The sequence below is a fragment of the Trachurus trachurus genome (genome assembly GCF_905171665.1).
Source record: "Trachurus trachurus genome assembly, chromosome: 14".
NCBI classification, from domain to species: Eukaryota; Metazoa; Chordata; class Actinopteri; order Carangiformes; family Carangidae; genus Trachurus; species Trachurus trachurus.
In genome coordinates, this window is record NC_139903.1 from 2,178,356 (window position 1) to 2,322,534 (window position 144,179).

A 144,179-nucleotide genomic window follows, 5' to 3' on the forward strand; every position below is an offset into this window, starting at 1 on the left:
CTTCTCTTTCTTCTTTTCTTCTTCCTCTCCTTCTTCCTCCTCCTCCTCCTCTATCTCTGCCCCCACCAATTCTAGTTTCTTCAAAGTAGCCACCCTTTGCTCTGATTACTGCTTTGCACACTCTTGGCATTCTCTTGATGAGCTTCAAGAGGTGAACCTGACCTGAAATGGTTTTCACTTCACTGGTGTGCCTTGTCAGGGTTCATTAGTGGAATTTCAGTGAGAATCTACAATGTAAATAGTCATGAAAATAAAGGAAATGCATTGAGCGTGTCCAAACTTTTGGCCTGTACTGTATATACAGTAGATATATGGATATATAGAGTAACCAGGAAGCTAAAAAAGAGAAAAGACAGTATTGTAATTAAAAGGTGGGATTAAATAAACTCATACTTCTTCTCACTCCTTTCCAATATGAATATATTATGTTGTTTATGGTTAGATGACCACTTTTATTTATTTTTTTGTTTATTATTGGGGGGGGGTTCTTGGTTGTTTTGTTGTCACATATTCAAATAAAGACGAAAGAAAGAAAGAAACTTATACAAATAACTTATTAAAATTAGCTGTAACTAACTAGTGTGGATAAATATTTACTATACTCTACTGTATCATTTATATTTATATATTATTTGCATGTATTTAATCATATTTCAATAGGTCAAAGTCAGAGTTTGTAAAAGCAGCTGTGAAGCAAAGCGCCCCGAGGAATTCCTCCTGGTTTATAAAAACAGTTTGAATAATAAATACGTTCCCTCTAAGTCCTAAACCATGAACCAGTGATTAACAACCATGTTAATGCCGTGTGTTGTTCTTCTTTTCCAAGTGGACACAAATTATTCATGGCCTCATTCATTCACCTTCAGCTTCCCCTTGTTGAAGGCGCACACCGACACCTGGTAACCGGAGTGGCCCACGTCCACGAACACCACCATCCGGGGCTTCTCCTCCGGCGCCGGGAGGTCCTGCTTGTAGATGCCGTAGGCCAGAGTCACTGAGAGGGAAACAGGCAGGGTGTGTGTTAGGGTGTGTTAGTGTTGTGTGGATGCATCAATGCAGCAGGAAACACAACAGTGAATTTCAGGAATAAAAAAAATATACAGCTCTGGAAAAAATGAAGAGACCACTTCAAAATGATGAGTTCCTCTGGTTTTACTATTCATAGCTACGTGTGTTTGAGTAAAATGAACACTTTAGTTTCATTCTATAACCTACTGACAAATTTTTTTCCCAAATTGGAAATAAAAATATTGTCATTTAGAGCATTTATTTATTTGCAGAAAATGGCAACAGGTCAAAATAACAAAAAAAAATTCCGGTGTTTTCAGACCTTACCGTAGAATGCAAAGAAAACAAGTTCATATTCATTTTAAAACAACACAACACTACTTTTTAAACTTAGGAAGAGTTTAGAAATCAAAATTGGTGGAATAATCCCAATTTTTAATCGCAGCAGTGATTATTTATTTATTTATTTATAATCTTTCTTCCTCATTAAATATGATTTGGTTCAGGTGATCAGCTAAGTAGAGTGAGGTGTGTGGAAGAGGCGGAGGGATACCGAGTGGGTTAGTTCCAGATAAACGGCTTGATGGACTGAAAATAAAATGTGTATACAGTATAACGTACGGGTGTTTTATTTAGTGACGGGACTTCTTGAGTCAAGTAACGGAGTATTTTAATGTCAGTAACGGTAACGGTGTCATAATGGAGGAAACAGTTACTTGCATAGTTTCTTTTCTAATTTCCTTCTTTCTTTCTGTGTTTGCTGGTTTATACTGGTCTGTTTATGTTTCATTGTGTTTTTTATTTTATTTCCATGTCTTATATATCTTGAGGTCAGCCCTGGACTTTTGATTTTGCCGCTGTTCATGTTCATATTGATCTTCTTGTTCCAATAAAAACAACGTGACGTACCTGCTGTGGTCTCGTTCATTAGTCGTAGGCAGTTGAGACCTGCGATCTGAGCGGCGTCCATCACAGACCGTCGCTCTGCATCGGTGAAATAACTCGGGACCTGGAGAGAAGGAGGGAAAAGTGAACAAGTGAAGGATTTGAAAAGCAAAAAACGCCAACTTTTTTTTTTTCTTGTCTTGCCTCACTCCCGAGTCCATGACCAGCAGATAGACACCATCCTTTCCACTGTGCGTGCAGTAACAAGGGAGACAGAGCCGTATCGCCCGTAATTAGCTTAGCTCAAACACTGGAAGTGTATAGGTAGTGTTAGCCTGCCTCCACCTAAAGTCGCTAATTAGCTTAGCTCAAACACTGGAAGTGTTTGGGTAGTGTTAGCCTGCCTCCCACCTAAAGTCGCTAATTAGCTTAGCTCAAACACTGGAAGTGTATGGGTAGTGTTAGCCTGCCTCCCACCTAAAGTCGCTAATTAGCTTAGCTCAAACACTGGAAGTGTATGGTAGTGTTAGCCTGCCTCCTACCTAAAGTCGCTAATTAGCTTAGCTCAAACACTGGAAGTGTATAGGTAGTGTTAGCCTGCCTCCCACCTAAAGTCGCTAATTAGCTTAGCTCAAACACTGGAAGTGTATGGTAATGTTAGCCTGCCTCCTACCTAAAGTCGCTAATTAGCTTAGCTCAAACACTGGAAGTGTATAGGTAGTGTTAGCCTGCCTCCACCTAAAGTCGCTAATTAGCTTAGCTCAAACACTGGAAGTGTATGGGTAGTGTTAGCCTGCCTCCCACCTAAAGTCGCTAATTAGCTTAGCTCAAACACTGGAAGTGTATGGGTAGTGTTAGCCTGCTTCCGCCTAAAGTCATCAGAGAAACTCTTCAGCAACTCTAAACGGAAACCGGCGGGCCGATCTTCGTCTCAGAGCTGACAAAACTCTCCCGTAAGGCATCTTGAGCGGTCAAATGCCGCTAACGGGACGAGATCGGTCAAAACGGAGGGTTCAAGCAAAGACGCTTTATTTTGATTCAAGCTAGCTACATCGAGGGTAGGTTAGCTTCCTATTTCAAAGTAAAAGCACAAATTCTATCGTCATGGTTTTCTGTATGTAAAGGGCAGCGGGTACCATTTGTTCTGGGCCTGTCCAAAAATAAATATTTTCTGGCGCAAGGTTTATTCAGAATTAACAACAATATTTGGTACTGTCATCACATTTAACTGGGACGAACTTCTTTTTGGTTTTGTACACTCAGCTAATGTAAGTGAGAAAAATAAATATTTATTTGGAATACTGAGTCTAGCTGCTAGAAAAGCAATTACAAAGAAATGGCTCAAGCCAGACGTCCCATCTATAGATGAATGGTATGATATTATTTACGATGTGTATGTAATGGAAAGAATCACTTTTTCAATGAGGCTCCAGCAATCCAAATTCAATGACATCTGGAAGCAATGGAAAATGTACATTTCTCTGAAACGCCCTTCTTTTGTTTAAGTTTCTTTTCTATATCAAGTTGTACTTGATTGGTTACACTTTGCTGTAATTTTGTGACAGAAAACACCCCATGTTCATGTTGTGTTACTTTATAAAATGCTTTGTAAAAGGAAAAACAATAAATATTAAAAAAAAAAAAAAAAAAAACATCTGAAAAAAAAAAAAAAAAAAAAAAAAAAAAAAAGTAAAGGGCAGCGGGTGTTTTATTTTGTGAAAGTAACCGGAAGTGCGTTGGTCACAACGGCTAGCTTGAGTAGCACCGAATTTGTCCGAATAAAATTGTTAAACAGCTGGTATTTAGACAAATTAACGACACACTGCTGATCTAAACGGCTACTTTCTCACCTAAAAATGTTTGAAATGTGGATAAAGTGATATATTTACAGAGTTTAGAGCTAAAATGAAATCAGCTTCTGACTGCTGGTTTCAGCTCGGGTAGGAGGCAGGCTAACACTACCCATACACTTCCAGTGTTTGAGCTAAGCTAATTAGCGACTTTAGGTGGAGGCAGGCTAACACTACCCATACACTTCCAGTGTTTGAGCTAAGCTAATTAGCGACTTTAGGTGGAGGCAGGCTAACACTACCCATACACTTCCAGTGTTTGAGCTAAGCTAATTAGCGACTTTAGGTGGAGGCAGGCTAACACTACCCATACACTTCCAGTGTTTGAGCTAAGCTAATTACGGCGATACGGCTCTATCTCCCTCGTTACTGCACACACAGTGGAAAGGATGGTGTCTATCTGCTGGTCATGGACTCGGGAGTGAGGCAAGACACACACAAAAAAAAAAGTTGGTGTATCTCTTTAATGTGTTCACTGTGAACACTAACGATCCGTGACTCGTCGCCTGCATCACAAGACGTCTGGGTAATATTACCGTGTTAGTAACTCCGGGCTCCAAAACAAAACATCTCCTTGTGGAAAAAAAAAAAAAAGCTGGAGGACTAAATTTAACTATTGGCTGCAGTAATAATAATATCAACAACACAGATTCAGGCCGCAGCAGTCGAAGTAACCGACTGTGTGAGATGATCTATCTGTGACGTTACATAACAGTTGTTGCTGTTGGTGACTTCATACACACACTTCCCACTCTTCACCGACAACAAGCTGCCAGAGAGGAAATAAAGTTACAAGACAGGACATGTGGTTTGGAGCTCAGAGCTCGACGTGTCACATCAACAGGTGGTCGTACATTTATACAGCGGCTTCTGTTGGCAGCTAAATGAGCCCGTTTCTTTACCCAGGATATTTATAGCAGGACATAGACGCACAAACGCAACGCAGCGTTACTTCGAAGCACAGAACGGCATCAAGTCGTGCATATGTAAAGTGTCCTGAAGTTAGTGTTAGTGTCACGTCTTTGAAGAAACGATGCACAGGGATTCCTACATGTTCATATATTTAGATTAAATAACATAGAAAACTTCCTGTTGGACCTGGAACAGACAGAAAAACCAGTGTGTCTCTGTTTAAAGAGGTCGCTAAAACCAAAATATGATGAACAAAGACAAATGCATTAATTACTAATCAATAATGAATGTATTGACTTGACTTGGATAGTCCAGTCATTATTACATCATTACATCATGGATATCAACACATGTCTATGTATAAAAGGTACATAGACTTGATAAACTGAGATTAATCTTATTTATTGTTTTCAGTTTAGTTATAAATCAGTGTTTAAAACTGAGATCTCGGTCTCTTGTTCTGTTGTGCAACTTTCTCTCTTTTCAGTATTGTAGATAAACTAAGCTGCAGCTTCAGCCTGCACCTTTTCAGCCCCACTTCACATAGTAATCTGTTACACTTTACAATAAGGTACACACTATTAGAGTAGTTACTGAGGAACGAGACATGTTTTTCCTCCAGGATTTTTTGAAAGAGTGGTGCGGGGGGGGGCGGGGAGCGGGGGCATTCCCGGGGCACGTCCAAATCCTCCGCGGCCGGCTCGCAGCCTGCAGCGATCGTTTCGGCGTCTGATCTATTTTGTGCACGAGCCGCGAGCGATCGCGTCAAGCCGGGCACAAAGAAACACGAGAGAATCCGGTCAAATAAAACACCGTGATTGACAAATACATGAGACCAATGTGTGTATGTTTGTAGCCTATTTGTGTTTATTAATCTAAACAGAGCGCGAGAGATGAACACACATACAGAGCTGAGGGGCAGAAGCGCTTCGCTTCTCGACCCCCCCCCCCCAATAGCGCATATGTTTATTACCGTCACAAGGCGACGGCGAGAGAGAATCGCGGCCGCCACAGAGTTGTTAATTAGCTGGATGCGGTGGTTTATAAGTTTCGTTTTTACTGAGGAGGAACTATGAAGAACTCAGCTGTGATTGAAAAGCACCTACACCGAGTCGAGAGTCGTAACTGTGTAGTGGAAAGGGGTGCAAAGTAATGGTAACTGGTAGTGTAAACCCTGCTTTAAAATTTTTAAATCATCATTCTGAAGGTGTGGCAGCTTTTATTTTGCCGTGGCGGTGCGCCACGATCAATTACATGTAGAGGAAACCCTGTAATGAGTAGTTAGTGAGGAACTGAGGTACACAAAGTTATACTAGTAACTGAGGAACTAATGAGGAACTAACTATTACTTAATCATTAGTTACCCTTTTTCTGTACCTTAAAGAAAAGTGAGACATCAAAATGAGTAACTACTCTAATTATGTGTACCTTAGTTCCTCAGTAACTACTCATTTGTCCCTCATTAGTTCCTCATTAGTTCCTCAGTAACTACTCCTATACTTTGTGTACCTTATAGTAAAGTGTTACCCTCCTACCCTCTGAAGGGTTTTTCAGAGTTCCTGTTGACAGTGTGAGATGTTGCAGATGTTGCAGATGTTACAGATGTTGCAGATGTGTTCAGATGTTACAGATGTGTCCAGATGTTAACTTGCAGATGTGTTGCGGTGTGAGTTCTTACAGAGATGACGCAGTCGGCCACCGGTTTCTTCAGCGCTCCTTCGGCCGTCTCCTTGAGCTTGTTGAGCAGCATCCCGGTGACCTGCTCGATACTGAACACCTTCTCCTCCTCCATGTACATCACCTGCAGAGAGACGGTCACACATCTAGATTCATCATTTCATTCACTCATCTAGATTCATCATTTAATTAACTCATCTAGATTCATCATAGATTTATCATTTAATTAACTGACGATTCAATCTCTAACTACTGAGAATAAAAACACATGTTCTTGTAATCTTAGATGAGTGTGACCAGAAGTTTACGTTACGTCTAAAAACACCCGTAAACTAAACTCACATCATTGTCATCTTTTACCTTTTTCACACACATATTTTGTCAGTTGCATTGTATTGTATTGTTGTCGATATGTTTATTGTGTAATGTTCATTTTGCTGAAGCGTCTTGGCCAGGTTTGTAAATGAGACTTTGTTCTCAAACATTTTACCTCTTTTAGTCTGGATTTTATTTTATTATAGGTATTATCTGTTTTAATGTATGTTTAATGTTTTACTATTTTAGGTTTTATATTAATTTTTAAAAATTGTATGTTTTTATGTTGTTTTTTCCCCCCGTTTCCAATTCTTACTGTTACGGTAAATGTTTTGTTTCTACGTTTGTAAAGCACACTGAGTTGCCCCTTGGTATGAAATGCGCTATATAAATTAATTAATATTGCCGTAATCCGTTATTCTATCCAGCAGGCAGAGAGCAAGGTAGCTTTTTTAAGTATTTTTGTATTATGTATTTTACTTTATTTTTTGTGTAATTTATATAACTTATGATATATATATTTATTTAGTACTCGATGTCCTGTTTCTCTTGTATGCTGCTGTTACAAACAAATTTCCCCTCTGGGATAAACAAAGTATAAGTATAAGTGAGTTGCCTTACCTGGTTAAACAAAGGTTAAATAAATAAATTAAGTAGATAATGCAACGCCCATAAGACACAAATACAACAACTTAAAGATGTAGAAGAGTCTGTTGTTAAGAGGAAGAGCTGTGATTCAGAGGACAGAGTTATGTGGAGCAGGTAATAGTGGATAAGGCAATTTGTTCAGGAATGAGCCACTGAGCTTTTTTTGTGCTTTTTCTCTCTCTGTTAAATTTCTCATGACCGTCCCTTTTTTTTGTTGTTGTTGCTGTTTTCAATTGGCCTAGTTCAGCGTAACAACAACAACACCCTGGTTATTAACTGGTCTTACTTTTAACAACATGCTGCAAACGACTGACTGGGTCCTTATATTATATTCTGCTGTATTTATGAATATGAGTCCAGTTCTCAGGGTTCCTACAGCTTAGGCCAAGTTAAATTTAAGACTTTTTAAGACTTTTTTAAAGCCACTTGAAATGAAATTTAAGACCGACTTCATAATAAACACAAATGCAGAAAAAAGAAAAAAAAACACCACATCAATTACATAGGGTTAGGGACAATTTTACCCACTTTCCTATGTGATCCAAGGCAAAGTGACTGCTACATGAACATTGGATTGTGTCTCTTTCCAGCTGTCCTTTCAAAATAAATACATATGAAGTCAGGAAAAAAAAAAAAAAACACTGACTCGGGAGCTGGTGGCGGTGAGAAATTTAGCGTTGACGGCCGCCACTAACTTCTCTATGTCGAAATGTTACCAATTATTTTGAGATTTGAGACTTATTACAACCATAAAATACCACTTACCATGTGTTAACATTTTTAAGACTTTGAAAAATTGATTTAAGACATTTTAATGCCAATTAAGGCCTTGTTTTTAGATTAATGAATTCAATGCCTTTTAAGACTTTTTAAGGATCCGTAAGAACCCTGAGTTCTGTTCGTTATTCTTTCTTCTTTCTTCTCACCTTGATGCCGGTAGATCCAGACGGCATCTGTGCCAGGTCGAACACCAGCTTGGACTTGGTGGACTGGATGTACGGGTCTGAGAAGGACCGGCCATGGAAGCGCTTGAAGCCCTGAACCGTGTTCTTACAGTTGGTCACCACCTGTTCACAAGTTCAAGTTGTTATTGTAATGAGCAGAAACCTTGGTGAAAACTTCTACTGTTTGCATTTAGGCTGCAAAGAAAATAACATTATATAGTATATGTATAGTTGTTTTACCTGGCTCTTTGCAGCAGCTCCTATCGATCGGTTTCGTGGTCCGAATGAAACAAACGACCTGGAAGGACGACGACAGAAAGTGTTAAGACACAAACACACAACCTGACATACAGTGATGTTCTCTTTTTTTTGTTGGTTGGTTTTTCAAGACAGAAACCATCAGTTTTTGTTTTTTTAAATGTGGATTTATAGCGTTCTGAAAAAAATTCAAAATAAACTTGAGTTTTTAATCATCAATATTGTTGTTTGATTTAATAATCATTGTTCAACATGTTCAGACTGAGCCAACAATAGTTTTAACAGGATAAATTGAATATTAACAAAATGGGTGGGTCTAGGTAAAAAATGTCATTTTCTTGAAAACTATTAAAATGGATTTATAGCATTTTGGAAAAGAGCTCTTCATATATTAAAATAACAGTATTTTATTTTATTTTTTTAACTCTTTGACATGCTGTATTGTTAATTTATCAATTTTTCATGTTGAATTTCTTTGTTCAAACTGCACAACTATAATATTATGTTGGATGCTGCAGTGATCATTTAATAGGTTTTGTTTCTTAAATTTGAATCTTCTTGTAAACCCTCTGAGATGTTAACTGATTGTAACAGATGTCATACTGCACAAAAAGTATTATCTACTATGATGTAGGATGTGAAATACAAAATGCAGGTACATGTTGTGCTTTACAGAACTGTATGTTCTTGATACTATGAGAGTTTTTCTAAAAATTAAATAGACATTTGAAAGCAAAACAATATATTTTCCAGCTTACAGTTTCCCAATATCTCACATTAAAACATTAGAAGTTTGTCTGAGTCATGCATGTGTTTGTAATTACACCCCAGACAGATTTTCTTGCTGGTTTTACTTGTTACACGTTGGTGTGGTTCCCGTTCATTCCTACACATGTCGTGACATTTCAGGGCCCAGCCCACATGAACCTGACATTTTCCTGCCTCCTGCCTACAACAGCAACAACTCTGTCTGTTTGGGGTTTGTATAAAGGTAAAATACACCGAGTATCAGGATCTAGAGACTGCAGCAGCCATGTTAATATATCTGTTGTTACATAAACGCAAAATCTTTCACAATGGGCCAAAATGGAGCCAGCGGCTGCACAGGAGGACAGGCCTGGTGAATTTCATGTGTCACGGTTCACTCAGTGCGATATAAAGTATAAACAATGTGAAGTGGTGTGTGGTCAGTCCACTTGTATCCCAGCAGACTGTGGTGTCTAAACACGACGCCTGTTATCCTCCTCAGAGTTTCAACGCTACGAGTGCAGTTGGTGAAAGTCAGCGACGAGTCAGTCCGTCAGTCAGTGCAACGAGGAGCTGGACATCAAGTAGTAAAGTTGTATTATGTCGTGTTTATGGGTCATTTTTAGTGACGTGAGGAGAGAAAACACAAAGTAAAACATCCTGCAGAGCTAGAAAAGAAAAAAGCTAGAAAATGACAACAATACTTTAGGGACGAACATATTTGTGGGCTTGTTTTGCGGGTAAAGCTTCTAAAAAAGGTAGTTTTAATCAATATACTTGTAGTATTAGTAGTAGTATACCATCACAACCACAAGATTTTATATTGTAACTGAAGATAAGCGTCAGATTATGTCACTAAGAGACTGGAAGCAGCAAGGTACACTTTTTATTGCATAATAAAATAGAGTTTGGTACTAATTTCATTTTCATTTTCACTCTCCAAAAATCTCAGATGCTATAAATCACTTATTAATATCCATAAGGTCTAAATATTTATTCATCTGCACAGCCAAGAAACCTAAACGCTCAATTAATTTCCCCTAACTATCTTTTATGTTGTTGTTTTATATAATATATTAACTTATTAACAGTTAGAGTCAATTGTAAAGTTAAAAAAGAAAATGCATAGATGGTGTGTTTTGTTTTCTTCTTAATAGAAGGTTTGAACTGATTTAAAGCAACTTATTCATTTTCTCAATCCTGCAATGAACATAAATAAAATGGGAAAAAATCGCAAGAATATCTCAAGAAACAAAGTAAGCATGGTAGAAATTAATATTTAGTAACACCCCATTACATTTTGTTATTATTTTTAATAGATATGATATGAATACAAGACCTATAACTACTGTAGGTACAAAGTGTTGTGTATCCCCTTGAATAAGAATGAGAAAATAAGAATGATTAGAAGAATATAAAAGACACTATAATAGTGTAATTCTTTAACTATACACATAAAATAAGTTTAATATCATTTAATATAATCTAATTTGATTTAATATGTAGTTAAACAGCTCGTCTGCAGGTGCTAAACTCTTTAAGAAACTAAAATTGCTAGAATGTTCCAACAAGCGATTGGCTGCTGTTGTCATCGACAACGTAAGGAAGAAAAGACGTTCACTTTGCTGTACAGGGACACACCGGGTGGGCGGGGCTCTCTGGAACACAACAGTAGTGGAAGGGAAGCACCGCCCGCCCGCGTCCACCGGGCGTCGTTCTCAAACCGCACACGATCGTTAGTTGGAAACTAAAAGCTTAAGCTAACTCGGTAGCTGCTGGTGGAGGATAAAACGAGTTGTATTTGTTTAATAACCAACTCTACGTGGTTTCTAATTCACTACCGCGATAGAAAACGAACATTTAACTCATTTTACTTCATGTTGAAATTTAAAATCATTAGTCAACACGACAGAATTAGTCGGTAAAACAGCATTCACGTGCACCGGCGGACAGATAGATAACAGTTAACGTTAGATAGAAAGACAGAAAGAAACAAAAAGACCTATTTTTCTGCAGTTTCTCAACCAAATACAACCCCAGCCCATAATAATCTCTCCCATTTCGTGTTCTACTCACGGTGTACATCTGTCACTGTACTCGTTGGCCACTGTCTCGATGCCTCCAGCTCGGGCTACCGCTACATAGCAGCTCTGGAAGCCCAAGTCAAACCCCACCACTGACATCTTCTGCTGCTCCTTCTGCTGCTGCTGCGATGAGGAAAATAAATCAAACTAAATAATAAAATATAAAAACGTATCGTTGCTGCGGCTTTAAGACGGAGGACTCGGTTGTTCTGGTTAAGTAGGGCTACTTCTAGTCATAATCCACCACGCCGCCGCCGCCGCTGACTGACTATTACCGGTGTCTCTGATCTGCAGCAGCCGAGCCAGAGCAGCCAGGCAGCAAGGTGGTCACACGAGATCTCGTCCACTCAGTTATCGCGAGAGTTGGCCGAGTTCTAGATATCTCTGGACCTTTCTATGACCATGTGAGTGAGAGGTTGTTCTGTTCAGTTCTGTTCTCAGAAAACTCCAGATTTCAGTGGAAATGTCTTGAAGTTTCTGAACCCTAACCCATCATAATGATTATTATCACAATTATTTTTTTATTTTTAAGATTTAGAAACGAATCTCAAGGCTGTTTGTTTAATGTGAACTCTCTCTGTGTGTGTCTGCCTGTGGGGATCAATTGTGTACAGTAGGAATACAAAAATAGACTGGGTGTTGGTTGGAGGTATGAAGTCATATGTTAAAAGTTTACCACACACGACACAAAGCCATGCATTCATTTCTGACACAACATATTCATTGCAATATTTATTGGTTAGATACATTTTTGGTATAAAAACACCATACATACATTTGGATTGGCCAGACAGATGAAGTAGTAAGCAGTGATTAGAAAAAATATAAAGACACTATAATGGTGCAATTCTTTAACTATACACATAATAAAATTAGTTTTTGAAGTCTAACTGTGTCTGCATTTGGGACTACTGATGAAAATTAGCATTTGTGCTAAGTCCAGTGCATTTACATTTATGATGAATGCAATTGATTAATGTGTATTGTCCCAATTCAATAAATGAATGAATGAATGAAATGAAGTAGATCTTAAATTGGGTTTGTATGTTTGCCGAGACACTAATTCTTCCTTGGTTGTTGTGTTTTGTCTTTAGTGTATTGTGTTGTTTTGTTTTTACATGCAGATTTTAAATAAAGAATCTAAAAAAAACCCCAAAAAAACAGAAAATGTAAAAACACATATCATACCATCCAGCACATGCAATTACATATATTAAAGTACTATACGTTATATGTTAATTATAAAGAACATATACACAAATACATAGGACTGAAACATTAAAAATGTGTATTTAGCATGCGATTATGCTGTTTTTAAGATAAACCAAAATGTGACAGAAAGTTACTCCCTGTAAACCCCTGTTTACACTTCATTTTTAAGCATTATTATTATTATAAAAAACCTTTTATTGTCTATTTATAAGCATTATACAAACTTTTAGTGTCTATTAATTTAAACTATTTGGCAACAAAGAAGCAACAGCAAAATTGTTCATGTGAAAAATACCAAGCAGCAAATTACATTAATATAAATATCAGTTGTGTGGCACACTTTTATACTCACAATATGAGGTTTAAATTGAGGATTGGTTTATCTTTTCATTGTCAAAAGATGACGTGTTTAAAACGTCCCTGTTTGCCCTACAATGGAAAGTCGTTTTATTCAGTTCAATAAATGTGGGATGGCAAAATTGAATTCAGGCCAGCAGCTTGAAGTGTGAAGTCATGTGCACCACTACAGTCCTACACCTGTATGGACTTGACTCACCATCCATTCAGCATGCTTTTAAAGTGGATTTAACTAATAATTCTAACGTTTTTAGTTGTATAAATCAACATACTATGTAAACCTGTAATAACAAATCTGGATATTTCTTTCTTTCTGCCTGTGTGGACGAAGCTCAAACACAAACACAAAGCCTTGTTCTGATAAAGGAGTGGTGGTGAAACGATGTCTCACTTCACATGACTCACGGGTTTGGACGTCGACAGAAAATCTGTGTCACGTTACGTACTGTAGGCTACACGTGGAGGTTTAGTTTCATTCCTCATGTAGTGAAGAGCAAAACCTGCTGATCCTCCCTGTTTTACATTCATCTCACCATCACAAACTAGTGTATAAGGACTGAACATGTTTTGTTGGTGGCATCAAGAAGAACTGGGAGAGGAGGAAGGATTACATGAACATGAACATGAACATGACCATGCAGCTCTGACAGAAAGTAGCTCCATGGGTGGGTGTGTGATGACAGTTGAATGGTGGGAGGGAGTGTGCGCTGCGTTGGTGACACAGATAAAGACGGACAAACGCTGATCTGCAGCAACTGTTTGCACAGGATTTTTTTAAAATACTTCCAAGAACAAAAAGGTTGTTGAAAGAAAAAATGATACAGTGATTTTGTAAGTGTGTAAGTATGAGTTTCACCAAATAATCCCAGTGGAGGCGTGATTTGTAGTCGAAGGAAACAGAATCTGTGACTCGTCGTGGGGAAGATTCAAGCAGTTGTAAATAATTATCGATTTGTGTTTTAAAGGAACACGTTGAGAAATTATTCTTAAATACAATGAACTTTTTTCTTTTTTTTTTTGCACAAGTTAAAAACAGATTTGCAAAGATTCAAATTTTGTCCACAACTTCCCATTGTTTGATACAGGTGCACAAATATATTTTGCACCAAATCTACTGAAACAATTGGAGAAAACATGCATGCAGGCCTGTTTTTTAATCTGTGAGTTGTAAAATAGTATTTGTGCACCTGTAATTACTAATTTGTAATTACAGGTGTATCCCAGGGTTTAATCTTCTGTGTTTTAAAGACAACTGCACCAAAGCTTTATAGATTTATTACAGTATTCTTCTTACTACTGTTATTCAAACCTTTTTTTTTTTTAAATGGTGCTAAACGTGGATCCCTCTTTAAAGGGATAGTTCAACATTTAGTCAGATCCTCCTCTCACCATACAGTAATCCCTATAGTCATAAGAAGCACATTTCTCTCTGCAACCAAGTGGACGGTGAGCAAAAAGGTTCATATAATAAATAAAATATATTAAGGAGAATAAAACAGAGAAGATATGAGGAGGTTTTTTCTTCTTTCTTCCCTGTGTGTTTATTTTGTATGAAGTGGCCAGATTTAAAACATCATTTCATGCAGTTAGCCTACATATTTAGTTTATTGACTCTCAGTCTTTATAGAGTAGTTATGTAAAACTGAGAGGTTATAGCAATGAGAGGACAAAAATAACCAATAAGTTATGATAATAAAACTTTGTTACACAATATGCTACGATGTTTAGCGCCAGAAAGTCAGTTCAATAAAAACAGATCAATAATAAAAAACACAAACTTTTAAACTTCTAATTCAAAGTGCAGCTCCTGTAGCTAAGCTAACGGTAGCCCGGATATTCTATGATACTTTACATTTACACGTTTATATAATATATAAACTGCATCTTATAAAACACAAAACACGTGTTAAAAGATAAATAAATAAATAAAAACTCTTATTTCTCTTACTCGCAGACATTTCCGGTATGGAGCAGCGAGGAAAACTACTTCCGCTGTGTAGGTGACGTCACTTCCGGTTTGGAGTAGATGATGAATCATGGCGGCGCCCACTGATCTGCAGCGCTGCAGCCAAGTCCCTGCTACTACAACCATCACATGTTTTAATTTAATTAGATAGATAGATAGATAGATAGATAGATAGATAGATAGATAGATAGATAGATAGATAGATAGATAGATAGATAGATAGATAGATAGATAGATAGATAGATAGATAGATAGATAGATAGATAGATAGATAGATAGATAGATAGATAGATAGAATAGTACAGTACTTTATTAATCCTTTTACATTTGCTGTATGTTAGTCACTGTGCAGCAGTTTAGTAAGGCGCCTCTAAATTAAATGTATTATTATTAGTAGTAAACTTTTAAGTTTTGAAAACGTGCTATGTAACTAAGTGAAGTGGATTGGGACTGGAAATGACAGATGATCTGACAGGGTGTTAATAAAGTTATTCTAATGTTTAATAATCCAGTGATGTCAGACTCTGATGATGATAATAAGTGTATAAATCATGTGAAAACATATAAACAGACAGGAAGTGTTTTCTGCACAAATACTTTAGGTAATAAAGTGTATTTTATAGCTGATGTGCTGCAATATTTTGAATGTCAGACATTTATTTATGTTTACCATGTTGTTGCTGTTTCTCTTCCATCCCGTCCTGTCCCAGTTTTAAGACTTGGACTCTTTTAAACTTCAAAAACATTAATAACGTCCTGATGTTTCTAGATATAATAAACCAACAGGAATGAAATGATTGAAACTATGACTTTGTTTTTGTCCACAAGCCGTTTCCTGAGCCATCTGTATTTATTTAGACACGATGATGATGAGGAGGAGGAGTTAAAGTCCCAAAACCAACGATTTGCAGCAGCAGCAGAATAAAAAACCTCCTTAACTACTCAACTTCATAGTTTAGTGAATAATCAGAAACCAAAGACAGTTCAGTCTGTATTTTTTAAATTATGTTCTACTGCTTTTCCCAAACTCACTTGACTCGGTTTTATGAGTTTGTTTTTAATTTGCTTCTAGTGAATTTATCATCCTGGGTAAAAGAAAACATCAGCTTTGCAAATCTTTTACAACGTTGGTTTGGTTGGTAGAAGATTAAAATAAAAACAAAAGCATCTGGTTCCAGCTGAAATAAAACCAGTAGAACTCCTTTAAACATATCCATATATATTTTTATTCTCAATACGGCAAAATACAAAGAATATTCAAGACAGACTCTCATTAGTCACAATTAATACTCACTTCACAAGAATGCTTTTAAATTACATAACCTAAGTTTGAAGATCAAACTCAATGAGTACCTTTAATCATATTGCATCCATTACATATAGTATCTCTATCATCAGTTCTCTTAAAACTAATCCAATTTTAGACTATTGTACATAGTGTATGCTGCAGGTCGCACTTTTAGAAAAAGGTGTGTTATACAACATACTTGTATAAACTGCTACAACCGTTTGATGTGTAGAGAAATACCTCTGTTTCAAAAGACATGTTGGACCAATTGTTCAAAAGGGGACACATAGTAAATACATCTCTCTCTCTCTCTCTGAGGAAGAAACAGACGTGGTTTTACACAACACACTGTACACGTCATCCATCCATCCATCCGTCATCCATCCATCATCCATCCGTCCGTCCGTCCGTCCATCCATCCCGTCAGATCGACAATATACATTTCATGAAAAGTTACACGACGCCTCCATATCAGATACAGAGAAGACAAAATATTCGCACTTGGATCTAGAGACATTAATGATTATGTGGCGACATGTGAAGCAGAAAAAGACACGTATACGAGCACGGTAAGAAACAAAAAGAACAAAAAACATAAAACAAGACTGATAGAAATCGGTCTGATAAACGAGAAGAAGAAGAGTGTTTGGAAGAAGAAAAAAAAGGACAGGAAAAAAAAAGCCCACAGAGAGAAAAAAAAAAAAAATGTGCATAAAGTATCTCACAAATGTATTTACAGGATCTTTAAATTTAATAAAAATGTCAACCTGTAGTAGAAATTCACCCTTAAAGAAATGTTATATTTACAATTTATACATTCTGTATTTAAATAGAAACATGCAAGTGTTAACATCTTCCTACTGAATGTCAAAAAAACTCATCTTACCCTGGATTCTTTAAAGTTAGAATTAATATTAATTACTACTTACAATGAAATCTCATCATGAACAACCCCCCGATACATTTTTACATCTTCCTATTTCATAAAATGGTACTTCCTTTAAAAAAAGGCAAAAATATAGAAAAAACAAAACAAAAAAAAAAGAAATATTAAGGAAAAGGGGCAGAAAAATAAATAAGTGTGAGTAGCAAACAGTTAAAAATTATTCTAATGCTAAATTTTGTACATGTGACTAGAAGAGGCGCGTAGAGGACCTGTACTTACAAAGTGTACCAGTGTATGAAGACGTCGACCGGCTGGAAAAACCCAACAAGAGTTCCTATGAGAAAAGTGGCTCCAGCTTTAAGTACAAAATGGCTCGAGCCATTCGTTTATAAAAAACAGATCTATATACATATATATATTTATATATATACTAAACCAGTACACAAAAAATTAGCAAAAGCTAAAGGCATTGGACACTTGAGTTCAACAGGTTTCTCGCTGAGGCGGAAAAAACACAAAAAAAGAGAGAAAAAAGGGTTAAAAAAAAAAAAAAAAATCCCGAAGCCTAAAAACAGAAACAGATCCTTTATTTGTTTGTTTTTTATTTTGTTTTCGTAAAAATCCTGCATAGATTTAAAATAATACCTCCTCTGACTTTCTCTGTTTCAAGTGCAAGAGGAAATAACAGTGTCTCCTCCTACGGGAAAGGAAGGGAGCCAAGGGAAGGAAACAAGGAAACGAGAATAAAAACAGGTCAAAGGTCAAAAACCTGGAGCACATAGTGATTCTGGTTTTTACTGAGATGAAAAGACGTTTTTCACCAAATTTAAAGGGATAGTTCAACATTTTGGTAAAAAAATGTCCCATTGCCATAATCCCTATAGTCATTATAGCAGTAGGTTTGTTACCTTTAATTGTCGGTGCAAGCTGTTTTTAGAACGGCGGAGCAGAGCCGTGAGCTGCTCAGAGCTACGCTACGGAGGCTCATTATGGGATTTCTTGGTTTCAAACTCGTCAAACTCATCAAATACACAATCCAACAACTCCACAACGCTCTGGTGGACAAGTTGTGAGCTGCACATTCACCACGCTATGAGATAATAACACAACGTTACCACACAGAGTTGTTTTAGAGGGGAATTCATGCAAAACAGCTGATGCACGTTGCCTTCAGGGACAGTTTTTCATCAACAGTCTCTGTATTTCCCTCTAAAACAACTCTGTCTGGTAACGTTGTGTTATTATCTCATAGCGTGGTGAATGTGCAGGTCACAACTTGTCCACCAGAGCGTTGTGGAGTTGTTGGATTGTGTATTTGATGAGTTTGACGAGGTTGAAACCAAGAAATCCCATAATGAGCCTCCGTAGCGTAGCTCTGAGCAACTCACGGCTCTGCTCCGCCGTTCTAAAAATAGCTTGCACCGACAACTAAAGGTAACAAACCTACTGCTATGACTATAGGGATAATTATGGCAATGGGCAAAATTTGCCAAAATGTTTAAATACCCCTTTAACTTAAAAAATCGAGGGGGAAAACAAAGTGCCAGAAAGTTAAAGACGCGTGATGTCGCCTCTTTAACCGACACAACACTACCTGGTCCAGGTTTTTTAATATTTCCAGCATGTTGTCGTAGGAACGTGAGCTGTTAACGAACACACACTCCTTCATTTAACAAACACACACACACAGACACACACAGATGTGAAACTGTGGGAAAACACTGTTGTTCAACATCGTCGTCGGCAACCAGCAGCTTTAACATGGCTACTCATCATCATCATCGACCTCCTGGAGTTCATTAAAGTACGATTTCGGTTTTAAATAGGAACAAGTTACACACACAACAAATACTTTTGCATCTTCTGACCCCTGTTCAACCCTGTGTTTAACTTATGCATCTGAAATGTTTATACTTCTGCTTGGCCCAGAGGAGAAAAAAAGGCAGAAAAAAAAGAAAAGAAAAGGAAAAACTGCTCGGTATATAAATAAAATCTATATCGGCCGCTGCTTATACTTCTTATTTGAAATATATAATGATAGATTTAAAACTCTTTGTTCTATAAATGCAACACTTTGCCTCTCGACGCAACATCTTTTGCTTTCAGATGAATTTGCCAAATCAGTGTTTTTCACAAAACGACTGTTCTTTCTTTCTTTCTTTCAATACTTTTTAGTTTAGACGCTCCCTGCTGTTTCTTATAAGAAAGAAAAAAAAAAGAAAAAAGAAAATGCACTGGGGGATATTTAGAAGATATTAATAAATAAACCAGAGTGTAACACTGAGTGGAAGTGACTGTTCACTGCTCAGTGAACGATGAATGAAGCTACGACTGGAGGGTTAAAAAATAAAATAAAAACACAACATTTCACATGAAGAGACGACGCGCGATGTGGAGCTTCAGAGGAGAAGCAGCAAATCTCTGGTTGAATATAATAAAATTAAATGATTTCATGAAGACTGAGGATCTGAAAGTCGCCGCCGATGCAGGAAGAAAAGAAGAAGTTCATGATTTGGAAAAAAAAAGAATAAAAAAAAAAAGACTGTTGACACCTGATCTGCAATCAATCAATCACTCAATCAGCACAGTTATATGGAGCTACATTTGTGTCTTTATTATTCAATTAAAAGAAAAGTTGATTAAAAAAAAAAAAAAAAATCATTTTCAATCAAAAAAACCTTTTCAATCAAAAAAAAGAAGGATTTTGATGCAAAAACATATTTGAGACCCACAAAATTGCATTTGAACCCTTTGTTCTGTGATTGAAAAGGTTTTTTTTGATTTAAGTGAGTTATTATTTGATTGAAAATAGCTTTTTTGTTTAATCAACTTTTTTTGATTGAATAATAACGACACAATTTAAATATCCTACCCATAATATGACCCAAATACCAAAAAAAATCCCCCCAAATATATTTTCAATCAAATAATAACTCACCTCAATCAAAAAAAAAAAAAAAGGGTTCAAATGCAATTTTTTGGGTCTCAAATCCTTTTTTTCTTTGATTGAAATGTTTTGCTTTTGATTGAAGTTAAGTTTGTTTTTGATTGAAAATAGCTTTTTTGTTTAAATCACCTTTTTTTTTTTGGGGATTGAATAATAAAAGACACAAATGTAGCTCCATAGAGTTAAAACGAGGACTTCACTTAGAAATGTGCAATAAAAACATAATAATTAATCACTACCAGCTTCCGTTCACTGTATAAAAACTAAATGGATAAAATGAAACTGTGGCTTTAGCAAAAAATAATAATAATAATTATAATAATAATTCAGATATGACGAGTGACCGTTTGTTTTCCTGTAGCTCACATACAAGGCACAAAAATGATAAAGAGAAACCTTCATTTTAAAGCACCTTTGGTGTTTTTTATGGGAGGTACTTTGGTGAAACTAAAGTCCAAAAAAAAAAGAAAAAAGAAAAAGAAAAAGTTTAAAAAGCCAAAAAAGTCGCCTAGAAACCAACAAACCCCAGTTTTTTTTTTTTTAGTTTTAGTGTATTCACAATAAATAATGAATTCATCCAGCGTTTCCATGCCAACGAGATAAAAACATGGCCTCCGCAGATTCCTGTTGTAAGAATGAATGCCAATATCATCATCATAATAATAATATAGAGATATAGAAGAGGAAGTGAGTTACTATGGCGATCAGCTCTGTCGCAGCGTCTCCCTGTGTTGCTGTTGGTGCCGTCCAGATGTTGTTGTTGTTGACAGATGTTGTCGTCGTTGTTTCTAAGTTGCTCAGTGTTTTTTTTTTGTGTTTTTTTTTTGGCAAAGCTGGTGTAGAAATGGACACAGTGCTGAGATCAGTCTGAGAAGTCTGTCACCTGTGTGGACGTGGAGGACCAGAGGTGGACTGAGTGTGTGTCTGTCTGTGTGTAGATGTAGGTGTAGATGTGTAGATGTGTAGGTAGGTGTGTGTGTGTGTGTGTGCATACAGTACATAATTATTCATCATCTGTCGTCACAGGCGTCGTCGTCGTCATGCGTGTGTCCTTGAGCACATGTTGCAGAGGCTGAGGTGGTGGCTGTGTGTAAGAGTGTGTAGTAAGTAAGTCATAAGAGTGTGTGTATATGTGTGTGTGTGTGTGTGGAAGCCGTGTGTGCGTGTGCGGAGGTTAACCCCTCGTTAGGGAATCAGTTTAGCGTCCAGGCGCAGCCAGTGGAGACCCTGACGAGTGTAACGCACCAGTTCTGTCATGCTGCTGGTGTTGAAGATCAGAGGAGTCATCGCCTTGTCCAGCTCCAGGAAGAAGTCTGAGGGACACACACACACACACACACAGTCGTCAGCATTTTATAATCATCAGTTAAACTGTTTAACTTTATTGCCTTTAGTGAACATTAACAGACGATAAAACATCGTAAAAGAAAACAAAGAATCATCTTGAGGTTTGTTCTCATCTGTCACACAGAGACAGAACTGTATAAATGTAGAGCACATCGACTTTATCTAGGTCTCTAACTCTGAAAAAAGGATATTTAAAGCAACAAATGAATAAAAATAAACCAAAATGTACATTTTGGGTCCTCCTTCTCATAAAAACAGGTACTTTTAGCTGTAACCGTGCCGTCATATATTCCTAATTCCATAACATTCAACAGTAACTCGTGCTGCTGCTGCACTGCAAAAACTCAAAATCTTTCCAAGAATATGTCTTATTTCTTGTCAAAATGTCTAATTTCTAGGCAAAACTAAACTCTTTCCACTTTAAATAAGACTCAACACCTAAAAATGTACTTGTTTTTAGATCATTTTCACTTGAAATAAGTAGAAAAATCTGCCAGTGAAAGCAAGATTTTTGTGCTCGTTATAAGGAAGAAAAACTTGCTCCACTATCAGATTATTTCAAGTGAAAATCTGCTTGAAAGAAGTAAAAAGTGTCTAAAAACAAGCTGCTTTTTAATGTGATGAGTCTTATTTTACGTATAAAGAGATTTGTTTTGACTAGAAATGACATTTTGACTAGAAATAAGACAAATATTCTTGGTTTTTCCAGTGTGTGTCTGTACCTTTCTGCTCCTTGGACAGCTGCTCCGCCTGGTCCCACACCTCGGTGGCGTACAGGAAGTTGGAGGTGACCTGGACGTAGCTGGCCGCCATCTGGTGGATGCGTTGAGGTATGGTGACGGACGAGCTGGCGCTGCTGCTGCTGCTGACCGTCGAGTAGCCGCTGGCCGAGCCCGGGGACAGTTTGGGGGACACGGGGGACGGCATTCCCACCGCCTTACTGCTCCACACCGAGACAAAGAGACAGAGTTAGTTAGTTAGTTTCATTTATTGCATGGTGTTCAGTGCCCCAGTTGCATTAGGAATAAAGGAATTTTAAAAAATATTACGATTTGCCCTTGGTACTTTGTAACGTCTACCAGAGGGAAGAAGTTCAAACTCTAAAATCACATAAAAAGCAGCTTGTTTTTAGACACTTTTTACTTCTTTCAAGCAGATTTTCACTTGAAATAAGTAGAAAAATCTGATAGTGGAGCAAGTTTTTCTTTCTTATTACAACTTTTATTACAAAGATTAGGATGAAGATTTTATTCTGTGGGTAATGGGGGCGGGACTAGATAAGATTTAGCTTCTCCCGCTTTCCCTTTCGGCCATGTGTATTGTATTATTTAAACTAAGATGAAGTGTGATGATGATGATTTAATTGATTGAGTGGATGAGAGGGATCGTTTGCTATTTTGACAGCTTTTTTCCTATAAGCACTTCCTCGTACATACAACTTAATTGTTTCTGTCTTGTCCCTATGATTTTTTGAGGCAAGGTTTACTATTCTCTGCAGCTTGCTTCTTCCTTTAATGATTAGATTACCATAGCTACCACATTGCCATGTTAAAAGTTAAGATGCCCTCTATCAGGTTCTTATAAACTGTTTCCATAATGTGCTTACTCACTCTGAAGGAGTTGAGCTTGCGCAGTAGATGGAGACGTTGGTTACAGGTTTTAAAAATACAGTCTGTTTTTTCACTGAAATCTAGGTTACAATCAATATATGTACCTAGATATTTGAACTTGTCTACTACCTCTACAACTTGTCCCCTAATTATAAGGGGCTGCACAGACAGTGAGTTTACCGAGCACTGACTTCAGACCAGTTTCTCCTCTGGATCATGATGTTTAAAGCCCCAGTATGTAGGAATCCCCCCCATCTAGTGGTGCGGTTGCATATCTGAACGTATTCTTGATGTTGCATTCAGGTGAAACAAGTGGTCCGTCAGCACGAGGCAAAACAATACAGGCCTGACAATATGTTGTCATGGTGATGTGGTATTGTTTACCTGACCCACGTTTTACAGTCTTTTACCCTATTCGCACGGGATTAGTTTTACCTGGGGACCTCTGGTAATTTGTAATAATTGCGGAGGACGTCTGTGATCTTGATCCCGTGCGAATGCGCCATGTCAGTAATTTGTGAGGTAAAAAAAAAAAGAAAAAAAAGACCGACGTCCCGTGGTAAAACTAGTCCCGTGCCAATCTGCATCTCAGTAACTGAGGGGCATTTTTTGTTCTTCCCTGGTTGAAACCATAGCTACTGTACGGGTTGAAACATGGAGGCTGCGGTGGAAATTATGAGCGGCATTTTCGAAGGCGTTTTAGGTGCAAACACACGGGCTGGTATCGGTGCTGGAGACACATTTGAATAAACAGCTCAGATCCATAAAAAGAGTGAAATTTAGGAGGATATTGAGATGGATGACGGTGGCTTTCAACAGGCTTAATACAGATGCCATGACGGCCCGTTATTGCGACAACAACCAGAGTCCTGCACGGGTCCAATTTTGGAAACCCGCGCCCGCCCGCCCCGTTGGTTTTTAAGCCCGTGTCCCGACCCGTCACCCGTGATTATTTCTGATTACAACCCGGATCCGACCCGCCCGTCAATATTAAGACCCGCTGCCCGTTAGATCGCCGTCTTCACCGGCGATAACGGGGTACAGCTGTACTCTTTAGAAAAAAGAAAAAAGAAAAGAGAGAGGAAGGGGGGGGGGGCCGTACTCTTTCGCGGCTATTTCCGGAACGGAGAATGGTAGCGACATAATTCTTTTTTTAATGAAAGCAGGACACTTCAGCCTTTACATTGATCCCATCGGTGTGTTTGTAGCTTACCCAGAAGCCGAGCAGTCAAGCCATGACGGGCTAAACTCCAGGGAAAGCTGTGAGCGGTCACACGAGCGGCCAAAGATCGTTTATTTACATCAAGATGGCTGCTCTGTTGAGTGATAAAAAAAAAGATTTGCTACGCTGGTTCATGCAGCTGCGCGTGAGTTTTCCTCTGTAGGCCTACACACATACACCCGCGTACCCACCCGCGTTCATTTGAGTTCCGCCCGTGCCCGACCCGTGAATTTTCACAAGACAGTTTATCCACCCGTTGAACACCGTTTTTGCGGGGTACCCGTCGGATACCCGCAGGGATCTGACCCGATGCAGGACTCTGACAACAACTGCACTGTTGTGAAGTCACGTTGCTACTTTGACATTTTATTTACATTTGCTTCGCACATGGATGTGACAGCAGCAGATGTTACGATGTGCAGCTTTGACATCACATCGGAGCCTGAATGCCAGTAAATTCGAGTAAAAATACAGACTTCACTTATCCCGTGTGAATGCACCGCAAGAAACACAGACACGGGGGGGTAATTTACAAATCACCAGACGTCCCCAGGTAAAACTAACCCCGTGCGAACAGGGCTAAAGTGGAGTAAAATGACATCCGGTTGGTTTGCCGACGGCCGTCTGCCTGACTGCACCTGAATGCAACACCAGTGCCTCCGTCCTTCCTCACACTACACAGTGGTGACAGTTTTAACAGGCCGTTTCCGTGGTTACCTACGGTCACGATGCAACATGGCCGCCTCGGTTCGGTGCGTCGCCCACTTATGTATTTGTAACGACTTGTAACAACTCATTCTAAGGAACCAGAAAGCTTTCATTTGTAGCAGCTGTGATTCACCTTCAGTGAAATACGGATTTATGAAAGACATGTTTGATTTTTGGTAATAAAAAGCCAAATAAGTTACATACTGGGGCTTTAAATAATAAAGTTTTAGTGGAAACACAGATTCATCTTCAGTGACTTACTTTCCCATTCCAGGAGAGGGAGCCTGGGTGTTACTCAGTGAGTTCTGTCGACAACAAGAGGAGAGCAGAGGAACATTATGTACACACAGAGGAAGCAGCAATAATCCATTATTAAATCAATCCTAAACTATCTTGATAATCTAATAAACGGTTTGAGTAGTTTTTTTTAAAGAAAAAAGTCCAGATTCTCTGATTCCAGCTTCTTTAATGTGAATATTTCTGGTTTCTTTGTTCCTTTATGACAATAAACTGAGTCTCTCTTTGGTTTGTGGACAAAACAAGACATTTGAGGACGTCGTCTCAATTAAAATGTTTTCCATTCATCAGTATTAAAACAGTAAAGATAAGCAGGTTCTTATTCGCTAATCGAAAATTATCTTCGTTTTTACCTTATGTTTTTTTGTTTTTATGAGTGTACATTCAGTGGTAAATTGCTTTAGCTTTTGCACATGAATCATCGTGTATTGTCTTTCTGTTTTTTTATGTTGGAATAAAAAATTGTTAACAAAAAAGTATAAAAACATCTGGATATGAAACTAATAGAGATGTCCGACTTCATAACTCGTCGTTTTCCACCTTTTTAATGACATGAGTGGAGCCACAAACTGTTTATTTCTAATATTCTGTGTATTTTCTCATCTTTTAAGTTATGTGTAGGGACTACAGATGGAAATTAGCTGTGAGCTAAATCTGGTGCAACCATCTCCTCATTGTTTTCTGCAAATGATTACTGTAATTGCACACTGTCCCTTAATAAACTAAAAAACTAACTAATAAAACTAATATTCGATGAGCATCTATTGACATTATCATCATGGGTTGAGCTGCATGATTATTAAACTCTCTTCTTTAGTCTTATACTATTAACAGTGGCATCAAATGACCAGAAAAAGACAATTAAATAGTTAATTGCAATTATTATTTACTGTATATGGAAGTTAATCAACTAAAACTTCCTGGACGTGACGACGCTCGACCTACGGAACGTACCTTTAAGTGTTCGGTGAGTGTTTTGGAGTATTTTAGTGCGCTGTCTTTCCTCAGCTTGAAGAGCCGCAGGTAGAGGAGGGACTGGCATCGCAGGCTGGAGGGAGAGAGAGAGAGACACACACACACACACACGTCAATATTGACTTAAACACTCAGAGGAGACGATGACGACTCCTGTTCCTCATCAAACAGAGTTAAAGCTGTTTAACATGGTGTGTGTGTGTGTGTGTGTGTGTGTGTGTGTGTGTGTGTGTGTGTGTGTGTGTGTGTGTGTGTGTGTACGTACCAGAGCACAGCGAGCCTCTTGTCTGCTGAAGTAGCATCAGGAGCCATGTAGCTTTTTAACTTCATAGTGTATCTGACAGAAAAACAACAAGAACAACAACAACAGTTTGAGTTTTAGTAAAGGAACATTTCACAGTTTAATAATAAAACTCTCAGATCAAAACTTTCTTCTTCCTCGTTCCGACCAAACAACTCGACCACAGACTCTCCGACTCTGACCGGTGACGTGACTTCTACCACTTTCCACACGATCGGCAGCAGAACTCAACATGTGACAGCGGTGGGTTGCTTATTATGGGATGTGACAAGTTATATAGATCTACATCAATAGATCGATCCAGAATGAAAACTTGGTAACACTTTACTTGAATACGGGTTCATAAAACTGACATAACAGCTGTCGTAAACATCAATGAATGCTTCTGACAGTTGTTGTTAAGTGTCATTCGGTAAGTTATGTCACTTTTGATGCAAAGTTGACATTATTTGAGATGTTCCTTGTTATGAGAACTTGACATCATTTTTAAAGTTTGGTAATTAGGTCTGCTATGACAGGTTAAATTGTCTTTATGTCAAGTTGTCAGAACAAAAACATCTCAAACAATGTCAACTTTGCATCAAAAGTTACATAACTTACCGAATGACACTTAACCCCAGCTGTCATAAGTATTCATTGATGTTTATGACAGCTGTTATGTTATGACAATTTTATGAACCCGTATTTAAGTAAAGTGTTACCAAAAACGTCAATTAAATCCTTTGTAAAAATAAAAAGAAAGTAGAAAAATGAAAAAAAAAAGTGCTTTTATTTTGAAATTCCTCCTGCTACAGCTCTGCTGCACGTTCATATTTCATCTACAGAGACGTGATGTGTGTGAAGCTGATTAATTAAGATCTATAAATATTTAGTCTGAGAAGATTCACACTAAAATCTGCTTTAATGTAAAAACTTATTTTCTGAAAACTGTTTGATAGATCAATAAATCAATAAAAACGCGTTTCTATTTTAAAAACACAGATTGTTTTTAATTTTTAAGTCTGATTGAACTCAGAAATAAAAAAAAAAGTCAAATTATGTTTATTTTAAATGATACTTTAGTGTCTTTTTTTTGTGTTTTTACTCACTTGATGAGCTCCACGGTCTCGGCGTACATGGGGAACGGAGACTTGGCCTCTTGGGCGCTTTTCTCCAGAGCGTTTCCACACTCGATGAACGACACGACGGCGTCCAGGTAGTAGACGGCCTTCTCAAAACGGTCCAACTGGGACGACAACAAACGACAAGAGAGGACAAAGACAGAATCAAACCTCTGCTGGTGTTTTAATCTGATCGATCAGGTATCAATAAACATCTGGATTATTATTATTACATCCTCCTCATCTGGTTCTGCTGTGGAAACGGATGAACTCTAGTTCAGGTCTCGTACGACTCTGTGTCGATTATGTAAAAACCTGTTTGTCTGTGGCGTCTGTTTGTGGAGAATTATTAAAGGGATAGTTCACCCAAAATTGAAATTTCACTCATTATCTCCTCCCCCTCATGTGGACTAAGGGCTGGGAGAAGTTTCAGAGTCCTCCGTGGCTTCTCTGAGTTACAGGGGGTCTCGGCGTAGCAGTGCATGTCCATATAACGGTTGCAAATGGATACCAACTGTCTTCGTAACAAAAAGACACACCAAAAACCTCCATGTCTTGTATTGAAGCTTGTTTTGTAGCGGAAGCTCCTCTTCCCGGTTCGTCCAAATTTGACGAACCGGGAAGAGGAGCTTCAAGAAGCTTCTGCTACAAAACAAGCTTGAAATATAGACTTATTTAATTTTTTTCGGGAAAATTTTGCATGTCGGGGCTTCAATACAAGACGGACATTACATACGAGCAGCATGGAGGTATTTGGATGTTTTTTGGTGTGTATTTTTGTTACCAAGACAGTTGGTATCCATTTGCAACCGTCATATGGACATGCACTGCTACGCCGAGACCCCCTGTAACTCAGAGAAGCCACGGAGGACTCTGAAACTTCTCCCAGCCCTTAGTCCACATGAGGGGGAGGAGATCATGAGATAATGAAATTTCAATTTTGGGTGAACTATCCCTTTAACTTCATAACTACATAAAATAATGTGAAATCCCTTGTATTGTGGGAGTTGCAGGTGAACAGGTAAAAGCAGCATCAGGTGTCTCTTACTCGAGTGCGGGTCATGTAACCGACACCAGAGCTGCAGATAAAAATAACCACAAGCTCAAGTTACAGCGAACACGTAAAAGAAAGAAAAGAGTTCACATTTTCCTTTTCTTTAGCTCAAAAATACACACAGAGAGAAACTGGGTCATGAAGACTCAGGTCAGTTTCTCTCAATCGTTGGAATAAATACTCAACAATAATCAGGGCCGGCCCTAGGATGTTGGTGGCCCCCTAAACAAGGTTTTTGTTTGTGGCCCTGCACTCTAAGCACAAACACCAAATCACTGGTTAAAACTGAATACAGACGTGTTTGAGGCCATTTTCTCGACTTTTACATATTTTCTTAAATGTATCTTTTTAAGATACTTGCAGATGTAACAATACTCAAGTGTTTTATGTCTAAATATTAGAACCTCCGCTGTAAGCACACTGAGGCGAGTTTGTCCTACAACACTGTAGAAAGAAATAATTTAGGCCAAATGCTGGAAATTTGAGGTCTGTTTTTTGAAAAATGTCAAATCCCTTGTGAAAACACTCCTTCAGTCATGAGAATGAACTGTTTTGGTGCTTGAAATAGGATATGAATACAGTAATAGATAAGTGTAGAAAACAAGTCTAAAATGAAACTTTGTAAGATTGCTTTTTGAGCACAAATGTTGTCATTCTGCCGTTCTATTTTCACCAAATGTCTCAAATGTGAGATAAAAGAAGCTGAATATTGACTTCACATTACATATAAAGATCATAGCTGCACATGCAGACCTCAGGATGTTTAAATGACTTGATGAACCCCGGTACCTTTCTGATCATGTGGCCCCCCACCTAACGGCTGTGGCCCTAAACAACCACATAGAGGGTTTATGCCAGCGGCCGGCCCTGCCAATAATAAACGTCTTAATGAAATAAAGTGCATTAATTAATTCTCCATGCAAATGTCCAGACTGTGTTGTTAGTTGTTAGGACGTGCCTCTCTCTGTCTCGTGTCTTTGCGTGAAGACAAACGAGCTGCACGCCGTCGGTCTCTGGTTGCAGATGTAAATGAGCTGCAGGCTGCTGCTCTTACCAGTGCGTCTGCGTTGTGTTTGAGCTTCTTCGCCTCCTGTAAGTAGTGATCGGCTGAATGGACCCTGAAGCAAGAAAAGACAACACAACAACAGGTCAAACACACGGAGACATTTGAGACACCGAGGTGTTTCAGAAACAAACATTTATTACAAAAAACAGGTGTGGTGTCTCCTCCTCCTCTGTGTCTCTAACCCTCCTCTCCTCCATGTGCATTTGTTTCCAACAACAAAGCCGGTGATAAATCAATCCATGGAGCGGTGGATAAGGTTATTTATCATAATTTAGGCTCTGATCTTACAAGGTTGGTTTTCAGCCAAGAGACGCTCCATTCTCCCTGGAACTAGTTACAAGTCATTGGTTTAACCAGAACTAGGACTCTGGAGCTGGTAAATTAAAGGTCCAGTGTGTAAAATGGCAAAAAGTGACATCCAGTGTTCAGATTCTCGGTGACGGTGTCCTCCGAGGACAAAACAACTAGTTCACCATAGGACTGGGAGTATTTCAGAAGCATGGAGCGATGAGGTGAAGATCTAAACCATTTTACCACATGTCTGCTGTTTCCTCCTCCTCCTTCTTCTTATTCGTTGGTCTATTTATGAATGTGAAACTCTTGAAACGTGCTCTCTGACTGGCTGAATGGATACAAACATGGTGGCGCAAGATGGCGACACTCTCTAAAGCAAGACCCTTACTATATGTTAAAGGGACAACGAGGAGTTTCTCCATCGGCAGAACGAAAAATTCCGCGACAAAAAAAAAGTCTCATCTTAATGTGGATGAATCTACGTTACCACTTGTTAATGGTCCATTTTCTATAAATCTATGGTTTTTTCTCTATGGTTATTTTGTTATTATTAGTGGTGGTGGAAATGCTGGGCGAGCCGACCAGCGCTTCCTTACTTTCGGTTTTGCGGCGAGTCATGAGAATAACGCCGCCGAATCTCCGTTTATGGTGGGAACTACGACGGTATGTGATCGTCTTCCAACCTCTGACTTTAATTCTTGATGAATGAAAACATGAGTCTGTCTTGCACCGGTCAAAGAATTTCACGGTGCGGAGGCTCATAAATGTAGTGTGGAAACACTTCGCTTTTCCAAAACTCCTCGTTGTCCCTTTAAGAAGAATTATAAGGCTGCAAAAACCAAACAGGTTTTATTTTATAGCGATTATACACTTTTACTAATATATTCACGGGTCGTAGATTCAGATTTTAACAATAAACCTTGACTATTATTACACACTGGACCTTTAAAATGGAGCAGAGTTTAGTTCCTCTTTTAAAACAAAAGCGACGTTAAAACGAGCAGCCGGACTGAGCTGCTTCCTGACGAGCGTGATGATGCTTTTAAAATGGAAATTTACGTCACCTTTTGCTGCACATCTACCAGCAGCGACCCCCCCCCCCCCGACCCCCTACAGCTTCATGCATCAAAGGCAACTCTCTCTCTGCTGCTCCATATCCCACTGAGGGGTTATCCACAGTGGAAAGAGCTCCTCTTACCTGTCCTCAAACACCAGCTTGGATCTCTGAGACTTGCAGCCGTCCGTGGGGAGCGGCGGCACGGCCAGCTGGTTATCGCAGCCCTTTGAGGATTTCTCCTGCAGAGACGGAAACAGAGAGGGGAATAAAGTTTCGGGAATAAGAGGCTGCGCGGCCGTTTGAAGTTGTGGGATAAAGAAGAAGAAGTGGAGAGAATCAGAAGACGGCTGAAATACAACCTGCTCTCGGGATATATATGATATGTACATTATACAGTATATACATTTACACAGAGAGACCACTTTCACTAATGTTTCTTAAAAAGCTTCTCTACATGCAGCCAGTTGTGTTTTTAAATACCAAACACAACTCCTTCTTCTTAATGAGACTCTGATGAGGTCATCACCTGAACCACATCTGGTTTTATATGAAGATTATAAAATAAAAACCACTGCAGCGATTAAAAATTGACATTATCCAACCAAAATTTGATCTATAAACTCTTCCTAAGTTAAAATATCCGTGTTGTGTGGTTTAGGAATCAATACGAACATGTTTCCTTTGCATTATAAAACAATAATGAACAATAATTTAAACAATAATTTTCCGTATAGATGCCGGTTGGGATCTATACGGAAAATTATTGTCACAACTGTTTTCCTCCCTAAAGAAGATGAAAACCGTTGGTCAGACTCAGACTCAGGGTCCAACACGTACGGACGCATGTTTCTAAGACCGACCGGTTTGTATTTAACATCGAAGGGTAAACAAGAACACGTGGGTCTCCATGGAGACAGCCAATCAGAGGAAAGCAGCCTAAAACAAAGCGTTTCAGGAAGAGGCTGCAGAGCGGTGGAAGAGGGATTTTATTTCTTGACGTCAGTACGAGACAACAAGCTGAAAATCATGCAGGTGTTCAAACCTGACACAACGGTATGAAAAAGCTGCAGAATATGTCCCCTTTTTTATTATTTTAAACCAGTTGTCATTTTCTTCCCATAAATGATCCAGATGACAATATTTTTTATTTCATTTCTGGGGAATGTTGTCAGTGGTTTATAGAATAAAACAAAGATGTTAATTTTACTCAAAGACATAAAACCAGAGAAACTCATCATTTTAAATTGGTCTCTTAATTTTTCTAGTATCTATCTATCTATCTATCTATCTATCTCTTTATATCTATTTCTCTCTGTCATCTATCTATCTATCTATCTATCTATCTATCTATCTATCTATCTATCTATCTATCTATCTATCTATCTATCTATCTATCTATCTATCTATCTCTCTCTTTCTTTATATCTTATCTATCTTTTTATATCTATCTATCTATCCATCTATCTATCTAGATGTAAATAATACTTCTTCTGTCCAGCCACAGTGTAAACATTGTATTAGTGACTTTAATCATATTTAAAAGTCGTTACAGCTTCGTTTTCCCTCCTCCTCCTCCCTCGGGGGAATCACACTGCACAGTCGGCAAAGATGCACAAACGCTGCTCTCACACACACACACACACACCTGGCAGTATCCACACTGTTTGCCAGGTGTACACACACACACACACACACACACACAGCAGTAGATGGTTTGGTTTGGCCACACCCACCTTTCCGTCCCGTGTGCTGCGTCCCTTGTCGTCTCCTTTCCGGTGCTTGGTGGAGTTGCCCTTGGTGCTGTGGCTTCCCTCCTTCCCGCTTCCCGTCCCGCTGGACAGCGACGTGGACGACTGGCTCACCGTCCTCTTCCGGCTCGGATGCTCGGCCTTCGGCGTCCGCTGCAGCCCCGACATGGAGGGGGACGGCACCGGCTCCTCCTTCTTCTCCAGAGACCGCTTGGACCTGACGGGACATCAGTCATCAATATAATATAATATAATATAATATAATATAACACACTCAGGGTTCAATATAATATATATACATTCAGGCTTCCTACACATGTGAAAGTTAAATAAATGATCTAAATGACATTATTTTTATTTCAAATTTGGGAGAAACATCGTCAGTGGTTAACAGAATAAAACGAAAAATTTTCATTTTACTCAAACACATAACTATAAGTAGTAAAACCAGAGAAACTATCTATCTACCTACCTACCTACCTACCTACCTACCTACCTACCTACCTACCTACCTACCTACCTACCTACCTATCTATCTATCTGTCTGTTCTAGTTCAGGGTTCCTACACATTTGAAATTTCAAAATTACAGACTTTTTCCAGATTTCTCCATAAAAAAAATCAAATGATTTGTGACATTTGAGTAATTAGTATGTGAATCATGTAAATAAATAATGCAATTAATCGTTTTATTTGTTGTGTATGCCATTATGTCACAAATTGATTGTAGCGAGGTACAATAGCACATACTAATTAACTAAAAAAATCCATTCTCCATGTTTTTCCAGACCTGGAAATGTATAAAATTGCGTAGGAACTTTGTAAATTAAGTTAACACGTTAATTTTGGCGATTAATTTTAAACATTTAAAGCGCTCAAAATTTTTTTGACGCAATTAACATTGTTTTGTTTACTGTGTGCAGGCAAACCAACCAAACCGATGTAGTAAAGCAGCTAAAAGTTGTTTTAATTCCCTCTGTAGCGCTGTTAATACGTCACTTTATTAGGTTTTAGTATATTTTGATGTAAGAAAGCGACCGTTTACATCCTCAATCTGTGGTCAGTTTATCCAAATGACGCCTGTTTGCTCATTTTGGTCAACCTGCGTCGTCATCCCGGGGGAGAAAACCAGCAGATTAACTTACCCGCAGGTTTAAATCTTGGTCTCATTGATTAGTTGTTGAATGTTTGTTTAGTTGTTGATTACTTAGGTTGTTTGAATGAAAAGTGAAGCTTCTAAAAACTGTGTTCAAAGTTTAAAGAAAGCCATTAAAATAGTCTTTGAATTTAAATATGTTCTTTGTGTGTCTTCTGCATTAATTTGATGAATTTACACAAATAAATATTCCTTAGAAGCTTCATTCTTAAGTAGAAAAATGCAATTAATCCTTAATTGCGATAATTTTTTAATCGATTGACAGCCCTATAATAAATACAGACGATTTTAGCATTATGTAGTTGAACACATAACACGTTGTAGTTACATAATAAATGTAACAGAGCAGCGACGTCATTGGAATAAAGGTTAACGAGTGCAGCTTTGACTTTATGACGCTCGTTATTCTGAGTTTATTGGGTTTATTTAGTAAATCTTAAGAATAAAAGGAGAAAACAACATCTGTGGAAATTAAAGCTCTGCTGTCACGTCCAGTGTTGCAGAGGTTGTTTTTTTTGAGAGTGATGATGATGATGACGATGACGACGATGAACTGCAGGGGGAAAACAAGAGGAGAACTCACTCTTTACTGCTGTTTTTATGAGACAGAGGCTTCTCCTCCAGTTTGCATCTCTTGCTCTCTGGCTTGGCGCCTTCTTCATCGTTCTGCAGAAACAGAGACACAGAAAATTACATTAAAAAGTATTAAAAGACACATTAAAAAAGGAGCAGTGTGTGTGTGTTAAGTGTGTCAATGGACTGGCCCCACAAGCGATGTCACAGATTTTTACTAAATCAGACAACTGTGGGACAACGACAAGGAGCATGAGCAAGCAAAACTGTAAAATTCGAAGATGCAGGACAACGTTCGGTCAATCCTCCCTTTCAGTGCTGCGTAGATACACACCTATGGAATTCTTTACCACCAGAAATCAAATCCCAAACAGAATTAAAGATGTTTAGTGCTATAGAGCTAAACATTGGCTTAAGCAGCAGCAGAAATGTGAACATTAACTTCTCTCAAGTCACTGTCTCAATACAGCACTTTACTAATGTTTAATGTATTTAATCTGTGCAATTTCTTAATCAAAATTTTGTAGCTGTGTTTATTTATTCATGATACTTATTCACTTTATTTGTATTATTGCACTTATTGTAACGGTATTCAGTATGCCTATGCATCGCATTTTTCATTCTTTGTGGCAATGTTGTAGCTATGTATCGTCCCTGTTAAATAAACATTAAAATAAAAAAATAAAAAATAATGTAAACGCCTCAGAGGAAGCTAATCTGACGACGTTTGCACTTTTAACTGTTGTTGCTGTCGTCGTTGTTACAACCTTATGACACCTTCCTGCTCTTTCTCTAGTTTCACAAAGCTGCACAAATCAAAAATGCACAATCATCTAAATGGCACAAAAGAGAAACTTCCAGGTTTTGGATCGTCACCAAAACGTAATCAATTGTTCCTTGGCCTTAAAGCAAAGAAAGAGAGGAGGAAGACGCTACACCGCGGCCGCTGTAACTTCTTTCAACACGGATCAGAATCAATCATTCGGCGTGCAAGGTCACCGCGGAAACATAACTCACAGGAAAACAACACAGGAGGTTTTAGTTTTTTACAAATTAAAACTAAACGGTGAAATGAAACAGAGAGAGTGGAGTGGAGTGAGATCTATCGTACCTTGTGTTTCCTCTTGGCCTTGCTGGAGCTTTTCTCTGAGCTCTGTTTGCTGAAGTCTTTCCCGTCTCTGTCCAGAGAGTCGTCTCGCTCCACTTTTATCTCGGCCGGCTCCTTGTACGGTCGACCGGGGATCCTCGACAGCAGAGTGAGATCTATAGGACGAGGAGGAGGAAGAGGAGGAGGAGGAAGAGGACACGGTTGAACTTGTTTCAAAGGAAAGAGGAGCTCACTGACTTTGAATCGATTCAATATTGATTCATTAAGAGATTGTGCCTGGTTATGTTACGACGGGGATTTTCTCTTTTCTTGAAATCATTTTTCAGGACTTGTCCAGGATGTTTTCAGCTGCTTTGGAGAAGAGTCGTGTCCTTTTCTGCACCTTATTTTGTTCATTTAACCAGTTTGTTCAATGTTTCTATGTTTGTTCCACTCTCAGCCCCAGAACTCTGAGGCTCTTTAACTTATCTATGAAATAATCTCTGACATGCTTTGTGAAAATATGACTAATTTATCATAGAACGACACAAAAACATGTTGTTTTTGTTTTTAAAGAGGCTCCTCTATCCGAAATGCTTAGCGGAGTCTGAAAAAGTCAAATATACAGGTGGAAATTAGCAAATGTTGCTACAACCTCAAGGCTCAAGGCATCTTCTCTTGTCTTACAAGATTAATTTTTTGTGCATTGTCCCCGTTTTAAATAAATAAATTCCTAATTCCTAATATATAGAGCTCTAGTAGCTGATGTCAGCATGAGATAAATAATTTTCCAGGACATTTGACTTTTTTCCACCTCATTTTCCATGACTGGGAAATGATAAATTGGTCAAACATCTTCCAGGTTTTCCAGGACACGTGCTATTGCTGCAAAATGAACAAACATAAAACTCTCTAACCCGATGCAAATGTAATGTTTATGTTAAAAACATTAATGCACATTTATCTACTGAACATGAAGTTAACAGTGCAACTCCTCAGTACAGTCATGGGCGGTGATTTAAGTGCTGCAATCAATCAATCAATCAATCAATCAATCAATCAATCAATCAATCAATCAATCAGCAGCGTGATCACAGACCCTTCTGTGATGTCGTCCGGCTATCATTGACCATTCAAACAGGAAATGGCTACATTAAAGGATCAATCGAAGGATTTTATGAATCGATGTCGGATCTCAGATCGATATGAATCAGAAAATAATAGATTTTTAATAAACCCAGCCCCGTCAGGGAGCGTGGACTCGCTCCGTCTGGACACATGGAAAACTAACTGAGTGAGGATTTGAGTTCACGTCAGATAGAGGACGATGAGTTTGAAAGAATATGGAAACTATTTCTTCATTATATTAATGTAAATATTTCTGCTTGTGTAAAAAAAAAAAAACTCCCATTGTATCACATGTGTCACATTTACCTGGAACTGATTTCTGTGTTTGTGTTTTTGGTTTTTAACTTTTGTTTGCTCGTGTATTGTGTTTAATTATCAGGGTTAGGGTGGTGAGTTGTAAACGGACCTATCTTGACGAGCAGCACCTGCTGCGGCGGCGGCCGGGCCGGGTAGCGCTCCTCGGGGTCGCTGAGCGGCGACAGCAGCTCCTTCTCCTCCATGGGCGAGAACACGCAGACCGGCGTGCGGATGCTCTCCGTGTACTTGGGCGTCTGCGACGACGACGGGATGCTCTCGTTGCCCTCGGAGTCGGACGACGACGAGTCCGTGTCCACGAACTCCCGCGACTTCTGCGAGGTTTTGGTCGGCGCCTTCGCTTTGCGTTTGTCCACGGTGGCGGTGACCGAGGCGGCGGCTGCAGCGGCGGCGGCGGCGGCGGCTGCTGCAGCGGCCGTCGGCCTCGGCGACGACTTGGGCTCCTTCTTGATGCTGGGCTTGCGGGAGCCTTTGGTGGCGGCTTTGGGCCGGTGAGGAGGGATCTCCGGCGGCGGCTCGCTCTCCACCCGCAGCCCGCCCTTCGGCTCCTCCACCACCGGCGGCTTCTCAGACTTCTTCGGCTGCTTCTTCCCGACGCGGATCCTCGGGTTGGCGCCGCCGCCTTCGCTCTGCGCGGGCGACTTCTGCCGGCCGCGGCCGCCCTCGGCGCCCTTCTGCGCCGCCCGCAGGTCGCGGCTCGGCGTGGGCGCCGCCGAGTCCTTGGAGCCGCCGCCGCCCTGGCCGCCGTAGCCCCGGCCCGGCCCGTTCTCTCGGCCTTCCTTCTTGCACTTGGTGGTCGGGACGTTGTTGTTGTCGACCGGAGACGCCGGCGAGAACTGCTTCGCCTTCTTGAACCAGTTGTCCAGCTGCCACTTGTTGGCCATCGGCTGCTCCGGCTGCAGAGAAACACACAGGGAGGTCAGAGGTCGACGTTAAAATAAAGACCGTTTATTGAGTCACTGAAAAGTTAAATAGGTAGCTAACCGTTAGCCCGGCTAATCTCTGATAACCATGACTAATTACAAATGTGCACACATAAATAATAATGTTTGTCCAATCATTGGTTTTATAGACTTTACAAACATCAGATTAGTCTAAACGGTGATATAGTGACATGAAAAATTAGATATAGTGAAACTCTCGTCCGTCACTATTGTTCAAATGCTGGTTTTCTACCAGGAAGTAGTTGTAAACAACAAGGAGATTCGTCCTATTAACCCTCCTGTTGTCCTCCTAGGTCAAGCAAGGAAGGACGAAGGGAAAGAAGGGAGGAAGGAAGGGGAAAAGGAAGGAAAGACAGAAGGAGGGAACAGATTGGGTTAATTGGGTCAAAAAGGAAGGAAGGCAGATTTGTTCAAGGAAGGAAGAAGGGAAAAGGGAAGGAAAGAAAGATGGAGGGAGAGGGAACAGATCAGGTCAATTGGATCAAAAGAGGAAGGAAGAAGAAGTACGGACGAAGGGAGGGAAGGAAAGAAGGAAGGAAAGAAGGAAGGATGGAGGAAGGGAACAGATTGGGTCAATTTGAACCAGAAGGACAACAGGGGGGTTCAAATATTAAAATATAAATGTGAGCATTGTGATTCTTCTGTATTTGCATCTATGTGCCGTATCATTGATGCCAAATAAAAAGAAAATGAAAAATAAGTAAAAACGATGCAGGACGAGGGGTCGGGGGTCGGGGGTCGGGGGTGGTTACCTCGGGGGAGGCGGGCCTCGGCTGCTCGTTGGCTTCGCTGTCCGTCGTGCTGCTCTCGCTCTCGCTGTCGGAGCCCGAGCTGCTCTCTGAGCCGCTGTGGCTGCTGGAGTCGTCCCTCGACTGCTCCGCGCCTTCGCTGTTGTTGCTGCAGGAGAAGAAGAAGCAGAGGAGTCGGATTCACACCAGGGTTCATCATCATCATCATCATCATCATGAAAAAGGTGTTCGGTCACGTTTTGATCCGACTCAATATGAAGTATTAAAGTATTTGTATTTAACGTCAGAGAGATCCAGAAAAACAACGCTTTTACACAGATTAATATGATTATTAATTACAGTAAATGATCCAATAGTAGCCCGAACTGAACCGTCTTCTATCAGGGACAGGAGTCTACATGGGACAGGCTTTTATTTAGTTCAATTTAGAACAAATCTTCTGCTCAGCGAGGATGAAACTCGTCTCCACTGGTTCTGTTGTTACTGTTTAAAAAGAGTCAAACCCGGTCCAGTACAGGAGACCAGAGTCTGTTTGAGACTTTGAGGCTTTTATCAGAGAATTTACGGTTTTACCATGAAGAGAAACCAAATAAACTGTATTTCTGATCAAACAGAAATAATAATGCATGATTTTATAAAGTGTTTGAGGCACCGTTTGACTTTCTTTCCAATTCCAACACCAAAACATAAGCTGATAATAATAAATATGTATGAATATGTTTTAACTTTTGCATCACAGCAGCCTTAAAGGAGAATTCCAGCCATTTTTGACCCCTAAATCGTTGTCCTGATGGTCACCCAGTGTTGGTTGGAGCAAAAAACGCGTCTAAAATTGATGCACGCTAACCTATGGGGGCAATTCTTTCAACCACAACAAACACTCAGAAAACAATCAGATATCTCTGGTACATGACTGGAATCCTTAGAGACACCACTGAACTCATATAGTGTAGAGTAGAAACAGTATAAACAGTGTAAACTTTGTATTTTTGGAGATATTTTGGACATTCCCGCTGCACTGCTCGACCGTTTATTTTAGTAAAGAAATCATCACAACAAGGACAAAGTGTTAGTTTCTGTGGCGGGGTGAGCAGGCGCTCTGTGATGGGATAGTAATGTCTTTCTGGAATGTTTCAGAGTTCGGCTATCTGAGGTGAGTGGCTACATGCAAAAACACAAAGTTTATACTGTTTCTACTCTCCACTATATGAGTTCAGTGGTGTCTCTAAGGATTCCAGTCATGTACCATTAGGGGTCAAAAATGACCGGAATTCTCCTTTAAATGAAGCTTTAACACCTTCCCTGTGACTGTGACTGAACCGTGAGTTTTTACCTCGCTGACGTGTTCCTGGACGGGTTCTTGGACGAGTCCTGTTCCACGTCGCTGTCCTCGCTGCTGCTCAGCTTCAGGTCGTCCTCCAGCCGCCTGAGGCACAGCAACAACAACAATACAGACATTATTACTATTAATAATACTCTTTGCTGTTTATTCCAGCTGCTTGTTGCTGTCTGGAGTTCCTTAATTCATCATAAATATTTGTTTTAGCGTCTCTAAAGTACTTACGTGGGCTGGTCATCGCAGGTTTTGGACTGGTGGCTGCTGGAGCTCTTGGAGGAACCTCGCTCTGACGGAGAAGAGAAGACTCATCAGCAGTTTGTAATCATAAATGAGGTGAGCTTAGATTAAATTATATGTACTTTTGGAGATGTTTAATGTCAAGATTTGAATCCGATATATGTAAAAAGAAAAAGAAAATACTCACTGTGTCCACTTGGAAACTGATGAGAGTCCTGAGAGCATAAAAATGAACAAATAACCCAAATTAGTTCATAGTTACTAACAATAATTATAATTTATGGCCATATACAGGTGTATCTCAATATGTGAGAATACCATGAATGAAATAAATCAAAATGAAATGAAATGAAATATATAATATAAGTCAATTTCCACTAGTTCAAGTCAAATAGTTGTGTTGTATTGAGTATTCAGTGCATATAGATAGTAAAACTTTTCAGAAGGCCAACATTTACATATTAAAAATGCTTTTTTTTTTGTAATATTCAAATGTTTTGAGGTTCTGAGTCATAATCGTTGCAATTAAAAAGGAATTAAACAAATAATAAAGACAGGAAATGTTTCATTCTGTAGGTAATGGATCTATTTAATGTTCTAATTCATTGAGACGCACCTGTAAGTTTACACACACACAAAGAGTTAATGAGATAAACAGGTTGAAAACTATTTGAACTTTTCATCAAATCAAACATTTATCAATAATTAACTCTCTCTTTCTTTCTTTCAGTTCACAGAGTTTCTCTGGTTTGGCCTCGTGTGTTATGTAACGTCTGTGTGTGGATCATCATAAAACAACAAGCAACAACAATTCATCCTAACTCATTGGCCGCCATTGACGTCTATAGACATACAGTATACACTATTCTTATGATAATTCTATATATTTCTATAATTTAGAGGTCGTGCATCGAGCAGAGGTCATGTGACAGCATAAACGTACAAAAAAGTTCATGCATTTTTACTGATATTTGTAAATAAATTATTATTTTGCCATCAAAAGTCTTTTCTCAGTGTTGTTTTTGTTTGTCACTGTTCTGCTTGACATTTTCTTTCCACAAAAAGTTCGTTTTCTCAGTGTTTTGGTCAAAAACTAGTGTTTTTGGTGAAACCAGCCGCTTGTTCTACTGCTGTTTACTAAAGAACGGAAAAAGTTAGAAACAAACTTTTTTTTCCTAATGAAAGAAGAGAGTCTACTCGCTCTCTGGGTAGTTTCAGCGTTTACATAGTCATAGAACACAATATTCTGTGGGTCTTATAAGATCGGTCAAAATGCTCTAAAACGACTGGCAGTATGGGGCTCTCTGAGTTAATTAGTAGTACGGCTGAAAAGTACTGGTCACTTTCAGGTCTTTTTCTAAAATCCTATTGGACACAAGCTGTGTTTGTCAAAGAAGGAAACCCTAACCCCTAAAAGCAGCACATCAGTGCAGCTGCTTTCAAAGAGTTCATTCTCACTAACAAGAGTTAAAAGCTCCTTACATTCATTTACAAACAATTAGAGTCATTCACTGATGTGAAAAATAAGACATTTACTCTGACTTTGACTTAGAGTAAATTTAAAAGCATGTACTCTTGGATACTCTTTTTTACTCTTACTTGACTAACATGTGGACTGAGCTACTTTTACTTGGGGTCGAGTACTCTGTTGTTCATCTCTGTTAATTAATTAATTAACTAACTAACTAACTAATAGTGACATATGATCATGTGAACGTTGTTGTAGCAGTGAATGAAGTGCGGCGGTGCGACGCTGACTGACCTTGGTGGGGAATGGAAACTTGGAGGGCTCTGTTTTGCAGGGGGTGTGGATGGCCGTCAGCGGAGGGGGCCAAGACTGAGTCATTTCCTGAAGGAAGGCAAGAAAAACACACACACACACACACACACACGGAGAGAGAGAGGAGAGAGGGAAAAAATGTGCAAATGAGTTGTAAGGTGTGAGTAACACAAAAAGCTTTCTCAACAACTCCAGGCTTCTCTCTCATCTCTTCTCTCTGTCGGTGATGTTCGATGTTCGTTACCTTGAGGATCTCGTCGACACAGTTGGCGTCACCGGGGCCCTGAAGAAAGAAACATAACAACATCATGATGAGCACATGTGTGTGTGTTTATATATATGTACATGTGTGTGTGTTTATATATATGTACATGTGTGTGTGTGTGTGTGTGTGTGTGTGTGTGTGTGTGTGTGTTCATTAACAACATGATGTCAGAGCAGCAGGTGAGAGGCGGCTTCCATTTTGAGTCCATGAGTCAGTCTATAGGCATTTCACCGAGACCTCGACCATGTGTAACACACGCTGTGAGCCGTAACTTCACCGTTATTACCTCATTATGAATAAATGCACTGTTTAAGAAAATAGAAAAAAAAGAAGAAAAAGAAAAAAAAAAGGAGCGGCCATTTTAAAACCTCCACTGCTACAGATTAGGGATGTCACCATTACTTGTTTTCGCAATTAAACGCCATGTTTGAAAGATTCCTAAAAACGTTTAGTTTATGGTGGAAACGTTCAGGCGGATGAGCTCAACTCGTACGGAACGAAAACAAAGTTACACAACAACCTCGTGCATGACTTTGTTTTCGTTCTGTCTGAGTTGCAGAACAGAGACGTGATCGAGCGGTAAAGATTTAAGTCTGAACTTGAGAAGAGAGAAAAAGAAGAGAATCGGTCGTGTGACGTCACGCAACAATCTGCACTGTGCAGAACCACGTCACTGTCGACGGTAAAATGTCAATTAAAAGCATTCAAAATGCCAAAATACATTAAAACGCTCTCTTTTAAAATTGTTTTTGTGCCTTTTGTAATGTTTTATATGTCTTAGTGAAGCACTTTGAATGTAAAGTTTCTTCTTTGTACGGCAGAGTAAAAGGTAAATGAACTGTGTCATCTGAAATTAATCGTGTTGCGTTCTGACACGGGTTCAGCTTTCAGTGCAACGTGACAAGTTAAACATCGTTCACTTATACATACATATACGGACGAGAAAAAACAAACAAATGTCTCTCAAACTTTTGTTTTTTGTTGCAGTTTGTGATCAAAGATGACTGACACTGCATGAGGTCAATCACTTTTTTTAATCATTAGACAGTTTCAACGGCCTTTTCTCTCTTTTTCTAGACTTTCCTTATTATTTTTTTGTATTAATGTTTTTATCTATGTTTTTTTTTTCCCCGTTTCTAATTCTTACTATTAAAGGATAATTTCCGTTTTTTACAACCTGGACCTCATTTCTAGCATAAAATACAATCATTTTACTCACCCAGAAACTTTGGTGTCATTTGGAGTTGTTTTGACGAAATTAGCCCCAGTGGAGCGGCGCGTATATCCGTATAATGCGAGAGCACGGGGCACCCAATGCAGCCTCTAAATATCACATTATCCGCCGCAAAACTCGTTCATTTGGCCAATATTTTGTTATGATACACTAGTGATATTCCCCTCCGAGCCCGTGGTGGCATGTTATCAACATGCTGCGCCTGTAGGTTGACTACTAACCTCCGACCTGGATGATGTCATCTCTGAGCGCTGCCCGGCTCATTCTGATAATAATCATTCTGCTTCGGCATTCGGGTCCATTTTTAGCTCAACTAGCCGGAGCTTTAGTGAGTCCAGGTTGAGGAGAGGAAGCCTGTGGAAGCTGAACTTCATCCAGCTGCTCATTTTGTTCTGACAAGTCAGAAACACGCAGAAACGAACCATAGCATTAGCCGTAGCAAGTTAGCCGCGCCGGGCAGCGGTCGGAGATGACATCATCCAGGTCGGAGGTTAGTAGTCAACCTACAGGCGCAGCATGTTGATAACATGCCACCACGGGCTCGGAGGGGAATATCACTAGTGTATCATAACAAAATATTGGCGAAATGAACGAGTTTTGCAGCGGATAATGTGATATTTAGAGGCTGCATTGCGTGCCCCGTGTTCTCGCATTATACGGATACACGCGCCGCTCCACTGGGGCTAATTTCGTCAAAACAACTCCAAATGACACCAAAGTTTCTGGGTGAGTAAAATTATCTTATTTTATGCTAGAAATAAGGTCCAGGTTGTAAAAAACGGAAATTATCCTTTAAATGATTTGCTTTTATGTGAAGCACATCCGAGTTGCTCCTCGGTATGAAGTGTGCTATATGAATAAATCTGCCTTCTCTAGTCATGAACTTCTTCTGTCATTTGGTTTAGATGACAATTAATGACTTAAATATTTCAAACATTTCCCCTCGAGGTTTAATAATTGGTCATAGTATATTAATAGACACTTCATATATCGTGTGTCTATAATTAGTCACGTCATTATATTTTGCCTTTATTTGATTTTATGCATTCATAGTGTTGTGAAATGCATAATAACCGTGATAATCCATCCCTACTCCAGATGTATCTATAGTTTATCATCGCTGCTCACCTCCACAGGCTGCGAGGGGATCTTGAGTTTGGAAAGCGAGGCCTTGCCGTTGGACTTCATCTCTCCCATAGTGCTGCTGTGCGACTGTCCGCTGTAGCTTTCCGCCTGCGAGCTCTTCGGTTCCGCCGTTTCCTGGCCGTCCATAGGCCGCACGTAGGCCGTGGGTTTCTGCAGCATGGAGCTGGGCTTGGACATCAGAGACGGGGGGAAGGCCTGACTCGAGTGCTGTGCGCTGGTGAAGGAGGTGTGAACCCGCGACGGCGAGTCCCAGTTGGCCTCTCGGTCCCGCGGCGACTTGGAGCGGTACCTAGAGGCGCCGGAAATAACCGGTTAAAATACATCCAATCTAATCCACTTTATTTATATTATAGCACATTTAAAAAAAAACAAGGTTACCAAAGTGCTGTACAACAGATTCAAAACAGTTAAAGTTAAAATGCAGCAAATTAAAAGCATAAGAAAAACATAAGATCAGATTAAACACTAAGAAATATAAAAACACAATAAAAGACAAACAGAGACCACACAACTCTCATGTTGTATTAAAAGCCAAGGAGTAAAAATGAGTTTTAAAACGAGATTTAAAAGTATCGAGATGCATCGAGACTCTTGATAGGACGATTCTGAATCGACGCAGTTATGTCACATAATCGATTTTTAATTCAAATAATTAATGCAAGTTTGATGATGTTGCTCACACACAGAGTGCACCTTTAAGTGGGCTACAGGCCTTTTCTTTTTCTTTGTGTTCAGACTCCAGGAAGCTGCTGCACTGTGGAAATGCATTTAAATGATATTTTCTTTTTTATTTGTTGGACTATTTATGTTAATTAATGAAAAAGCCATGTGTGGCAACTTAGAACAGTGTTTCCGCAGGTTTCACGGTTTCAAATTTAAGACTTTTTAAGACGATTATGGATGAAATTTAAGGCCTGTATCATGACATACAAAAACGTAGAAAAGAAATGCAGAGTCACAAAACGACTTGCAAAGTAAACTGGCTGCAATAAGCTGCGCGTTGGGTTCATTTGTAGTTGAAAATACATTCAATAAAACACAAAGTGTCACTGGAGCATTTTATTGAGCGTTTGAGGTAAGAAAATTAAGACCCGTTTAAAATTATTTAAGACTTAAACACAACACTTCAAAGAATTTAAGACTTTTAAAGGGATAAGCCAACTTTTTTTTTTGTGTCTTGCCTCACTCCCGAGTCAATGACCAGCAGATAGACACCATCCTTTCGACTGTGCGTAGTCGCTAATTAGCTTAGGTCAAACACTGGAAGTGTATGGGTAGTGTTAGCCTGCCTCCACCTAAAGTCGCTAATTAGCTTAGCTCAAACACTGGAAGTGTATGGGTAGTGTTAGCCTGCCTCCTACCCGAGCTGAAACCAGCAGTCAGAAGCTGATTTCATTTTAGCTCTAAACTCTGTAAATATATCACTTTATCCACATTTCAAACATGTTTAGGTGAGAAAGTAGCCGTTTAGATCAGCAGTGTGTCGTTAATTTGTCTAAATACCAGCTGTTTACAATTTTGTTGGGACGAATTCGGTGCTACTCAAGCTAGCCGTTGTGACCAACGCACTTCCGGTTACTTTCACAAAATAAAACACCCGTTGCCCTTTACATACAGAAAACCATGACGATAGAATTTGTGCTTTTACTTTGAAACAGGAAGCTAACCTACCCTCGATGTAGCTAGCTTGAACCAAAATAAAGCGTCTTTGCTTGAACCCTCCGTTTTGACCGATCTCGTCCCGTTAGCGGCATTTGACCGCTCAAGATGCCTTACCGGAGAGTTTTGTCAGCTCTGAGACGAAGATCGGCCCGCCGGTTTCCCTTTAGAGTTGCTGAAGAGTTTCTCTGATGACTTTAGGTGGAGGCAGGCTAACACTACCCATACACTTCCAGTGTTTGAGCTAAGCTAATTAGCGACTTTAGGTGGAGGCAGGCTAACACTACCCATACACTTCCAGTGTTTGAGCTAAGCTAATTAGCGACTTTAGGTGGAGGCAGGCTAACACTACCCATACACTTCCAGTGTTTGAGCTAAGCTAATTAGCGACTTTAGGAAAAAAATGTTGGCGTATCACTTTAAATGTTGATTTTCAAATTTTAGACTTTTTAGGACTTTTTAAGACCCTGTGGAAACTCTTGAGGATGTGATGCATCAAAATAACTTATTTATCAGACTATTTATGTGTGTGGCAACATCGAGAATTGAGGATGTGATGCATCGTATGATCGAACTGAACCAAATCGTCGACTCTGTGAATCGTAGTCGAACTGAATCGTGAGTTTCTATCGTTACCTCTCCTTGCTGTGGTGCTGCTCGGCGGCGGCGGCCGACAGCGAGCTCCGCGAGTGGCTGTTGCCGCCGGACGAGCTCAGCGAGCCCTTGGCCGGGCTCGACGTGTGTGACGACGACGACTTGGAGTGCTCCGACGCTCCTCCTGTTCCTCCTCCTGCTCCTCCTCCTCCTCCTCCTCCGCTGCTGCTGCTGCTGCTGCTGTGTTTACTGGACTTCTTCTCCCGCGCTTCTCCTCCGTGTCTTTGGCTACCGCCGCTGCCGCTAGAGCCGCCGCCGCCGCTCCGTCCGCCCTGCAGTCCTGAGCGTTTCCCGGATTGGGATGATGAAGATCCGCCTGCTGCCGAACCGACTGGGGTCCACTTGCTGCTCTGGCCGCCGCCGCCGCCGCCGCTACGCTGGTCCCCGCCGCCGCCGCCGCCGCCGCCGAACAGAGCTGGGCCTGATTTCTCCTCGGAGGAAGACGAGCTGTTCGAAGGTTTACCGCCAAGCTTTGGAAGTGTGTCACCGATGGGCTCTTTCATCTCGTCGTAATTGCCCAGCATGCTCTGAATACGGCTGGACAGTTTATCTTCCTTGCTGGACTGAAGAGAGAAGCAGAGGACGGGAGGAGTGACGGAGGAAAGAGGAGAGGAAAGGAAAGTGAAAGAGAGAGGAAATTCATTGAGGGGAAAGTAAATGAGAGAGGCAGAGCAGAGAGAGGATGGATGGATGGATGGAGGGGTGGGGGAGAGAAAACAGTCATTATGGGCACAAGTTCAACACTTGGGTTAATTGCTTTCTATCAAAAACAGACAATGGAAGAAAAAAAGAAAAAGAAAAACACACTTAAAACAAGTCAAATAAGCAAAAAAACCAAACAAAACGAGCATTTCCACAAGAAGAAACTAATTACATCTTAACCTCATGTGTCGCCTCCAGCAGCCTCACTCACATGATTCGAATTGAATAAAATAATTGACTCAACATTAAAAAGGGATAGTTCAACATTTTTAGCGAATTGGCCCATTGCAATAATCCCTATAGTCATAGCAGGAGGTTCGTTACCTTTAATTAATTGTCGGTGCAAGCTGTTTTTAGAACGGCGGAGCAGAGCCGTGAGCTGCTCAGAGCTACGCTATATGGAGGTTAATGGGATTTCTTGGTTTCCCTCATCAAATACACAATCCAACAACTCCACAACGCTCTGGTGGACAAGTTGTGACCTGCACATTCACCACGCTATGAGATAATAACACAACGTTACCAGACAGAGTTGTTTTAGAGGGAAATACATGCAAAACCGCTGATTTTTCATAAAACAATCTCTGCATTTCCCTCTAAAACAACTTTGTGTGGTAACGTTGTGTTATTATCTCATAGTGTGGTGAATGTGCAGCTCACAACTTGTCCACCAGAGCATTGTGGAGTTGTTGGATTGTGTATTTGATGAGTTTGATGTGGGAAACCAAAGAAATCCCATAATGAGCCTCCGTAGCGTAGCTCTGAGCAGCTCACGGCTCTGCTCCGCTGTTCTAAAAAAACAGCTTGCACCGACAATTAATTAAAGGTAACGAACCTACTGCTATGACTATGGGCCAATTTGCCAAAATGTTGAACTATCCCTTTTAAAAAAAGAAAGACACAATCAGCCACAGTTAAAGAGCTTCTTTTTCAAACTGAACCCAGATCAGCCCACGACCGCCTGTGAGCCACAGATAATCAATCAATCAATCACTTCCGACCTGTTTGCAATCAGCCTGCGACCGAAGATCCAGTTACACATGATGCAGCCTGCGTCCGACACACACACACTCTCTCACACACACACACTCAGAAAGACGCTGAGGAAACACAAGCCGTTATCTGTTGGCAGGAAACGCTACGAGCTTGGTCATAATGTGCAACACCAACTCCTCCTCCTCCTCCTCCTCCTCCCTTCTTTCTGGCTACACGTGTGAATCTGCAGCTGCTTCACCTTTAACAACCGCTTTTTCTTTCCCTTTTTAAAAGAAGTCGTTTCCAATTTGTAACTGAGAGCATTAAGTGACACTTTAATTGTGACGGTGCCATCAGAGTTCATTTCCACAGGAAGATATAGGCTAATAATAATAATAATATAATAATAATTTGCTCTTGCTTTTAACTCAGTTTTTAGTGTTCTGTTTGTTTTTATTCTGTCTTATGCTTCTTTCTTAATGTTTTGTCTTTATGTAAAGCACATTGAGTTGCCTTGGTATGAAATGCGCTATATAAATAAAGATGCCTTGCCTTGCCTAATAAAAATAGAAATAATAAAAACAACTTATCATCATCATCATCATCTCGTAGCGGTGCCAGAGCCCGAGGTTTAAAAAAAAAAAGAGAAACAGACGAAACCGTTACACAGTTTGTCCAATAAACTCGGTGTTTACAAAGACACTGATTGCAACACAGAATAAAAACACACAAAGGTTGTGTTGCTGCACAGTAACAACAGGATCACACCTCACACACTCACTAGTAGTGAAACTTTCCTCCTCCTCCTCCTCCTCCTCTTCCTCCTCTAACAACACGATGTTGACCAGAGGAACAAGTTCCAAGTTTAAGTTCCTGTCCCGGTGCCGAGCCGAGTTCCTGCCCGTCAGGAACTACGCTTCACTTCAAACGCTGCCTCACCACAATAGAAACTAAGAAGAACAACTACAAAAAAAAACAACTACTTTTTCATCTTCTGCCAACTTCTCACATGCAAAAAAAAAAAATGAAAAAACTCCACCCTCCATTTTTCTTTTTCTTTAAACCTGTTGACCTGTCTGCTGCGTCAAAACACAACCGTGAATTTACTCAATGGACTTTTTTCATTTCCTGCGTTCAGAGCGACTCAGTTCCTGGAGTGACTCAGTCAGTCAGATCAGCACCCAGTCGTTTAAAAAGTAAAAAAAAAAAAAAAATGCATTAAGCTCCAGAAATCAAATCGAGTGCGTCTCTAATTTTCCCAAACAGATAAAGGTTTTTTTTTCCCTTTTGCTGCAGCTGAGTTACAAGTGCGTGAACTCTGCACCATAAAAACGTAACTGCTGTGCTGGTCTGGTCTACATCTGGGAGGCCGCAGCTGCAGCTGTGTGCACACACACACACACACACACACACAGCCTTTTTAATGCAGAACACAGTAAACTTCCACTTAGTGGAGCATGACAGAGAGAGAGAGGAGGGGAAAAAACCAAAAAAAAAGAAAAAGAAAAAACCTGAGGCTTACATAAGACTCAGACGAGCAGAGCAGGAGGCTGCAGATACAGAGAAGCCACCGACTTCAATTAAAACACTTTGGCTTTTTCCTTTCCGCTTTTTTTTTTGTGCACGGCAGGATTATTCATTTTTCTTTTTCTCCAAATGCCTTTCTTTTTCTTTTCTTTTCTTTTAAAAAAAAACAAAAAGGTCAAGGACTGTGCTGCCTTCAGTGTCACCGTGTGTTTTTTTTTTACCTTTCACTTTGTTGTGGTCCAACACAGCTCATCATTGCTCACCTCTAGGAGCCTTTTTGTCTATTCCCAACCTGTCAGGACACATTCCTCTCTCTGCTGCTGCTGCTTTGATGTGCAGCTCTCTCCCTCTTTCTCTCTCTCTCTGACGGAGAGCAGCCACTTACCTCGGCTCAAATCTGGTTAGTGGCAAAGATTAGACCAGGACAGAGAAGTCAAATCCTCTTTACAATTACTGACTGGGAGCAGCTCGGAGCTCAGAGCAGCTCGGAGCAGCTCGGAGCGGGGAGCTGGCTGGCCTACATCTCATCTCTGACTGCCGAGTGTCTATGAGCTCATGATGAAGACACACGAGGAGGAGGAGGAGGAGGAGGAGGAGGAGGAGGAGGTGTCTTCGTCTTCTTGTGTTTACTTTTCCAGCTGCACTACAACAACACAACGCGGCTCCACGATGAGCAGGTGCTGAGACTCGACCGACTCTCTGAGCTGATGATCCACAGCTCATTATCTCACACACACACTCAAATACACTCACACACTCACTCTTGGACAAACATTGTATACTGTTGTATAGATTAGGGGTCGATTGCCGATATTATGCGGGTTTTTTTTGTGATATCTGATAAGAAATAAATCTATTTCATAGTTTTCTACAAAAAATTTAAGTTCTTTTTATCACAGGTTTTTGACAATGTACAAAACCCCAAACAGTTTTCTGCATTCAGTCTAATTCCAGGTGTTATTCTAGATTTTTACTCAGGGTTTCTGCAGGTTTTTTACCAACTTAAATAAATCTAAGACTTTTTAAAACCACTATGGATGAAATTTAAGACTTATAGCACGACATACAAAATCGTACAAAAGACATGCAGAGTCACAGAATGTAAAAAAAGTAAACTGGCATGTCGGGTTTGTTAATACATTCAATAAAGCACAATGAATATTGGTTCTAAATATCGGTTTTCTGTTTCCTTGATTACTAATAATAATTAGGGGACGTGTCAAGATCAAAACGTGACGATATTTCTCGTATAAGTTAAAAGCTGTCTCGCAGGCACAGGGCAGGTGATCCGCGCATAAATAAAAAAAAAAAAAAAACTCATATCGGCAGCTCTACGTTTGTTAAAAAAAAAAGGTTAGTCTCTGTTTGCACTTTCTTGCGCTCTGTATCGACAAAGTACTTTGATTACAGTTTTGCACGTATTGTTTGCACTGCATCGTTTTGTGACTCCGTTAAATAAATCTGGATTCAGTCATTTTCTTTTAAAGTAACGTTCAGAAAAAGCAAAAATCTTCGCACATCTATTTCCTTGGCAGGTGTGTCCGAGGATGACAATTAAGTCCAAATTAAACAAAGAAGAGTTCGTGCACACACATGGCCAACTTGCAGAATTTATTGCGACGTTTTGGTACTAGACCTTTTTCAAGCACTAGACCTTTGAAAAAGGTCCAGTACCGAAACGTTGCAATAAATTCTGCAAGTTGGCTATGTGTGCACGAACTCTTCTTTGTTTAAAGTAATGTTAAAATATCGTCTCGAGTGCATCGTCACATCCCTAATAATAATTGGTATCGGCCGTGAAAAAAACAGTCGATATCAGTCGATGCCTAATATATACAGTATATGTATCCATCTATCTATCAACACGACCTTTTGCTCGGCTGTGACCGTAAGAATGAAGTCAAACAACTATCACTCACACACACACACACACACACACACACCTGTAGGAGAAGTTTTTCCTCCTCTACCTCCGTCGGCCTGAAGCCAAACATTCCTCTTAGGTCGACTTAATAAAACTTAAAACAAAACTTCAACACTAAGAGCTCTGTGGGCGGTGACGGTGACGGTGATGATGATGCTGATGATGACAGTGCAGTTCCTCCTCCTCCTCCTGCTCCTCCTGGTCGTATACGTGCAGCTCTAACTTCCTGTCCGAGTCGCCGCCGCTCTGTTGCAAAAAGTTCCTCGGGAAACTGACTAATCAACTTTGGGTGTCAGAAAGTGAACGTGAGGTAAGTAAACTCACCACTTTGTAAGGTTCAGGGAAGAGAGGGGAATTTGCTGGAAAGGCCTCTCCTCCTCCTCCCTGCTGGATTTCTTGATTTCTCCTTTCTCTTTCTTTCATTCGGAGCACATTCCGGTCCTCACGGTTCATGTTGCTAATAACACAAACACAACAACAACAACAAAAAAAGTCAACAACAAAACTAAAAAAAAAAACTAAAGAAGCTAAAAAAAAAAATATATATATATATATATATTAAAAAAAAGCAACACGCTGAGGAGAAGAGACAATAAAACAGACTTATCTCAGAGCTTTTACAAGGATGCCTATTAAAAAAAAAGTATAAAAGCGGTGATGTGAAAGTGAGACGTTTAATAAAAAGGAAACACCTGATGCATTTAAAGGCTCAGTCCAAAGTAAAGAAACACAAACCCCTGCAGCTTTTCTTTTCTCTTTCTGTGCCAGTTCAGTTTAGTTTTTTTGCAAAGTAAAGTTAAAGTTAAATAAAAAACACTTTTTCCAGTCATGTTGTCATTAATCACCTGCTCTCTGCTCTGAGTCACAGACTTTTTATTTTTTTTTTGGTTTCACCACAAATTGGACCCATCATTAGTTGAACTTGAAATCCCCCAAAACATCACCACAAACATGGAGGTGGAGGGAGTTGGGGGGGGGAGTTGGGGGGGATCACAGAGATCTGACGTGTGGAGAAAGTCGTCTCTAATAAGCTTAGACCGGACTAGACGCAGCACGGTGCTGTCGCCTGCTGCTGCTGCTGCTGCTGCTGCTGCTGCTGCTGCTGCTGCTGCTACTACAGGTGGAGCGACCGAACGCTGATCATCAAACGTCGACGAGTTCATTTACAACGAGGTTGTAGGAGTAGGAACAGAAGCGTCAGTGTTTTTTTAACAGGTTTCTGTTCAAATCCCAGTTTATTAATCATCGTATTTAAAGGATAATTTCTTTAGTTTTTACAACCTGGACCTTATTTCTAGCATAAAATACGATCATTTTACTCACCCAGATAACTTTGGTGTCATTTGGAGTTGTTTTGACGAAATTAGCCCCAGTGGAGAGCCGCGTATATCCGTACAATGGAGTCTACAGGGCAGCAGAATGCAGCCTCTAAATAACACATTATCTGCAGAGAAACTCCTTCATTTCACCAATATTTAGTTCTGATAGGCTAGTGCTATTCCCCTCTGAGTCCGAGGTTAGCTGTTATCAACATCCGGGGTCTGTAGGTTGACCTACTGACCTCTGACCTGGATGATGTCATCTCTGAGCGCCTTGTTGCTACCGCTAATGCTACGGTTCGTTTGTGTGTTTCCGACTTGTCAGAACAAAATGAGCAGCTGGATGAAGTTCAGCTTCCACAGGCTTCCTCTCCTCAACCTGGACTCACTAAAGCTCCGGCTAGTTGAGATAAAAATGGACCCGAATGCCGAAGCTGAATGATTATTATCAGAATGAGCCGCGCGGCGCTCAGAGATGACATCATCCAGGTCAGAGGTCAGTAGGTCAACCTACAGACCCCGGATGTTGATAACAGCTAACCCCGGACTCAGAGGGGAATAGCACTAGCCTATCAGAACTAAATATTGGTGAAATGAAGGAATTTCTCTGCAGATAATGTGTTATTTAGAGGCTGCATTCTGCTGCCCTGTAGACTCCGTTATACGGATATACGCGCCTCTCGGCTGGAGCTCATTTCATCACAACCACTTGTAATTACACCAAAGTTATCTGGGGGAGGAAATGATCGTATTTTATGCTTTTAATTGTCGGTGCAAGCTGTTTTTAGAACGGCGGCGCAGAGCCGTGAGCTGCTCAGAGCTACGCTACGGAGGCTCATGGGATTTCTTGGTTTCCCTCATCAAACTCATCAAATACACAATCCAACAACTCCACAACGCTCTGGTGGACAAGTTGTGACCTGCACATTCACCACGCTATGAGATAATAACACAACGTTACCACACAGAGTTGTTTTAGAGGAAAATACAGAGACTGCTTGATGAAAAACTGTCCCTGAAGGCAACGTGCATCAGTGGTTTTGCATGAATTTCCCTCTAAAACAACTCTGTGTGGTAACGTTGTGTTATTATCTCATAGCGTGGTGAATGTGCAGCTCACAACTTGTCCACCAGAGCGTTGTGGAGTTGTTGGATTGTGTATTTGATGAGTTTGAAACCAAGAAATCTTCTGTTAGCCTCCATAGCGTAGCTCTGAGCAGCTCACGGCTCTGCTCCGCCGTTCTAAAAACACCTTACATCAACAAATAAAGGTAACAAACCTACCATACTGCTATGACTATAGGGATTATGGCAATGGGGCCACTTTGCCAAAATGTTGAACTACCCCTTTAAACGTCAACTGCTGCTGCTATAGAACTGAAGCGTTGTGGAGCCTCCGACTCCGTTAAGAGGAAGTGAACGCAGCTCTCTGCCCCTCATTGTCCGTCTGTGTAGTGGAAACATAAACGTGAGGAGGATGTAGAGGATGTACAGACTCACACTACACTACAGCACCGCACACAGACACACAACATGGAATAAAAACACTGTGCAAGAAAGAAAAACTCTCTTCAAAAGGCGAAAAGATTAATAAAAACTTCACATACGCTGTCGGCGAGGAGACTCTGACTGTTGCTGCACCTTGTTCAACAACCCAACTACTTACTACTAATACTATCGAGATTTGAAACCAGAGAGGGAGAGAAGAGGCAAATTATCAGCGAGGCGTGTCGAGTCGACGGCCGCGGGCTCTACACTGCCAGGGACAACAATCATGATTTATTTTAAAAGCTCGTCATCATGACAAAGAGCGATTATAAGAAGAAGAACGCTGCAGACTTTCTCAACTAGACTAAAAACAGAGAATTACTGGTTACTTACTGATCCCCTTGGTTCAGGCTACAAACTTGTTCATTGTTCATATGTTTATTATATTATTTACCCTCCAACAGGAGAAAAGAAAAGGGACGATGTAAGAGAGATGTGATAAGTAATAAGGACAGGGGTGAAAAAGTGTTTCTTTTATTTCTTCAGATTTACTCTAAGGTAACTTTCTTTGAGAATGTATGTTTATATCTGTATCTGCTGCCTGGTCAGGGTTTATACAGGAATCTTGAAGTTCATTTTAATACCTTTTTAAGACTTTTTCAAGACCTTCTCAATATTTTTCAACACCTCACCACCACTTCAAGCTGTAACCATTTACATCACAACAGTGACACTTTTAACGTAACAGTTTTAGTTTGTGATAAAGACTGTATAGACCACTATGATACAACAGAATTCAAAATAGGCTGGGATAAGAAATCAAAGGCAAAGTTTATCAAAAAATAAAAACAACAATCTTCTTTTCTTTTTTTATGTACTGGCTCATCTTTGTTTTTTGATAATATGAATAAATTCACACACTTTCACAATGTTTTTTAGGACTCAAACTCTTGGACAGTTGATTCAGAAAAAAATACCCTCAAAATGTAAGACTTTATAAAGTCGTGAGAAGACTTTTTAATACTTTTTAAGGGTCTTAATTTTCCCAAAATTGATTTATCACCTTTTAATACTTTTCAAGACCCCGCGGATGGATACCCTGCTGGTGGAGAAGTTGTTGTATAGCCTACTGTTTGAAAATCATATATGTGAAATGTTAAATATTGATATGTGGAATCAATAAAAAACGTTAATTTTAAAAAAAGAAGAACGCTGCAAACGGCCGACAGAGCGATCTCCTCCGGGATTATTAACAGAACAAGAGACGACGAGGACAAGGAGGGTGTTTTCTCTTCTACTCTTACTAAAGTATGACTAAAACCATGAGAAGCAGATGGGACATTAAACACACACACACACACACACACACACACACACACACACACACACACAAACTGGGAGGTTAAAATAAACTATGAGCAGCAGAACAGCAGCAGAGTTTTTACTGGTGGACGCTGAATGAAAACAGCTCCAGGTGACTCTCTGGAAGCTTATCAGTGAAGTCTAAACAGTCATTTCCCAACCAACCTCCTCCTGACTGACTCAGGCTTTTGGCCTTTTACCCGTTTTACATCATCAACGCCGCAACAACCACCACCTATAACTACAGCCTGAGTCATCACACGCAGCAGCAGACAACTTGATTTGCACAATGTCAGAGAGTCAGAGAGTCAGAGAGAGAGAGAGAGAGAGAGAGCACAGGACAGGAAGGAGTTTATATCAGCCAGAGGAGGAAGAGGAGGAGGAGGATCTATCAACACCGGGACCGGATCTATACAACCTGAACTACAGCGACCGACTGGGTTAAAGTGGATAATAATAATGAAACTGTGGGGAAGATTTAACTCCGACCACAATCTGGGAGATTTGACTTCACTTTGGGGAATAAAAACTTAGATTAGATGTAGTTTATTAATCCCACAACGGGGCAAATTGAGTAAAAAACAGTAAAGACCGTATAGTGAGAAGAAGAATAGATTATTTTGTTTTTATTTGTAAGGAATTCATTTCAGTGATGTCAAAAAGACACGACGCAGTCAAAGAAAACACAACAACAACAACAGACTGAACTGAACTACGTTGAAAAAAGCAGATAAGTTGTTGATCAGTCGTGTTGTGTTCGAGTGCACGTTGTAAAAATTGTATAAAAGAAAACCTCCAGTTCGATGCTGCAGAGAAACTTTAATGTTGTTTTTCACACAACATTAAATAATCAACTCAAACCACCGGTGCTCTTGCAAAGGGAAACGGATAAGAAAGAAAAAAGTGCAGGCACTCAGGTGGGTTTGAAAAAGTTAAAAACCCTTTGTTTTAGTGGGTACAATTAAAAAAACACCAGATTGTTATATTTTTATCTTGTTAATGGTCAAATAGTCTGTCTATTGGATCTGATTATTTCACAAGTATAATTTTTTCATGAGCCTGATGGTGCTTCTTGACTGCAAAGATCTAAGGATTCACAGCTGAAGTTGATTTTACTGTAATTGCTTGGATGTGTCTTGTCTTCATACACCCTGAGGAGGAAGTTTTTTAAATTGTACCCACTAAAACAAAGGGTTTTTAACTTTTTCAAACCCCATCTGAGTGTCTGCACTTTTTTCTTTCTAATCACTTGAACATGTTGAGTAGCTGCTGTGTGACCAGTTTAATAAAGTGCTGACAGACGGTGGCAACGTGCTCTCTTTCACAACTTTATAAATAAATAAATAAAAAGGTTTAAATGCACAAAGTTTCATAAATGCGACGAACAAACTAAAAACACAGAGTTGCACTTTTATTCTCTATCATATGAAGAGAGCGGCAAATACGAATGATGATCTAAAAACGCAACGAGCGGCGCTACAGACGACCTGCGTACCCATTAACTGTAGGTGTGTCTCCATTGTTAAAGTTTAGTCTTAACGTCACAGTTTCAGTTTTACCATCGGGACTCAAAGTGAATTTATTGCTAGATTTATATCTGTTCTTTTTCACTGTCAAACTAGACAATAAGAGAAAGTTAAATGTCTTTCTTTTGCTGTTTTCATTCATGTTTTACAAAAGGGTTGATACATAAAGCTGTTTTAAATAAACTGGTATCAGTATCAGTCGACACCCAGAGCACGAGTATCAGAACTTCTCTACTTCCAGTTTTTCCCTCTTCCCTGGTTCTTAGTAATAATAATAATACATTTTTTTATTTATAAGTGCTTAAAGATGCTTGAACACAAATGCTCATCAGGACCAATCGTGCTTCTTCCTCCCTGCTCATTACCAGCCAATCATTTCCTCTGTAGTCAATAACAACGACAGAGTGAGAGAAGCCAGTGAGGATGGGTCAGATTTTTTTGTTTCTTTAAGACGAAAACAATATCAGAATCATTGTGCGTTAAATTTTGCAGGAAACCAAAAGCCAGGGTTTTTAAAAAAAAAAGGAACATTTTTTATCATTACATTCTTTTTTAGCAACTCTCTCTGAACCAGTTCATGTAATAAATGAGGCCGGTTCATATTTCTACTGGTGGAACATGACACTAAATGATGATTTTATGCTTTTAGTTTTACAGCTGCTACAAGGACACGAACATGTTTTATGGAAATGAGCCTCTTGATGTTGTAAAAAGCCGCCGGAGCAGCAGAGACATTAATAAACACAGCTCATGTCAGTTCTCTGCCCAACAAACTGACTGATCTATCGGCTCATACAGCTGAACAGGAGGTTACACCATGTCACACTGCGGCGCTGCACTAAACACAAGACAACAGCCTCCTTTGTTTGCACAACACTCCACTCGTGCATAAATGTTGGCATTCAGCAGCCTTTTCTAAAAAAAAAAAGAGAAAAAAATCTAAACATCTTCACTGACGGGTTGCTCCGACTCTTTCCAGTAAAAAAAAAGAGAGAAAACGTCTTGTTTTCATAGAAAGGTCACTCTGGTTCTCTGTGTGAACAGAAAAAACAAAACAACGTGTGCTCCTGGTTTTGAATAAATAAGGAAGTACAGCACGTACCCACATTAAGGAAAGAATGTGAAAATCCTGCACTGATGTGATGTTATGATGTGACTTTGTTTGAATACGGAGAGAAAAAAAAACTCTCAGCTTGTTGCATGATGGGTTTTTTTTTTTTAAACTACACAGCAAACCAGAAGCAAGTTTTAAAGACTTGTTCACTCACTGTAAATATTTCCCCTCGTGTCTAAAAGAAGAAGAAACTTCGTCTGTAAACAGGTCGAAAAACACAAAAATCTGGAAATCCTGTTTCTACCAAACGTAAAAAAGAAGAAATCAAGACTGTGAAGAAGCTTTAAACGTTTCTGACTGTGGTGATAAACACCTCGTTTCGTGTGGTCGAGTTATCAGTGTCTCTATTTCTGGAAGGAAACTAAACTAGTGCTGAATGTGCACAAACGAGGCGTCAGGTTTTTTCAATTCAAACACATTCATCATGATTCCTGAAAAAACTTTGAATCAAACCAAAGTAAATTTTGCATCTACTTGCTCATGTGCAATCAGTTAATTTGCCTTTTCTTTTTAAAAAGGTATAATATGTAGGAATTCCCCCCATCTAGCGGTGCGGTTGCATATCTGAACGTATTCTTGATGTTGCATTCACGCGAAATCGGGCAGACTCGGGCTGTGATTCCACCTCAGTGAAATACGGATTTATGAAAGACAGGTTTGATTTTTGATAATAAAAAGCCAAATAAGTTACACACTGGGGCTTTAAAAACAGGTGAAACATGGAAGCAGCAATTTAGAGTATCTGTAAACTGTCATTACAGGTGTCAGGCTGATGTTTGTGTGGATCATGAATGAAAAGGAAATGTGAATATTTGTTTTGCAAGTTGATTTACAGTGTGTGCCCTTAAATTTTCTGCTTTTTCTGACTTCTTTAGTAAGAAAAAAGTTAGTCTGCAGCCCTGTGCATCACCTGGTTTCTGCAGATCGACAAACAAACTGTGGCCGAGCATCCACAAACACAGTAAATGTTATTTCTGCACGACAATAATAGAAAGAAAGAGAGAGGGAGAGTTTGTCTACAGGAACTTTAACATAATAATAAACCTGTTTAGAAACCGATTGCACAACGACACACACACACACACGAGGAGGAGGAACTACAGATATTCTCTTATCTCTAATCTCAAATGTGCACACCTCACTCTCACACACACAGACACACAGACACACACACCAGGACGTTATTAGGCTCATGATGTCACAGCAGGAGCCAGGGATCAATGCAGCTCCTCACGTGATGTCATGGTGGAAGAGAACGTAAACAAAATGGAGACGCCCGGCCGGCGTGCAGCAGCGGCAGCGGCGGCAGCAGCGGCAGCAGCAACGTGAGTTATTTAGTTTGTAGTAAACTTGGGATTTTACTTCTAAATATAAAAGAATGTTTTGTCGATTGAGCGCCGTTTGGTCAAAAACTTACTTTTTGACATCCATGTTAAAGGGATAGTTCAACATTTAGTCAGATCCTCCTCTCACCATAATCCCTATAGTCATAGCAGTATAGGTTCAATCTTTACCTTTAATTATCGATGCATGTAGTTTTGAGATCGGCGGGGCAGAGACGTGAGCTCTGCACGACGCGTGTTTCCACGTTTCCCTCATCAAACTCATCAAATACACAATCCAACAACTCCACAACGCTCTGGTGGACAAGTTGTGACCTGCACATTCACCACGCTATCAGATAATATGATGCTGCGTTCGAGACGACTCCGAATTTCCCAGTTGAAAAAAAAACAGATTTCCAACTTCAAACTATTCGAGATGCACCACATCACCAAAAACATGGCGGACCAGGACAAACTTTGCATTTAAAGTGCTTTATGTCAAGCAGGTTGTGGAGTTGTTGGATTGTGTAACTCCACAACGCTCTGGTGGACAAGTTGTGACCTGCACATTCACCACGATAGGAAATAATCATGTAACATTACCAGAGAGAGTTGTTTTAGAGGGAAATGCAGCCGGAACTACATTCCAGACACGGCTGCTGCTGGGCGGAGGGATTTCAAAAGCGCAAGTATAGTTCCGAGTATTTGCTTCATGTGTCATTCGAACTAAGTCGGAACTCAGATCTTTCCGACCTCGGAGCTCCAACTTGGCGAAGTCGGAAAAAAAAAAGTCTCCCCCGACTTCGATCAACAACGATCTGCACTGGTACAGAACCACAACATCATAATCAACAGTAAAACATCAATCAAAATGCATTTAAATGCCAAAATACATTAAAATGTTCTGTTTTTGTGTCCTTTGTAATGTTTTTGTGCCTGACGTGACATGAAGCACTTTGAATGCAAAGTTTCCGCCATGTTTTTGGTAATGTGGTGCATCTCGAATAGTTTGAAGTTGGAAATCTGGGTTTTTTTTCAACTGGGAAATTCCGAGGTCCGAGTCGTCTCGAACGCAGCATCATACATGATGATGTCATAGCGTGGTGAATGTGCAGGTCACAACTTGTCCACCAGAGCGTTGTGGAGTTGTTGGATTGTGTATTTGATGAGTTTGATGCTTCACCTCCATCGTGTTCACTGAGCAGCTCACGTCTCTGCCCCGCTGATCTCAAAACAACAGAAAGCGCAAAAGACATTTGACAAATTATTAGAAAGTTAATTTTTATCATGTTGATGGGTCATTTTCTCCTTCTGCTTCTCATTTTTGTGCTAAGGTAACCATGACAGTTTTATCTCCATATTAAATCTGGTTGGGTCGTTGTTGACAAGCTTACAAAAGTTTTACTTCTGCAAGTTTCCAGGTTTTGTTCTGCAACGATTTTGAAAGTCAAAAACATTGCTTAAGTAAAAACTTTGAGGAGATTGTGGGAGATTTGGGGATAATGTTTGAGCAACATCTTTACTTTAAAGGTGATGAACCTACTGCTATGACTATAGGGATTATGGTGAGAGGAGCATCTGACTAAATGTTGGACTGTCCTGTCCCTTTAAGACGTTAAATCTGTTCTGTCTTTATAAATCACAGTTTTGTGGAAAGATGTTTTTTGTTGTGTTGAACGTCTCCAGGTGTTTAACTGTGGGTGACGCCACTGAATCTGTTCTTTTCTGACACTTCATGAGCCTCCAGAGATAAAAAAAACATAAACACAGAAGTCAAAACAAGACGTTTATGGACCTCGCGGCGCTCCGTAGTTATCTCCCCCAGCGCTCCTGCAGTCTGAGCCCAACATAACGTAACATAACATGACAGAGCAGCTACTACGTACGAATACAGCATGTTGTCTGGGATGTACCCAACAGATAAGTCTTTAGTTTCAAATTCACTCTTTGGTTCTTTAAAGTTAAACACCGGGGGGGGTTTCCTCTTCCTCCTCCAGTCCTGACCCAGTTTTAGTGACGACAAAAACGACCGACCAAACTCTGTAGTAACGACAAGACACAACTGAAAAACCACAACTGCCACTGTATACCTGCTGAGGCCTTCAACACCACTAAACTGCACTGTAGCGTAGTGTTTATGTATGTGCTCATCTTCCTTTAATCCTGAAAGCAGGAATGTGTGGGGGGGAAACACCCAGAACAAACATTAATATCTATTATTTTACCCATTAAAAAAGAAAAAAAAACTAAAAGCTTGAGTTTAAATATTTGTCTAAAGCGCCTCCTGCTCCATCCAAGGCCGCAAAAACACAGCAGCGGGCTAATCAGTCTCAGAGAGAGAGATAGATAGATAGATAAAAGGCAAATAAGGCAAATAGAACAAAAAAAAAAAAAACAGGGAAAACAGGCCTGAGTCTCTAAGCAAATGACTTCTCACACGGCGGCGGCGTTTTATTTTTATCATCATCATCATCAAAGTGCAACGTCTCGTCTCTATGGCGGCTGCTGCTGCGTTGTTTTATTGTGATCATTCAACAGTGTGTCAGGTCTGAAAAGGTCAAAGTCTGATGGTTCGCTCCGGCCGGCACCTCAATTAATCAGCTCATCTGCCTGTTTCTCTCTCAGCCACAACACAACACAACATACTGTAACACAACCTAACGTAATGTAACAACAACCAACCAGAGGCCACATCTTCTTCTTCAACACACTTTAACACACACACACACAAAAAAGGGAAGAACTGATGGCTATCTATCTATCTCTTCTGCACCATGACTACAACAACAGGACTACAGGGTTTCAGTGACACAGCCATTATGTACGGTAAAAGCCAACAGAAGAAACACAAGTTAATGAGGACGTTTGTGTGTATAAATGTTCATATTCATGTATATTATTAATGTATATTTGACACTCATACAGAAGAGAAACGAGTGAAGTGAAGCAGCCCACTAAGCTGTGCAGTTCTTACCCTGACTGAGAGGCCATGGCCCCGACCACTGAAACATTGGAAGAAGGAGGAGGAGGAGCTCACAGTCTCTCTCTCTCTCAGGGATTCACAAGTTTTCTCCTCATGACTTGTTGTCAGCCTCCTCAGATTTCTACCAAACAAACCTCAGAGGGTTCGTTTGTTTTTTGGTTTTCTTTTTGTTTCTGTTTCTCTATCTCTTTCTCTGTCTAAAACATTTTCTTTTTAAAAAGAAAACTCAAACCCAACAACCAAGAGTTTCTTTACTCCACTCGATGGAACAGTGCATTTCCTTGGAGTGGAGACAAATCTGACTTAGTGAGGGGAGGTGACTGCTCCTTCATGGGAGAAACCACGTCACCGACCGGCGGGGGGGTGGAGGGGGTCACATGTTAGGTAAAGTTGAGCATTTCTTTCTATAAAATCATTTGTTTCCGTGTTATTGTTCATTATTTGTTACTTTTTATACCATTAAAACTATCCATACACCTTGTTATGCAATATTTATTCTACCTGATGCAATATTATTAAACGTATTTTAATATTTTACCCCCTATTCTTTTTGAAGTTAAGTATCTAATGTGTATATATATATTTTTTGCCTTTACTGAGATCAGCCCCAACTGTAAGCACTTTTATTTGACTTTTTTTATTCTTCTTTGCTCCCGTTTTTAACTATGTTTTTATGCTTTTTAAAAAAAAAAAAGTTTTGTCTTTATGTAAAGCACATTGAGTTGCCTTGGTATGAAATGCGCTATATAAATACAGATGCCTTGCCTTGACATTAAATCTAAGAGGATATACAGTTAGAAAACAGAGGGATAAAGACAGAGTATAAGTTTAAAAAACCTTTAGTTTCAGGTTCAACTCAAAGTTTAGCTGATAAAATAAGATGTGTTTCTCTTTTCTTTGTTTGTTTTGTTTTTTTAAAGGATGTTTAACTCTATATAAAACAGTTTTACACTGTTATTAATTCACTAACTAGTCTTACAGGCCACTCAGACAGAGAGAGAGGATCTTTAGACAGAGAGAAGAGGAAGCAACCACCCTCTCCACCCCCCTCTCTCGCCGACAGAATGGAACAGTCCGCCTCCTCCCATATAAGGACATGTTATTTTACACCACAGGGCCTCTCCTCCTGTGTGATGTCACTGCCCTCGGCGCGGCCAGAGCCAATCAGAGCGCGTGTTTCCGTCAACAACCTCCCTCCCCCCCACTATGCCCCGAGCAGCAGCAGCAGCAGCAGAACTCGCTTCTTAAAGAGACAGCGACGTCGTTGTCGTTTCCGGCTCAGGTTGTAACAAACCGGGAACGTTTTCATCATCAGCTGCACATGATGATGACACATGTTCACAAATGTGTTATTTTTTTTTTAAATCATCTGCTACAGAAAACAGCCTCCGAAAAACATCTGTAACTGAAACTTTCCAACTTACTGAACAATAAATAGGCTATTAGTCGCTTTTTTTTAAACCTACACTGCTCAAAAAAATAAAGGGAACACTTAAACAACACATCTTAGATCTCAATCAATGAAACTTTATCCCTCTGTTTTCTAACTGTATATCCTCTTAGATTTAATGTAAAGGCAAGGCAAGGCATCTTTATTTATATAGCGCATTTCATACTAAAGGCAACTCAATGTGCTTTACATAAAGACAAAACATAAAAAAAAGAAAAGAAAGAAAAACAGCATAAAAACAGAAACAGAGTTAAAAACGGGAGCAAAGAAGAATAAAAAAAGTCAAATAAAAGTGCTTACAGTTGGGGCTGATCTCAGTAAAGGCAAAAAAATATATATACACATTAGATACTTAACCTCAAAAAGAATGGGGGTTAAAATATTAAAATACGTTTAATAATACTGCATCAGGTAGAATAAAAATATTGCAGTTTAAAATCGTTATTCAATATATAGTAGAGTGTGTTGAGAATAAAATAACATAAAAATGATCAATGTAAATCAAAACGATCATCCCAGGTTGATTTCACATGGGTGTGATATACTTGGAGTTACAATGTGTTGTTTAAGTGTTCCCTTTATTTTTTTGAGCAGTGTATAATTAACTATAATTTAACCTATGAAACTTAGCTCACTTTTATCAATAGGACAATTTAAACCAAAACTACATCTTATTTTACCTCTAACTGCTCCTGCTTTGCTTTTAACTACACTTATGTTTCAATTTATCCTTGTCACCTTTAACTTTAACGGTATTCTGTTATGCTTATGTATGTTTCAAATGTCTTGTCTTCTGCCCTTATATGTTTTGTGTTTCATCTCGGCTATATTGTAAATGAGGTTACTCCTCAATATATCTCTGAGAAATGAAATGAAACTGAACTGCATGATTGATTGATAGATATTTGCAGATCCCAGTGCTTCCACTGCAGATAACTCTGTAACATTAGAGTCTATAGGATCGTTTAAAGCAAAAAGCTCTCGTCATTTTTACTCCTCTGTATCTAAAATGTAGAAGAATATCCTTTATTGTCATTGTCATATGTCTTTTAATTTGCATAAACTGTCTAATTGACCTATATAACTGACCTATAATGTCTAATTTGACCTATATAACTGACCTATAATCACGTTTCATGTTTCTACAAACGGTGAAGTAAACTCTCGTCTCCGTATCTGGAGCGTTTACATTTGTTCTGCAACGCTGCACGGAAAGACGGAGTGAAAAACTCTTTTAATATTATGTGAAATCTGAAATAATCTGAGATATTTTCACAATCTCTTTCAAGATAGGAGCTAAAATACTTAAATACTTGCATAAAAAAAGACAGTAGCAGCCTACAACTCCTCTCTCCTCCCCTCACCTACACACACCTGAAGGCAACAGCTTGTACATACATAATTAAATAAAGGGATTAATACTTATTTCAAACAATATACTGATGCTTTTTAATCTTCAAGACTGCTGTGTAATCACGGTGTCATTTACAGGAAGAACGACACGTTAACACGTAAAACCACTCGACTCGTCAGTTTCCAGTCGCCTCATTGTGACATCTTAAGAGTTTCTATGACTCAGACTGATGACGCTGCAACGGCTCCCAGGAATTTTTATTATTTCATATTTAATCTGGTACATTTCTTTTCTAAACTCTCTTTCTGTCTCTGTTTACTTCAGTCGATGACGGGTTATTTTCAGCGCATCCATTGTATAACCCATTTAACTTTTATAAATAGAAGCAGGGAACTACTCACGGTTGATTTAATCAATAACCAGTCTAATAACTTTAGCACATGAAAAGGCTTCGTGTGATACGACTGGATACAACAGCAGAATGTTTCTTTATTTTCTTGTGGTAGATGTTGAATAATATATTTTAATTTACTTCACGTGCGTACCTTTTAGAGGCTGGTTATCCTTCCTATATGCCACTGAGCTTTTGTGTTGTTTAGCGTTTTAACATTTTTGACTGGTACCGTGCTGCTGAATGTATGAAGATGCATTCAGATCACAAACAGGGCTGCAACTAACTATTAATCTGTCAAATATGTAAAACGATTAAGTTGTTTGGTCAATAAAATGTTGAAAAACATCAATCAGTGTTTCCCAAACCACCAGACGAGTCGACGTCCTCAAATGTCTTGTTTTCTCCACAAACCAAAGAGAGACTCCGTTCATTGTCATAAAAGGAACAAAGAAACCAGAAATATTCACATTGAAGAAGCTGGAAACAGAGAATTTGGGGCTTTTTTTTCTTTAAAAAAACGATTTGATTATCAAAATAGTTGACGATTAATTGAATTGTTGCAGCTCTAAACAGCAGCAGGTTTGAGACGCACTGATCAGAGGATTTTCCTTTCCTTTCCTTCCTTTTACTTTAATACATTTACACGACGACGACAAACCTAAAAGTGACTTCCTGGTTTATAAAAAGATAATAATGTATATATATTTTGTTTTTAGTTTTACAACAACACGATCTGAGGCTCAGAGGTAGAGAGATGAGCAGCCGGTGACCACCCCGCTGCTTTTGAAGCAAACCTGCTGACTGCAGGAATTCCAGAGGGAGTGTCCATTCAAATGCTGTAAACCTGCCTAGTGCATGCAGCTGTTTGGTGTGTGTGTGTGTGTGTGTGTGTGGGGAAGGGGGGAGGCAGTGCAACCAGTAGTACAAGGACTTTATCAGAAACTGCCAATAAATCAATGATCTACTGCAAAAAAACATATCAATTACAGCAGGAAGGAAACAGCGTGTGTTTTATTTCTAAACCAGGATTAACCCAGATCTTTCTTTTCTTTTTAAAGTCTCTTTCGGTTTTAAAAAGCCGCCTTTTCATTTAATGTATTTATTTTTTTCCTACACTAGGGTTTCAGATTATCTCCAATTAACATATCAAAACAAGACACCCCGAGTCTTGATTGACACGTTCTCTAAACAACAGCTTCCGTCCTTTTCTTTCCTTTTCTTTTCTTTCCCATTCAGTCGCTCATTGATGCAGGTTTGAAGCATCTGAACTGAGTCACGGTCTGGAATGCCTCCACTCAGCAGGCGGCGGGCATTATCCCAACCACAGGGAGCCGGTGGCGGCGTCGACCAATCACAGCCCGGCTGCCCGGCTGTGGAGGCATTTATAAGCTAATTAATTAATTAATGAATTAATTTATCGTGTTTATTTAGAAGCGTTTCTTGTGTATACGACACCAAACAGGTACAAACAATAAACATATGGTTCAGATATAAAACAGGATAATCCTCTATGACAGCAACAAGATCTTTAAAGGGATAGTTCAACATTTAATCCCTACAGTCATAGCAGTAGGTTCGTTACCTTTAATTGTCGGTGCAAGATGTTTTTAGAACGGCGGAGCAGAGCCGTGAGCTGCTCAGAGCTACGCTACGGAGGCTCATTATGGGATTTCTTAATGGTTTCCCTCATCAAACTCATCAAATACACAATCCAACAACTCCACAACGCTCTGGTGGACAAGTTGTGAGCTGCACATTCACCACGCTATGAGATAATAACACAACGTTACCACACAGAGTTGTTTTAGAGGGAAATTCATGCAAAACCGCTGATGCACGTTGCCTTCAGGGACAGTTTTTCATCAACAGTCTCTGCATTTCCCTCTTAAACAACTCTGTGTGGTAACGTTGTGTTATTATCTCATAGCGTGGTGAATGTGCAGCTCACAACTTGTCCACCAGAGCGTTGTGGAGTTGTTGGATTGTGTATTTGATGAGTTTGATGAGGGAAACCATTAAGAAATCCCATAATGAGCCTCCGTAGCGTAGCTCTGAGCAGCTCACGGCTCTGCTCCGCCGTTCTAAAAATAGCTTGCACCGACAAATAAAGGTAACGAACCTACTGCTATGACTATAGGGATTATGGCAATGGGACAATTTGCCATAATGTTGAACTATCCCTTTAAAAGAAAACTCTCAGTCTCGTCATCACTGACTAATATTGTGCTGTATTTTTATTGCTTATGTTTGAAGAAGTACTCTTTGTGTAGATTGAGTGTTACATGTGTGTGCTACATATTATTTTTTTTACACAGATGCAAATTAGCTCTTGTACGATGCAATAAATGGCAACATTTATGCTCAATATTGCACATTGTTCCTCTATAATAAATAAAATAACCTTCAATTATATGAAACCAGCGTCATTAGAGCCGTTTGAAGTCGTTTCAATCTATACATTACACATGTAATATAATATACAGCACTTAACACGAGCCAACAATAGTACCATTTACGGTCAGAGATTAAATTCTCCGTCAAACGCTTGTGCACCACGTCACGATCCTGCTCCTCTTCAACCGATAAAACTACAACTTTATGATTTTTTTTTTTTTTTTTTAACCATTGGACAGCCCCTCCCTTTGGCCCTGAGTCTATATTGACACAACAACATGACTGTGTATGATGCAACTACAGTGTAAACTTGGGCATGCTCCAGCAAGTTCAGTACACTCAGATAACAACTGGCTTTTTATTATCTAAAAAGGAGGGTTGAACGTTCCCTTCTTCGAATAAAATAGACGTGTTACGATGATTAAACTGTCAGAGTGACCTCAAACAAACGCTACCAGCAGAAATATCAAACTAAATACACTGAAATCTTACTAAAAACAACCTTTCTGATGATTTATAAACTGATATATGTTCTGTTCAGACTGCAGGATTATTGTGCATCACGTATTTCTAGTTCCTGATGGGAGGGAAATTATTTAAAGTTCATGAGTTAAATGTTAAAGGGATAGTTCACCCAAAATTCAAATTTCACTCATTATCTCCTCCCCCTCATGTGGACTAAGGGCTGGGAGAAGTTTCAGAGTCCTCCGTGGCTTCTCTAAGTTACAGGGGGTCTCGGCGTAGCAGTGCATGTCCATATGACGGTTGCAAATGGATACCAACTGTCTTCGTAACAAAAAGACACACCAAAAAACATCCAAATACCTCCATGCTGCTCGTATGTAATGTCCCTCTTGTATTGAAGCCCTGAAATGCGAAACTGTCCCCAAAAAGTTAAATAAGTCTATATTTTAAGCTTGTTTTATAGCGGAAACTCCTCGAAGCTCCTCTTCCCAGTTCGTCCAAATTTGACGAAAACAAGCTTGAAAAATAGACTTATTAAATTCTTTTCAGAACAATTTCGCATTTCGGGGCTTCAATACAAGACGGACATTACATACGAGCAGCATGGAGGTATTTGGGTGTTTTTTGGTGTGTCTTTTTGTTACGAAGACAGTTGGTATCCATTTGCAACCGTCATATGGACATGCACTGCTACGCCGAGACCCCCTGTAACTCAGAGAAGCCACGGAGGACTCTGAAACTTCTCCCAGCCCTTAGTCCACATGAGGGGGAGGAGATAATGAGTGCAATTTGAATTTTGGGTGAACTATCCCTTTAACCGTTCCTGATCATCGTTTCACCTCGTGGAAACGTACGATTACTACCACCGGTAACATGACCTACAACCTACAACACCCGTTAACTCTGCAGCCAGGCATCACGCCAAGTCATCACCACATCATAGCTTCATAATATCATATATAACAACAACCAACAACACCAAACCTCACCCCAACTTTATTTAGGAGTTATTGGGGGGGGGGCTTTCTTTTTTAGCAACGTGACACAGTTTAGTTTTTCTTTTTCATATCGAGCTCATCGCTGTGAGAACAGAGTGGACTAAATCTGACACTGTTAGTATCTCAGTATGTGCCCGGCTGCCTGCAAATAGAAACACACTGAACTATAGCTTACTACGCTGAACCTTAAAATAACCCTCTCTCTCTCTCTCTCTCTGCTGCTGCTGCATCCCCCCCCTCCTCACCCTCACCCCCCCACAGACACTTTGATACACGAATGCAAAGTGAAAAACGCCGGCCGGCTGATTGATGAGAAACTTGATTGATTGAAATGTGCAGATCCCAAAAGCTCTTGTCATTTTTTTTTACTCCTCTACATCTTTACTGTTGTTGCTGATTCATCCGTTACCGTCTATAAAAGCTGCTCCAATGGATTTCATTCACTGCCGTTTTACCAGAAGTACCAGCGATGACTGATACAGTTACAGTTTCCAGACCCAATTATTATAAATATATATAAATATAGCTCTGGAAAAAAATGAAGAGACCACTTCAAAAATGATCAGTTCCTCTGGTTTTACTATTCATAGCTATGTGTTTGAGTAAAATGAACACTTTTGTTTCACTCTATAACAAAATTTCTCCCAAATTGGAAATAAAAATATTGTCATTTAGAGCATTTAATTGCAGAAAATGAAAATTCTGATGTTTTCAGACCTTGTATAATGCAAAGAAAACAAGTTCATATTCATTTTAAAACAACACAACACTACTTTTTAAACTTAGGAAGAGTTTAGAAATCAAAATTGGTGGAATAACCCCAATTTTTAATCACAGCAGTGTTTTTTTTAATTTTATTTATAATCTTTCTTCCTCATTAAATCTGATTTGGTTCAGCTGATTAGCTAAGTAGAGTGGTGTGTGCTTGTGTTTGAGTTCAAGAGAAGCTGGTTTATTAAGAACATTTTGGAGTATTTTTTCCAGAGCTGTATATATTCTATGCCGTATCTGTGAGATGAAACGGCGTTAATGAGCTTCACCTCCACGGGACGACACGGCCACATGAGAGCTTAACTTCACATCCTGGAGAACAAGAAGCTGGAGAACAGATGCATGAGGTCAAGGCGACGCTACGCCAACGTCAACGGCGTGTTTTTCTGCTGCGTGAGCGACGGTACGGAGGGATAAGAAGAAAAAAAAAAGAAAAAAGAAAAGAAAAAGAGCTGCTGATGTCTGATTAGATCCAAGCTAATTAAACTGGCAGAGCCTTCAAACAAGTTTCTCTCAGCGAAGCTTGTCTTTGTGAGAAGGAAATAAGATTTGATTATGAACTCACTCACCACAGGCCTCCGCCGAGGACACAATCAGCTCCTGGCTTATGGTGAGAAAGGTAGAAGCATGTGCAAGATAAACAAAAAACATGATCGAGATGCTTCATGTCTGACTTTCCTTATTGAATTCACTCCAGTTTAACTAAGACAACACTGGAAATGCACAAAACCTAAATATCGCAATAAAAAAAAACAAGTAATGGAAACAAAACCTCTCTAATATCGCAAAAACATTTTTACGCTCATGAGGCGACGTGTCGATATCAAAGTTTATCACAAAAGTATCACATTTACACGTTGCTCAACAAATCAAACAAATCACTAAATGCAAAATGTTTTGAACGTCCATCTTCCTTAAAACAGAGTCTCACGGGTCGTGATGTTATGAGAAGTTTGGGATGTTGCTGTTAAAAGTATTGCTGTCCTAAATGATTATTTATCTCCCGATTAATCTACCGACTTTTTTTTCGATTACTCGATTAGTCAAACTATTAATTTTTCGACTACTCTAGCAATTATTTTTTAGTGGACGATTATTCATTTACAAACACGCTTTGGTACGCCATCTCTGTTTAGCAAAGGCTGCAGATGCACTTAGACGTGTGAGGTTCAGTCTGATAACTGTCTGTCATGTCCAAACCAAACAATAGTTTCTTCTGTTACGGTCGCCAGATCTTTAGTCTTAATGAGAATTACGGCTCATTCACAAAAAAATGGATGGAAAAAACCTGCAAATGCAATTGTGCTATTTTGAAATTTAAGAAATTTCACTTCCGTTTTGTGGAAACCTGTGATGGAAATCCAGCTACTGTTGAGACGAGAGAGGAGCGATGTTACGCCTCCCGTTAACATCGTTTTTCACAGAGCATTTTTATATAAAATGCTCCAATATGTCAAATTACTTGATAAACGGCTATTTTTTTCCAACTAGTTGATGGACTGGAAAAAAAATATATATATAAAACAACATACACTTTAACCGGTGTATTATTATTTTGTGACGGGACTTCTTGAGCTAAGTAACGGCGCATTTTATTGTCAGTAACGGTAACGGGGGCGTTACAACGGGGGAAACAGTAACTTTTTTGATTACTCGTTACTGAAAAAAGTAGCACCGTTATTTTATAAAGCCATTGTTCCCATTACTGAATGACAGATTCCAGATTCTTTGAGTCGCCCCTTCCATGTTTCACCAGTGTTAAAAAAAGGGGGTAAATTTTACTGGTTGCACATGTGCAAACCGATTTAAAATTGACTTGCACTGTGTCAAATTTTAGGGGCAAAACGCCTCAGTTTAGGGGCAAACTGGAGCCCTGAATGCACAATAATGAAATGTGTCAAAGCCAAAGGAAAAAACCAACCAAGCTCGGTCCACACTCCTCAGACCGGACAGGACAAACAACAAGTCTCACCACCACCACCACCTCTGAGGCCGGAGAACGACATGTGCATGATGTCCCTGACTCTGCTGCTGCTGCTGTTGGCTGCAGAGGAAACTGTTACACTAAAAGCCACAGAGAGAAAAAAAAAACCTAAACAGGAAATGAAGAGGATTTCACAGAGAACTGCGTCACATGGGGCAAAGCCAGAGAGTAGAAAAAAAAAACCTTTTATCTGCCATAACAAACTGACCAACATGTGAATTTCACATAAAACAACCTGTTATATCCAGGTGGCTGCAAAGAAACTCTTTCATTACCAACACCCACAACAACAACAAGGATTCCTGCACCCTCACATATAAAAAACATTGTTTTAACAACTGAAATATATAAATGTCAAGTTATTAAATGATAATCTAATTGTAATTTTGATTTTGTTCATCTCATGTTGTTCAGACATTGAGCACAGCACGATTACTAACTGAACTAACCTCATGAACATTAGCTTTTCCTTTCCTAATTCAGCTAATGTAAGTGACATTTCCCCATCATGACACACCCTGTAAACCAGTTTAACTTTTATTCTGCTCGCTCTACTTCTATGCAGTATACTTAAATGTCATCAGCTATCATCAAACACACACTAAAGCTCAGTAAAGCTGATTCAGTGTGCAGGTTTTACAATGAATCATGCACGTTACGTATCAGTAAGTGTCATAAGAAATCGGTAAAGTCCTGAGTTTGATGAAATTATCTCTTTTATAGGCTGTGCACATGTAAATAAGACACTAATGGACGACACACTAGTGGTGGTGGCGATATGACGATATTAAATCATGAAGGATTAGAAAGTGCTGACGATCTATGGAGCATTTTCTTTTCTATCCATTGCTGTTCTACACTCCTGAATGGACACGTCAGCTGTTTTCCCTCTGCCAAATTCACTAGTCCGCTTCATAAGTTAATCAAAACCGTCTGGTACTGTGTGTACTCAAGAGTCTTAAGCATGTCAATGTTCTTTAACGTTCATTGTACCCGGCACAAACTGATTTAAAGCTGAACTCTCCAGGTCTGGTCTCTCTCCTCCTCCTCTGTGTCTCTAACCCTCCTCTCCTCCATGTGCATCATCTGTTTCCAACAACAAAGAAGCCGTATAGAGCGGTGGATAAGGTTATTTATCATCTACCATGTTACCATGTGTATATCTGTGTAGTCTTATCTGGCATCAACAAGAGATTACGGGAAGGCAGAGAGCCTCCATTCTCCCTGGGACTAGTTACAACTCATGTTAAGGGACAAATGGAGCAGAGTTAAGGTGGAAATCCTACATAGTTCCTCTTTAAGCGAAACAGTCTGATACCGAGAGATACTACTTGTCCTAAGTCACGTATTTTCTTTCAGTGAAACAGTCGGGTTGCACCGTCCAGCAACTTGCAAAACAGTCAAAAACACACTAGTTAAAGCCCCAGTATGTAACTTATTTGGCTTTTTATTAGCAAAAATTCAAACCTGTCTTTCATAAATCCGTATTTGACTGAAGGTGAATCACAGCTGCTACAAATGAAAGCTTTCTGGTTCCTTAGAATGAGTTGTTACAAGTCGTTACAAATACATAAGTGGGCGACGCACCGAACCGAGGCGGCCATGTTGCATCGTGACCGTAGGTAACCACGGAAACGGCCTGTTAAAACTGTCACCACTGTGTAGTGTGAGGAAGGACGGAGGCACTGGTGTTGCATTCAGGTGCAGTCAGGCAGACGGCCGTCGACTCGGCAAACCAACCGGATGTCATTTTACTCCACCAGAGAAAGACGGTAAAACAATACCACATCACCATGACAACATGTTGCATATTGACGCTTGTTTATCCTGTTACATGCAGCGTCTGTTGTCTGTCTGACATCTGCCCAATTTCACGTGAATGCAACATCAAGAATACGTTCAGATATGCAACCGCACCGCTAGATGGGGGGAATTACTAACATACTATACCTTTAAAACTCAACATTAAAGCAGAAGTAAGCGATATTTTTGTGTTAATATAAGTCTTATAGTTAGTTAATAGTTGTATCTTCCGACAGCAATCACTTCTATAGAGTGTTTGGTCTGAAACACGGGTCTGTCAGTCACTCTGCTCTGCTCTGAGCCGAGGAGAAAACTTTTCTCGTATCCTACAAGTTTTATCCAATGAGGAGAGAGAACGGCATAAAGGGGCGGTCCTCTCTGTGTGTGCAGCCAAGGGATGCGCCTGAATGTGGTGACGTAGGGACGAGGACCAATAGATCCATGACGAGGGCGGGGGCTGCTAACTCCATCGGCTGACAAGACGTTATGGTGCGTTCAAGGCAACTCGTAACTCGTGTTTTTCCGACCTGTGAAGTGGTACCAGTTCGATCTGGTACGAGTTCACGGGTCAGAAGTTACGAGTGGCCGTTATAGTGACTTTCACAGGTAAAACAGGTCGGAGAAACACGAGTGGGTTGCCTGGAACGCTACAAAGTCGTAAGTCGTGACTTGAAGCTGTAATTTACGGTTTCAAAAGCCTGCCTGGAACGCAGCATTAGCCAAAACGACCGGATCGCTTACTTCTGCTTTAAAAAAAAGTAATAAAATTGTGACTTTACTGTGAAAAGATCGTGATACTACTTTTACTACTACGACTACACACTATCAACAAACTGCACCGTCAACTCAAACACCTCGATCCTCCATCCCAGTTGTGCCAGTTCACAGCTACCTGCCATAAAAGAGTTCACGACCTCGGCCGCCTCCTCCTCCTTTTACCAGGATGTGTCAACCAAGATAAACAAGTTGATTGCCCTGCCCTCCTCCTCCTCCTCCTCTTCTCCATGTGCCAATAAGTGTGCCCTGCTGCTGTTGTGATAACTGTCGAAGAGTTACTCTGGACTTATTATTAAGTATTTTCTGGCCCTTCCCCCAACCGTGGCACGTAAAATGGCTTCCTAGAAAAGCAGCAGCAGCAGCAGCACATCAGCTGTCCTCCTCCTTTTGCAAGACCTAAGCTCTACACACACTCACACACACACACTCACAAACCTATTGTGCACAGGCTTCCTACGTAACAATCATTTAAAAAGTAAATAATGAAGACTTTAACTTTGGACAACTAGGACTGAGTTTAATCTGTGTGTGGTTTATATATTAAAAAAAAGAAAAAGTGCAGGAAACAAAGTAAAAACTTTCTGCTGTGGACAACCTCACTCCTCACTATTGTTGTTGCTGTGAGCTTTGCATTTGTTGAACTTTGTAGAAAAATAATTGCAAAATAAAAAAATAAAAAAAGTTAAACAAATGCTAAGTAGTTTATGCCAGTTTTAGGAATTTAACCCCCTCCCCCCTCCTCCCCTCCCCAAGCTGAATTTGCATAAATACACAGAAGTTAATGTTTATCACCATTCGCACTTTAAATAAACTAATTAATAAATACTTAATCGTCCTATAATATAATATAATATAACATAATATAACTTTAAGTTAAGTTAACCACGGACTAAACACACAGAGAAAGAAAAAAACACAAACATCAGACGTCATCATGACCTGTTAGCTACATTACAGGAACAAAAACAACATCAACACTATCGCTGCGATGTTTTATGCTTCTTTTTTTTCTTTTTTTACATTTCTACTCAATCAATCTATCAATCCATTAATCGATTATCAAGTTTGCTGTTGTCATGTGAACTGCTAAAGTAGCTACAAAAGGTGCTAGACAACATGTATTAGCAAACAAGGCTAACCAACTACCTGCATCTTGAGAAAAATAATAATTATAAAAGGAGTTACACACCTGCAATTGTACATCACGTTACATTAAGTTACATTGTACAATTGTTCATCCTGCCACTAACTGAATTACTGTAAATATGTTGGTTTTTTATGTCTCCTTTATTATTTTATACACATTTTGTTGCTGTATCTTTAGTATTATTGCTTTAGCCTAAGTTATTTCATTCTCCAAATATGTTTTATTATATTATATTATATTAAAGTTGCTGTGACACAATAATTTCCTGTAAAGGATAAATAAAGTTCTACTCTATTCTATTTTATCTTCGCTTTAGCATAACGTTAGCTCGTTAGCTGCTAGCCTAGCCTAGCCTAGCCTCAGAACGCTGCAGGAGATAAGCGTTCTGAGGCTAGGCTAGGCTAGGCTAGCAGCTAACTAGCTCCGAAACCACTGAAAATTTCTGCGTGGATTTAAATCAACAGTCGCTCCAAATGCGAGATAAGCACTTAAATACAACTAAAACACTCAAACAGATAAATAAATGACATTCGGCATCAATCCTTACCTCTTGTCTTCTTTTTTTAGGCCCAAACCATTCTAGCTATTGGAAAAGAAAAGCTCTCTTTTCTCTTTGTCTTTTCCACTTCCAGTTAACACGCAAAATGGACTCAGCTAAGGAGAAAAAGACGCTGTTTTTAACAGCTAAAAAAATACTAAAATAACCGGGTGGATGGTCTCCATGTTTTCTCTAAAAACGCGTCTGTACATCGAACGGGAAACGAAACGAAATCATTTTGTCCCTCGTTCATTTTTTGTTTTGTTATTCCTTGGCCAGAAGTCGTGGTGGCTGCTGATAGGTAAAAGGCTGCTGGGCTGCTAGCGGAGTTCAGTAGCCACAGCCAGCAGGTAGCTCGCACAGCGCTGGATGCATGGATGGCAGCGCTGCCTTCACGGGCCCTCGGAAATATCCACATCCGACCGCTAGAGGCGAGTAAAGGTAAAAACAGGCTGTCGATGCTGTTTTAAAGGGATAGTTCAACATTTTTCGGCAAATTCGTTAACCCTTTTGCAATAATCCCTATAGTCTTAAAGGGATAGTTCAACATTTTTGGCAAATTCGTTAACCCTTTTGCTATAATCCCTATAGTCTTAAAGGGATAGTAGTTCAACATTTTGGCAAATTGGCCCATTGCGGCATAATCCCTATAGTCATAGCAGGAGGTTCGTTACCTTTAATTGTCGGTGCAAGCTATTTTTAGAACGGTGGAGCAGAGCCGTGAGCTGCTCAGAGCTACGCTACGGAGGCTCATTATGGGATTTCTTGGTTTCCCTCATCAAACTCATCAAATACACAATCCAACAACTCCAAAATAACGCTCTGGTGGACAAGTTGTGACCTGCACATTCACCACGCTATGAGATAATAACACAACGTTACCAGACAGAGTTGTTTTAGAGGGAAATGCAGAGACTGCTTGATGAAAAACTGTCCCTGAAGGCAACACACATCAGTGGTTTTGCATGTATTTCCCTCTAAAACAACTCTGTGTGGTAACGTTGTGTTATTATCTCATAGCGTGGTGAATGTGCAGGTCACAACTTGTCCACCAGAGCGTTGTGGAGTTGTTGGATTGTGTATTTGATGAGTTTGATGAGGTGAAACCAAGAAATCCCATAATGAGCCTCCGTAGCGTAGCTCTGAGCAGCTCACGGCTCTGCTCCGCCGCTCTTAAAATAGCTTGCACCGACAATTAAAGGTAACGGTAAAGGTATTTTTGTCAATTCGCCCTTTTGCTATAATCCCTATAGTTTTAAGAGTAGGTTCGTTACCTTTAATTATCGGTGCATGTTGTTTTGAGATCGGCGGGGCAGAGACGTGAGCTGCTCAGTGAACACAATGGAGGTGAACGGTACAGGTCCCTCCCCTGTCCCTCATCAAACTCATCAAATACACAATCCGACAACTCCAAAACGCTCTGGTGGACAAGTTGTGACCTGCACATTCACCACGCTATGAAATAATAACGTAAAATTATGTAACATTACGACACATGAAGCAAATACTCTGAACTACTTGCACTTTTGGAATCACTCCGCCCAGCAGCCGTGTCTGGAATGTAGTTCCGGCTGCATTTGCCTCAAAAACAACTGAAAACAAATAATGTTACATAATTATTTCATAGCGTGGTGAATGTGCAGGTCACAACTTGTTTACCAGAGCGAAATAATAATAATAATAGTAATGGCTTACATTTATATAGCCTAGCGCTTTTTTATCCACACCCGATACCAAAGTCCATGAACGTCTCTGCCGATACCCAAAGCGCTTTACAGAAACCATTATTCATTCATACATATTGGAGTTGTTGGATTGTGTATTTGATGAGTTTGATGAGGGACAGGGGACCTATACCGTTCACCTCCGTTGTGTTCACTGAGCAGCTCACGTCTCTGCCCCGCCGATCTCAAAACAACATGCACCAATAATTAAAGGTAACGAACCTACTGCTGTGACTATAGGGATGATCATGGTTTTACTAAATGTTGAACTATCCCTTTAAACGATTTTTTTTAGCAATGGAAAGATGGATAATTAACACATGCCCTTTTATTTCACACTTCAGGTTGTTTTTCCAACCAAAAAAAAAAGAAAGAAAAAGTTATGATTTTGACAGCGAGTATCAGTAAATGTATCTCAGTTCGCCTAGAGAGAGTCCAGTTTAATTGATTGTGTCATTGTTTTTTACATAGTAACACATCAAAACATAATCACAATGGTAGCCTATTATTAATCGTTATGTATTAAAAATAAATAAATAAATAATGAAAACTCCCACGGTCGTGAACGCAGCATCTCAGTGACGCACAGGTTGCTCAGACTTGACGTTCAGGACGGAAGTCACAGCGTTTCATTGTCCCCCTCCACTCAGCGGTCACTCTATTAGGTACACCTGACGTTGACACACATATATAAACACTCACAACTCAACTCTGTGTGTGTTAAGGTTGATTTTTATTTATTTTATTGCAAACTGAGCATCTGTATGATAAGAAAAAACGGTGTTTTAAGTGACTTTGAACGCAGCATGGACGTAGGTCTGAGTATTTTTTGGTAGGCTATATCACACTCACACAACCAGTTTTTAAGGTTAAACAGAGGAAACTGAGGAAATCTTTATTAATTATTCAGTTTTGCAAAAGCTGAGCAATGAAATTCACTGTGGGTTCAGTCACACTCTGGGTTTTCAGTTCTCCCATCAAACTAAAACCTCTTTAATGCACCTTGTGGGTTATTGTGTGAAGGACCTGGCTGGATAATTAACTGATTAATTAGAAAAGAGGTAAATGAATGAAGGTTGTGCATCTGCATCACTACTTACTGCTCTGTAGTTCTCGTTTTAAGGCCTTTTACACTAGTCTGGTTTGGTTTGTATCGTCCTAAATAAAGCTTAATTACAATGAAATAAGTATTTAGGCGACACCTAAACGTCTCATTTTAAAGCATTTAAACATTGTCATATTATGAATTCCAACAGTCCCACAGTGTTTATGCTATCTATCTTAAAATTCAATTAAATATATTTAAATCATTACGGATTTTATGTGTTTATGTCTTATGTAGAACAGGATGTAACACTGTGTAATAGTAAATAAAGTAAAACTTTAAAAATGCACTCTATCTACTCTCTGAATTTTTTTTTGTGTGTGTGTTTTTTTTTAACATATATTAATCTATGTGTCATAGGCTATTTTAACATTCTAAATAGATCTGTAGTTTAAAATTCAATATAGACACTTACTATGAGGGAATTCTTGGTCAAAATTGACCCGAGCCATACTGTGAAGGTATCAAATTTGAACAGTTTGTAAGGGTTAAGACAGTTTAGAACAATTTCTCTCTCAGCTCACACAGTAGATTAGTATACACAGCGTACCTGCACATAAATAGTTATAAACTAAAAATATAACTAACCTTAAAACCTGAAATTGTGCAGCGTTATAATTAATTTAAGTTATTTTAGCCTCTGATACATCAAAAGGGTTATGTGCATCGTGTGTGTTTGAAGAGCAGCAGGATGTGGCATCATCACACAGCTCTGTGGTCGGACACACCCAAATATTTTCATATCATCATCATCATCATTATCAATTATTGTTGTTTAGGGCGTAGTAGCCAACAAATAAAACACACACAAGTTTGAACAAATGGATAATTACAACCTTAAGCATTTAGTAAGTACATTTTAGACATAACGAGTTTCCACAGTTTGATTTATTGTCAGTTTCATTTCTGTAAAGTTTGTTTTAAACTGTGAAACTCTTCGACAAAAATGAACCCAAATATACAAGAGGCTCCAAAGCATTAACAAGTTTATTCATTTCTTTATTTTACAACAAACAGGCAACAAAGCAACAAGAAGACCATCGAACTCCAAACTCATTTAAAATGTGACAAAAGGAAAACGTTTTATTTTTATTCGGGATCTCTTTAAAAAGGTCTTTTATTATTCATAACGTCTCTTCACCGTGGATGTGGCGTCGCCTCGTTAAGGTCGTTAATCTGTACAGAATCAGCTTCACTAAAAATATAGTTTAGTAAAAAAAAGAAAATCACGGGATTCAACATGAATACGTTTAAACTAGTTTTTAAAAACACGTCCTCCTCAGTAAACGAAGCTACAGTCTGGAGAAAATATCAAATCAGAACAAGACACGACTGGAAATAATCTCCTCAGTGTCTGAGATGATCAACAGATTAAAGGGATAGTTCAACATTTTGGCAAACTGGCCCATTGCCGGCATAATCCCTATAGTCATAGCAGTAGGTTCGTTACCTTTTTAATTGTCGGTGCAAGCTGTTTTTAGAACGGCGGAGCAGAGCCGTGAGCTGCTCAGAGCTACGCTACGGAGGCTCATTATGGGATTTCTTGGTTTCAAACTCATCAAACTCATCAAATACACAATCCAACAACTCCACAACGCTCTGGTGGACAAGTTGTGAGCTGCACATTCACCACGCTATGAGATAATAACACAACGTTACCACACAGAGTTGTTGTAGAGGGAAATTCATGTAAAACCACTGATGTTCGCGTTGCCTTCAGGGACAGTTTTTCATCAACAGTCTCTGCATTTCCCTCTAAAACAACTCTGTGTGGTAACGTTGTGTTATTATCTCATAGCGTGGTGAATGTGCAGGTCACAACTTGTCCACCAGAGCGTTGTGGAGTTGTTGGATTGTGTATTTGATGAGTTTGATGAGTTTGAAACCAAGAAATCCCATAATGAGCCTCTGTAGCGTAGCTCTGAGCAGCTCACGGCTCTGCTCCGCCGTTCTAAAAACAGCTTGCACCGACAATTAAAGGTAACAAACCTACTGCTATGACTATAGGGATTATGGCAATGGGCCAATTTGCCAAAATGTTGATGAACTATCCCTTTAAACAAACGGAGAAGGGTTTGGAATAAAAAAAAACAAAACATAACATCTGGACGTCTAAAATGTGGAAAACTAAACCCAAGATGAAAACTCTAAGAGTTGACTGGTTCATTTCTTCTTCTTCTTCTTCCTGGGTGGTCCTCGGTCCGAGTCGCTGCTGCTCCCTGAGTCTGAGGAGGAGGAGGAGGAGGAGGAAGAGGAGGAGGAGGCGGACGACGAAGAGCTGCCGTTGTCGTTGTCATCGTTGTCGTTGTCATCGTTGTCGTTGTCGTCGCTGTCGCTGCTGCTGTCGCTGTCGTCCGAGGACGAGCTGGACGAGTCGCTGCTGTCGGACGACGAGTCGCTGGACGAGCCGCCGGAGTCGCTGCTGCTGTCGCTCGAGTCTTTGGTCCTGAGAGAGAGAAGAGGAGGAGGAGGAGGAGGAGTTTAGTTTATTAGTTTAATAAGGGACAATGTGCAATTACATTAATCATTTAAAGGAAAAAAATGAAAAGATGGTTGCACCAGATTTAGCTCCCAGCTAATTTCCATCTGTAGTCCCTACACACATAACATAAAAGTAGTAAAATACACAGAATAGACCGAATCTCCTTGTTGTTTACATTCTACTTCCGGGTAGAAAACCAGCTGTAATTTGAATGAGATCAATAGTAACGAACGAGAGTTTAGCTAGGTTATATATCATATTTTTCACGCCCTATCACCGTTTAGACAAATCTGAAATGATTGAAGAAACATTACTATTTCTGTGTGTGTGTTTTGTGTTGCTATGTGTTGTATTTATTCAGTTTGGGGGAATCACGGTGTCTAGAAAGCATCAGTGGCTCAGCTGACAGGGACAGCTAACGGTAGCTAAGCTAACGGCGGTAGCTAAGCTAACGGCGGTAGCTAAGCTAACGGTGGTAGCTAAGCTAATTGGACGTCAGCTGTTAAAACCCTCCCGTTGTGGGACACGACATGAAACTACTCCAGTTAGCTCAGTCATGTTGGAACTCAGATATCCGCTGGAGAAAATATTTTTTTATGGAGCGTTTATTGAGTCACTGAGTTATTAAAGTTAAACAGCTAGCTAACCGTTAGCCCGGCTAATCTAGGATAACGGTCCAAATAAAAACTGTGTTTTTCCTGAACTTTGAAGGGCTGGAAAAAATTATATTATAGTGAACAATGGAACTGTGTATTTTTTTTCAGGTAAAACCTCTTTTAGGCCGTGAAAATAGGCCGTTTCTTTGGGTCTGTTCACAACACTGTATGTTGTAAATCTCTGGGCAGGGCTATTATGGGCTGGCGTTGCTAACGGGAGGAGTGCAGAGAGTCTTCTACTGCAATTAAAGTACTTAGGGGCTATTTGTAGATCATACAACACCACTTTAAAAAAAAATGCTACTATCCCTTTAAATGGTTTTGTGTAGTTTTATGGACTTATTTGTGTCGGGCCCTATTACTCTCATATAAAGTTTTGCTTCCAGATGCACTTTGAGGAATAAAAAACTACTCCGGAGTATTCATCATCAGCATAAGGATGAGGCAACAATGAGTGTGAGTGTCTGTTGTGTAGATCTCAGGAGGATCATCAGTGTGTTGTGCAGTGAACCGCTGACATTTAGTGTTAAACTTTAATTGATATGACGCGTGTCACGTCAGAGCAGCGTCGTATAAACTCATAAAACCAGTCTGGTTACGTGTTTTAGTGTTTTTCTTTTGCAGCCACAGTTCAATCATCAACCTCCTGACGGTGGTAATGTGAGTCAGTGGTTTTCACTCTGGAACACGTGACCCAGGGCAGAGAGAAGTGGCCGTGGAGTGAAACCGGAGGTAAATGGAGCTTTCTGTGGCAACGGACGTCGACTCTGAGCAAACACAGGTGCAGCTAATCACATTATTAACAGCTGCAGGAGCAGGTTTTTAGTTCCACCGCAGCTTTTTCACACAAAGAGGAAAAAAAGTTTCTGATTCTGCAGCGAAACAAACAGGATTCATGCAGGAACCAGAGAGAGAAAAAGATGAATATGTGAGTTAAACTGTGTAATGACACGACTAACGATGGGCTGTGTGTCATATTTGCATAGTTTACTGTATATTATACATGTTATAAAGGTTCATTTAAATATTTTAGACTGATTAACAACAGTTCATATAAAACTGAACTGATCAAACACGACTCTCAACCTTCACTGACCCAGAATCTTCACATACAACTGTTACCAGTGCAGCAATAATTGTGTTATAAAAGGTGCAATAACACTCAATGTGCATGTAATCTACCTCGCATATGCAAAACTTTATCTCACTTTATATTCTTAATGTAATAAAATCTGAATATTTCCTCTCTCTTTACAATTCATTCACAGAGGATGTGTTATTAATGTGTGTGAGAATATTGGCCCATATGGTGACTTTCATATGGCCCCTGTTTTTGCTGCTTGTGGCTTTATGGCTTCTTGACCATGACTCAATTAGTGTTGAGCTCATTTGCATATTTAAAATACATTTTCCAAGAAACTTGAAATACAGAAATGTTACATTTCATGGATACTTTCATTGTGTAAAGTTTCATTGTGATAGGAGTAAAGGAAAAAAATAGCCCCATTGGGGTGTATTGTTTTCTAGCCTTATTGGCACCATAGACTTTATACAGTAAATCAAACTTGGATTGATGAGAATTAAACATATTTCCCCAACTAGGATTTCTTAGGACTTTGAGTATGTTGTTCTGGACACCTCATAGAAATGATGTATGGTGAAAAACATTCTGTTACAATTAGTCTGTCTGTCCTTTTGAAATATGTACAAATAAATAATTAATAAAAACAGAATCAGATGTTTAGTTTTCATGCTGATCTGTGATAAGAGCCTCAGCAGTTTCCTCCTGTCTCCACTAGAGGGAGCTGTTCTGTTCACACGGTACAGATTTCATGACAATAGTTGTAAAACTCAGCTTCTATCTGTAAACAAAGGGGCGGAGCTAAAACACGCGGCTCCATCAGAGTCGAGTCCCGACGCGGCTGCACGACTGCGACTCTCACGCGACTCTCATGTGACTCACGTGACTTAAACGTGACCTTCTGACCCTGGTGTGACTGAGTGAGCGTGACTCAAACACATTAACATGCAACTGAAGAGACACGAGAGGAAGAAGAAGCTTCTGAGTTTTAAACTTCCTGCTGCAGGAACTGGGATAAAACACATAACTATCCTTGGTATCGTGACATGAAATCTTCAGCGAGGCCGATCAACAGCATATTTTCACTAATGGTTTGTGTTGTAATGTTAATTTTGTGAAGCATAAGTTATTTCTTGAGTATAAAGAAAATGGGCTAATGATATCTGGTTTAAACTAAAGCTCAGAACCTGTTGCCAGTTGAAAAATGTATATTGTTCAGAACTATGTGACTTTGCCATTAGATAGATCCCAGAGATCTTTATGTGGCCAGTTGAGGGCTGGGATTCTCCCTCTGGCAATAGAAGTAGGTCGGTCTAACTCAGTAGGCTACCTGAGGATGAAAGACTATGCACATTATGTAATTTAAATGTAATTGAGGATGAACTGCATTTTGTGTTTCATTGTCCGTTATATGACGAAGCCAGAACAGGCAGTTTCTGTTTCAGCCTGAAGCCTGAGTTGTTTTGGGTTGATGATGATGAGGTAAAGTTGGAATGGTTCTTCAGAAAATAAGTCTTTACTAGAGCTACTTTTATAAAAAAAAAAGTGCCTGGTCAATAAGAAAAAGTGAATTATTTATGTGAATTCCATGTGGTTTTTGTTTTGTCTGTGCTCTGATGATTTTGTTTGCTGTCTAAATATGAAATGTGTCTTGTAAGCCCTGATAGGCACCTTAATTGGTGCATGACACTTAAATAAATATAAATTCAATTCAATTAAAATTCATGCAGGATGTTTTTTAACATATATTGTATATGAAGTGTGAATCTCTATTTATTATAACCTTTATTTAACCAGGTTTGTCCCATTGAGATCCACGATCTCTTTTGCAAGAGAGACTTGGCCAAAAATGGCAGCACATAACGTTTCAACACATAGTCACATTAACCATAGACAAAAAACAAAGAATACAAATACAATTGCATTTACAACATTAGTTAAAAGAATTTAAAAGATTAGTCAAAAAAAATAAAACATTATCCAAGAACTGTATCAGATCAAAACTGATATCGTATCAACAACACTGTCAAAATAAAGTGATGCACTTACTTCTTTTTAACTTTCTTCTCCGTGGCGGCTTCACTTCCTGGTCTGGAAAGAGTTAAAAGAGAAAAACATATTTTTTACTGACACATTTTTAAAATAAAACAGCTTGAAATTAGCTGATAAAAAAGAAAGAAAGAAAGAAAGAAAGAACCTGGTTTATAGTTTTTAATAACACACATTGTTTTTAAGTGAACGATGACCAGAGTAATATTTATACTGTATAAAGCAGGGGTGTCAAACTCATTTTCGTTCAGGGGCCACAAACGCAATTTCATCTCAAGTGGGCCGGACCAGTAAAATAATAGCATGATAACCTATAAATAAAAAGAAATTTGAATTTTTCCCTTTGTTTTTAGTAGATTAAGATGTTTACAGTTCTGTAATGAGCTATCCTTTTACAAAACATATTATTAACAACCAGAAATGTCTTGATAAAAACAAAATATGTACAATTTCAACAATATTATGACTCTTATGTCTTCCATGTAATTTTCACACTTGGCAAATTCATCCTGAGGGCATTCGACCCTCTGCTGAGCCAGTTTTGGCTCACGGGCCACACGAAGACTAGATACTTTTATACTTAGAACAGACTTTACTGTTAATTCTGATTGAACAGACTTTTGTTGTTTTTTCTTTATTTTTATCACTTTCTACATTGTAGATTCAAAGTGAAGACTTGAAAACTATGAAGGAACTCATATGGAGTCTTGTTTAGTAAACACAAAAGTGTTAAAGCAGAATATGTTTTATATATAAGACTTTTTGGAAGCATCCACCTTTTGCTTTGACGGCAGCTTTTCACACACTTTTGATTCTGTTGATTCTGTCCTCGGCTCCATGAGGTCGTCACAATCAAAAGTGTGTGAAAAGATGTCATCAAAGAAAAAGGTCGAGGCTCCAAAAAATCTAATATATAAAACATATTCTGCTTTGTTTAATACTTCTGTGTTCACTAAACAACCCTCCATATGTGTGTTCCTTCACAGTTTGGATATTTTCAGTAAAATTGAAGAAAAAACATTGAATGAGTTTTTTAAAATCAAATTCAGCCTTTAACAGTGAAATATTGTCATTTAACAGTGGTTAATAACAGTGTTGATGCTGTGTTCATCTTCACATCCTCTAGGTGGCAGCAGAAGCAGCAACACCACTTCTCTCCTGTGGTTGGTCGGTTTCTGTCCACTGAGTTTTATTTCTGTGTTGATCAGAGTCACTGAGGCTCCAGTTCATCTACAGACTGACAACCAGAAGTTCGGCTCAGTTTCATACATTTAGTTCACACAAACGTGGAGATTTTGTTTTGTTTGACCAACGGCTGCAAAATCACCAGAAGTTGGAATTTGGTTTGAGCTTCCTGGTTCAACTGGGGGGAAACAGTCCGTTAACAACCTGTTTAACTTATCTTGAGTCTCACTTTGGGTCGTGCAGCTTTTTTTTCACAGACTTTTAACTCCTTGGCTTTGCACACAGTCATTTCCCCATTTGACTGACTGGAAATTAATCATAAAAAAAACAATACAATACAGTTTTGCTGCAGAATATTTGTTGACTACACGTTTAAACTGCAGGAATAATCACATCCATCCTTATATACAGGCCTACTCTATCTGCAATGGATTCCTAACCTTCAAATTCTAAATTAAATTTTACCACTTTTTTCTGGAATTCTTTTGGAATTTTTTACCATGTTTTTTTTGTCTAGAATTTTTTTTAATTTTACCAGTTTCTCGTAGAATTTTTAAAAAACTTTTAAAAAACATTTTCACCACTTTTCTATAATTTTTTTAATATTTTTTATTTTTTTTAGAAATCTTACCACTTTTTTCTAAAAAAAAAAAGAAAAAAGAAATTAAACTTTTTTCGGGGGGAGAATTTTTACCACTTTTAAAATTTTTTTTTTTTTTAGAAATCTTAACACTTTCTTCTAAAAAATGAAATTAAAACGTTTTTTTGGTGGGAGAATTTTTACCACTTTTTTCTAGTAATGTTTAAACGTTTTTGGAGAAATTGTACCACTTTTTCCCCAGAAATGTCTCTACAATATTTCCACAAATTCACGCCATTGGCCCTAATTTGAACGTATACATTTACTAAAAAAGTAATGTTCTTCAGTCTCAATACAAATATTAATTTAAATTAATTTGGTCCAGTGGGTGTGGTGTGGTCTAATTTATGTCAATTTACGGGTCCTTGATGTAAAAAAGTTTAGAAAGGTGACTCGTACCTTTCCAGCGTAATTTGATGTCAAATGATGCTGCACATTCATGTTTTTATCTTAAACACGTGTTTTAGTTGCGTTAAGCAGAACAAGCGAAGTGTGCGTTCGTTCTGTTTCTTACCCGGTGATGCTGAGCGGTTTGTTCTCCGTCTCCTTCAGTTTCTTTTTCATCTCCACCGTTCTGGAAGGTCTGTGCACGTATTTCCTCTTCCCCGTGCATTCGTACGTCCAGTGGCCCATCTCCAGACACTTCTGACAGCGCACATGTTGTTTGTTCGCCTCCCTGTGTGGTGACAAAATAAAACACAACACAACAAACACACACAACAGTTGAGAAAGTGACAGGAAAGAAGATGTGAACATTTTGTGTTATGTGTTGTTCTCCTGTTTCCTTTGCTGCACAGTTACAGAAACAATTTTTGCACAATTTATCCAGGTAACATTTCCCCCACAAACAATGGTACCGATAAATATTTGATTAAAATAATGTTAGTAGCCAGGAAAAAAAAGCTATTACAAGAAGAAAGCTATGAAAAGAGGAGTGGATTGCAGTTGTATAAGAAATATATGACATGGAAAATTGGAAAAACTGACTTTTTCCTTGAACATGTGTATGGATAAATTCACTAAGTGGCTCCTCTTCACTACAGGATGTTATTATGGATTATTTATGTAACAAATTGTGTTTTATTTAGTTTTTTGTTTGAGTACAGTTCCCCTAAAGTCCTAATCGATGTTCCTAATCAGTGCTTATTGTATGAAGGCTTCTGTCCTGTTTTGATGTGGAGACAGCGTCAGATGGCGACTCAAACATGCACCCAGAAGATTATTTACTTGAAGCAAGTCCAGAGTTGATATTCCTGTGTTTATGACACAAACGGGAGCTTCCCACTGCACCTGAACACACCGAGCGTCAACTTGGGTCTCGACTCCGCCAGACTTTGAATTAGATCTCGTTTTACAAACATGTCGACTTGCTTGAAGTAAATAAACTTCTGGGTGCATGTTTGAGTCTCCATCTGACGCTGTCTGTGGCTTGGAGGGATGGAAACAGCCTAAGCAGCAGAACTTCAATTCGCTCCCATTCATCGCTGCCGTGGCGATGCGGGGACAGACACAACTACCGCAAAACAGGAGACATTAAACTGGAAACCTTCAGATTCCTTCTGTTAGACCTAAAATGTTAGGAACATACAGCCCCAGAGTTGAATTTGCCCGGAATTGTCCTTTAAGTCCTTTTTGTTCCGCTTGTCCATCGTCTTTTCTCCGCATCAAAACAGGACAGAAGCCTTCATACAGTAAGCATTGATTAGGAACATCGATTAGGACGTTAGGGGCACTTTACTCTAACAAAAAACAAAACCCGGAATTGTCCTTTAAATGTTCCTAAACCCTGGATCGAGCTTCTTCTCTTAAATGTGTTGTCATTATGATTCATCTTCCCCCTGCTGACTTTCTCTCTCCCATCTGAGCCCTTCTCTTCCCTCCTTCTTTCTTTCTTTGGATATTGTTAAATTAATGACTTTATAAAAATAAAGATTAAAAAGTTAATAAATACAAGTTATAACAGTGATGATAACGGCGGCTCTGCAGTTCTCCAGAGTCATTTCCAGTAACTTTTAAAAAAAGATAAATGTCTACTAGGATGTGTGTGACTTTGAGAAACACAACAAAGCCATTGTACAAATTAAATGATTAAGGAATTAATTTTCTTTTAGCAGTATGGAAAATGTGCTGATCAATTTATTTGCTTTACGTAAACATTAATTTCTCTTGGAGTTGTCAGTGCAACAGAAACCTTTGGAAAACATTCATCTTTCCTGAAATTAAACATTACATTACTGTTTTTCCACAGAACCTATAAGTCCAAATCTATAGGCTATATGTTTTAGGCCTTTACCATTAAAGGGATAGTTCAACATTTTGGCAAATTGGCCCATTGCCATAATCCCTATAGTCATAGCAGTAGGTTTGTTACCTTTAATTGTCGGTGCAAGCTGTTTTTAGAACAGCGGAGCGGAGCGGCAGGCTGCTCAGAGCTACGCTATGGAGGCTAATGGAATTTCTTGGTTTCCCTCATCAAACTCATCAAATACACAACCCAACAACTCAAAAACGCTGTCGTGGACAAGTTGTGAGCTGCACAATCACCACGCTATGAGATAATAACGGAACGTTACGAGACAGAGTTGTTTTAGAGGTAAATTCATGCAAAACCGCTGATGTGCGTTGCGTTCAGGGACAGTTTTTCAGCAAGCAGACTCTGTATTTACCTCGAAAACGGCTCCGTTTCGTAACGTTCCATTATTATCTCATAGCGTGGTGAATGTGCAGGTCACACCTTGTCTACGAAAGCGTTTTGGGATTTTGGGATTTTGTATTTGATGAGTCTGATGAGAGAAACCAAGAAATTCCATGAGCCTCCGTAGCGTAGCTCTGAGCAGCCTGCCGCTCCGCTCCACCGTTCTAAAAATAGGTTACACCGACAAATAAAGTTAACGAACCTACTGCTATGACTATAGCGATTATGGCAATGGGCCAATTTGCCAAAATGTTGAACTATCCCTTTAAAACTGTTGCTGTTCTCTATCCACTAGAGAAACAAGAAGTGGCTTAAAATTAAAGGTTTTATCTATTATTCTCAGAGCTGTTCATTTCGTTAGTTTAATATTATGATCATTAGTATTGATACTATCATGTGTTGTCTTTGGGTGAGGTCTGGATTCTGTTTGTGTGTGTTAATGCTGAATGTTAATTGTATTTAATAAAAGTATAAAAGCAATGAGGATGATTTCTCACTGGACGAATAGAAAAGCTGTCACAATGCACAGTACAGGAGGTATATAATATAATAATAATATTTTAACAGTCTATTAGCCTAAGTTGTATTTTTCCATCTGAGCCACTTCTACAGTTAAATATCTATATCATAACCAATGAAAATCAGCGTTAACTGGACATATCTTGGACTAATCTCCAATAAACTGAAGCTTGATGGTTTGAATTGATAGTTAAACATATAAAGTGTGTGTTTACATCCTAAATGTGTGTTTAATGTCATAATAAAACATAAAAACAGTCGTTAAGTGTAACAATAATCCAGTTGTAGTGTTGACGGATGGACGGCGGCTCGGTTGTTGTCTCATTCAGACTGAACCAGCTGCTGTTTCCTCTTTATATTTCACACACGGAGATAAATGTTGTTGTTAATAAAGTTAAACATGTTTCTGTATCAATAAAACCTAAAACCAGAGGAGTTGTGTTGAGTTAACTACGTGATACTCACGCTTGTCTCCGGGCGATTATTCTGTGCATGGGGGTCGCCATGCTGCACTTTACTTTTTTTCTTCTTCCCTGTGTTTCTGATTCTGGTGCTCACTTCCGGTGAGTTTAACGCGTTTAGCGCCCCCTCTGCGGACAGACGAGGTACTGCAAGTGTTTATTATTACACACTGAAGAGGAATTCTGCAGGATTTTTACCTTAATTAAACAGCTTCAGAGTAATTGATGGTTAAATAAATGACTTGTAATTAAAGTTTCATTCAAGAGATTTAATGAAAACTAATGGACGCTGTTTGCTTGTGAATGAAACGTTTCTGAGTGGACAAATGTCACATTTAAAAGGGACGAGCTCCTGTTCAGGCCCAAAATCTACAAACATTAAAACAACTTGTTTTGTTTTTGATATTGAGTGTAGATGCTTAAAAAAAAAGTAATAAAACATACAAAACAGAAAGAATCACCGTCTCCATGAGGCGACACCGATCTAAATCTGAGGAGGAAATTTTATTATTCTTTAAGTTTGTTCATTTAAAGAGGAACTCTGCAGGAGAAAACTCTTAACTCTGCTCCATTTGTACCTTAATTTCAATTCAAAACCTTTATTTATAGCTCTGGACCCATTGAGGGAGACCCTCATTTTCAATGGGGCCGAATGCACAATAACAGAAATCACAAAAAACAAGCAGAACAATTTACAATTAATCAGCCAAAGCAAGAACATGTCGTTTCATACTGCTGGGCAACAAGGTGCTTAAATTTGTAGTTAAGGGAAGGTAGAAAAGCCAACTTCAAAGTGTTTTGCAATGAGTTCCAGGATTGCGCAGCAGCTACAGAAAAGGCAGTTTTTTCCCAAGTCTGTTTGGCATGAAGCAGCAGAGTACTAGCCTATGTAAGTCAAATTTTATTTTATATAGCACCCTTCATAGTATCTGTACACAGAGTGCTTAGCAGTCAGTATGCAATAAAACCAGGGCAGGACAGGGCATATAAATGACTTGTAACTTGTTCCAGGGAGAATGGAGGCTCTCTGTTAGAAAATGGGCAGAAATATTCATAATCTGAATGAAAACGTGCAAAAAAAATTGCAAACTTGCAAAAAGTGTATGGAACAGCAGACAGATGAATTTCCTTCGGGATGAATAAAGTATCTATCTATCTATCTATCTATCTATCTATCTATCTATCTATCTATCTATCTATCTATCTATCTATCTATCTATCTAACTATCTATCTATCTATCTATCTATCTATCTATCTATCTATCTATCTATCTATCTATCTATCTATCTATCTATCTATCTATCTATCTCTCTCTCTCTCTCTCTCTCTCTATCTATCTATCTATCTATCTATCTATCTATCTATCGTTCTATCTATCTATCTATCTATCTATCTATCTATCTATCTATCTATCTATCTATCTATCTATCTATCTATCTATCTATCTATCTATCTATCTATCTATCTATCTATCTATCTATCTATCTATCTATCTATCTATCTATCTATCTATCTCACCTGACCAGCTGCACCACACCGACCCCTGGTGGTGACGTCACGCTCCTGCAGCGCAGCACCGTCTGACGTCACAGGTTTAATCTCAGGAGTTGATTTGATGAAATTAACTTGTCTCAGTCTCATAGTTCACACTGTTTGGCTCCAGTGCTCAGTCATTAGTGCAGGATATTTTTTTCTCCCTCTCAGTTTCCACCGGTGATGATGATGATGATGATGATGATGACTCACCTGTTGTGGGGAGGGGCGGGGCTATAGGGAGGGGCTGAGGGGGGGTCAGGTGTCGCTTTGTTTACCTGCTGCTTCACTCCTACAGGTAGAAACACTCAGCTGGGGCTCGGACAGGCGGCGGAGGCTCGGTTCAATGTCTCCACCGCCGCTCAGCTGCTAGTTAGAGAGGTAGAGGTTTTAAATATAGGAAATAAAAGGCTGCTAATACTAATACTAATACAGGCCTTTATTTTATTTTCTTTACCTGCGGAGGAGGATTTCTTTCTGTGTTTGGACCGAGAGACTTCCCGTCGTTGCGATGAGAGACGTTCACCTGGGCAACGAGACGTGCAGGAGCAACGGTGAGGAAGAAACCTCCTTCATGACCTCATCTCTCTCTCTGTTTCTGTCTGTCCTTTTTCTAAAACACACAAACTTGGGAGGGAAAACAACTAAAAACATCATGGGGGGAGGGAAAAAAAGAAAGAATTCTTCCATTCAGAGCTGTGATACGCAGCCTAAATCATCATAATAAATCACAATCCTCCGTCAGATGTTGTCACTTTTAACGTAGTTTCTTTGAATGCAACATTGCAGCGTTGGTTTATGAAGCGTCTTTGGTTTATTTATCAATTAGAAAGACAGTTAACCAGGTGAACATGATGTGTAAACAGTGCAGGAGGTCAGATATGGATGTTAGTACAGTAGCTACTGACAGGAACCATTTTAGTTTCACTGGTCGAACCACAGTTTTAAAGCTTTGACTTTAACTTCATCTCAGTCAAACTCACTCACACACAGGAGAGACTATAAATATATTTATATTCAGCATTTATTACACTTCACAAAGTTGTCATCACCTTCACTGTGCACAGAGGAAAAACTTCTGAAAACCTGCTCATAAATCACTATGTCCTCATCAGTTGAGAACTTCATTCAGAAATATTTTTGTATTGTTTTTAAATTCCCTTCAGTATCACAGTGAGTCAGTCATAATTACATTTACAAACATTAGTTCACTATAACTAAACCTATAAGCTCAAACTAAAACTGTGAAAAAATAATGTAGTTCACTGAAATAAAAATAGAAACGAATTTTTTTAAAAAAAAATAAGAACTGAAAACTAAATTTAAAAAAACAAACTACAATGAACAATGCAACACTAACTAAATCTAAACTGAATTGCAGATATTTCTTTTTTGTAGAAATGGTTCAAGCTGCAGGAAGAAAAAAATGCTAAAAGCTCAAATATATATGGGTCTATTTTGAGTTAGATTCAGGTAAATGTAGCCTAGATCTGTGGTCGTGAGGACTGATGGGAATAAGTGTGTTATTCAACTAAAAGAGTGAAAATCCCACAAATGTGAAAGTTCATTCATCTCTGGAGCTCTCACAGAGAAACGTCTTCAAATCAAGACTTTCCTCCTGAAAAACTGAATAAAAACTGAACTAAAACTGCTTAATCACTTGTAAACCAAACTGAAAATAAAAAACAAACTGAAAAACGAAATAAAAATGAAAAGTAGTGAAAACTTTGAAACTATAATGAGCTGCAGACGGGTCATTCTGCTCATTTTCAATATTTACATAAAATGTAGGTTAAACACAGGTTTCCGTTGTAGCCCGCAGCTAATTTACTGATCCCAGGTCAGTGCTGTTTGTTTGCATTATCATTATGTAGGCTACTGTAGTTGGAATTAAAAAGAGTTTGTTAACTTGCAACTGAAAACAACATATTTAGCTACATGAAGTTGTCGTTTTAATGTTCAGAGCTCAACTACTTTAAACTGAAGTTTTGTTGGGGGAGATGTGATTAGATGTTAACGCTGATCCATCAGTATTTAACATACAGTAAATTCACCTATATAAAGGTTATTTCTGCAGAAAATACAGACGAGACTGATGGAAAAGCCCCTTATGAATATTCTAACATCCTTGAATTATTCATAATAACGATATTCTTTATTCACATTTGTTAAATCTAATATAATTTCACATTTTCACAGCAGTCTGATGCTTGAAAAAAGCTGTTTTAAGAATGAAATTATGTCAATATTTCCTGGAAACTCAGTGAAATTCAGTTTTAACTGTCTTAGTTTTTCATTTTTTAACATTTTTTTGTGCATGATGGACAGAAACATGAACTCTCTCTGCAGTTTGGTCTGAATCCTCCAAAGTGCAGCGTCAGAGTTACGGCAGCACTAACCCTGTGTACATTGAGGCGGCGCCGCTGTTGACACTGCAAATAATCCTGAGCACTGGTCAAACCAGTGTCGTCGCACAACCAGGAAACATTCAACACAAATCAAACCTGCAGCTGCATGGTTTCAGTCTGAGCAAACAAATGATGGGATGTAGCCAGGGAACTAAATGTGTGTATGTGTGTGTGTGTGTGTGTGTGATAGTTTATCTGTTAATGGAGTGAATTACAAATGTACAATGTGTTATAAATGTGTGTGTGTGTCTGTGTGTGTGTGCAGGGTCAGCGGTGCGGCTGTGGTGCGGCTCCCAGTCGACTGTGTGTGTGGTCACTGGAGATCAAACACTGCTGCACACACACCTGAACAACAACAGCAGCACACACACAACAGGTATGCACACACACACGCACACACGCACGCACACACGCACACACACGGTCAAACGGTGACTCACTCACTTGCAAATGTTAATGGCGATTTTACTGTTAATGATATAAAGGAGCTATTTTTGGGATACGCCAACATTTTTTTTTCTGTGTCTTGCCTCACTCCCGAGTCCATGACCAGCAGATAGACACCATCCTTTCCACTGTGCGTGCAGTAACCATGGTGATAGAGCCGTATCGCCCGTAATTAGCTTAGCTCAAACACTGGAAGTGTATAGGTAGTGTTAGCCTGCCTCCACCTAAAGTCACTAATTAGCTTAGCTCAAACACTGGAAGTGTATGGGTAGTGTTAGCCTGCCTCCACCTAAAGTCACTAATTAGCTTAGCTCAAACACTGGAAGTGTATGGGTAGTGTTAGCCTGCCTCCTACCCGAGCCCAAATCAGCAGTCAGAAGCTGATTTCATTTTAGCTCTAAACTCTGTAAATATATCACTTTATCCACATTTCAAACATGTTTAGGGGAGAAAGTAGCCGTTTAGATCAGCAGTGTGTCGGTAATTTGTCTAAATACCAGCTGTTTACAATTTGGTTCGGACGAATTCGGCGCTACTCAAGCTAGCCGTTGTGACCAACGCACTTCCGGTTACTTTCACAAAATAAAACACCCGTTGCCCTTTACATACAGAAAACCATGACGATAGAATTTGTGCTTTTACTTTGAAACAGGAAGCTAAGCTACCCTCGATGTAGCTAGCTTGAACCAAAATAAACCGCCTTTGCTTGAACCCTCCGTTTTGACCGATCTCGTCCCGTTACCGGCATTTGACCGCTCAAGATGCCTTACCGGAGAGTTTTGTCAGCTCTGAGACGAAGATCGGCCCGCCGGTTTCCGTTTAGAGTTGCTGAAGAGTTTCTGTGATGACTTTAGGTGGAGGCAGGCTAACACTACCCATACACTTCCAGTGTTTGAGCTAAGCTAATTACGGGCGATACGGCTCTATCTCCCTTGTTACTGCACGCACAGTCGAAAGGATGGTGTCTATCTGCTGGTCATGGACTCTGGAGTGAGGCAAGACACACACTTTAACACAAACATCTACCTTTATTCTGAAGGAGCTTTAACACAACAAACATCTACCTTTATAGTGTTTGGTTCAGGTCCGTGTCCGACACTTCCTCGGTCACAGAGAAGAGGAACATTGTTTTATGTTTTGCTGCAGCAGCTTCAGTTTTTTAAATGAAACAATGAGGTTTGAGTGACGGATTCTGTTTCCAGTTCCCACTCAGACTCAGGTCAGGTGGATTAAATCATCAAGTTTATTATTATAAAATGAATATTGCGTGTCAGTGTCTGTGATAACATCAGCAGAGTTATTATGTAAAGACGGATGTGAAAGTGACACCGGGGGAACTCACCAGTTATCAGATTTATTCAGTCAAGGAAGGAGAAGCTTTTACAGACTTCTTACAACACAAATAATAAAGCTACGGTTTAATTTTGCAATAATTTGGGCCTTTTTATATCTTTTTTGTTTAATTTTTTGTTACAAGTCTGTGCATAATAATAAAATCTATTATAATTTGTCTGTGTACAGGTGTGAACAGCTCGTACAACCTGTGGCTCGGGCTGACTTTGGCTCTGCTCTCGGCCTTCCTGATTGGTGGCAGCGTCATCCTGAAGAAGAAAGCTCTGCTCCGATTGGCCAACACCGGTCACACCAGGGCAGGTGAGCTCACTCCTCCCTGAATATATCTGTGGTTTTTACTGATTATTTTCTTGGCATCACTCTAATGCATGGACAAATACTAATGTAGCCGCCTGTAAATATAACAATATATCACCTATGTGCAATAATACAACCATAAACCTCTTATTTAATCATGTTTTGGCCGTTGCTTTTGTATATTTTTATTCTTTTAGACATTGTGGGATATATTTTATTATATCTCTGTCTTATTCTTAGGCATTGTTCCTCTTCGTATTTTATTTTTCCTTTGTAATTATATTTCCTTTGTGTGTGTGTGTAGGTGATGGAGGTCATGGCTACCTGAAGGACTGCCTGTGGTGGGGAGGCCTGTTAACCAGTAAGAATCAGTTATTTTTACAGTTAATATATTCACGGTGTAATTATTGTAGGTTATTTTAGCATAGCTCCAGTGAAAGTGGAAAAGAAAACAGTGACCATGTTTAGTTTAGTTTAGTTTAGTTTAGTTGTACATTACATCATAGCCTACATAAAAACAATGACAACAGTGAAGTTAAACATTCATTCTCACTCTAATAGTAGCAACATTAGGCTACATGAAACTAGATGAAGGAGATAGATCAGGGGTGAAAAACATGCAGCCTGCAAAACTGGCCCGATGGGGTCCAATCAGCCCTCAGGATGAATCTACCAAGTGTGAAAATTACATAGAACAGTGGTTCTGAAACTTCTTTACATCAAGGACCCTAAATTGACACAAATTAGACCACAGACCCCCATTGGACAACATTTTGAAACAAACACCAGAAATACACAAATATTTGTTCTGAGACTCAATAACGTTACTTTCTTAGTAAATGTACATTCAAATTAGGGCCGTGAATTTTGGGGAAAACTTTGAGTGAAATTTCTGGAAAAAGTGTTAACATTTTTAAAAAATAAAGTTAAAAAAATTCTAGAAAAAAAGGTAAAAATGTATCTTAAATTTTTTTTTAACAAACTAAAAAGAAAAACTGGTGAAATTTATACAAAAAAGCTTAGAAATTCTAGAAAAAGCTGATAAATAAGATAAAAAAAAGTAAGAATTCTAGAAAAAGAGAAACAATTTCTAAAAAAAAAAAAAAAAATGACAACAAAAAAATGGTACAATTTCTCAAAATAATATTTAAAAATTCTTGAAAAAAAGTGGTAAAATTTCGAGAAAAAGTTGGGGACCCTCTTGAACCACTGACATAGAAGACAGAAGAGGCATAATATTGTTGAAATTGCACATTTAAAAAAAAAAAAAATCATTTTATATATATATATTTATATTTATGTGTGTGTGTGTGTGTGTGTCTCTGCAGTGGGGGCAGGAGAGGTGTGTAACTTCGTGGCCTACATGTTTGCTCCGGCGACGCTGGTGACTCCGCTCGGCGCTCTGAGTGTCCTCATCAGGTAGCCGTAGTTCTCCTCTCACCTCCGTTCATCTACGTCAACACACACAGCTGGTTAAACGTGTGTGTGTGTGTGTGTGTGTGTGTGTGTGTGTGTGTGTGTGTGTGTGTGTGTGTGTGTGTGTGTGTGTGTGTGTGTGTGTCTCTGTGTGTGTGTCACAGTGCGGTCCTGTCCTCCTACCTGCTGGGCGAGGTGTTGAACATCGTGGGGAAGCTCGGCTGTCTGCTGTGTGTGCTGGGAAGCATCCTGCTGGTCATCCACGCGCCAGAGGAACAGGAAGTGACATCACTGCAGGAGATGACCAATAAGCTGCTGGAGCCAGGTGAGTGAGTGTGTGTCTGTGTGCCTGTCCCAATATACACACTCGATCACACTTACACACTTGGGCACTTGGCGTGCGCATTCATGTTCTTAGTGTCAGTGTTCAGTGTGTCCCGTTTCTCCAACGACAGAAAGTGCAGCGTGTTGATTTGCACTTTACCCACACTGAAGGTAAGACCGCATCCGAGCGGTATTTGGCCAAGTATAAATCCCACAATGCACCACGGTGAAGTCCGCCGTCACCCAGAGCCACAAGCCACGTGTAGGAAATGAGATTGAATTAATCTTGACTTTGACTTTGACCTCAATAAAATGAAATTAACTTTCTATCTCATAATTATGACTTTTTAATATCATATTTTATATTCATCATGCTCTGTTCATGTTTTTATTTTTTCGTTTTTCTTGTTTGTTTTATTTACTTACGGAGTTGGGCTTACACATTTATGATTTGAATCTTGCGCATAGAGACACTTTAGGAGCAGATGAGACTGTTCCAGCAGCACTGTTTATAAACTGTTGCTGTGTGTGTGTGGTAGTTGTGTTAGTGTGCGCAACGGCACAGGCTGCACTTGTCAAGTGTGTCCCGATTGCTTTTAAATATCCCCCCACACGCTTGGCCACTTAATCCATGCTGCAACTATATGCAAATTTACGTTCCGCCGGCAAAACGTCACCAAAGTGTGTGCATAGGGTTGTAAAATTCTGGGAATTTTCAAAGTTGGAAACTTTCCATGGGAATTAATGGGAATATATGGGAATAAACAGGAATATATGGGAATAAAAGGGAATAAATGGGAATAAATCAGAAATTTACAAAATTGAAGGTTGGCCCTAAACAGGAAACTTAAATATAGTTGTGAAAAATATATTGTAGCATACTAAAACAACCAGATTTAATGCAAGTACACTTGAATATCTATGGACAGTGAAGTGTTTTCACTGTATTTCCCATGAGCCTCCACGCGCACGGTGAAATTCTTGGACCGGCGCAAGACGGACAAAAGCGAAAACACTTGGCAAGAATGTTTTCATTGATCAAGAATGAAAGTCTTCGCAGGTTCGCAGATGATCAGATACCATCGTAGTAATATATATATATATATATATAGGCTATATATAGTAATATTTTAGTCAACATTCATGTTTTTGTTGTTCAGTAAAATAATTGATTGTTCATAAAGAATTAAAACTTGATAAAGTTCTACTCACAAATAAATCTGTTGAAATGTCATGTTTTTTAAATGTTATTATTTTGCACGGATGTTTGCTTATGACAAAAAAAAATTACATTTATGTTTGGATATGATACAACTTGTTTAAATTACCCCCAATTTCCAGTTAATTCCCATAAATTCCCAATAATTCCTATAAATTCCCATAATTCCCATGGAAAGTTTCCAATTTGGAATATTTCCTATATTCCCCAGTTTAACTTCCTATGGAAAGTTTCTGGAAATTTACCGGAAATTTACTGGAAATTTTCCACCCCTTTGCAACCCTATGTGTGCATAACCAAGCACACTGAGCCAAGTGTGGAGAAATGGGACAGGCCCTGTGTGTGTGTATCTGTCAATCACACCTTTTTGTGCTGCTGGCATCAATCTGTCTCTTTGCCAGAAACCTGATCGACACAGTGTCGGTGTCGACCTGCAATATGATGACCCCCTGTGTGTGTATGTGTGTGTGTGTGTGTGTGTGTGTCTGTGTCTGTGTGTGTGTCTATGTGCGTGTGTGTGTGTGTGTGTGTGTGTGTGTCAGGTTTTTTAGTGTACGCGTCGTGTGTGTTGCTGCTGTGCGTGGTGCTCGTCCTCTACTTCTCTCCTCGGTTCGGTCGCTCCAACATCCTGATCTACATCGGCATCTGCTCGCTGCTCGGCGCCTTCACCGTGTCCTCCGTGAAGGGCCTCGCCATCGTCATTAACACCGGTGACCACGCACACACACACACACACACACACACACACACACACACACACACACACACACACACACACACACTTAGATTTACACTTTTGAAAACATGAAAATGAAAAATGTGTGATTCCTGTTCCAGTTCCTGCAGCTCACAAACTTAACTTTATTTATAGAAAACAACCACAATGTTAAAGGGATAGTTCAACATTTTGGCAAATTGGCCCATTGCCATAACCCCTATAGTCATAGCAGTAGGTTCGTTACCTTTAATTGTCGGTGCAAGCTGTTTTTAGAACGGCGGAGCAGAGCCGTGAGCTGCTCAGAGCTACGCTACGGAGGCTCATTATGGGATTTCTTTGGTTTCCCTCATCAAACTCATCAGATACACAATCCAACAACTCCACAACGCTCTGGTGGACAAGTTGTGAGCTGCACATTCACCACGCTATGAGATAATAACACAACGTTACCACACAGAGTTGTTTTAGAGGGAAATTCATGCAAAACCGCTGATGCACGTTGCCTTCAGGGACAGTTTTTCATCAAGCAGTCTCTGTATTTCCCTCTAAAACAACTCTGTGTGGTAACGTTGTGTTATTATCTCATAGCGTGGTGAATGTGCAGGTCACAACTTGTCCACCAGAGCGTTGTGGAGTTGTTGGATTGTGTATTTCATGACCAAAAAAGCCTTGTCCCTCCTACTTCTCATGTTTATGATGCTGATGCAGAATATGACTGTATACTATATCCCAAAAAATGAAAATAAAATTGATTCTGTAGCAGCTGCAAAAGAAAGTGAGCTTTTAGTGTTGACCGAGACAAGACGTGAGGATTAATTGAAGTTTTATCTCGAGTGTTCCACTTTATCAATATTTATTCTGTGTGTTTGAGCAGGTGCAGATCAACAGGCACAAAACAAACAGGGACTAAAGATAAAATATAAACATATAGTTCAAACAGGTGTGGTTCTAATTTCATTACAATCAGTCATGGTGTTGTTTAACCTGCTTTCAACATGTGGTATGAGAATAACAATGATTTACACATACAGTCTCCAAATGTGTGTTTACTGGACAAGTTCAAGTTTGTCTCCATTATAACATGATGTTGTGCGTGTAGGTTGGTCTATGCATCAAATTGAGTCGGTTCATACTACACTGATAATTGATAGACTGACACCTGTTATTCTGTGTAAGTGCTCTCTGAAGAATTCAACACTACAGATGTGTATTGGGCCAATGGTTTTCAAACCCCTCAGGGGTCATTGAGGGGGTTGAAGGGGGTCCCCAACTTTTTCTTGAAACTTTAACCACTTTTTTCTAGAATATTTCAACTTTTTTATTTATTTAATTGTAACACTTTTTCTAGAATTTTTTTCAACTTTCTTTTTTAATTTTACCACTTTTTCCCAGTAATTTTTTAACCCTTTTTCTGGGGGGGGGGGTTATACCACTTTTTTCCAGAAATTTCAAGTTAGGGCCATTGGCCATTGGCCCTAACTTGAACGTATACATTGACTAAAGCCGTTTTCCCACTAAAATTAGCGGGTCGACGCGGGTTTTTTAAACACGGGTCGACCCGCTAACAATCGGCATTTGGCCCCTTTCCCATTGACCAAAATGAGCCGAGTCTGACCCCCCGCTGAGGGATCAGACAGAGCATAAACCAGTCGCCCCGCTCTCATCCAGACACACACAGACACACACAGTCGTGCCACAGCCGCCCGCCGCGGAGTGTCCGTCCGCCGAGGCAGACTCTCTGGCTGGCTGACCTGGAGCACCAGGACCGCGGAGGACAGAGAGTCTGCTGCGGCCGGATGACGGACGTCCGCGGCACAACACGTCAGTTAAACAGACTGTCGCCATGACAACACAACACGTCAGTTAAACAGACGGTCGCTTCTTTTCTTTTCTTTTTTTCTATCGTTTTTGGTCAGTGTTCTCTGATGTTTTGATCCCAGTCTCGGATGAGAGCAGAGCGGAGCAGAGCTTTGTTTTGGTACGTGATATGAGATGCTACCGGCGCGATGACGTAGCGTCACGTAACGTTCAGTGTCATCACGTAAATTAGCGGGTTGACGCGGGTCTGGCGTTCCCACTGCAAGCCGAGCAGAGCCGAGCCGATTAAAGGCGATTTTAACCCGCGTCGCTTGCCGAGTCGTTTGACCCGCGTCGACGCGGGTCGACGCGGCTCGGTGCGCCTTTCCCACTGCCACCAAAAGCCGATTGTTAGCGGGTTTAAACGGGTTTTTTGGCCAGTGGGAAAGGGGTATATGAAAGTAATGTTCTTCAGTCTCAGAAAAAATATTTGTGTATTTCTGTTCTATTTTCAAAATTTTGTCCAATGGGGGTCCGTGCACTGCAAAAACTCAAAATCTTTCCAAGAATATTTGTCTTATTTCTTGTCGAAATGTCTCATTTCTAGACGAAACTAATCTCTTTCCACTTAAACTAAGACTCATCACCTAAAAATTAACTTGTTTTTAGATAATTTTCACTTGTTTCAATCAAAATTTTCACTTGAAATGAGTAGAAAAATCTGCCAGTGAAAGCAAGTTTTTTGTGCTTGTTATAAAGCGGCGTTCACACCGGACGCGATAGACGCGAATACAATCGCGCCAGACGCTTCATTCGCACCGTTTGGTCATTTTGGATCATTCGCGTCCATCGCGTCATTCGTGCTAGACGCTCCGCCGTTAATTTGAAAACCGGTCTTAACCTGCTCTCTTTCCACGTCGATCGTGGCTGATATCACCACCGTTGCTGCACTGTACCTGCTGCAAACCGTCATGTCTGGGTTCACTGTGTGTGTGTGTGTGTGTGTGTGTGTGTGTGTGTGTGTGTGTGTGTGTGTGTGTGTGTGTGTGTGTGTGTGTGTGTGTTTTTTTGTCCACTCTGTGTAGAAGACGGCAGCGGTGCCCACACACAGCTCATATACAATTAGCTTCTCCTTCATGTTGTTCTGAGTGTAAACAACCGTACAGAGAAGTGACGTCGTCGGCTTGAACTCGGCGCTGATTGGATGTCACGGCGCGATGCCGCCTGAAAAGTTCAATATTTTCAACTTTATTCGCGCCGCTCCAGACGCTCCATTCGCGCCGCCTCCGCCTGCATCGCGTGTCATCGCGCCATTTACATTGATTTTCAATGTAGAGTTGCCGCTCCATTCGCGTCTATCGCGTCCGGTGTGAACGCCCCTTAAGAAAGAAAAACTTGCTCCACTATCAGATTTTTTTAAGTGAAAATCTGCTTGAAAGAAGTAAAAAGTGTCTAAAAACAAGCTACTTTTTAATCTGATGAGTCTTATTTTAAGTAGAATGAGATTTGTTTTGACTAGAAATAAGACAAATATTCTTGGTAAGATTTGGAGTTTTTGCAGTGTGGTCTAATTTGTGTCAGTTTAGGGGTCCTTGATGTAAAATAGTTTGAGAACCACTGTATTAGATGTTTCAGTGACGTTTCTTACAGCCTGAAACACATGCTTCACATCACCGTACATATACAGTACATAAACTGGCTTTGTGAAACCGAAAACCCAGAGTTTCCTAACTCTGAGTTTTAACTAAACCTGCTTTCTGAAACGGAGCCGAGGAGGCTGAAAACAAAACCACATCACAAGTCTTTTAAGGCTTTTATTCTGAAACTCTTTGCCCCCAGGTGGGTGGAGCCTAGTGATGCTCTGTTGTGACATCACAACGGTCCAGAGTTGTTTCACATGGTTGTAAACTTGTGTTTGTGTCTCTCTCTGTCCAGTGGTTTATGACATCTCGGTGCTCGCTCATCCTCTCACCTGGATCCTACTGTTCACCCTCATCGTCTCCATAGTAACCCAGGTAAGCTTTGATGTTCAGGTGTTTTCTGTACAACCATGAAAGACAGGGCTGGGACGATACGCTTTTCTCCCGATTCGATTCTTCTACGATTTTTTTGGATGGCGATTCGATTTAAATTGCGATTCTACGATATTGCCGATTCTCTCGATTTTTTGTTTTAGCATTTTTAATATTTATCTGCACACAAATACTGTAGGAGCCTTTAAATTAACATACTCCATTATAAAGTGAACTTAAACCCTTTTTAAAACCTGTACTCTCTGTATGAAAAAATGGCTAACTAATGCACATTGCACAATAAAAAAAAAAAAAAAAAAAAAATCGATTTAAAAATCGTCAAAAAAGATATTGCGATATTTATGTGAATCGATTTTTTCTCCCACCCCTAATGAAAGAGAAGTGTCACTCATGCATTTGTGTGTGTGTGTGTGTGTGTGTGTGCAGGTGAACTACCTGAACAAGTCTCTGGACAGCTTCAACACGCTGCTGGTCTACCCCATCTACTACGTCCTCTTCACCTCCGTGGTCCTCTCCACCTCCATCATCCTCTTCCAGGAGTGGCGCGGCATGGCGACGGTGGACGTGGTCACCACCGTGGGCGCCTTCGTGGTCATCGTGGTGGGCGTGGCCATGCTGCACCTCTTCAAGGAGATGGAGGTCCGATCAACCAGATTAATCACTAGCTCTGTTTACATGCACAACATTTCTTAATCAGATTAAAAATTTGAGGAATCGGAAAATCCAAATCCACTGTTTACAGTGCGTACACATGCACCAAGCTTTATTCAGAATAACAGCATTTTGACGTGCGCAGAACTGTCTTTTTCCCTAAAACAACAGCAGAAGGAGAGTTGTAGATTTCCTGTACTACTGTAAACAAACCAATATCCCATTCAGTACTCAAAATGGACCTGCACCAGATTTTAAGAGCTGTTGCTGTACTCCTATTGTACATCGTAAGCAGACTCAGCAACGTGTAGCCTACTACTGTTCCTGTCATTGATAAATTACACTGGTCCCAAGTAAAGTGCGGGTGTGTGAACACACCATATATGGTCAATGCAAAACAGCATGTGCATATAAAGTAGCCATGTGCGCTCTGGAAATCTGTGGGGTTACATCAGTGGAAGACAGTGAAGACAACGGACAGAGAGCGGGGAAAGAAACGGAATTTCTCTGAAAGCGGGATACACGGCAATATCGGGTCGGTACTCGACTTGGACTTGGTCTCTTTTTTTTCTCCTCTCGTCAGCTCCAAACTCACTCGTCCACCTCGTTACTCAGGTGACAGAATAACAAGTCTCAGTAGATCAGTGTGCGCTGCTGCCAGTGTGTTTTTAAATTTAGCGGGTTTGATTCCTGTCGGACGTCACACTAGAGTGTGTAAAAGCAAAAAAATAATGAATAAATAAAAACCGAGTAGAACCGTGTCCAGCTGTGTCGCGCTAGTGGGAAAGGACCATAATAACCCCAATAACCCCCAAACAGGAAGTAACGATCGGAATAAGTGTTTACATGGACGCGGTTCGGATTAACGATCAGCATAAACCACCCCTCTCGATCCGAACAGAATTTCTTTCGGATCGTGCCGAATCCGATCAGAATCTTACAATTGACGTGTTTACATGACACATTTTTATTCGGATCAGCCCTTTATTCCGAATATTTGTGTCCATGTAAACGCACCTACTGTTTGTTTTCAATGTGTTAAGTAAAGAGTAACTAACTAACTAAGTAACTAATGAACTCTTCCTGCAGATGACGATGAGGCAGTTGACCAATCAGCTGTCTCAGCCGGTCGAGAGGGAGGAGCCTGCAGAGGAGATGTCAGCCAATGGGAGAGGAGAGGAAGCGCAGAGGAATAATAAGAAAGAGGATAAATACGGACTGATGGACAACATGGTGATAGAGAGTCTTCCTCCGATGAGAGAGGAAGGGCCCAGAGTCTTCATCATCAGCTGAGACCACAGGAAGTGGGCGGAGTCACAGGTCCGTTTCCTGTTTCCTGTTTCCTGCTCAGTCTGTAGTCCTTTTTCTCTGACTGATACTGTAACTGTAGTGCACTTTGTTTTTGTTTTTTTTTGTTTTTTTTATTTGAAGGTCCAAGGCAAGTTCAGTTTGATGTTTCAGGTCACTGAGCAAAACACATTTCATCCACCACCAAGACACACACACACATTGTGCAGCTTCTGGACACAAAACAATGACAAAGAGACTGAAAACGACAATAAAAAGACTGAAAACATTGTTAGAGACACATAAAACCAACAATGAGACCGTAAACAGTAATTAAAAGACACAAAACAATGACAAAGAGACTGAAAACATTGTTAGAGACACAAAAAAACCAACAAAGAGACTATAAATAACAATAAAGAAGCACAAAACAATGACAAAGAGACTGAAAACGACAATAAAGACACAAAACAATGACAGAGAGACACAAAAAACCAACAAAGAGACTGAAAACAACATTAAAAAGACACAAAACAATGACAGAGACTGAAAACGACAATGAAAAAACTGAAAACATCGTCAAGAGACACAAAAAACCAACAATGCGACTGAAAACAATAATTAAAAGACACAAAACAATGATAAAGAGACTGAAAACGACAATAAAAACACACAAAACAATGACAAAGAGACTGAAAACGACAATAAAAAGACTGAAAACATTGTCCAGAGACACAAAAAATCAACAAAGAGACTGTAAACAGTAATTAAAAGACACAAAACAATGACAAAGAGACTGAAAACACCAATAAAAAGACTGAAAATTATGACAAAGAGACTCAAAATGACAATAAAAAGACACAAAACATTGTTAGACACACAAAAAACCAACAATGAGACTGTAAACCATCATTAAAAGACACAACACGATGACAAAGAGATTGAAAATGACAATAATAAGACTGAAAACATCGTCCAGAGACACAAAAACCAACAAAGAGACTGCACACAATAATGAAAAGACACAATACAATGACAGAGAGACACAAAAAACCAACAATGAGACTGTAAACCATCATTAAAAGACACAAAACGATGACAAAGAGACTGAAAACAGCAATAAAAAGACTGAAAACATCGTCAAGAGACACAAAAAACCAACAAAGAGACTGTAGACAATAATAAAGACTCACAAACAATAAGGAGATAAAACAAAAACAAAAACCAATATTTCAAACATCAAACAGACGTCTAAACGATGAGGTCGGCGTCATAGAGTTGTGTTTAGTTGTTCAGACCCAGACTAGAAGGGGTTAATGGGAGGAGCTTCTTGTCCCTCCTGAGTCGCCGTAGACTGACGACACCAACCTGAAACCCTGTGGTGATGTGATGTGAATAAATAAATAATAAGCTACAGTGGGTTTGTTGGTCTCAGGAGACTCGTCGTCGTGTCATCTGAGAGCGTTTTTAACTGAAGCTGAAGACGTCAACGATCTTTACTGTCTTCAGTCAGGTCACACGGATCATTTACAATGTACACACACACACACACACACACACACACACACACACACACACACACACACACACACACACACACACACACACACACACACACACACACACACAAGTGTCGTTAGGTTCATTTTGACACAGAAACTTTAAAGGTAGCCTATATTGTGTAGGAATTACTCCCATCTAGTGTTGTGGTTGTATATCTCAAGCAACTCAGTCGTATTTTTCATGCTGCATTCACCTGAAATTGGGCAGATGGCAGACGGACGACAGCCGCTGCACGTAACGGCATAAACAAGCCTCTATGTAAACAAGTGGCCCGTCAGCACGAGGCAAAACAATACACGTGACAATATGTTGTCATGGCGATGTGGTATTGTTTTACCGGCTTTCTCTGGACTTCTGTGACTAAAACGACATCTGGTTTGTTAGCGACGGCCGTCCGCCCGACTGCAGGTGAATGCAGCATCAGTGTAACGCTCCGTTCCTCCTCACTGCGTTACTGATTAATGAAAAACAGACTTTTGAACGAAATAATCCATTTTCATGAAGAGATAACAGGAGAAGTTACACAATGTCCCTTTAAAACCTGTAGATTCTCAGATTTTTAAGCAGGTTTTGGTTTGTTTTGTTCACAGCGTTTTCTACTTCTTTCTTTCTTTTTTTAACAGACACACGTAATTCTTTGACGTTACCTTGACACGTTTCAACTACAGCGCAGTTTTCCCTGCAGAAGTCAACATGTGTCTGTTAAAAAAGAAGTAGACAACAACGCTGAACATTATAAAAGAAGACATAATGAATGTAAGTGTTGTAAAGGTTGACATCGGAGATAATCACAGGAAGTTACAGTCTCTCTCTCTCTGAACATGTTTTATTGTCTGTGTGAGTTCAGATTCGACTCCAAGAACAAGGAGGATTTTTTCTTTTTTTGACTTATCTGACTGTTCTCCATCTGTGTGAGACTCACTTTCTCTTGTGTGACAGTAAATACAGTGTTTATTATGATATTCCACTCCTAAAACAGTATCAGGAATCTACTACCGACACATTTCACCGATGTTTCAAAAGATGAATCAAGAAAATAACTGTTCAGTTGATCAATTAAGATAATAATAGTTGCACAGATCAAAAAGTCTTGGTAGTCTAATAGATTGATCTGCAGATTCATTTTTTCATTGAATTATTAATCGTTCACCTCAGACAACAGGTACAAATGAACTTTGTTGTGTTCAAGGACTCGAAAACCAAACAATGTTTTATTAAATTTCATGTTTAGACACAGAAAAGCAGAAAATATCATATGAATGTGTTGGTTCCACTTATTGTTTTATCACCAACCAACATCTGAAAGACGTTTCTCTTTATTCTCTGTGTTGATGATCGAGCTGTGATGAACAAACCGCTGCTGCTGTTTAAAACTGTGTGTGAACGGTTTCCTCATTTCTCCTCTGTGCTGAGGCTGCAGTCCATGAAGCAGCTGAAACACACACACACTGAAAACATTTAATTGAAATAGATGTTTTGCTGTATTTCTTCTGTATTTAAATTGGAGCAGAACATATCCTAAAAACACCGCTTTTTAAAATAATGTGACAAATTATGTAAAATTTGTTAAACACAGAGTTGCATTTTTTCCACATTTGTTTTTCCTGTAAATAGTCAGATTTTTATGAAAACATACGGGTTACACCACTTGACACTGGGTTGCATCACGTCACTGACCCATATAAGTCACCGTATTCAATATATATGATACATGAAACATTTCTATATCGCTGCTGTGTGAACAGTGTGCTGTGTGTGTTGGTGTGTGTGTGTGTTTCTTCTGCTGAAGACTCAGTTTATGAAGCTCAGAAACAAACATGTTCTTTGTGTTTATGTAATTATTTTAAGTTGCAGTAGCTGATCAATCAATGATCAATGATCAGTATCAATAAAGGTCTGAACATGTGACTATGTTGAACTGTCCTGTAATTTCACTCTGCTTCCTGCAGCAGTTGTTGTTTTATGATGCAGCACATTTTTTAAATAAATAATAAAGTCACAGGATGTATTAAATGTAAAGTTTAAACATCCACCTCGTCTGGTTTCTGCTTGTTTGTTGCTGTTTGTTTTTTGCATTATATCTATCTCTTTTATGTACAGTACCATGATATCTATCTATATTTTTATGCATTCAGATCATTTCAATAAAGTCCAGTCAACGATCAGCGTTAGTTTTATTGGTTTTATTCTTCTCCATTGTAACTCACTACACAATACAGCTCTAGAAAAAATAGACCACTACTCCAAAACATTCTTAATAAACCAGCTTCTCTACATGTGGCAGCCGTCGATTCCAGTGTCTATTGAACTCCAACACAAGCACCTCACTCTACTTAGTTGATCACCTGAACCAAATCATATTTAATGAGGAAGGAAGATTATAAATAAATAAAAAAGACACTGCTGCGATAAAAAATTGGGATAATTCCACCAATTTTGATTTCTAAACTCTTCCTAAGTTTAAAAAGTAGTGTTGTGTTGTTTTAAAATGAATATGAACTTGTTTTCTTTGCATTATACAAGGTCTGAAAACACCAAAAGGTGCCATTTTCTGCAAATAAATGCTCTACATGACAATATTTTTATTTCCAATTTGGGAGAAATGTTGTCAGTAGGTTATAGAATGAAATAAAAGTGTTGATTTTACTCAAACACGTAGCTATGAATAGTAAAACCAGAGGAACTGATCATGTTGAAGTGGTCTCTTCATGTTTTCCAGAGCTGTATAGATCACATCATGACCAGTTCTCAGTCACTGTCTTTATTTTATATTCATCTCCAACACAAAAGTTGAATGTACAGTAGTTCTTTTTTTGTTGTTGTGAACTCTTATTTTAAAAAATCCTCTCAGAGCTGCTGTTCTCCCGACGACCACCAGGTGTCACTGTGACGTCATGACAGCACCTGACTGCACAGCTGAGTGTGTGTGTGTGTGTGTGTGTGTGTGTGTGTGTGTGTGTGTGTGTGTGTGTGTGTGTGTGTGTGTTGCTACATTGTGAGGACCGGAACGAGTTTTTAACCAACAGACTGAGGACATTTTTGGGAAGTGAGGACATTTTGGCCGGTCCTCACTTTTTCCAAGGGCTGTTTGAGGGTTAAGACGTTAGGTTATAATTAGGTTTAAATGAGGTTTGGAGTAATGGTTAAGTTTAGGCATTTGTTTTGGATGGTTAAGGTTAGGGTAAGAATAGAAAAGAATAAAGATAGTTACAGCATACAGAATACACCATGAGATGACAGGCCTTTCTGATCACATCATGAGGGTTTGAGGGTTAAGACGTTAGGTTATAATTAGGTTTAAATTAGGTTTAGAGTAATGGTTAAAGCAGAAGTAAGCGATCCGGTTGTTTTGGCTAATGCTGCGTTCCAGGTAGGCTTTTGAAACCGTAAATTACAGCTTCAAGTCACAACTTACGACTTTGTAGCGTTCCAGGCAACCCACTCGTGTTTCTCCGACCTGTTTTACCGGTGAAAGTCACTATAACGGCCACTCGTAACTTCTGACCCGTGAACTCGTACCAGATCGAACTGGTACCACTTCACGGTCGGAAAAATACGAGTTGCCTTGAACGCACCATAACAGTCCTCGTCCCTACGTCGCCACATTCACGGCGTTCCTTGGATGCACACACAGCCCTGCATGCCGTTCTCTCTCCTCATTGGATAAAAACTGTAGGATACGATAAATGTTTTCTCCTCGGCTCAGAGCAGAGCAGAGGGACTGACAGACCCGTGTTTCAGACCAAACACTCTATGTAAGTGATTGCTGTCGGAAGATATAACTATTTAAGACTTATATTAACACAAACATATCACTCACTTCTGCTTTAAGTTTAGGTTTAAATTAGGTTTAGAGTAGTGGTTAAGTTTAGGCATTTGTTTTGGATGGTTAAGGTTAGGCATTTGGGTTAGGGAATACATTATGTCAATGACAAGTCCTCACAAAGATAGATTTACAAGTGTGTGTGTGTGTGTGTGTGTGTGTGTGTGAACATTAGCATTACTCACACCTCACATAATAAATGTAACACACACACACACACACACACCCCCCTCAGACACCTGGAGCTTCTCCTCCCGTGGCCCCGCCCCATGCTGTGAGCTAATTGGTGTTCAGGAATTCCAATAATAACGTGTCTCACCTGGATTCACCTCATCAGTGAAAACATCTGAATATTCATGAGCTCATCGTGACGTTTCCATCTCACCTGGGGAGCTCGTTACGGTCGGTGGTTGTCTAGGCAACAACGGTGTGAACGTCCAAAACGTCCTCATTAACTTTATGATGATGAAGCTGATCGTTCAGTGTCGCACAACTTCCAGATTGTATTGTTAAAAAACCATTACAGCCTGTTTGATAAAAACCACAGTGAATAGCTGGTTTGTATGGAGGGCCATTGCAAATATGTATTTACCTTGTTATTCTGAGATATCATGAGAGAATTATCCTATTGTATAATTATTCATTATTTTTCTTTTTTTAATAATTGGGTTTTTATTTCATACACACAGACACCCAAACTTACATTCACATACATATGATGAATTAATAATATGATACTTACATCAATAATAATAGTATGATAGTGAAATAAAGTAAATATACAGTATAATATAATATAATATAATATAATATAATATAATATAATTATTAACTCATTTACTTAAAGCAGATATCAGTGGAATGTTTTTGTTAATATAAGTCCTAAATAGTCCTATTTTCCGTCAGCAATCACTTACATGAAGTATTTCAGCCTAAACACGAGTCTCTCCGTCACTCTGCTCTGCTGTAACCCGAGGAGAAAATTTTCCTTGTGGGATACAAGTGTTATCCAATGAGGAGAGAGAACGGCATGAAGGGCTGTGTGTGCAGCCAAGGGATGCGCGTGAATGTGGTGACGTAGCACGAGGACCAATTGATGCCTGACAAGGGCGGGGGCTGCTAACTCATGGTGCGTTCAAAGAAACTCGTACTTTGTGTTTTTCCTTCCTGTGAAGTCATACCAGTTCGATCTGGTACGAGTTCACGGGTCGGAAGTTACGAGTGGCCGTTATAGGGAACTTTCACAGACAACAGGATGGTAAAAACACGAGCTACGGGTTACCTGGAACGCTACCAAGTCGTAGTTGTGACTTGAAGCTGTAACTTACGGTTTCAAAAGCCTGCCTTGAACGCAGCATTAGCCGAAACGGCCGTGAAGCTGATATCTGCTTTAATTTATTGTTATTCTGAGAAATTATCACGAGAAAAATAACAATAACAAGATATTTTGGGCAGTAAAAATATATATTTTTTTGTTAAACATTTTAAATTCTGAGATAAAGAGATATTATCAAGAGAGAGATTTTTTAAAATAAATACTTTTGTTATTCTATTATTTTTGTTATTCCCAAGATAATGACACAGTATAAGCACTTTGTTTTTGTTTCTCTCCTGATGACAGAACAAGCTTCAGAATCAGAAATGTTTTTATTGCCGAGAAATAAAAGTCACTTTACAACACAAGGAACTTGACGTGGTGTCAGGTGCAAACACAAAAGGTACAAAAAATAATTTTAAAAAGTAGCATTAAAAATTTAGATTAGACAAAATAGAATAAATTGAAAAATATTCTGCTGCTATATACTAAATATACATATACTACATACAATTTAGGATTTATATATACAATAGAATAGAATAGAATAGAATAGAATAGAATAAAGATAGATAAAGTATACAGAGTACACCATGGGATGACAGGCCTTTCTGGGCTTCCGTAGATTTGAGTCTTGTTGAAACGTCAGTAAGAAGGAAACAGAATTAACTTTATGTTGTTAAAGTTAATTTAATCTCTGTCAGAGTTCACAGCTCAGGGTTAAAGGAGACACAGAGAATTTAATCTGATTAATTTAAGGCGGATTTTTTAATATTTCTGCACTTTATACATCTGTCACATTCTTTCTACTGGGAAAAAGCAGCACACACACACACACACACACACACACACACACACACACACACACACACACACACACACACACACACACAGAGGAGTTGTATTTGTGGAGCAGCTTCTGTTAAACCATCAGAAAAGAAGAAAAATGTGGCGACGTCATTCATCACGATGCCGTCTGCCAGGCGGCCGCTGCGACCTCTCAGAGAGGATTATGGGTTGTTGGTTTTTTTTGTTTAAATGACCATCAAACACCGAAGTGAGACGAGTGAATGGAGAGAGAGAGAGAGAGAGAGAGAGAGAGAGAGAGAGAGAGAGAGAGAGAGAGAGTTTCTCTGACAGCCAATCAAAGTGCTCAGAATGTAATTATGACTTTCGGTTTGCAGCAACTTTTCCTTATCAGCGGCAGCAGCAGCAGATATAATACGACGCTTTGATTCTCATTATGGTCTGGGCTCAGAAACTCTAATTACCGAGCTGATGCAGATCAGAGGAACCTGCAGCATCTTCATCCTCATCTTCATCTGCATCTTCATCCTCATCCTCATCGGACCAGGTTCACGTCTCCAGTCTGGACCTGGATGTGGACCGTGAGTCTGGTCTCAGTCTGTGGTTTTGTCTTCATTAAAGAGCAAGAACTATGTTATTCATGCACGACACACACATTGTGCAGCTCCTGGATGCAAAACAATGACAAAGAGACTGAAAACAGCAATAAAAAAACACAAAACAATGACAAAGAGACTGAAAACGACCACAAAAAGACACAAAACATTGTCCAGAAACACAAAAAAAACCACAAAGAGACTGTAAACAATAACTAAAAGACACAAAACAATGACAAAGAGACTGTAAACAGCAATAAAAAGACTGAAAACATCGTCAAGACACCCAAAAACCAACAAAGAGACTGTAAACAATGATAAGGAGACACAAAACAATGACAAAGAGACTATACACAACAATAAAGAGACACAAAACAATGACAAAGACTGCCATCCATTGTGTTTGTTTTATTCTGGGTGTGGCCTGTTACCATAGAAATCAACGTTGATAAGACTCAGAGGGATCGGATCATTTTGACGGTCAGGCAGTAAAATCGGATTCTGATCAGATTTGCATAACGATCAGATTTGGGCTGCAGATCTGAATGAGGTCTTAGTTCATGGGTCTCCAACCTGTTTTCCTTTGGGAGCTACTTCTACAAAATGAAAATGGCCAAGAGCAACTTATGTTTTGTGACATTCATTCTTTCATTCGTTATATTCATAAAAAAGAAAACTATGTTTCCCAATCTTCATAAAAATAGTATTCAGCCTCTATCATCCTGATAACTGAGGTTATAACTGTCAGATATTGTATTCTTTTCTATTGGCTGAAAATCACAGGACATGTCTGTTCTGATGATACAAGTCATTGGTCTTGAAATGTGTGTTTCTCTTCTATAAAAACACATTCTACTAGCCTAGAAATCTAGCTGCTCCGTAGCAGCAGCAGATCTCTTTGCTCCGTAGGTGGGTCTAGAAACGAACCATAGGAACTTTTTGAGTCTCGAACACCGTTTGTGTTGACCAATCACAGTGCTCTATCTGTTTAGAGAGTCGTTGGGCGGCTTAACGCCATGACGACATACATTTTAATTGGCTTGTCAGGCTAACATCATCCTGCTCTCGCCGAGGTCTACCGGTCGTTGCCAAACTATACATGTTAATGATGTAGTCTGGTTTGTCAGGCTAATATTCTACATCTCTGGGCGGAGCTCTGTAGGAAACAGTATATACTGTAGAGAGACACCAAATCAGCTGTTTTCGATGTGACAACTGCAGATGTTCACCTCATTTTAATAACGTTTGTGTCTCAGCTTCATCTTCAGATTGTACTTTTTATGTTTTTTATGATGGAACTTGCCAAAACACCAATTTTTTCGGTTTGACTTGACTTAAACATAATAAAAGGTTCAGATGAATACGACCCCGTGGCCTTTTAATCTGGTCTGTGACGATGGTGAAAGTAAAAAACATCTGGTTTTATTCTTCTTCCATCTGTGAACTCAGCTCACTCCACTTGTTTTCTTCACACGCTTTGTTTTTCTGCAGTAAACGATGGTCTGGTGTTTTGCCGGCACTACAGCCCCTCAGGGCCCCAGCTCCTCCTCTTCCTCCTCCTCCTCCTCCTCCTCCTCCTCGCTGTCCGAGCGGCTCCCAGGAGAAGCTAATGGGCCACAGACTCCTAATCGGGGCTTTTCTGGCGTTAATTGTCAGCTTTGTCTCAGCCCCGTCTGTCTCTCTGAGTGTAATGAGGTGTTACGTGATATGATGTCCCCCCTCAGGACGCCCAGCCCCTAAACGAAGGTTCCTACTGTAGCTGTGAGCTCGGCGAAGAGCAGAGGAAGCTAATGAAGAGAAACCAGGATGGAGAGAGAGAGAGAGAGAGAGAGAGAGAGACGAGGGTAATGAGAGTTTCTGTGAAGGGAAGTGAGGAGAAAGAAGAGAAGAGAAGGAAAAGTTGCAGAAATGAGAAAGACATCAGAGAGATCGATGAGGTGAAGAGTAAAAGTAGAAGAAGAAGGAGAAGAAACCAACTGTTCATGAACAGTGTCGGTTTTCTGCTGCTGCTGAAAAATATTTCAACAACTGAAACACAAATCGACTGACTGGCTTTACAGTGACACCTGAACTCACCTGAAGAGAAACAGTTTGTTCTGTGACTGTGACTCAACACACAATGAACTTTTCACTCCCGTCACACCAGAGTCATCATCACGGTGGAGGCCCAACAACTCTCTCTCTCTGCAAAACCCTGCTGCTCCCTTCCAACCAATGAATAAGAAATGTTGTGATTTTGCCTTGGTTGGAATAAATAAATAAATAAATAAAAAGAAAGAAAGAAAGAAAGAAACTTTGGGAAATGTTACCTACTGATCCAGTTCTGGTTTTGTGTTTTTAGATCAGCTGTTTCTGGACCAAAACGGTTTCACCTCATCCCCAGTTTGAGCCAAGTCATCACTGGTCTTTTGCAACCAAAGGATGTATTCAGACCTGTGGCTTCTTTGGAGCACAGTGAACACAGCAGTCGAGCTCGGATGCAGGATAAAACAACTGAGCAAAGATCGCCAAGAAGAGAAAGGCTGGTCTGGTTGGTTTAGGGATGAAAATATACAGGATGACTTGGGTCGCTTCCAAAAATACAGCCGACAGAAATGACTTGGATCAGTTCGGGTCTGGGATTCAACCGTGGTTCAGGTCAAGTTTTAATTTTCAGGCTTGCGGAGATGGTTGTTGTCTTTCCTGGGTAACTTCCTCCTCCTTCTGGGTAAGATTTCTGACCAATGAGAGAACAGTTGGTTTGTGCTGCATGGCATCCGTTTACAACTTTGGACGAATTCAAATCAAAAAGAAAAAAGGCAACAATCGTGTTGTTTTAGCTCCTGACTGAATCAGAACAAAGCAAATGAGCCACAGGTCTGAAATCAGCCAAAGTTGGTAAAAAACTGTACATTATTATTATTCTATGAGCCAGTTTTGTCTTTGTGTTTGTGTCACTTGTACCAGTAGACATGTTGTCATGTTGCTTTCAAGTGCAAACTATCTCATAGTTCATTATTTTCAGCTGGTATTAGCCAGGAACAACAGCTAACAGAACGGTTGCTACCGACCTGTCACTGGCCCGTTGGTCCTCCAATAAGCGGGATAATGTATAGTTCGGAGGTTGTTATGGAGAAATAAACCCCGACAGGTTGTATGGAACCCCGACGCGAAGCGGAGGGGTTTCATTCAACATGAAGGGGTTTATTTCTCCATAACAACCGACCAACTGTACATTATCCCGCTTATTACACGGTTTACGAGTGAAATAATTAATTTGAAACATAATGTTGACCAAAATACGACTTTCATCGATTTAAAATTGCATTTAGCGAATCTGCAACACCGGTCACTCCCGCTGTTTTGCTGAGCCTCCTCCCGTTCGTGCATTTGAAGCCTTTGATAATCAATCAGTGGATCGATGGATTACCATACACGTGTTAAGATGTGTGTATTGTGTGTAGTCGTATCTGTCATAAACAAGAGATTAACTTTACTGTTTACGGGGTGCGTTTGTGTCGCGGAGCCGCGGTGCCACCGAGATGAGAGGAGAGCTGTGACACCGGGTCAGAGGCTCTGATCAGCAGGTTTGGTTTCCAGCCACGATGTGAAGGAGCCTCCACTCTACTTGTAACAAGTTACAAGCTACAGTCTATGGTTACAAGTCATTTATCTAACATCACTATTAGTCCGACGCTGTTTAATGACGGTAAAAATGAAACACAAGGTAAATATCCTGCATAGTTTCTCTTTTCTGTGCTGCGCTGATCAGAGCGGCGTCCCTAGCAACGGTCTGTTATACATGACGACGGTCCGTTATACAGAAATAACAGACCGCAGAACGCAGCGCTGGACCAATCAGAGAGCAGCATTCAATAGAGCCGTGTAATAATTTCTCATGTTTCATCTGTCGTCTGTCGTCCAGTTACGTGCACAACCTGAACCCTCTGCAGCTCAGAGACTCAGGTGTGTTGGTCCTGTTGGTCCTGAGTTTGAGCCTCAGCAGATCCAGTCTTCATCACATCACCACTTCAAGGATCAGGAGAGAGAGAGTTCTTCGTCTCGTCTCTGTGTCGGAGCGTCAGGCAGCTGCCGCCTCATTTTATAATCGTCTCCAGATTCAGTCGTTTTTAGCAGCGTTCAAAAACCTTTTCTCTCCCGGCTTCGTGTCTTTAATGAGAAGTAAAGTTTCAGTCTTTAAACACATCACTGACAGACCTGGGCCGAGCGGCAGACGGCGCTTCACTGTCAGCAGAGTTTTAAAACGTCTCAGTGATGAATGAGGAAAATAAACTGAGCTGAAAATCACTGCAACACAAACTCTGTGTATGAAACTCAGTTTTACTCTTTCTGTAACAACTCATAGATTTGACTATTGTCCAAACGTTACATCATTAACATCCAAGTAATAGTTTGACTGATTATTTCACATTGAGGCCCTCAGTGATCAGTGGTCACTGCTCTGCTCACAACTTTAACAATACGGAAGAGTATCAGGGCCACTCATGGAAAAAAATGAGTGGAGGTAGAGAGAGCCTAAGAGAAAGCAGGAAGTAACGTCGCCATGAGACCTCAATTTGGAAAAAAGTCTCCATCTAAGTGAACGGGAGTCAATGAGCCATGAGAAAAAAATATGACCTTAACCTGTTTAAAACATCACGTTTCATACCGAGAAATCAGCAGTTTGTTGTAAAACTGTTGTCGAATAATTAAATAAAATTCAGGAGAATCCGTAACCAGAAAGACTCCAGGTGGCGTAGTGACGTCGCCACATGGCGTCCTTCCTTTCCCGTGTCAGTTGGTGACGTGTTTCACACAAAATACATTCTCCTGTTGCTATTTTGCTGATATTTTGTCATGAAACGTGATGTTTTCAACAGGTAGAGGTCAGAGAGTTTTACCATCACACAATTCAATCGGATCACGAAATAAAATTTTGACTCCCGTTCACTTACATGTAAACTTTTTCCGAATTGAGTTCCCATGGTGAGCTTCACTTCCACTTCTGTTTAGGCATTCTATACTTTCTAATAATTTTTCATTCTGCACTTCGAGAAAAAAGTTGAAATGTCAAGTATAAAATCAAAATACATGCTTAAGTGTTGACTACGTCTTGTATACATGTGAGGTTGACGAAAAGGTTAAAAATACTTGATGTGAATTAAGTTTGCAGTTGCATAACTTCAGAAACCAACTCTTACTAGACGACTAGGGGTTGCTATAGGCGACCCCGTATGTTGTTGTTGTCGCTGTTTGTATTGTTACACTGTATGTTTTGTCTTTTTAACTGGACTTAGCGTCTGTAATAAAATGTATCTATCTTCTGTCACATTTCATTGAAGCGTGCAATTGTCAGTCACACTCAACTCTTAATGATGAAGCAAAGAAATTTGACTTCACGCTCAACACTGTATTCTGACTTTACTCTCAAAGTGCATAATGAAAAATAAATCTCCCTCCTCTCATTTTGTTTTCCACGAGATGCTCTAAGACTCTTCCATACTTACAATGAAATTAAGTGTCATGTTTTATTTGAAATAATAAAATATATTCAGTTTATAATGATGTCAGTGAAGTGGTCGATCCTTCAACATGGACACATCTGGTCCAGATCATCTCAGAAGTGACTTTCACAAAAAAATACAAATTGTTCCTGAGGAAGTGAACGTTTTAAAGAAACTGTGGATCAACTGAAGTGAATTGAACCTTAATAACGGTTTTGTCAACAGAAGAAATGACACGAATCAAGATGATGTCCGAGTTTTTATTTAAATAGAGTTACTGATCTGAATGTAATCAACAAACTCAAAAGATTATAAACCCATAAAGAACTTTATTTACAGGTGGAGCTTGGCACGGTTCGTTAACATCATACAAATGTGGACGAATTGATTCCTGACGTTTGTATAAAAAGTTCTCGTCGTGTCGCCGGGAGAAGATGCAGGAGAAAGAGATGCAGAAACGCCGGACCAACCGAGGCAGCTGATTGGTCACCGCGGCGACCGGGAGGAGGGGGTGGGGGTGCGAGCGCTTTATGTTTCTGAGGATATTTAAAAAGTATCGGTGGAGCCGTGTGAACAGGTTTCTGTTCTACGAGGGTCAGTGAACGCCACGCCACCGTCGGTCGAGAGGGAAAAACTCCCTGATCGTGTTTTTTCCTCTTTGATGACGTCGCCTCAAACTCCTCTGACATCACAAACATCTGCTTCTCTCTGTGTTTGTTCGTTTTTTTGCAGGTTTTTTTCTCCAAATTGTGATTTTTGGAAACGACAGCTGGTGATTTTCATTGTTTAGACGAAGGAATTCAGGAGGAAACACAACTGCACTGCAACAACTCAAAATCTTACCAAGAATATTTGTCTTATTTCCAGTCAAAACAAATCTAATTCTACTTAAAATAAGACTCATCACATAAAAAGTAGCTTGTTTTTAGACACTTTTTACTTCTTTCAAGCAGATTTTCACTTAAAATAATCTGATAGTGGAGCAAGTTTTTCTTTCTTATTACAAGCACAAAAAAACTTGCTTTCACTGGCAGATTTTTCTACTTATTTCAAGTGAAAATTTGTTTGAAACAAGTGAAAATTATCCAAAAACAAGTTAATTTTTGGTGATGAGTCTTATTTTAAGTGGAAAAAGATTAGTTTTGACTAGAAATGAGACATTTTGACAAGAAATAAGACAAATATTCTTGGAAAGATTTTGAGTTTTTGCAGTGTGTGAGGGTTTATAAAGAGGCCGAGACTCATCATCATCATCATCATCATCATCTACCATGTTACCATGTGTATATCTGTGTAGTCTTATCTGTCATCAACAAGAGATTACGGGTTACGGGTTAGCGTGTTACGTTTGTGTGGCGGTGTCGCCATGGAGACGAGAGCTGGGACACCGGGTCGGAGGCTCTGATTGGTTGGTTTTCAGCCAAGAGACGCTCCATTCTCCCTGGAACTAGTTACACAACTCATTTAACTCACATCACAGTTACTGAGAAGCTTCTTTAATTAAGGTACAAAAAAAACCAAATCTTGCATAGTTCCTCTTTAACATGCAAACACGGCCGGTGTTCTTGTACGTCATGCGTTAATAGTTAGTGCGTACGTTTTGATTGGTCTTGCAGGATGCGATGACTCCGCCCACAGCTCCCGTCTTTGTGCAAACAGAGGGAAGAGGAGTGTTGCATCATCTCCATTAAAGGTACATTGTGTAGGAATTCCTCCCATCTATTGTTGTGGTTGTATATCACAAGCAACTCAATCGTATTTTTCACGCTGCATTCACGTGAAATCGGGCAGACGTCAGACGGACGACAGCATAAACAAGCCTCTATGTAAACAAGTGGTCCGTCAGCACGAGGCAAAACAACACACCTGACAATATGTTGTCATGGCGATGTGGTATTGTTTTACCGGCTTTCTCTGGACTTCTGTGACTAAAATGACATCTGGTTTGTTAGCGACGGCCGTCTGCCCGACTGCAGGTGAATGCAGCATCAGTGTAACGCTCCATTCCTCCTCACTGCGTTACCGCAGTTTGTTGATGGGGGGGATTACTGGTTAATGAAAAACAGACTTTTGAACGAAATAATCGATTTTCATGAATAGATAACAGGAGAAGTTACACAATGTCCCTTTAAATGAACAATGAGTGCATCTTAAAACTCATATCCTCACGTATTAATTAGTTCTTGTATCTATATTATAATTATAGAACATTATGGGCCCTAGTTTGGTGGCGCAGCGCAGGTGGCGCAAGGTAGCGCAGCCGGTCTAATGCAAGTTTCGACCAGCGCAGCCTAGCGCAAAGTCAGATTGGAAGATTGGCAGATCGCGCTGCGCTGAGATAGGCGTGGCCGCGCAGCAGGGGGAGGCGTCACAGATTCAGCTTGGTGCAGTGGAAGTTTCGTGGGAAAATGTCTCGCCGAGGTTGCGCTGAAAGCTCGCCACCTCCAACCAGGTCTAGTCTCAGCGCAGAGCGGAGCGCAGCAGGTGCAGTGGAAGTTTGGCTGACTGACCTGCAGTGCACACACGTCACCAAGACCTCACAGGCAGATCTCCACAGTTCCAGACACATTTCAATGCAATAAATATCCACAATAACCACTATTTAATGCAACTAACGGAATCAACACGTGAATTTATATCTATATAGATTGTCCCGTCACATCTGACGTCAGATCAAAGCAGAGATCAAAGGCTGTCGGTGCGTAAAGGAAACTCCACCTGAATTAACACAGCAGGGACGAACTGGCACTGAAAAGCAGCTGTGGATGTCCCAAGCAGGACTGAGGGTGGATGACTGCATGTCGCTGCCGTGTTGAGATACCACTCTGCCCTTGTGATGATCGCTTTATTTATTTATTTATTTACTTATTAATTCATTAACGCCAGCGACCGCATCAGGCAGCCGTAATGAAAAACAAAACACAAATCTTCATCTCTCTTAGTCCACCACCACTGCCTCGGTATCAGATAGTCAGTATATAGCCTACTACAGTATACTCTCTATCACAGAAAAAAAAGAGAAAAAAAGAGACGGACAGAGAGAGAGAGAGAGAGAGAGAGAGAGAGAGAGAGAGAGGGAGAGAGAGAGCGTCCTTTACGCGGATTTCATCCGTTACGCATGGTGTTTGTTTATCTTTGTCTCATCATCTTGCACAGGGTTTGAATAAATGTGAGTTTCTTTATTAGTTTATTAGTTGTTGTTTCTTACATTGGGCAGGGGTTCTCAGTGTATCAGATCAAACCTGATTAAGGATATTTGTATTATTATTAGTAAACTCATTGTTGGTCACTCTGAGCTCGGACCTCCGGGGAAACAGCTGTTTCCTCCGGGGAGAGGTTCGGCCTCTGGCGTCGCTGTTTCCTCCGTCCATGTCAAAGTATAAAATGACAAACTTGCAGCGCGCATCGCCCTCCGCGCAGTTAAAGGTGAGGAGAGGAGCTCCTTTGATTGGTGAAGATCTGACTCGGCTGTGTCAAACCCACTCCACGCCTTTCTCTCCTCCTCCTGTCTCCCTTCCGCCCTCTCTCCTCCCTCTTCGCCGTTTGCGCCGGTGGGAGGGACGAGGGGAGGGATTGCGCTGGCGTAAGTCTGACTGCGCGGCCCACCAAACTTGCGAAATGGACCTGGGCCACACCCCGTTGGCGTGGCGAAGCTGCGCTGACGTTAGACTTCACCTGGTCGACGAAACTAGGGCCCTATGTCTTATATTTTACACTTATATTTATATCCTATTTTTTTTTTATCTCTATTCGTTCTATTATTCTTTCGGAGCAGCACTACTTTATGATTTTGACTCTGACCTCAACAAAAGCTACAACAGTTTTGTTTGTTTCCTGCAGGCATTTTCAAAATAAAAGAACTTTCATTTACTGATTAAAAAGATGCTTCAGAGTAAAAGTACTTCACGGAGATGCAGAGAAGCAATAAAGAACAAATAACAGGTGAATATACTTAAGTAAAAGTACTTAGTTACTGAGTAGAACCAGTGGAAACCAGTGTATTAGTTTCTTATTGAGCCCTGATTCATACAATATATTTACACTGTAAGTCGCCGGCTGTATGTTAAAGTGTTTTCTAGCTCAGATTCTGATTGGTTAATTGATTTATTGATTGATTAGTTGACAGAATATTAAACTCGGCTCCTTCCTGTGACATTTTCTTTTTCACTTTCTCGAGGGTTTGAAGAAACGAAGACGTCGGCTTCGACTCTGAGAGACAGTGATGGACTTTTTTTGTTTTTGTGTCATTGTTGTTGATGATCAAACGTTGACATCTCATGAAGCAAAAAGAGAAAAACAATCAATCAATCAAAACAAACTTGTGCCTGAACGAATCATGTGACTCCGGTGTCGTCTCAGCTGTGACATCTCACTGCAAAAACTCAAAATCTTTCCAAGAATATTTGTCTTAATTCTAGTCAAAACAAATCTCAATCTACTTAAAATAAGACTCGTCATATAAAAAGCAGCTTGTTTTTAGACACTTTTTACTTCTTTCAAGCAGATTTTCACTTGGAATAAGTAGAAAAATCTGATAGTGGAGCAAGTTTTTCTTTCTTATTACAAGCACAAAAAACTTGCTTTCACTGGCAGATTTTTCTACTAATTTCAAGTGAAAATTAGTTTGAAACAAATGAAAATTGTCTAAAAAACAGTTAATTGTTAGGTGATGAGTCTTACTTTAAGTGGAAAGACATTTTTGACTAGAAATAAGACAAATATTCTTGGAAGGATTTTGAGTTTTTGCAGTGTACTGATCAGAAGAAAAAAAAAAGAAGAAAAATGTTTAAAACGTCGACATGCTCAAACTCTCCGATATCAAAGTGGCTTCTAGTGTGAAAACGTGACCAAGCTCAGTGTTACTGCTGGACAGGAGGGGGGAGGGGGGGTGAAGAGGGGGGTGAATAAAGAGGAAGAGGAGGGTGAAGAGAGAGGAAGAGGAGGGTGAATAAAGAGGAAGAGGAGGGTGCATTGATCATTGATTCAGTCTTCAGAGTTAAAAAGCCCCTCCCCCCTCTGTGGCCACCTCAGGCCGTGTTATTGCGGAGGAGGAGGAGGAGTTCGGTTTAAGACAGCGCTCGTTACAAAAGGTTCGTTAAGCCCTGGTGCTCGTCTGGCAGGAGCTCCGTGGTGTGTTCAGGTGCACTCCGTCCACCAGAGCTCCGTTCGTCCGAGGGTGAACGTGAACGTGAACGCTCGTCCTTCTGTCGGCCTGTCGGACGGATTCCTCTTTCTCTCTCTCTTCCAAGTGTTTCCTCCTTTCTCCTTTTCTGTTCTTCTCTTCAATCTAACTTCTCCTTCATCATCTCTCCCTTTTCCTCTCATCCTGTCTTTCCTCCCTCTTTTATTTCTTAATATCTCCTTTCATGTCTTTATCTTCTTCACTAATCCACATTTCTTCCTTTTCCCTCCTCTTCATGTATCTGATCTTCATCCAACTCTTTTCTTTCCCATTCTCCTCTTTCCTCTCCGTCCTCCTTTTTTCTCCCACCCGTTCTCCCTCCTTTCTTCATCTCTCCATCCTCTTCCTCTCATTTCCCTCCCTCTCCTCCCCGTTATCCTTTTCTTTTTCTGCATCTTTCCTCTTTCCTCTCTTCCTTCCTTTTCATTCTCTCTTTCCCTTTCTCCTTCCTTCTCTATATTTTATTCTTTCTTTTCCCTCCGTCTCTCCGTACCTTCCTCAGCGACAGACTGACAGACAGACAGGTGAGAGCGCTGCGTCCAATCAGAGCTCTGGGTTTGATCACATGCCGGTGGAGGACAGTCCCAGGCCGGCTGCCTTGCTCATGCAGGGTAAACCCTGAGCTCCGGCTTTGGGGAAGTCGTGCGCCACCACACGTCCGTTCTCTCCTCCCAGTCCCGACACTCCTCCTCTTTCTCCTCTTTCTCTTTCTCTTTCTCCTCCAACCACCGCCACACCGCCTCCTCCCATCCCGCCGAGGCTGGTGCTCATCATGGCGGCGTCGATCAGCTCCTGTGAGACAGAGAGAAGGGGAAAGGTTCAGTCTGAAATATCTCTGAAACGTGTTTTTCTTTTTCTTTTTTTTTAAAGTATATTTTTAGGCTTTTTTGCCTTTATTTGATAGCCATAGTATAGATAGACAGGAAAGGGGGAGGCAGAGAGAGGGGGAATGACATGCAGGAAAGGTCTGCCCGATGCGGGACTCGAACCGGGGACGCCTGCGTTGAGGACTGCAGCCTCTACATGGGGCGGCTGCTCTAACCACTGCGCCATACACCGCCTCGAAACATGTTGTTTTGAAATACAACGTTTCCATTGAACACAGTCTTTTATAATTAAATAACATATTTGGATCATTGGTAAATTTGTAACCCCAGATATGACATGCGGGAAAAAAATAATAATTTGTGGCCACGAAATAGGTATAACGTGCGGACGAAATACTAAAACATAGTAGTATATTATTCCTGGACAGCTGGGCAAGCAAATTGAGCGCACCTTCTCAAACAGGAACAGTCTCGCTGTCACACAATGGACAGGGATATAATATATAATGCATAATATAATATAATAGTATGGTAGAGTTTTATTTTAGTCTGGGGATGAACTACAAAGACAATTTGAAAAGCCTGGCATCGCAGGGATTCATTATTACAGTGTAAATGTAATTTACCGCTCAACTCACTGCCTCTCATTTATTTCTAAAGACAGCTGCACATTGTTGAGCTCTGAAAGTGGCAGTGAAAGACACTTTTTTAGTCGATTTCAAGCTGAAACTCTGAGCAGCACATTATATCTATTTCGTGGGAATTAATTAATATTTCGTGGCCACAAATTAGTATTTTTTTCCCACATGTCATATCTAGGGCTCCGTATTTTTCTAAATAAAATGTAAATAAATGCAGTCCTTCCAGACAATTCCAGGCTCTAGTTTCCTAATATTTAGCTCTAACAGAATTAATGTTTAGATTTTCTTGTTAATGTCTCCTGTTGTATCGTGCATTAGTATTTAACTGTGTACGGCTGTGGGATGAGAACTGATGAGATTTTATTGATACCGATTCCAGTATTGATCTGATTCTTTATGGACCTAAACAACTCTCTCACTAGAGCATCAAGTGTTTTTTTTAAGGCTTTCGGTACAAAGTGTGTACAAAGCATCAATAATTTATCGATCACTGATGCTGATGATGAACCCTTCGTCCACCTCTACAGCAGGTAACTCTGCTGCTGCTGCTGCGACTGATGATGATGATGATGATGATGAAATCCTGCACACGTGGTTGTGTCAGCAGTCGCCGTGGGCCAAACGGTTTCATGTCACAGCTTTGTGCTCAGACGCTCGTGTGTGAAGAGAATAACAAAGTCCGGCCGGAGAGCGGAGCGACAGACCGGCCGCTGAGGAGAAAATGGCTCTAATGACTTGTTTGTTCCTTTGGAGGAGCCCATCAAAGTCTCAGTGTAAACCGCCGCCGTCTGTAATGAGGCGGCCGCCGTTTCATCACTTACACACGCCGGTGACGAGCAGCAGCTGAGAGCTCGGTGTCTCTCCGATGGAGGCTGAGGAACCAGGAACCACGGCTGTGTTTGGTGTCGTTTTAGAGGGAAATACAGAGACTGCTAACTGAAAAACTGTCCCTGAAGGCAACGTGCATCAGCGGTTTTGCATGAATTTCCCTCTACAACAACTCTGTGTGGTAACGTTGTGTTATTATCTCATAGCGTGGTGAATGTGCAGCTCACAACTTGTCCACCAGAGCGTTGTGGAGTTGTTGGATTGTGTATTTGATGAGTTTGATGAGGGAAACCAAGAAATCCCATAATGAGCCTCCGTAGCGTAGCTCTGAGCAGCTCACGGCTCTGCTCCGCCGTTCTAAAAATAGCTTGCACCGACAATTAAAGGTAACAAACCTACTGCTATGACTATAGGGGTTATGGCAAAGGGCCAATTTGACAAAATGTTGAACTATCCCTTTAAATTGATGGCACTTTGTGTGTGAGCAGCTTTGCCTCTCATTACAAATTCATTGATTGAAGTGTATGAGTTTAAACTGCAGCAGCCCCTATCTATCTATCTATCTATCTATCTATCTATCTATCTATCTATCTATCTATCTATCTATCTATCTATCTATCTATCTATCTAAAGCATCTTTGTGAAACTTCCAGGTATTATTTAAGTATCTCGAGGTGGAGCTCAGTGTCTTTTTTTTTGGAAATCAAAATACGGTCACTCTGCCAACTAATGACGACATAAATTATGTAAATGTGATGAGTTTGGTCCTTGAATTTGAGAGAATTGTGCCTGAAAAGTCTTTAATTGTGATCTTATAGAAGGTGATGGAACCACAATGGAAGAAACAATTTAAAATGTACTTTTGATACTTAAGTACATCAAATATCAGAAGCTTTCAGACTTTAACAAAGTAAAATTCTACACAACAGCTTCATCTTCTACTGCTTCCACCTTCTTGTGGTGAGTTACCACCTGTCAGTCAGGTGGAGAATGAAGCCTCGACTCACCTTCATCCTCCTGGACTCGATCCGAGACTTGTAGCAGAACTCGACCAGCGCCACCAGCATGGCCAGGCCCAGCCCGCCAATCAGGATGTAGAAGACCCCGGCCACGTTGCTCAGACTGAGCGCGCTCGTCTTGTCCTGTCAGCGCAGAGGGGCGGGGTCAGGGAACAACCAATCGTGGTGCAGAATCAGATCATTGTCTCTCTCTGAAGTCTGAAGCTAAACCGGTTTAATATTTATAACAGACGTCGTCTGACGTTCGAAGGCTGCGACACAGAGGCGACGCTTTAAATCAATTCACTTCCAATTCTGGGTCAAACATGGCAACCGAGGTTCATGGTTATTATGGTTTATGTTATAATATGTGACATAAACACACGTATGTCAGTTTGTGGGAACTGTTCTTTTAGCTCTATAATAAAGTCAAATGTCACAACCTCCTCTTGTAAACAGCTCTGAAATAATGTGTTTTAAAAATTGAGCATTATACAAACATATTTAATATGAAAATAAAAGTTTATATTTCACTATTATTAATGTAATTTATGGCTACATATAAATATATATAAATTACAATAAATTGTACATACCTATAGAAAAAACGGCTACAGTATGAGATTGTTGATGGTTGAAACATTTTATGTTAACTATCAATTTATATATCAATAAAATGTTTCTTTTCATCAGCACTCTACTGTTAACAATACTGAAATATAGGCTTTAACATATAGATTTGTATGGCCTTATAGACATTTATGTCACTATGGGGAATTAATCCAGTTTCTAAAATGTTACATAAATACATTTTTGCACATTTATTCTATAAATGGAAATTCAATACAATATTGAATCAATATTATTGAGTATATTAACTAAATTGGGGGACTAATGGGGAACTATAATAAACAAATGAAAGAAAATAAATAAAAATGTGTCGGTCCCACAAATGTTTAAAAACTAGTTTGAATTTCCGTCGCCTCAAACCACAGCCTTTGAAAGTCCAGATGTGAACGTCACATGCAGTTTCATGCACAGAAACTCAAACAGAATGAGGTAAAAATAAAAATATTGATTGATTGATTTATCATCGATCGTTAAGGTCCTCTTCCTGCTTCAACCACAGTTTGGTCTCATCTTCTTCCTCTGACTGTGAGAGTTAAACTCTCTTTGTTTCAGTGCTGTAGTGTTTTAGTCTGACACATGCATCACTGTTGGTTTTTTTTGTTTGGTGGGCATGGCAACATGACTTAGCTTCCTCATCCAATAGCATGCAACCTGTTGAGAGACAGTGAATCAACAGTTGAACAGGAGGAAACAGAAGTCGTATTGGACGCTGCATGTACAGTCTGAGGTCGGGGGAGGGTGAGGGGGAGGAGCCTATCAGTGGGCTTTCCTCTCCAAACTGTCACTGTAACGTCGGCCAATCAGCCGCTGAGAAAACCTCAAGACGCTTTAAAGTCAGACTGAAATCCAAGTTCATCGATCTAAAGGGATTTTTTTTTTTTTTTTTTAAATGTCATTGAGAAAAAACTGAATTATAGATAAATATCAACTCTATGAAAAGTATCAACACTAAACCCTTAGTGGTATTAGATGTGAACATTGTCTCTTTTACTCATAAAACCTTTGCTGTAGGAACCAAAATACTTATATTTGGCTTTTGTTTATATTTGTATGGACTTATAACGTTGTCGCATTGAGCTTTTACGTCATTACTGCTCTTACTGTTGTTGTTTTTCCATCAGTGGAGACACTTTCTGACAAGGCTGGGCTATATAAGTGCTGCTTAGTGCTGAAGGCCGTGTGAACTATTGATTGATTGATTGATGTATTTATTGGGGCTTGATATTGTATAATGACTGCTTTAAATGAGTGTGAATGATTGTGAATGTAGGAATGAATGAATGTGTAGGTCGCAGATCATTGATTGTTTGACTTATTCATTGATGCTTCTTATGGTACACGCTTGTTTTTTACTTGTCGTTGTTTATATGAGGCTACTGTCATTAGTTTTTTATTTTTATTGTTTACTTTTTAAGGGTTGAGAGTGAGCCAGGGCAGACTACATTTCAATGCATCATACTCTGTACATCATACTTTTTAATGTATATGACAAATAAACTAAACTTGAAACTATTTTTGTGCTTTCTGTTGGCGTCACTCTCCGCTCTGATTCTGTACCGACCCTGAGGCAGGGACTCGTTTAGCCCCAGGAAAAGTTCCAGGAGATCGGCCTTCGGTGGCGACGTGCACCATCGACCCCCGGCCCCATATAAATAACTCTGACGTTGAAGACTTTGGTGTCCTCAGCTGTGTTGATTGGACATTTATTCTTCTGAGTTTCCATTATTGCATTGGTTCTGAATTTGCAGTTTGTGTCGTTGTTTTGCTATGTTTAAATAAAACAAAATACATTTTAACTGCAGCTCTGAGTGGCTGTGGATAAATCAGGTCTATTATAAAAAATGAATCTGCATCGGTGTGAACTGGATCGTCCCTCTGGAGCTTCAGTCTGACATTAAAATCGTTTGTCTGTCCTCGCGGATAAACAGACTGATGAATGTTTCCCTCCAGCTCAGAGGAAACAGGAAGTACTGTACATGACAGATTGGAGACAAAAACATCAGCGTGTGTGTGTGAGAGTGTGAGTGTGTTAAGGGAAGTAGAGGAGGGGGTGAAGCTGTGGTCAGTAGCTTCGATTTCTCTTTGTCAGCAGCCATAAACAGAGAGAGAGAGGAAGGGAGAGAGCCAGAGAGTGATAGCAGAAGAGAGCGAGAGAGAGAGAGAGAGACAGGAAAATATATTTGCAGTTTTTAAAATCTGACTTTTCACATCTGACGTGTTCATGTGTAAAAAAAAAAAAAAAAAAAAGCGGAGAAAGAGTTTCTCCTCCAGGCCAGATTTGTCACGTTGATGCAGAATAAGCTGCTTCTCTCCGGAGAAAGACTGAAAATGAGCCTGAAAACGAGTCCTTCTCCCAAAAAACTCCAGGACACTGCACAACCACAGGACCCGCTAAAAATATAAATGGAAATGCGGCAGCCACAGGCGGCGCGGATTTGCGATTAAAAAGTAAAGTGATGTAAAAAGTCACATTTTTCTGCAGAGTCACTCGTCCGTCTGTCCGTCTGTCTGCGGCTGCTTCCAGTGAACTGTGCTGACCGCAGGATTTTCTGGAGAACAGAAGGAAGCTGAGCAGAGAAAAGCCTCTGAAGAAATCTGATGGATTTCTCACTGATCTGGAGCCATGAAAACCCCCTTATCTCCAAAATGTCGGCTAAAGCCAGCCTGGCTCATTTTCTCTCCCCTCGTCCATTTGCATAAAGTTTTGTGGAGGAGACCGAGTTAATAAAACACTGTGAGCGTCAAGTGCAAATTGGAGTCACAGGGTTTTTCATCACGTGCTCCGGTTCGTTGTGACCGAGTCGTCCTCCTGATCTGCAGAAGCGTTGGCCGAGCAGCAGGGTCACACTCTGAAAACTAAAGGCTCCTCAGGAAACTAATAGGAATTCACTCTTAATGCTTAAAGTTAGCCTAGCTTAGCACAAACACTAGAAACAAGTGGAAACAGCACCTTTACATTTTAGACACCGTTTGTTTAATTTGTACAAAAACAAACAAACTGTAAGTATCGGGTTGCCAACCTCCTGAAGTCAAAATAAGGGAAACGATTTGGGTTTCATAAAATCAGTATAACTATTAAAGGGATAGTTCAACATTTTGGCAAATTGGCCCATTGCCATAATCCCTATAGTCATAGCAGTGGGTTCATTTGTCGGTGCAAGCTATTTTTAGAACAGTGGAGCAGAGCCGTGAGCTGCTCAGAGCTACGCTACGGAGGCTCATGGGATTTATTGGTTTCCCTCATCAAATACACAATCCAACAACTCCACAACGCTCTGGTGGACAAGTTGTGAGCTGCACATTCACCACGCTATGAGATAATAACACAACGTTACCACACAGAGTTGTTTTAGAGGGAAATACAGAGACTGCTTGATGAAAAACTGTCCCTGAAGGCAACGTGCATCAGCGGTTTTGCATGAATTTACCTTTACCTATACCATGCTATATCAGCCTCTGGAGATGCAAGAAACAAGAGACTGTGAAAGAACTCCCTGACTCGTCTTGAAGCCTCTTGTTCCTCTCCTGACCCAGACAGTTTAACCTCTGTGACTAAATGAGAAATTTTTTTGGGAGACGTGCATTTCTTTTTGTATAAATGATCTCTCCGATTTCCTTTTCACGTTCTTCTCTACACCTCTACGATCGTTTTTTTCTGAAGTCTGAACTGTAGGCTACTGTTTGATTATAATAAAAATCGCCCAACATGGATTTTCAAAAATATGGAACAAAGTGCATCAGCTCAATAAGGGCCACAACTTTTAGTTTCCAAATATGGGACGATTAAGAATTTAAGTGACGGTTGGCAACCCGATGTAAATTCATTTTGTACAGATGAAACATGATGTAGAATACAGAGCCAGGTACTGTTGAGTACGTTGGACTAGCTGTCTCTGCTTCCAGTTGTTCATGCAATGCTAAGCTGGCTGACTGCTACCTATACCTGTTATAGCTTTTATCAAACACTTGTTCAGTTATTCCTTTAAACTTATTAATTTCTAAATATCTACATTCAACTATGGAGCCTTTTGGTTCAACCTTGTTTTTTGATAAGAGGCTCCGTCCTTTAGTCCTTGAAATGGGTTTATCAACAGTTACTGTGCATCCAAGTAACTACTGTTCAAAGTTTAGAAGCTAAAATAGTAATTAAAAAGTAAAAACGTAAGACAAACTAACCCTAACCCTAAACTGGACAAATCAGGATGTTTCTGTCTATTCTTTTTTGACTCATCAACAAATGAGACCTTGAGGAGCCTTTTCCTTTTCAGAGTGCACCGCAGGTGGAGGTCTGGGGGGTTTGGATGCGAGTCTGATGGGGGAAGAGAGGGTGGGGAGGGGGGGTGGGTGGGTAAACCAACACATGACCTTGGGACCAGGCTCTGAATAACCTCAAGAACTGACCTTTCTGCCGGAGTCCTTGTGTCCACACTCCCCCTTGTCATACCACCACTTGTTTTTCAACTTGTCTAAGACGGCTTGTTCATTGAGCTTCAGTACTGCTAGGTTTACTGGGATTCTTCAAAGAACCATGGGAGGAAGGGAAGGGGGGATGGGGGGGAATAACATAAATAACATTATGCACCTCCATGTTATCTTATGTTATTGTTCAGCTCCACAGCAGCAGTGGCTGCGGTTTTAGCAACAGTGGCATTAGCAGTAGAGACACTGCGGTACGCTACAGAGAACACCTCAGCAACAACAGAAAGGAAAACAAAAAACAAACAAAAAACAAAAAACAGGCACAATCACACATAAAAAAAACATTTTGGAAAATGTCAGCGTGTGTCAAAGTGATATGCATTAATACTCCATCTAGCTTGGTTTGGCCTGACTCCCTACGCGCGAGATGTGTATTACTATATCACTTTGGGTAACCGGCAAGAGCGGAAAACACTCCAGGATCTTTGAGTTGACCGAGCAAAGCTGCTTCATGGAGATACGAAGATACGAAGATACACACTGTCTGTCTGGTGACAGACACTGAGAGCCCAGTCCACCGGGGTATTTTACTGAGTGAGACAACTGCACTATAAGCTAAGTTAACTGTCATCAGTAGTGGTTCTGTCAACAGTGCATGGATCTGGAAATCCTTGATGCAGGTTGAATGCTACATATCTTGCACTGTACGTTTTGTCTATTTCAGTATTTGCAGACATCAGTTTTCCTGGTCGTGGCTGCCACAGTCACAGTGTACGTAACACCAACAAGTTCAACTATTGTAGCTGAAAACAACATGGAACGCAGATGTGTGAGTAGAAAAACTCTACTTGAGTAATAATGTCAACAATGAGCAACCAAGTACTCGTACCCTTCCCTCCGAGCAACCGCTACCAAAGCTTCTGTATTTACCCCAATTACCACCGAGTCGGTCTCCGCTCCGTTTCAACTCTGTTGAGAACACCAGAGCAATTTGCTCCCATTTAAAGATTCCCAGAGGAGTTGGCTTTTGGTTATAAAGAGTCTCATATTAATGTGGATGAATCTAGTTGCCACTTGTTAATGGGTCCATTTTGTCTGTATAGTTATTTTGATATTATTTTGTGGTCGACTCGCCCAGCATTTTCAGTTTCCTGGACGCTGCTGGCGGGTCATGGGAATAACGCCGCCGGATCGTCGTTTATGGTCGGAACTACGACGGTATCTGATCTTCTTCGAACTACCGACTTTCATTCTTGATCAATGAAAACATTCTTGGCAAATGTTTTCGCTTACGTCTGTCTTGCGCCGGTCTAAGAATTTCACAGTGCGTGTGGAGACTCATGGGAAGTTTATTGTGAAAACACTTCACTTTCCGAAACTCCTCGTTGTCACTTTAAGTCAATCAAAGCATTTCCAACGCGTGCGCCTCTAGTCCGGTAGAGATATGCAATAGGTCTAGTTTTGCTGGATCACGCATCAATTTACATCGATTAGGTCGCCCCTCACACAGGAAGTCAAACGCAGTATCTGGTAAATTTAAAAATAAAACACAACGGACAAACTTCCGATCGTAAATCATCACTTTGTCAATATAATTTTGACCCACAAGTCTCCAATCAGTCAGAGAAGGTCCTGAAGCTAAACAGGACGTGATGGGTGGAAAAAATAATAATCATGGAGATGGAAACCGCAATATCTTATGATGAAACACCCGCTCAAACGGAAAGTAAAAAAGAGAATATCCTAGTCTCACTTAATTACGGTATTGGATTTAGAACGGAGCAGAGACAGCGTCGGTGGAAGTTGGGTGTCAGCTCAGTCATAGGTTTTTCAGTAGAAGGACAGATGGTAGATCATGTTTTATAGTAGATTCTTGGTTTTACTTCATGTTAGGTAACTTGACGCTTGTGGGAGCAGTTTGGTTTGGTTTGGTTGTAGATATAATATGATGAAACTTTAACAGTTGAGTAAAATACCCCCTGGACCAGGTGAGAGAAGCTGGAGATGTTTTAACCTTCTCCACAGGCAGAACCAGTGTAGCTGTGACAAGACACCAAACAGCAGATCTCATGTTTAGGGTCAGCGGCGTCATCCGGAGTGTTTAATGCTTAAACAGTGAAGTTGTGGGTTGTTGCCGGTTACCCCGGTGTACCATTGCCTGTCGTTACCCGTTGGGGTTACGGTGATCTGACCTTGGAGTCCCCTCCCCCGGTGCCGCACTCTCCCTTGTCATACCACCATCTGTTTTTCAATTTGTCCAACAGGCCCTGCTCGTTCAGTTTTAACACTGCCAAGTTAACAGGGTTTCTACAGGGATAGCAACAATAGGGGATAAAAGGGAACTAAGTGTTAATGAGCAGAGGACGACCGCCAGTGAAGATAGCAACATCATTACATGTATGTGCTGACAGGCATGTTATTATTATTATCAGTGTAACCATGAAAACCAATGGTGCATTACAGGACTGGTTCACTGCTCTTCAACCCAGACCTTGTTAAAACGTTGTTTTCCATCAGTTTGAAGAGTTTCTGTTGCAGACCGTCGCTGGGCTTCAACACAGATTGTTGTTCTTTTTTAAACGTTTGGATGGTTCAGGCACAAACACTTCATGGTTAAGTTTGGGAAAAGATCATTGTTGGCGTTAAAATACAGTATATACTTTCTAAAGGTTAAAGGACCTTTGTGAACTTGGCTTTGTCGCTATAATTGCCATTATAATTACCACAGGGCCTCGTGGTGCACAACTGTAAAACCTTAACTATTAGGAGGAATAAGCTGCTTGCAATGAATTTGTCTTCCATGCAGTCTTTAGCTCCTGAGCTGCAGTGGTGCTGACAGGTGCACATCTAAAGGTCAGCTTTCCTCTCTTAGTAGGAAATCCAGAGGTTCTCTCCAAAGTTTTCCTTCCAACTGTCCATCATCATCATCTTCCGCTTATCTGGGATCCTGATTAGGGATGCACATGATTAACTGTTAACCGATAAGTAGAACTCTAGAAATTAGCTCCTTATGACACCAACTCAGGGGGGCGTGTCGACATGTGCAGACTTTCACTCGTGCCTTCTGTTCAGTCATATTTCGCAGAGAAAAGTTACACTGAGAGGACTTCCAGTTTGTGCCAGTTCTGCAGCTCCGTCCCTGTGAAAGGAGGTCAGACGACGGCACTGCGCTCACCTGCAGCTGTCAGAGGAGCTCTGCTGTTCCTCTTCCTTCAGCCTGGTATTTGGCTGCACTTTGTGTAAGAATAGTTCAGCATTGGAAGATCTAACCTCAACGGATGTGGCGCTGCACAGCTGTAGCAGCGTGTGCGTATGTTTTATAAGGGCAGCAAAAAAAACCCATTGTCGATCCTCCTTTCACTTGCCGATAGAAGATCTGGTTGCCGATTGGCGGCACAAGCCTTCGGTAATAGAGCATCAGTTAACGGTTATTAATGTGTTAACGAGCATAGGTTATCGGCCAGGAAGGAAAAATCAAAATGTGCAGAGGGGATATACAGTATAATCCCCAATGAGTTCGGGATCTAGGTCTACTGTGAGATCTCCAAAGGTCTTGGGAGTCTTGCGTTGGACATATCCAAACATGGCCATGATCTAAAACCCAGAAGATCGATTGAAGTGTTGGGAACAGACCGACTGGTTTTATATGGATGAGATGGGACCGGTGTTGAGCCCAGTGATAGGCTACAGCAGAAAGGTTCGGTTGTCACATCTGAAGTGCAGGGAAACAACGCTTCAATAAGATCTGGGCTGAAAAACAGAGAATGAATCCTTCTACTGACAACTGTGCAGCAAACCTCGACTATTGCATTCATTTCCATTCCTTACCTGATAGATAAAGGAGAAACAACAGTCAAAGGTTTAGACGTACAGGTGGAATATAAAAAATAAAACACTCAAGGTCAATGACTGGCAACAAATGGCAAAATATCTTTAACACTTTTCAATTACAATTGTCAATTTCCCACCATCTTGTACAGTATATCCCTACAAGTACACAAATACCCAGAGGTTGCCTGTTGTTCCCCTTTACATATCAAATCTACAGAGAGGAAGCAGTGATGTTGGTGAAAGCAAAGGAACAGGAATCAGTGAAGGGCAACGAGTGATTCAGGTTGAAAAAGAGACAGTGACAACAATTAATGTGACAATGAGAGTGACAGCAACAGAAGAGTTTTGTTCTCAAGTGCATTATATACTGAAAAATACACACAACACACAAATGAAATAACACGAGAAAGAAAAAGTGAAACCCGACTAACTGTTTGTCAGTGTTGACATGTGGTAAAACTGGAGGATGGAGGATTCCTCTTCAACTACACTGACTGAATTTCATGGTAAACATCTGCTCAGACTGGTTGTAATCCTCAGACGTCTACAACCACAGGATAAAAATATAATTTAACTCAGATCACAGTCAGTCAGTGCGTTTACATGCACAGCTAAGTCGAACTCGAGCTGAGCATCTTGTCCCAGTTTACATGCAGCAGGGAAAATTGAATAACTTGACAGTGTCCTCCTCTTCACCACTAGGTGGCAATATGTGTTGTGTTAGTGGGTTAAAGGATAATTACCGTTTAAAAAAAAAAAATCTGGTCCTTATTTCCAGCACAAAATACAATCAGTTCCTCCCCCAGATAACTTTGGTGTCATTACAAGTCGTTGTGATGAAATTAGCCGCGTATATCCGTATAATGGAGTCTACAGGGCAGCAGAATGCAGCCTCTAAATAACACATTATCTGCAGAGAAACTCCTTCATTTCACCAATATTTAGTTCTGATAGGCTAGTGCTATTCCCCTCTGAGTCCGGGGTTAGCTGTTATCAACATCCGGGGTCTGTAGGTTGACCTACTGACCTCTCACCTGGATGATGTCATCTCTGAGCTAGTAGCTAGTAGCTTGTTGCTACCGCTAATGCTACAGTTCGTTTCTGTGTGTTTCCGACTTGTCAGAATAAAATGAGCAGCTGGATGAAGTTCAGCTTCCACAGGCTTCCTCTCCTCAACCTGGACTCACTAAAGCTCCGGCTAGTTGAGATAAAAATGGACCCGAATGCCGAAGCAGAATGATTATTATCAGAATGAGCTGTGCACGGATATACGCGGCTCTTGGCTGGAGCTAATTTCATCAGAACGACTTGTAATGACACCAAAGTTATCTGGGTGAGGAAATGATTTTATGCTAGAAAATAAGGTCCAGATTGTAAAAAACGGTAATTATCCTTTAATACGGACTTCTTTCCAGTTGGCTGTTCTGTCACCTAGTAAATAACTGGATATAAATAACGTAGAGTTCCTGACCAGACGAACCGGTCCAGGATGAAAATATATACAGATGACTGGGGTTCGGTCTGGCTTCTGTGTTACACATGGTGCCGTCTCTACCGTCATGAAGCGTGCACACATGCATCGTCCAGTTACAGTCAGATTAAGGTGAAAACATGCAGAAGAAAAATCGGTTTCCAATCGCATCATCTGGGTGTTGTGGTCGGACTAACACGTTTACATGCACTTTAGTCGTCCAGTTGGAGACAGATTGAGGCCATAATTCAATTTCTTCAACTGTCATGTGAACGTACTGAGTGTGAACTGAAGGATGAAGGATGATGCACAGACTGTGAATCCCCTTCAGGTGAGATCTCATATATATATCTTTAAATGGATCAATTGGACACTTGAAGATGAATGTCTTTTTTTTTCTTTGTCAACAATAGGCTACTCTCCAAATAATCCACTTGGAACAGTAGCAGAGTGGAGGGGGAAGCAGATGCTGGTTAATGGGAGTTTTCTCAGTGGAAATGATGAAAGGAAGTTGTCACCGTTAGTACTGAGAGCCAGTCGACCCAGAGACAGAGAGCGTTCAGAGTCTGTTCAAACTCACAGGCCACTGTTTTTTTTCTCTGTGATATGTGAGGATGATTATACAACAGAGTTCAGCTCCTGTAGAAAAACCAACACCAGCTTCACTCTGAAAAACAGCGAAGGATTTTCTTTCTGCACCTGCGACTCTTCTGCAATCGTTTGATAATTTTCTTTACACACACACAAAAACCTGAGAGCGTTTATTGTGAGGGCAGAACGTCAAGTCAATCTGCTCACTTTCCACTAATTCTCTGGTTCTGCAACACTGACTGATGAAGTCACGCACACACATATACACACTCACACACACACTTTCTCCTGGGATTGAATAATTTTCTGACGTACAAATGATTACATTCAGCACGTGCCTAATCTCATCTCTGGACTCATTTCCTGTCTGACTCTGGGTTGGCTGTGAAATGCTGATGTGAAGCAGAAAGAATGAGAACAAGATGTTCCCTCACTGAACATCTGATAAGAACATGGACAAAGTCACTAACGTCTGGAACAAAGAACAGGAGAGAATTATTTTCTGCTGCTGCTGCTGTCAGGTAAAAGGCAAACGCTTCCAGTTTGGGCTGAGCTCAGCTTTTTTTTTTTCTGGTTTTTGTTCTATTGCCCAGTAAAAACCAATTCAATACTGTAAGTCATCTATAAATATCTAAATAAACATGATGAGATTCATATTAATCACATTCAAACCAACGATTTGTACATGAATTAACCAAAATAAAACAAACAGTTGAACAGATTCATGTTGAGTTTAGGTTTTAGGGTGGCTGCCAGCACATTATTGATTATTAATTCAGTTGTAGCTGCTCAAGGTGAATGAAACTGAAAATTTCTCTGGTGGAACTGAAAATTTATTTTATTCCTTAACATCGTATCTGATAAGAAAATAATTCTTTCAAGTTCAATTTTAATTTTTAATGTGACTAGTAATGATGTCTACCAGAATAAATTTGAACAAAAAGTACAATATGTTCCTCTTTGTTCTTGCATACAGTGCTTGAGAAAATTACTAGTTAAGGTCCTTTTAACTACTCAAATGGTTAAATGATTTTATGTAAAGCCGAGGGGTGCAAATTGGTTGCTAAGGTGTTTCCTAGGTGTTTCCAGATGTTTACTCGGTAGTTGCTAAAGTGTTTCAAAGAGATTGCTAAATGTTGTTCTGCGTGCTTTGCTTGATGGTTGCTAAAATGTTGTCAGGTGGTTGCGATGGTTGTTACTAGGTGGTTTCATTTCTGTAATAAAGGCAGAGGTCAGATACGTACTTGAGTAAATCATTAGGTACTTTTTAACTACTGGACCTAGGTGGTATTTTGTTTAACACCAACTAGAGGCCATTTGGTATGTGCAATCTCTATTATTACGTATCACAATTTATAACATTAATAGTCGAGCACTAATGTACAGTTTTCTTTCTTTTTTGTTTTCTCCCCTCTCTACTTAATAAGTGTCTATTGCCTATGTGTTTTGCATTATATTACACTGTGACTTATTATAATTGTATTGTATTGTATTGTATAGTAATGGACTACTGCCTATGTGCCTTGCATTACATTGTACTGTGATTGTATTATTATTACTACTAATTTTTATGTTAAGGTACTGTGCTTAACATCTGGCAATGGGGTCATTCCTATATTCCCTCAGCCCTATGTTCCCACATTTCTAACTTTTGTTGTCACTGAAAATGAGGCCCTATGTTCCCACAGCCCTTTGGTCCCACCATTGGTTGGGTTTAGTCAATGAAGAAAAGAGTTGGTTAAGTTTAGTAAAAAGACCCGGTAGAGGCTAGACAGGCCAGATAGAGAGAGTCCAGATAGGTAGAGAGAGTCCAGTCAGAACATAGGGCCTAATTTTGAGGAAAACCTTAGAACTGTGGGAACATAAGGCTGTGGGAACATAGGCATGGACCCCTGGCAATGGGACTACCAATGTGGCTGCAATTGGGTACAACCACATCCCTTCCTCCTTAGAAAGAAACACTGTCCTCCTGAAAAATAAATAAATTGAAATTGAAGGTTCAGAATGGTTTCTACGGTGTTCCTCCTATGTGGTTCCTCTGTGCGTAATGAGGTGTTTCCAGATGTTTGTTAGGTCACTGCGTTTCAAAGAGTTTGCCAAATGGTCCCTTTAGTGTTCTGGGTGGTTGCTTATTGGCTTGTTGTCAGGTGGTTTCATTTCTGTAATGTGTGTAAATGACCTGAAATGCAGCTCAGATCGAGGCAGAGATCAGATCGGTAGTTGAGGAACTATCAGTCAAACAGTTTCTCCACTATTGAATGGACTTCCCTAGCCCTAAGAAGGGAGCAACACTGTATATTGTTTATTTATAAGGCACTGCTAAAAAAACTTCCACTGTACCTATCTAGCCTACTGAGCTCCAGATCTTTTAAATATCCCACTCGTACACAAAACCCACTGGCTCTTAATATCCCAGCTGTTAAAACGGAGGTAGGGAAACTCGCTTTTGTTTATTTTGCTCCTTTTAAATGGAATATTTTACTGTCTCAGCTTCAGTTGGATACACTGATTCCTTTTAATCATTTTAAATACATTCTTGTTGATCTTATGAATTCTGAATGTACATGTGCTTCTTGAATTCACTATGTGCTTCTGTTGAATGTATATATTATGGATATTTATTGTAATGTGTTTGATTTGTATTGTGCTGTAATCAGGGCGCCATTGGAAATGAGAACTTGCTCTCAATTGCCCCCCCTGAATAAATAAAGGTGATTAATGATTGAATGGAAACAAGCCTTAATTCTTCTGAGCGTGAGGTTTTACGTGACAGCAGCAGCGCTCACAGACACACAGACATGTGGTGGTACAGTATGAGTGTTAGTAGCGGTTATGGCAGAGAGAGAGACAGGCGGGCTGGCAGTCAGACAGGCAGGACAGATGACAACAGACAGGTAAACAGGCCGACAGGGCAGGAACAGGCAGACACACACAGAGACAGGAGAAGGACACACATACTAACGAGGACAAACACAAGAGAGAGAGAGAGAGAGAGAGAGACAAGACAGACAGAGAGACAGATTAAGAGACCGACAGTTGGACAGATGGACACACTGACAGACAAACACACAAACAGTAAACAAGCCTAAAACCCACGTTTGCTCTGAGCGGCTCAGGTTGGTTTCTTGGACATCGATGATGCTCCAACAAGGATTTCTGTTTGGATCTAAAACCTGGATTTAGTGAAGGCTTCGTGTTCTGCAGAGGTCGGACCAAGTCTCTGTTTTTACTTTTTACGTCTCAGCTTCAGTTCAGATACTTGAACGTCCCAGTTCAGGTCGTAAAGATTAAATGTCTGTGATAAACATGTTCACACAAAAACACTAAAACTTCATTCAAAAGCAAACGCAGCAGCCTGCAAGTTTCTTTATAGCAGCCATTCAGAAATATTATGTCATATTTTTGTAATAACATTAATATAAATAAACAAACTACTGTGCACGACACACAGCGATGTTTTGAAACAGTAAAACGTGTAAATTACAAACCTGTGATTAACTTCTTGTACTCTGCAAGAATCGTAATTTGATGCTACTTTACAGATCGTAAATGGTCATGTTGACGTCTTATTATTCATACAACCAAAGAAATATTTTTACTCTAACATTAATAGTCTTATCAGCATATCATTATGCACTTTCATCTCAGCTTTCTATTCTAAAAAGAAATATTCAATATGAATTAAGTCCTGCCTGTGTAAACGCCGTCTTGACCCTCTCTGAATATGCTCAAAATCTCAGAATCA

The 144,179-nt window shown here is 39.9% G+C and overlaps 5 protein-coding genes across 7 annotated transcripts in view; 1 reads left to right on the top strand and 4 right to left on the bottom strand.

Moving 5' to 3' along the window:
- LOC310996904 (heat shock 70 kDa protein 4-like) overlaps positions 1–11,628 on the bottom strand; it is a 36,719-nt gene extending 25,091 nt beyond the window's left edge. The window contains exons 1-6 of the mRNA XM_083986427.1: positions 11,321–11,628; positions 8,480–8,537; positions 8,222–8,362; positions 6,334–6,456; positions 1,918–2,017; positions 861–994 (exon numbers count right to left, since the gene is read on the bottom strand). Of these exons, the coding sequence (XP_083842553.1) occupies positions 861–994; positions 1,918–2,017; positions 6,334–6,456; positions 8,222–8,362; positions 8,480–8,537; positions 11,321–11,427 (663 nt within the window). The 5' untranslated portion in view covers positions 11,428–11,628. The remainder of the gene's footprint in view (positions 1–860; positions 995–1,917; positions 2,018–6,333; positions 6,457–8,221; positions 8,363–8,479; positions 8,538–11,320) is intronic.
- Positions 11,629–20,036: 8,408 nt separating this feature from the next.
- On the bottom strand, positions 20,037–77,662 carry aff4 (AF4/FMR2 family, member 4). Of its 3 annotated transcripts, none has more exons than XM_083986403.1 (22): positions 77,358–77,662; positions 52,481–52,613; positions 47,011–47,591; positions 44,698–45,004; positions 42,315–42,353; positions 42,053–42,139; positions 40,478–40,505; positions 40,279–40,339; positions 40,048–40,140; positions 38,718–38,862; positions 37,113–37,917; positions 35,603–35,754; positions 34,502–34,584; positions 32,749–32,980; positions 31,157–31,254; positions 29,653–29,716; positions 27,533–27,678; positions 26,409–26,480; positions 26,123–26,216; positions 25,133–25,176; positions 22,054–22,271; positions 20,037–21,297 (listed from the first exon to the last, which is right to left on the bottom strand). In XM_083986403.1, the coding sequence occupies exons 2-22, from the start codon at positions 52,607–52,609 to the stop codon at positions 21,170–21,172; spliced, it is 3,606 nt and encodes a 1,201-aa protein (XP_083842529.1). In that variant the 5' UTR covers positions 52,610–52,613; positions 77,358–77,662; the 3' UTR covers positions 20,037–21,169. The 3 variants fall into 3 exon arrangements, with proteins under 3 accessions (XP_083842529.1, XP_083842528.1, XP_083842527.1); XM_083986402.1 differs by lacking the exon at positions 77,358–77,662 and adding an exon at positions 63,265–63,511 and having other exon boundaries at positions 27,533–27,669; XM_083986401.1 differs by lacking the exon at positions 77,358–77,662 and adding an exon at positions 63,265–63,511.
- A 4,593-nt stretch (positions 77,663–82,255) lies between these two features.
- On the bottom strand, positions 82,256–92,002 carry zcchc10 (zinc finger, CCHC domain containing 10). Its single transcript, XM_083986470.1, has 4 exons — positions 91,950–92,002; positions 88,785–88,946; positions 86,446–86,487; positions 82,256–82,623 (listed from the first exon to the last, which is right to left on the bottom strand). Exons 1-4 carry the CDS (start codon positions 91,988–91,990, stop codon positions 82,341–82,343), a joined length of 528 nt encoding a protein of 175 aa, XP_083842596.1. The 5' UTR covers positions 91,991–92,002; the 3' UTR covers positions 82,256–82,340.
- A 1,988-nt stretch (positions 92,003–93,990) lies between these two features.
- Positions 93,991–107,435, top strand: nipal4 (NIPA like domain containing 4; the record flags this gene model as incomplete). Its single annotated transcript, XM_083986600.1, has 10 exons — positions 93,991–94,033; positions 96,153–96,263; positions 97,856–97,987; positions 98,289–98,345; positions 99,313–99,403; positions 99,565–99,725; positions 101,486–101,653; positions 105,394–105,473; positions 105,918–106,130; positions 107,232–107,435. The coding sequence occupies 10 exons, from the start codon at positions 93,991–93,993 to the stop codon at positions 107,433–107,435; spliced, it is 1,260 nt and encodes a 419-aa protein (XP_083842726.1).
- Positions 107,436–126,759: 19,324 nt separating this feature from the next.
- LOC310997305 (glutamate receptor 1-like) overlaps positions 126,760–144,179 on the bottom strand; it is a gene marked incomplete at both ends in the record, with an annotated part of 143,024 nt that continues 125,604 nt past the window's right edge. The window contains 3 exons of the mRNA XM_083986981.1: positions 126,760–126,990; positions 129,502–129,636; positions 136,734–136,848. Coding sequence (XP_083843107.1) covers positions 126,760–126,990; positions 129,502–129,636; positions 136,734–136,848 — 481 coding nt within the window. The remainder of the gene's footprint in view (positions 126,991–129,501; positions 129,637–136,733; positions 136,849–144,179) is intronic.

What these genes read in the sequence shown, in the direction of transcription:
- aff4 (XM_083986401.1), bottom strand. An exon ending in GAGACCGTGGAGCTCATCAA is followed by an intron (nt 26,481 to 27,532) that starts GTGAGTAAAAAC and finishes TTTTTCTGTCAG; the next exon opens with ATACACTATGAAGTTAAAAA. An exon ending in AAGAGGCTCGCTGTGCTCTG is followed by an intron (nt 26,217 to 26,408) that starts GTACGTACACAC and finishes CTCTCCCTCCAG; the next exon opens with CCTGCGATGCCAGTCCCTCC.
- zcchc10 (XM_083986470.1), bottom strand. Translation starts at nt 91,990, where the DNA reads ATGGCGACCCCCATGCACAGAATAATCGCCCGGAGACAAGC. An exon ending in ATAATCGCCCGGAGACAAGC is followed by an intron (nt 88,947 to 91,949) that starts GTGAGTATCACG and finishes GTCACCACACAG; the next exon opens with GGAGGCGAACAAACAACATG. An exon ending in AAACCGCTCAGCATCACCGG is followed by an intron (nt 86,488 to 88,784) that starts GTAAGAAACAGA and finishes AACTCTTTCCAG; the next exon opens with ACCAGGAAGTGAAGCCGCCA.